The sequence below is a fragment of the Cyprinodon tularosa genome, unplaced genomic scaffold, assembly GCF_016077235.1.
Source record: "Cyprinodon tularosa strain WSP-4 unplaced genomic scaffold, ASM1607723v1 ctg721, whole genome shotgun sequence".
In the NCBI taxonomy this organism is placed as follows: Eukaryota; Metazoa; Chordata; class Actinopteri; order Cyprinodontiformes; family Cyprinodontidae; genus Cyprinodon; species Cyprinodon tularosa.
In genome coordinates, this window is record NW_024039476.1 from 287,526 (window position 1) to 415,478 (window position 127,953).

At 37.8% G+C, this 127,953-nt stretch overlaps 1 protein-coding gene and 1 long non-coding RNA gene across 3 annotated transcripts; one reads left to right on the top strand and one right to left on the bottom strand.

The window, feature by feature from the left end:
• Window positions 1-11,574: 11,574 nt before the first annotated feature.
• On the top strand, window positions 11,575-118,299 carry LOC119772649 (protein phosphatase 1 regulatory subunit 29). The gene is made up of 3 exons (XM_038269165.1): window positions 11,575-11,699; window positions 112,914-113,557; window positions 113,684-118,299. Exons 2-3 carry the CDS (start codon window positions 113,219-113,221, stop codon window positions 116,180-116,182), a joined length of 2,838 nt encoding a protein of 945 aa, XP_038125093.1. The 5' UTR covers window positions 11,575-11,699; window positions 112,914-113,218; the 3' UTR covers window positions 116,183-118,299.
• LOC119772650 lies at window positions 39,774-43,030 on the bottom strand. 2 transcript variants are annotated; one of them, XR_005279291.1, is made up of 7 exons: window positions 42,883-42,988; window positions 42,712-42,788; window positions 42,392-42,483; window positions 41,033-41,166; window positions 40,784-40,927; window positions 40,071-40,203; window positions 39,774-39,973 (listed from the first exon to the last, which is right to left on the bottom strand). It is a non-coding gene; the product is annotated as an uncharacterized LOC119772650 (long non-coding RNA). The 2 variants fall into 2 exon arrangements; XR_005279290.1 differs by lacking the exon at window positions 42,712-42,788 and having other exon boundaries at window positions 42,883-43,030.
• Window positions 118,300-127,953: the final 9,654 nt, after the last annotated feature.

The window sequence follows — 127,953 nt, forward strand, 5'->3', positions numbered from 1 at the left end:
GTATGATGAATACAAAAAAATTAAGGCTTTCTGTGTCATTTTGAGAAAAGTTAGATTTTTAATACTACCAAATCAAAAAAAGATATATATATATAAAAGAATTCCTATTCATCACCAAGATGACTAATAAGATAGCAGGGTTTGGAGGCATCAGAACTTCTATTTTAAAGGATAAAATTATTGATTGTTTGTCCAAATCAAAAATCACGATTAGGTCAGAATAAGAAAATTCATGTAAAACATTGTTTTATGCCTGCAGAAACACAGTACCTGAGATAATATGCAATAATATGATTATAAAACTGTGATGTTTTGTAGTTTTCCATAGCTGCCACAAGATGTTGCTAGGAGTCCTAATATTAAACAGCGCATTTCTAGTCTTAGAAAGGCACCATGAGAAAAAAGAATAAATGAATCCCAGAGGCTTAATAAGGCTATTTTCACATTTATTTGAATGGTAATCTACAGAAAATTTAGCGAAAAATATTTTTTTTATATACAAAGTTGCTAATTAGAATCTTTTGACAATTTTAGGTTTGCTTTCATGCATTTGATCTGTTTCTAATTCATGTTTAATGTGCAGCTTCTGTGAGAACGGATGAGAACTCTGTGTTCCAACTGTCTTGGTGCAAACTGCATCGCAGCTGAATTTAATGACGCTGAGCAGGCAGCGAAACCATGCTGTCCACTCATATTCTCACATTCAAACCTACTTCCATTATAGTCTATATCTATTTATCATAATCATTTCAGCAAACTAATATTAGATGTAATTCATTTTATAAAAATTTTCAAATTCAGAATTATATTGACATTTTTTTATAATTACAAAGATTTTATCAGTGAAAAAATCCCCAAAACAATACAAAATAATAACTTAGAGAACATACCTTCAGTTTGATGACATGCACAGTGCCCTTCAACTCTTTACTAGGATAATGTATCATAAATACACTTCAGGCATCCAATGTGCAGTCTGTGTAACATTTGCATGATTTCTCACACATCAGCACAGCCCGTTGAACAAAAAGGACATTTTGTTTTATTTTTTTTAGTGTTAAATACTAATTTAGACAAATATCTTTCTAAAAAAAATAAACAATATTTTTTTCACTTTTTTTTTTTGTAGGAAAGTTAAAGCACAGCACAAAATGCTACCCTTCAACAAACCAAAGTTTTTACTTTCATTTAGTTTCATAGTAAATAGTAGAGCAAACATCCTACTTCAAAAGTAGATTCATGTGCACAAATTAATTCAAATTCAAAATACCTGACCAAAAGGCAATTAACTTAATGGACCGAGGATGCAGCCACAGGAGTACTAATAACACAAAGAAAACTTTTGAAAAAGAAAAAAAAAAAACTTCTGCTTTAATGGAACAGTTAAGCTGCAGCTACCTGTAGAGCAGATAACGGGAACACAGAGTTAAACCAGATATTACAGTGCTAAACCTTCATTGTCTCTCACCACTCCCACTCCCTTTGCTGCTCTTCTCCATGCTATACGTGGTTGCCATGGAAACACACTTGCAGCGCCGGAGTCGTGAGGCCAGTGAGCTGCGATACCTCTTCTGGTAAACAAGCCTGCAATCTGAAGGGAACGTTGGCTGTGTGACAGTTTGTCAGATCACACAGAAATCAGCCAAAGGTCAGAAGGTGGTCGGACCAGAGGAGCAGCAAAAGGCTGCGGATGTGAAAGCTTCAAACTTTGTACATGATGATTTCACCGGCTTAAGAAATCACATGCATACATCAGCTATGCTGTTTTGCCCTTGAATTATGCAAAAGATAAAGAAACATACATTTCAGTAATTATTTGTAAATGTACAGACTTTTATTATATAAAAAAGAGCAGAGGAAATACATTTTAATGATTAGAAAACATCCGCATTTCACCATCTTTCTCTTCTACATGAAACTTCTGCTCAGCATGTCCTAACAGCAATGGCAGACGGCTTGGCACTGTGTCCACCAATCTTAGAGGCACACAAGAGTTTTATGAAACCAGACTGTTTATTTGCAAGTTTGAGTAATAATTCAGGCTTGCAACAACTGTTACTGTGGAGGAAGTGGAGTGTAATGGTCGTTGTCCTCCAATCTGATAGGAAAGTTTTTTGATTAGTAGTATGTTGGGATAGTTTTTCTCTCTTTAGTGCATGACTGTCATCTTTAATATTAATTTACCCTATGATACAATTTTACAATGCCTTGCTCATGGTGTGAGACTGAAATTCAATTCAAAACAGTGTAATCAAGACTTAGACTTAGACAGATTTATTTGTAATTTTGTTTACACAAGTGTAAAACAAAAAGAAATTTCGTTTGGAACAGCTCCCTGGACAACTTTCATTTTTTTTTTTTAAAGAATCCACATATTAATGTTGCAGCAATTTTTTCACATCTATCAGAAATTATAAGAATGACATACTCCTCTCCTCTATACCACTGAGGAAGAGGCTAGATAAGCTCATCAGAACGGCCAGATGGACAGAGTGACAGTTGAGGATGCAAAGGGAGATCACAAAGAAGTTGGACTCGATTTCTGTTTAACTCAGCAAAAAGCTATTTAACCACTTGGGGGAAGTCATTCACTGTTCATCAGGTACTGAACATGCAGCCCAAGAGCGTTGTTTGACATATGGAAAATAATAACATATAATGACTCAGAAGCTGAACGTCCTTATGCATTAGCACACAGTTAATTTGGAAGCTGTGATCCAATAAGATACACGCTATATAAAACAGAGTTAGTTATAAACAAAGCTGTCAGGAACTGATGTTAGTTTCTTCATGATCCTGTCTACCAAAATAAAGCAGGAAGAAGGTGATTTACATTTAATTTATCTTAGGAAACAAATACCAAACACTTCATTATCTACTTTGAAAACAATGATTTGTTTTTGGGGTTTTTTTTTTTTTTTTTTATTCTCTGGCTCCTTTTGTAAAAAGTATGTGGAGTACTAACAGAAAGCACTATTAATTGGTTTTATGTGACAATTATAAGCAAAGACAAAAAAGACAAGAGAAAAAATATCAGTCAAATGACAGACTTAATTAGTTTAACAGCATTATTAGATAGAAGTCCAAATGGAGAAAGAAGGTATTTGATAAAATGAAAGGAATCAGAAAATACATTCTTTCTCCATCAACCCACATTGTGGTTCTGTTTATGTAATTTTCCATCTTAAGATTGTCAAAATGTTCTCCAGTTAAATGTAAGACTGGAAAATTACTGAAATGATCAAATACATTCCTGCTCTATATGGTTAGAGCAGAGGGCTTCTTTCTGAAGAGGGCTGCAAGTGGCTTGTTTGAACCTGTTAAAGGAAAGCTCTCTTTACACCTGTTCCTTTTCCTCAAAAGAGATCACTTGAGACAAACTCTTTAAGTAACACTTCATTATGTATATGTATTAAATAACCATGAGACATGACAACAGATTTTGATAGAAGTTGTAATCTTACTCAAGTTGCTCAGGGTTACAGAAGGCAGCTGCTTACCAACCGGCCTCACATCTCGTAAAGTGGGCCCCGCTAAACAGTTAGAGAACCATTTTATACATCTCCAGTATGCCACATCATCACATCATGACATCATAGCAGATGAGGAGACATCCATGGCTCCAGCCATATCAAAATTTTACACTTAGTTCTTAGCTGAAGGACACCCTTCTCTTTCCTTTCCCAAATCTTTGCCACATACAGAATGATTATGACTGTATATCTGGACCGGGGAGCTGCTCTAATTAATTAGAACTACTGGGGAAAACATCAGTTCTGAAACCCAACAGGCAGGTAATATTACGGTGTAATAAACTAACACATCATCAATGATAATTATCCTAACAAACCCCACACCCTGCTACTCTAGGTTCCTGGACAAGAGCCTTAAACCCAGATTGCTTCAAGTTGTCCTTTTCTCCCTAGGGGTAGGTTAAGAGAAATTATGTTGCAGTGTATGTTTGCAGTGATAAATAAAGTTAATTACACTTTAGATAACATACAATTATTATTGCATCTGGAGCAAGATAAAAAGAAACTAAAAACAATTAACAGCCGAGAAAATGTAATGTGAACTATTCTCATCTTGTATATGTTTTTGTCACATTTTATCAGTACTGCTTTGCTTTTTTTTTGCAGCATATGAAAAAAGTCTGAATCACAAATCACCACACAACCTATTAACAATAAACAATTTTTGACATTGGTTGCCAATACTCAGAATATAATGAGAAAATATCAACGAGTTACAAACAAAAAAAGGGTGTTCTGTGGGAAAAAATCTTTCTTTGTTATGAAACGGAAAAAAAAAGAATGCATTAATGACCACAAGCAAGCACACATTTGGAATATTCCTTGCGTAGTGGAATAAGAAGAAACAACAATTGGAAAGGGAGAGAAAAAGGATTAAGTTAGTAGTGAGGAGGGAAGGTCTGCTACGTAATTGGAAAACACACTTATATAGGTATATTAATTCACATCAAACAGGAAGAGTCATTCTCATACTATCCATATGCAAAATATATATTCGTCCCTCCTCCTGTTTTATTTCATAATTAGCCTCTGAATTGATTTACAAGTTGCTGAGGATTACACATTTTAGCCTGAGCCTAAGACTGGAAAAAATTAAAAACAAAATTCATAGCTAGATTTGTATTTTTTTCCCAGAGGGATGAAGATAAAGTGCTGGCTCATTTCAGATTAGCAGGAAACAGACTTCAAAGGGGGTAAGATAAGACAAACCAAAGAGTATTTATTTGAGTGGGATTCAGGGTTGACCAATATTCAGTATCATGTCTGTTGAAGAAGGTTGTTTAACAACCCCAATTTGGGTACCTGAAGGTTGCTTCTAACCGAAGAGTTGAACAGAGAGCGAAGAGAGACTCAAAGGGGGTCTGTGTGCATTATTTTCAATATTCATCTCTTGAAGACATTCTGTTCCATGCAAAGGAAAACATGCCATACGATGAAAAAAACGATAATAAAACACTTGTCATTTGTTTAGAAGCTTAAATAACACTTAGGAAACGTTTTAGTTTGGTTTGCATATTTTGATTTCAATAACTGCATTTCATTTTAAAGTTCCTTAATAAGGTGAGACAGTTATTTAGCATCACTTCTAAAAGCCACATTACCTTTATTTTGTCTTTACATGAGGCAGCACTGTGGTGCAGCTGGAAGGAACCTGGTTTTGAATCCAGACTAGAGCCTCTCTGCATATGGTTATCTGCCCTTTGTGGATGAATTAATTCTCTTTGTGTCCACCTTCTGCAGCTTCCTCCTGCAGTCTGAAAATATGCTCCCTGCTTTAATTAGTCTCTTTCAATAACCTTTAGGGTGAGTACATGTACGCATGTTTTTTTTGTGTGTGATTGTATTGCTTTGTGTTGCTTTGTACCAAAGTGTTACCTCGTCTCACTTTATGACAATGAGAAGAAAGCACCTTTCTCCTGCTGTCACTTCAAGGAATAAGGTTGGAGGAAATGAAAGAATGGGTGTAATTATGCTAGTAGTGAGCTCTACTGGTGAGTAAGGATGTGGTCCAAGTATGTCACATTGCACAAAACATCCCCCTTGTTCTGCAAAGTAGCGAATGTGAGCAAAATGACTCTATGATCTCTCTTATGTGGGTGCTGGAAGGACAAGAGGGGGACCAGCTGAGGAACTAACCCAGAGGAGGGGTTAGTGCCACTGCCTTCATGCCCATCCTCTGCTCTCTGACAAATGAAATTGTGCATCAGTAGGGCCTTGATGTGTGATATGATGGACCTTCTAGGGCTTTTGAAGCACCATGCATGGCCACCAACCCAGCTACACTGGGCTCTGGTGGATATCCCTTGACCTCAAAGTTCAAGAGTGAGGCATGTTACTGCTGGTGGTGAGAGGGGGGTTCTTGCTGTAAGGGTGTTGGTGCAGGCTCTGCGTTAGGGTATAATGTATACTGTTTTTTGTTCTTTTCTGCACTTCAGTTAATTCAAAAAGACATAAGAAGTTCCACAGCTTTTACTTCTTTTTGTCTGTTTTTTTTGCTCAATGGGTGAATTTGGGGAGCCCCTGTTGTGTAATGGTTCAAGTCTTTGGCTGGGGACTCAGGTTTAAATTCTGTTTTCGGCAGGAAAGGGATTCAGAGTAAAAGCTTTGCCTGCTCTGACGAGCAAGTCGTTATGACTTGCTGTGGCGACCCCTGCATAAAGGAGCAGCCAAAAGGACACTAAAAAGCTTAATAAGTGCATTTTACATAAATATTAAAGAGCACAAGAAGGCTCCCTGTTAAAATGCATACACCTAATGCAAGAAGAAACTTGGTATCAAAATAGTGATGATTGCAGTAGCTCCATCAGGTAACACTATTTCGTACTGGAATAATAGAAACAATGGATGGTAAAAAAAAAAAAAAAGAAATAAAAAAAGAAAAGAAAGGCAGAGTTAAACTGTTTTTTTTTTCTCTGTTCTTATTCTCACACACCAACACACACCCAAAACCTCCGAAACTGAGGTGCTAAAGGATTTGTATGTTTAACATATTCTTGTTTCAAAATATTGAATCACCTCATGGCTTGGATATTCTCAAAGCAGGAACACACACACACACACACACACACACACACACACACACACACACACACACACACACACACACACACACACACACACACACACACACACACACACACTCTCATGATTCAACATTGCACCAAGCACCTTTGTGCTCCCGCTAGCCTGGAAATCCTCACATTCTGCAGTGTGTGAAACAATGCAACAATATGGGCACATACAGGGGCAGTTTTTGAGCAATGTTAGGTCTGAGGATGTCCACAGTTGGTCGTTCATAAATGATTCAGATAGCTACAACGTGCACTTACTGAGACCTGCTATCAACACAAGAAATCTACTAAAAGGGGAGCTGGATGAAGCATGCAGGATTAAGACTGCAATGCAATAAGACAGAAGGAGAAATTTATTGTTTCACATGATGATTATAAATGTTTTGGCCTTCATGAATATGTACCTAGATAACAGAGTCAGTAAAATACTGAAAAATACAAATTGAAAAAAGCAAAATAAGAGCAGATTTCCTTATAGTTAGCTGAGAGGGGGCAAACCAACTGACTCTTATAGCCAACACTTATGCTTTAGAACCCTTCTGTGCTGTTTTTTCCCCCCCCAACAATGGAGCTATAATGTAATACACGTCTGCTCTTTTTGATCATTTTGTGTTTTTTTTATTTTATTTTAGTGCTTATTACCTTTTGAGAACATATTCTACCCATTGTTTTCTAACATGTATGCTTTCCTTAAAAAGAAAAAAGAAACACCTTGCAGTCAATTTTAAACCCTCTCTGCTTACACAACAACATTGTTTGACCATATAATGAGTATTTCCTGAATGGTATCAGTCTGTGTTTTATATTATATTGTTTGTGTTTTGAGGTAAAAACAATTTCTTTCGCCTTTAACCATAAACAATATTGTCTTTAACTTTTGAATTCACCAAAACATAGACTAAACATAAAAAAACAAAACATTTAAAGCAAAAATACATTTTCTATGAAAACACATGTTTTAACAATATTGAGAGTTCGGCTTGAGAAATGGAGCACACATGGTTTTGAGATGATTTGATGTGATTCTCTATAAATGGATTTCTACAATCAGTTCCACTATCATTCAACCTTGGAGAACTTTAGAAAATATTCCAGGAAGGTAAGTTCTGTATTTGCTTGATCCCAGAGGGCCCAGTATTACTTGAAATTTTATTAGACACTTTGAAATAGGTGTTTGTCGCGTTATACGAAACTATAATATATTGTTCCCAACAAGCACCCTTTTTTATGTTAGGTGTAAATTAATTGCTATCATAAAGGGGGCAACTGCCCTGGTTGACTTTGTTGAGTTTTACTCTTCAGGCAATAATTGCCTGACATGAAATATTTCCTTGTTTGTCCATGAAATCTTCAGATTTAAAGCAAAATCCCAGAGATACTTCCTATAAGATATTAAATGCTCACAATGTTTCAACAGAACCTAGTTTTGAAATAAATCCATAAAAATTGCTTTAAGAATTTAATGTTGACTTAACAGATAGCTCTGGAAAAAGCTGTAGTTAACCAAAAAAAAAAGATCAATATTGGATCAAATGAAAGAGATGTTAAAGGGAATTTAGTGGCAGGCAGTAGACACGTTTAAATGGAAGGATGTATAAACTTCTGGCAGGGGTCCTGAAACATTTCACATTGGTTCTGCCTGACTGTAAATGTCATGATCTTGGCACTGATGACTGGCTTTATTACTCATTCAATTCACCTGTCTAACTCTGCCCGGTTTCTCGTTATTGCTCATCTCATCCACCTGCCTCTATTTAAGGTGCTTGCATCCAGTCATTCATGCCAGATTAATCTTGTTCTCTCATGCGAGTGATGAGAGGGTTTTTAGAGTACCTAAGTGTTTCTGATTTCCTGATCCTGACCTGTTCTGCCTCTCAACCACTGAGCATGCCTGTTTCTGTTCTGATCTTTTGCCTGACCTGGCATCAAACTCCTCAGTGTATTCTCATTATCAGTTCATACGAAATCGTACAAAAAGTTATGCACCGTAATTTCGTACGTTTTGGACGTTTTTTTCATCGTATTTTTACGTCTTGACAAGATATCCTTGCGCATGCGCATCTTACGCACCATTCAATAACACAGAATTTAACATACAATTAACCCTAACCCTGACCCTAAGCCTAACCCTAAGATACAAAACAGCAAGCAACCTAGTGAGAGACATGAAGAAGTAATTATTGCAGTGTTTTTCCCAGTTTTACGTCCGTCCGCGGATCTGCTTTTTTCGTCTGTCTGGCTGCGCATGCGCACTGATCTGTTTCTTCGAGGAAAAACATCCAAAACGTACGAAATACTGTGCATAACTTTTTGTAGGATTTCATACGAACTGATAATGAGAATATGTTGAACTCCTGGATCTCTGAGGCTGCCTGTTCCTGCTCTGATCTGTCTTGCCCTGAATACTGGATCCTTCTCTTCTGAGCCGTGACAGTAAATGATATCATAATGTAAACTGCAGTGAACTCTTCCCCTTAGCATGTATGTTGAGATGTTGAATAATTTACATCTGTCAAGAGCTAAAAACAATGTTTTTTTTTTTTTAAGTGCACCAAAACTTCAGTTTCTGTGGAAAATAGAATATTACATTAGATCAGTATAATGAGTTCTATTGAAGAACTGCTTTGTTATGGCCATGGTATAGCCTACACAATGATGAAGCCAGCTGCTGACTTGTCATAGTTAATATAAATTTAATTGTCTGCTGCCTGTTCAGAGTGATGCAAGCTTAATGTGAAGTGGTATCAAAAAATGCAATAAGTAAAGAGCTTAAATAGCGAAATGGTTAGCAGAAGCACTTAGACGGTTTTGAATCCACGCTAAATTAAGAGTTTGGGAAATGTCAAAAAGATGTTGTCTGTGACTGAAGTCAGTACTCAGAAGCCATCATACAAACACAAGATATAAACTTACAACCTCTCCATGCCTTGTGTTAGGGAAGTGTAGAACGCCTTCATCTATTTAACCAGGAACCATGTCAGAAGTGTTTGAACTGCTATGAAAAAAAAAGAAAACAACTGGAATGTGCTAAGTAGTTTACACTTAGCATTGACTTGAAGACCCATGTCGAGCTGGTGTTGGTCCAGTGCTTTTTATTAAGTTCAAAATCTGTGAAGCTATCTACCGGGACCATTTTTATAGCCTTTGGGGAGCTGAATTCTAGTTTAGTCAGACATTTCTTTTTCTGTCACTGCCGAAAGTACAGATGTGGTTTAATGACCATACTATCCATTTCCTTGATTGACTAGAAAACTGCCCAGATAAATAAAATCCATAGATTATTTTCAACAGATTAGTTGAGAGACGCCAGATCCAACAACCTTCAGGCTATCAATGGAAGCAGGGTTTCCTTAACAGTTCAGCAGAGACGCAGACTGATCCCGTCCCTGCCACACCACCGAAGCAGTAATCCATGTACTTGACCAAGTATTGACTGCAAATGCTGTACAGTAAATGGAAATCCTCTTCATAATGCTGAATTAGGAAATATCCTCCTAATTAAAATTAGCTATAACCAAGGGGCCTCCTCCCCGGATAGGCTCGCCACCAACACACCTCCCTGGGGAACCGCCAGCACCAGGCGGGCCCGGGGACCCACCCTTAACCCATAATCATCTAAATTAGTCTTTTTTTCATATCATAAAAGCAGAAGAAAAAAAATCATCAAACTGAAGTAATTAAATAAATATACTTTAGAGGATATTGAAATTAATGAATAAAAAAAAAAAACACCTGCTCTTTTTCCTGTGGTTTGTAAGTTTAAGCCCAAATGCCAATCAAGTTTAATAAAGGCTTCACTGTAGAAGTGTGTTAGTGATTGGGTGTATTTGCATTTCTTTTTTTCTCAGTGTTATAATTTGCCTTTAAAGAATCATTGATGTGCAGTATGCATCTCTAGCAACCTCCTGTATGCAGCATCCTCAGTGGATATTTAGTTCACCTTTACATTCATTGGTTGTAACACCAAACCTTTAAATACAAGAGACCAATGTACTGTAAATGTTCTGCTCCTGTATCAGAGAGCAAAGCCCACCGCATTAAACTGTATTACTGTCATGATCTGGCCTGTTTGCTCTCCCCTAATTAGTAATTCCTATCACCTGCCCTCTTCTTTCCCTGCCTCAATTATAATTTATTCCCCTCACCTGGATGCTCTGGTTTATATTCAGTTCAGCCTGAGCATTCAGGGCCAGATCATTGCTTGTCTTTCTGTTCAGTTTTTATTTGGTTCATGTCCTGGATCCTAGCTGTCAGTGGAAAGAGGGTTTTAGTGTTTGTCTCGTCTCCTGATCGTCCACTGTTCCTCCCCTGTGGAGTCCTCTGGGTTTTTGGCTCATTATGGGGGGAGGTTCAGTTTTTATCTAAGTAAGCCTGGCTCCAGGGTGGAGACCAGTTTAAAGTCTGCTTCAAGTTCCGGTTCCTACGTCCTGTCTCGGCTACCCTCTTCCACTGTGCCTGCCTGTCTGCATCTGATCCTGTCTGCTCCTGTGCGTGACCTACTGGTCATGCTTCTGGTCCCAGTAAGACTCTGAACCCTCCTGGAAGCCTGTGGATTCATGGAAGTCTGGATCCTGCCACCTGTCTCTGTTCCTGTCTGTTCTGGATCCCTCACCAGGATCAGCTTTCACCATCACCTCTGGGACTGCAGCACTGGGGACACTCATGGTCTGGACTGTTAAACCAGGTAAGTGACCAACACAGTTAATCTTCTGTCAGATGATCGTGGTCACTTACCTGTGTTTCTCCCCCAGAGTGACTGAGATTGGGCGGTGCCCCGCCCCCCCGCCTGCAGTGTCCGCGAGCCACAGCTCCGCTTTCGATTCTGTTTTATTTTAATAAACCTTTTGAACTTTCCTACTGACTGTCTCTCCTGAATACTGGGTCCATCTGTCCGCGATTCCTGACAATTACACTACGCAGAGGTCTTTGCATCCTCTCTCTCTCTGCCTCTCTTACTCTGTTGAATCCCTCTCTCAGTCATCCTCTCCCGTCGTGGTGCTGAGGCTGCGACGTTGCTTAGAGAGAAAGAGAGAGAAAAAATCTCTCCATTTGCTACAGCCTGTGGACGCACCATCTGAATGGGAAATAAGTGAAGGTAATTGTTTTACTTCCATTTAGCAACAATTGGTTCATTTGTAGTTTTCTCTTAATTACAGGCATGCTCTGATAAATCATATGCAGCGGATGTAAAAGCGACGGCGGGGCGAGAACGCACCTGCCCTGACAGACTCCAATTGGTGCAACAGAACCTCACTGAGCTCATTTTACGAGGCTTTTTTAAAAAGCATGCTTTTCATTTATTCATTTACATTATTTTCCACTGCTGGCGCGTTTATTTTTTATTTTTTGGGAAAGCTTTCAGACTAAGATTTTTTTTTTCTTTTTAAAGAATGCGTTTTTTTTTTTTTTTTTTCTGGGGTTAAAGCGCTCTGCAGAAGTGATTCAATCTGTGTCATTGATTGAAAGTGTTTAATGAAGCCAGGCTGGATTGTGCAGAGATAGGACGGCCGGCCAGAATACGCGCCATGGACAGATGTGCGTTAGAGAGGATTTAGTATCGAGGGAGGAATCACGCAGGGGATAAAGCTGGTGATGCATGCGCGCCCCTGTGTGTTTGTGTGTGCGTGAATCAGTGTGTTCTTGCTTTTCTTTCTGGGTTAAACGGTTGGTTTCCCATCAGTGTTGAATACTCACCCACACCACAGAAAAGCGGCTCACTTCACCTGCAGTGAGGGCTTAGGTGGCAGTCACCTCTAGTTCTCCAGCATGCATGAGTTACTGAATGTGTGGCTATTATTATGAGTGTGTCTGAATGTGTGTGAGTGTAAGAGGAAGATCAAATGTAAGTAGCAGCAACAGTGTCCAACTACTGACCGATGGACCACACAGATTTATACGCCCACATGCTGTGGACAGCCAGGCACGAGAATATGCGTAGCAACAGAGACAAGATACTTGGAAATCCACTATCTGGATCTTTATGGGCAGAGGAATCCCTCAGCATCACTCATCTCATCACAAGTTTGGGTCCTAAAATGCAGAGGGTGGTGGACAGAGCTGTGCTGATCAGATTGGGGTTTCAGAGGTCATTGGAGCTACATGTGGAGATTAAAATGCTTTAAGTACATGGGCTACAACACTTGAATAATACACAGAATTGTCAAACATGATCTCACATATTTTACTGATAGAGGGAAGCATATTCCAATTGCTTTAAAAAAAAACACATATTTGAATTGTTTCAATAATAATGTCGGTATGACATGTACATTTACTTTTTACATTTTCCCCAAAGACTGGAGAGCTAAATGAAGTTGGGAAAAAATGTTATTTGGTGGGATAATCAAGTCAGGTAACTTCAATTGTAAGAACTTCATCACAATGAGATTAAAAAAGTTGTTCTAGAAAGTGATGGCTGTGGGCAAGAAGGGTCTCCTGTATAGCAGTCATATTACAGTGGCTATAAATTAGACCTCTGGCTAGAAACACTGTAGTATGTCTCATTAAAAGGATACTCTGGGTCATCAGTATATTTTATGAAGGATCTTAAATTTGCATGATTATCTGTTGAGGTTTCCAGCAGTTTCCAGAACAGTGAGCCATCTTTTTACACAAAGGTGTTTTATATGTGGAATTTAGCTTTTCCTTAGAGTATATGTGTCTCTGGAATTCCTTGATGTCCTGCCGTATGGGGATGCTTCTTTGTGGTATGACCCCTATCTTTGATTGCTGCTGACCATGTGGTACCTCCTTGTGGAAACTGTCACTTGGGCTTTATTTTTAACGATCTCCTGATCTTTGTGTTCTCTTGCACTCTATCTCTTGCATGGATAGGGTGCTTATCAAAAGGTAAAGATGGTTTAGGCATGGAAAAGGGACTCAAAAAGAAAAAAAAACTTCACTTGTTAACTTAAGACTCCAAATTCCCTAGATCTCACTTCATCCCCCCATCACAGTTTATTGGATATAAAACATCTGCTGCTAACATATTGCTGTCAGATACCACAGCCCATTTTCTGGGGTCTAGGGAAGTCCCTTCCTCAATAGGCCACTGTGTCAATTTTTGTTTGTTTTTTTCAGAAAATGGGGAACAACATACTATTATGGGTTTGATTATAATGGTATGCTTTTTCTCTTATATTGCAAACATCTTTCCAATTCATTTGCATTTAATAGCCTATCTTGGATTTCTAATATGAAAAAGAAATAATAAAATACTTTTAAATAAATACATACATTTATACCTGTCACTGACAATAATTATAGAGTATATACGATCAAACACACACACAGCAGGACAAAGAACAAGGACATTTACAGCAGTGGCGGCTGGTGAAAAATATTTTTGGTGGGGCTGATATAGCCTAGTGTATGTCTCCAACTAATCCGGAATAAGAATTCAAATAAACAATTGGACAATACATACAATTTAACAGTAATGATTTAATTTACTATATAATAACAGTAACAGTGATGATTTGGGTCACTGTGACGGGGTTCTTTGGCCTCCAAGAATCCAGTCTCAGTCGGGTTACCGGTGTTGGTGATTTATTGAGCTCAAAAAATCAAAACAGGGTGCAAAAGAAACTAAACATACAAGATACTCTGGGCCTCAGCCTCCCTCCGGTTACCAGCAATGTAACAAAGAAACAGAAAACAAAAATTGCCGCTTTTCTTCCCACAGCCCTCATTAAATAGTTTAAGCCCCTCACCTCAGGCTCTCTTATTTCTGATTTCTTCTCATTAATCAGTTTTGTCCATATATTACCTCCACAAACAATTGATGTACAAAAACAAATAATTTTTACAACTTAATTCTTTTACACAGATTCATTTACTTATTCAATTACACCAAACTGGGTTTGAACCCAGCAAAGACGCAGCCAGACTGAAGATGACAAGTCCCCGTAGCATAAACACGTACACACCCACACCCACACACACACACACACACACACACACACACACACACACCCCACACACACACACACACACACACACGGCTAACCCCACTGAAATATTAAGTGTGCACCCTCAATACGCCAGCAGGTAACCAGGAACAGCTTGTGTGTTTTAAGTTCATGGAGCTACTGGTCTCAGCGCGAGTGTATTGGTCCTCACAAACACAGTATAACAGGAATGTGTGTGTGGTGCGCAAAGTTAGAGAGGTTGTTTTAAGCGACGAGGTGGATTCGTCACAGTCACAATAACCATGAAATGAAATGTTCATATCCTACAACAGGGATATTCTTCTGGCAAACGGGTAGATAAATAAGGATCTCACCGAATTTAGTGGAAGCTGCATCTCGGTCGTTACATTCGCCATCTTCCCTCTAATTGTCTGCACCTGCGCTTGGGTGCAGAAGCCTGTTAAAGCGCAGTATTTTCAGCGCCCCAATACCATAAAGTTCCGAGACGCTGATTGGCCATTAAATTCACCTAGCAATAGTACATGATTGACAGATTCTCTGCAAATGTGGGTCAGTCTGATAAGCGCCCCCAGAACAGAGACGGTAGGAGTCTGTCTGTGGAAATCCACAAATTAATGACAGTAGATAGGGAAATGTAGTTTATATAATTTGTTTTGCTAATAGGTACACAGTCTAGAGAGTAAAACTGACATTTATGAGTTAATTTCTAAAAATATATTTTACGTTTCTCTCTTCTTATCAGGGAGGGCGGTGCCCCAGCGCCCCCTATGGGCCGGCCGCCACTGATTTACAGAGTTTTCAGATAGAGAAAAACCTTTACGAATGACCTGCTCTGAGTTAAGGTTGGCATTTGCTCTAATCCAGAAGTTTGTTAGAATAATGAGAGGACTTTGGCAAACTAACTTGCTCTTAAGGGAAACGTTAATGCTCTGTGACAAACAAAATTAATATTGCCATTGAAACCATTTCTACAACTTTTGTCCTGCAGGAATAGCTCAACAAATGCAGTTTTTGGAATAGCTCACCTTAAGAGGAGTGACACGGTTGTTCTATGTCATAACTCACCACGCAACTAAACTTCGTTGTCCTTTAAGCAAGATAAAGGAAAGCTCTGGTGACTGAGTTGTTTTTCGTGCCTTCTACCTTAATGCATGAATTTGTTTACCTTGCAAGCAAGATGAATTGTCTTTTGAATTCACAAACTCCCGAAAATACATCTAGCCAGAAGCCAACAGACGCATTCATTATCCTCGCATACAGATATGTTTCGAACATGTAAAATGCAATGACATGTATGACATCTACCAGAAGCTGCAGGTTGAAGCAAAACAAAGTTGGCTGTGAAGCTTGGCACCAGGGGATGTACTTGAAGATGCTGCTGTTCAATCTTTGTTAGCTGGAATACCTCTCTATTTCTCTTTTGAATAAACGAGCAAAAAGACACAATTTGTGCCTTTGTGGATGGGAAAGATGTTTTCCTGTCCCTCCCATACAGATTTAACTCTGTTAACTGCGAAACACCTCAAGAATGTGATACATCGCAGCTGCTACTGCTGCTGTGATTGGCCAAAAGCCTTAACATTTACCCAATCAGCTCAAAGAATTGTACTGAATGTCCCTCACTTTTGCAAACATTTTCCTTTTTATTATTATATTTTTGGATGCTAATGGTCTTTCATTATATTATTTTTGAAAGTAGGCAGACAGGAAATATGATTAGAGAGAGGGTGTAGACATGCGGCAAAGGTCAACTGGCTGAGACTCAAACCTGTGACGGCCGTGTGAACCTGTGAAAGCCTCTGGACATGCTGGTCACATGCTTGACCCCTGCACCACTGCTGCCCACATGTTTTGAATTTGTATCCAACTGTACAAGAAAATTTAAAACAACCTAATTTGTGTTTTGGTTGCCAATCAGATGCAAAATGACTTAGAAATTAATAATCTAAAAATTGCCCATACATCTGTAGGTGATGCTAATTATTATTGATGCTGGTTTTTGGTTTCTATCGATAGTTAGAAATTTTGTCAAATTATGTTCTTGAACTGTTAAGTCATCTTACTGCTTTAAATTTAGCTAATTGGAGGGAAATTGCTTTCTGGCAAAGTTTTTATCACACAATGCAATTTAATCATTACAAATTTCAAATACAGCTAAGAACTGCAAAAATTTGCTTTGCTGCACTATGGACTGTGAATAGTAATCTTTTAGTCATCACTCAGTGTTTCAAATACAACTAAATACTGAAAAAGCCCTTAGCTGTATAGCCCCAGGAGCATTCATGCAAAATAGACATGTATTCGAAAGTTAAATGAATGTCTCAAGGTCGTGCATTAAGTGGGCAGGTGTGCAACAATATGCTGTACCCACTTCTATATTTTACTCTTTGGCATATATTAACTTTCTTGAAGTGTAGGGTGTACCACCACCCTTACCCGTATCCCCACCCCGCTCCCGGTCATCCATCCTCCAACCTCTTCATATTTTATAGCTTCTAGGATGTGTTGATAAAAAATTGTGTGAAAAGGAATCCATTGCTTGGGTGCGAAACGCTGTACATTCATGTGGCTGTAGGTGTTTCAATGAGTGATGAAGAGGGGAGGAAATAAATGATCAAAGCTGGGATGTTTACCTGGCTCTAAAAGGGCTCAAAAGAACTTGAGCAGAGCTGAATGATAACAGCAGCACTTTGAAGAGTCGTCCACTACAGAAGGAAACGGAGGTCCAACCTGAGGCTTTGAAGAGCCTAACTTAGTTCGGATAAATGGCAAAATCAGGGGTGATACTAGCCATTTTTGGGGCCCTAAGCACAAATACTCTGTGCTGACCTCCTTTACCTGGAAATGGACAATAAGTATTTGTCAGTTTCTTTCTCTTTATTAAGTAAATAAATTCTGAGTGTTCATATTTAAAAGCAGCTGCAATTAATAGGAAGATAAATTAAATCATTAAACCTATTTTGCACAACTAATGGTTCATATTGTACATAAGTGTAAACTTACAAAGCCAACAGATTTTAGGAGGAATTCAAATGAGGAAACAAATAAATGCATTAAAGATCCACAAACATGGGGTCATTTATAGTGTTTTTGTTAATCTTGCATTTATATTTTTTGTCATTTTTCATACATTAAAAATAGTTCAGTGTTGCTTCGGTGATAGATAACTACCATGTTTTTCTTTTTGTTTTTTTTTCCTTTTGGGGTGGTGGGGGTTTGCCTGGATGAGAAAAAAAGTTTGAAAGTGTTCTTTTTTGTTTCTTCCTCTTGTTGAGGAGAGGTAGACAAGAATTGGGAAGAAAAGAGCTGTTTCCAAACTTTTTAAAAGAATTAGAACAGCTGATCAGAAAATAAAGGGGAGAAATTGTATAGTAGGAGGGAAGTCAATTAACTAAGCACATATTTTTGCAATGTGTATAATATGTGTTACACAGTTTTGTTTTAAATATGTAGTTATTATAATTACTATAAATATGATTTTTTTTACCAGAAAAGCCACCCTCACTTCTTGGTGCTCTAGGCACAGTGTTTGATGCATGTGGGAGGAAATGCTGGTGCGTGGAGTGGCGACCTAGTGGTTAGGGCATAGAGCTTGGAATCCCGATGTTCTGAGTTTAAGCCCCACTCCCACAGACTGCCACTCAAGGTCTCTGCACCACTTGATGGCAGCCCACTCCTCCCCAAAGGAATGGGTTAAATGCAGAGAGTTAATTTCTCCATTGTGAGATCAATAAAGTTCAATTTCTTTTTTTCTATTTCTATTCTGTAGTTAAAATATTATGGCTAAACATAAATTGGGTTGTTGAGGCTGGACCCAGAGTAATATGTAGAAAAAATAAATTTTACTAAAAGAAACCTCAATGACCTTATTAAAATCTTAAGAATGAGTTAACACTTCTTTAACTTTTTAAATATCATTTAATTTAGATGTTTAATTTTCTTAATGTTATTTTTTTCTTTCCATATTAACACCACTAGGCTTGTAGTTCATAAAAGTGGATTCATGACACTTTGAATTTGGCTCATATAGATTTAACTTGGAACAAGCTTTGTTCTTTTTTCTTATTAATTTCTGTGCAAGTACATAATAATAGATAGATCTGTGCAAAATAGTACTCATTTCTGTGGCATATTTTTGTATGGCATCAGATTTTCCAACTTAAAGCACCTTTAAGTTGGAAACCTTTAAGGTGTGTGGAGAATATAGATGTAGACCCAACAATCCTCAGAAGCCAAAAAAAAAAAATACTAAGGTCTTGTTGTTTCATTAGTTTTTTGTGCACAAGGTTCATAGCTTCACGTGGACAGTTATTTAGTCCAGTGGTCAATAGTTATATGTGCTCCATCTGATTCTCCTAAAAATAAAAAACACAGACATCAGTTTACTAAGTAAGTGGAAGCCATTTTATTAGATGCTGTTAATTAGCTTTTACTTAAATCAATAACACAACCCTTTGCTATTTTTACCCATTTCATCTAAGTCACAGCTTGGCCAGAGTAATCCCATCAGACATCCACTTAAAATGCATAAGGGATACCCTTCAAATATTATTTTGCTATTTTACTGTACCTGTTTGGCTTCCACACATAGTCTTATTCTCCATCTACCCACTCCTTTCATTTTACCTTATGTCATGATGTCGTCCCTGGAGGAATGATGAGCCGACTCCAATCAATTGCAATCACATATCAGGGCCATACTGGGGTAAAAGAGGGATAGGTAATCAGTATGGAGGAACAGGCCTGTGTGGATGTGAAGCAACCACCTCCTACCTTACCAAGCCACCATGTAATCTTCACTTTATCAGAATACCATTAAAGTGCATGAGCCATACTTTAGGAAATCCATAGTTCTGTCTGTGGGTGATGATCTGGAGAATATGATTATTACGCTAGACACTCTACAAAAGCAATTTTCTAACTTATTTGTGGGAAAATAATACAATATGGTGCAGCTGAGTTTCATGTGCAACAATGGGGGAAGCTTGTTGTAAAAAATGTTCTTTGAGCAAGATGATTGAAAACCTTTACAGTGGCATAAAGGGTTAATGAATAAGTTAAAAGTGATATAAATACTTGATCCTATTGCTCTGATACCAGTAAAGGTTTGGCAGGACTGACCTAATTTATTCTGCTTACATCTGAATCCAAAGTGATGTTGTTTTTTTTTCTGAAGTGTTATGGATGTTGAAGTAAAATGCTGTTACAGCAAATGCCTGGCAAGTCAGATTATATAGATGTAATAAAAATATTGCATGGAATTTGGACTTATTTGCCTGCTGAGGGTATTTTTCAGGTCATGACTGCTGAGTTGCAGAACAAGTATGAAGATGAAAGAGGGTCAAAAAAAGATGGGGAATTCAGATTTCTGATTAATACCAGAATGGAAAATAAACAGCATGGAAGGTTTGTCACTTTGAAACTTGTTATTCCTCAAATCCAAAACTAATGTCTATAACATTTAACAACACACTAGTTTCCTCAAATGCACATTTTTACAGGTTGCTTAAACACTGCACTGGAAAATGACGAACCAATACACAAAAACACAAAGAAACATTTACTTTAATAATATCCTAAGTTTTATTTGTACAGGTTTTAGTCATGCATTCTTTGCTTAAGAGAGACTGGAATAAATGTCCCATTGAAAACAAGATTTTCTTATTTAACTTTTGCAACATGTCATGTAAGAAACAGCATTTGAAAAAAACTTTTCCCTGGTTAGATAAAATGAATATTAAAATTGCTGGCATATACAGTAGAAAACGGTATGAAGGGAGGAAAATAATTGCAAATCACATTCAATATGTTTGGCATTGAGAAACATTGCAGAGGTAAATCATTCTTTGGGAAGTTTAGCAGAATATAGAGCCTTAAAATAGCACCCGAACTGCAATGCAATGGCACATATTTTGTTTTGGAACAGCCAAATAAAAGTGCACACCTAAATTGATCTCATAATTTGAAATAAGACTTAGATTGAATGCCTGCTGCTGATTACCTATTTCTAGTCGGTTTGACTATGTAAAACTATGTAAAACAAAATGTTCTGAATAATTTGGCAATGCAGTTTTTACAACACAAAATATCAATAATTTTCCAAAGTGATATTGCCTTTTAGATTTAGCTTAACCTTAAAAGATGTTTTACATGTTACATTTTAGTTACGAGTTTGTCTGTACAAACTGTAAGGCTTTGGAAATCCCAACATCTTTTCCTTTGGATCCTCTTATAGCCAAAATGCTCTTATTCTGTATTCTGGAGTGGCTGCCTGTTTGTGCACAATTGGCACTCTTAGATCCTTAAGCCCACCCCCCAAACCCTTCTTCCTCCCTTCTGGCCTGCGTTTCCCTGCCACGCCCTCTACATCGATCTAAGAATCCATCAAGAGAGATTATGCAAAGATCCTGAGAGGGATAACCCTCGGGAGAGATCCACACTCGTTCACTCCTCCACATCACGTTCTTGGCCACTGCATGCTGGGCTCACTTTCAGCCGACCAGCTGTTACAGTCCTCAATGCAATCGATATGACGGTGGTGTTTCACAACAACCATCACTCCTTCACTGCCAGGTGCTTGTGGGAGGTCCCTCAAGGCAAGAAAACGAAAGACGTGTTAGACACCTTTGTAGTTGACAGGTTTCAGAATTGCTGCATGTTGTGATTTGAGGAAACTGGATGCAGTCTCTCTAACTGTACCTCTGAGTTAAGAGGGTAGTGAACAACCTTTTAGATACATAGAAACTGTCTGAGAACAGGGAAAAGAGATAGATCCAATAGGTTAAGATTTTTAACAAGAATAATATAATATGAACTATATAATATATACAGTAACAGAAAAGCATGATAAGATGTTAATTAAACAGCTCTGATAAATGACATGCAGTTCCACAGGCTGCTTTAGGCATGTCTCACACCTGGCAAGTGATCTTTAATTGGGGGGATAAGCTGCTGGAATGTCTGCAGAAATAATACTTCAAAGTCTATTCAGAGCACTGCGGTATTTAAAATCTTACAGCTTCTGTTCAGTTTTCTTTGTTACTTCAATGCTATATGATCTTTGGGGAGACTAAAGACTGAATGTGTTCCATCCATAGTTTTCCAGTGAAGTGAGATCTTCTGTGGTACCTTAGTAAAGTCACTACATAACATCAGGAAGAATGTTTCTTTGGTGGCATTAGTTTGGAAAAACCATGTTGAGTAAAGACTTTTCCCTAACAGCCACTTAGAGTACTTGCCTGATGGGAAGAAATCAAACTTCAGACGTGTGTTAGTGCTTTAGTGAACAGAATTCTTTTGTATACATTTTTATTATTTATAATTTTTGTTTGAAATGCAACAAAAGAGGGTCCATGTCGATCATTTTATTGTTGACATTCTTGAATTAATGTTGAATGCAAAACATCTTCCTAACCTCCTGATAAGGTTATACAATTAACCTGTTACTTTGCACAGTAGCATACTGGATTTCTACTCTCATTATAATGGAGACCTTTGCTATCAGTGCACCTTTCATATTCCCTCTGATGTGCCGTTGCTAGATATTTGTCGAACAAAGAAAATCCTCTAAGTATACATATAATTAAGCATCATTAGTAAAGTAACAGAAAAAAAAATAGTGTGATTTATTGACAAAAATGTATGGTTATGTGTATTTTACATGGTGTGTGTAAATGTCTGCATGCTGTGTACTCTGTAGCTTTCCTGATATATATTTCACAGGCTTTACATTGCTTCATCAAGATTTTCTGAAATCATTCTGGCATCCAGCTGGATCTGCACTGAAACAAGTAAACCAGCCGTTACTTACCTCTAAAACTCATGTACTGCTTCCTTCTCCATTCTTCCACCATCTCATAATCCACCTGCAGGCTTCGGCTGAGCGTATGATATAATAAGTCCCCAATGTCTCTTTGCAAGCGTTTTCTGTCAGAAAAGATGAGGTCAGAGCCTATGTGCTCGCTTCTCTGGGTTGCTATAGATATAAGTGTGTGTATGTGTGTGTTTACAGCCTGACAGAGAGAATGAAAAATAATTAAGCTGTTTTTTGATCTTCGGTTTTAGCTTGAAAATGTGCTTAGGAAAAAAAATTAAAAAATCAACTCAAACAGTATGTATATATTATTTGCAAGATTGCTATTTTAAAGCTTGTGCAAATACACAATAGACTTACTCATATTTTATGTTCAGTTAAACCTGTAAGCCTTTCAAGTTATTATCCTTAATGAAATGCATAATCTGAGAGAGAAATTGGGAAAAAAGAAAAGATACTCGTGTAGGAGTATGCCACTGTTTTTTTTTCTTACATCTTTTTTGGTAGAGTTAAGTAACTGCTGCCAGTAAAGAAATGAGTGGCAGCAAAAATGCATCACTAATTGACTGTAATGAATGTAAACAAAACAATACAATAGCATCCAATAAGATTAGTCACAAATTCATAAAGAGACAAACTGTAAACCATGATTATATGTAAAGCTTAGCCATGCTCTGTGGAGACTGTGGTGATGCCTTTGCAGAAGTCTCCAGGTGTGTGTGTGTATTTGTGTGATATGAGCCATGCATAATATATACTCAATGTGCTCATCCTTCTCCACGTGTGTTTAGTGTCAAGTGTGTGTGTGTGTGCTGTATATGTGGTAAGTAAAGACACCATCTGCCATTATCTTTTGTTTGAGCCAACCCCCCCACCCTTGTTAACCCACGCCCATGCACACATACACAAAATCACTCAGTGCTCAAGTCTGATGAAGAGAAATGAAATCTCTCTCGGTGGATTGTGAGGGAGATGCAGGGGATGGATGCTGTAAGAAGAGTGGGAGTAATGCAGAGAGTGCTGTGAGGGTTAAAATCTGATGAACACAAAGAAAGTTGTGTTGTTGGAGCCTGGTTTTTAACCTCTGGTACGTTACTTTGAAAGTGAGCGAATACGTAATATACTGTACGCTCAAGTAAAGTAAACACAAGTATTTAGTGATAAACACAATAACACGCATAGCTGCACATGCGTACTAAGTGGATTTTAGAATAATGCTTCTTTTTTTCTGAACTGCCCTAGATTCATTTGGCATCTGTGCTGCACACTTATCTCTCCCTCTATTTCTCTCCGTCTCTCTCTTTTATCATTTCAATTTGCCTTTTACACACGCTGACACTTCCAATCGCCCTTTTTCTTACAGCCGGCCTTTACTCTTGAATATCTTCTTTTATTCTCGTTACCCATATTTCCTTTCCTCTTTTTCTTTGAGAATGGTGTCTATTAGGATTTAAGCATAAATATTTTAGCCCTTTTACTTGTTCTGCATCCGCACTTTTGAACCGAGAGTGCGATTTCGGTATACCAGGTTTACTATTGGGGCATTCTGCTTAAGCATCACAACTAACATCATTGCCAGAAAGTTTATCTTTTGTTTTTCCTGTTTTCTGTTGTCTTGTTTTCACTTTTATCAATATTTTTCTACCTAACTAAATTATATAAAAAATTAGAAAATCCTTGAACCTCTTTGAATGACTTCAACAAAACCATAAGTATTTGTTTATTATAACCTGAAGGCTTATTCTTTTACCCCCTCCACTGATTTCAAAGCCTACCCTTTGTTTGAGGTACTGTAGTCACTGTTGTAGGAAAAGTTATTCAACTATACGGTCCAGTTAAATGAACAGAGTTAGATAGATTTCAGTCAGGCTGGTTTTTATTTTACTTTGCAAAGTAAAAGGAGAACAAGACAATCATAACTGCCCCCACAGTATGGTGTTCTGCCCTGTTCTGATCTAAACAGTGTTTGGCTCATTTACTTATGATACTGGAACATCTGTCAGAGTTGTTAGAGTCAAAACAAATTACATAAACTTTGGTTAAACAGTAACATGTTATGAATAAACCTTGAGAAAGAACCTGGCTTGTTATTGGAAAAAGTATTTCTTGTTCCATACAACTCCTCTCACTCAGTCACTTTGTGGCCTTGCTGCTATGAGGCCTGAATGAATAGAACTCAGTACACATAATCTAATATACGTAAAAGGGAATTAAAAGGAGGATAGATTTTTCCTACCACATTACAGTTATTTCGTTAAGTTAACATGTTATAATTCTAAACCTGTCTTGCAGAGCCAATACTCAGATTTTGAATATGTTACTGAACTTGCAATAGATAATGTCACACAAGATGAAACATTTCAGCGAATGCATTCAGCAGAACAGGTTACTATGAACTAACTACTTATAATACTAAATCTGCCAAGATTGCAAGCCCTTTGAACTTTTATTTCATGCTTCTGGAATGTTCAAACTAGAAGCATGTGGTTATCCAACTCAAAATTTCAGCTGAGCAACATGCAATAGGTGTAAGGAAATTTTGGTTCTGTGTAAGTGACTGGATTCAATGGTTTTAACATAAGCAAAATTGTTGTGTGCCAACTCCCACCACCACCCATCTTTTCAACAGTTGAACAAAGAAAAGTCAACTAGACTGAAATATATTTCCATTAGCTAAACTACTGTTCCCTTAAATTCACAAAATAATCTCTTTAACAGTGTAATTATTTTTACCGTTTCACTGTGTTACAGAATTAAACATTACATTTATACTTCGTTTTTAAATAACAAAAAACAACTGCAATTACCGCATGCCCCTCAAGGGCTCATGATGCTACTTTGGGAACCACTGGATTAGGCAGACACTCAGCGATCATCCGGTGACTTGACTTTCTGTGCTGTGCAGCTGCTGCAGATATGGCTTTCTTTATTTGATCCACATCACTGTCCACGTCACACTGATTATGCAATGGAGTATTTCCCCTACAGTTCATAACCTGTTCATTCATGAAACAAGGTCCCAAAGGCTGAAGCTGTTGACTAACATAGTGGCCTAAAGGCAAACATGCAACAGTCCATTTTTATGCATAGAGTGACCCTTGTTTTACTGCAAGCAAACCATTACACACCCTGACCAAGGCATATCGATTTATTTCCCTTGGAAGAATTCTAGAGATAGAAAATAGAAGTATGAAATCTTAATTCTCATATCAAAGTAAACAGAAATTCTATTTAAGATTTTATATCATACGAAAATTCAATTGATGCTTGTTTTGATACTCACTGGAGTCAATTAACGTTAAATTATGGCGGATTGTGACCTTTTATGAAATAACTGAAGAACCTCCTTCTTTTCATTATAATTTAAAGTAAGATGCAGACTGAAACATTTCTGTGCTCATTCTGATCACAAAGAAGGAATTGGTCAAATTACATTATGCTGGAGAAAGAGACTGTGAGCATGTTCAGATATTTGGACTGCCAGTTTTTTAGCACTTTTACACAATTATGTAAATTGCACTATCAATCATATGAATTATTAATATTAGAATTATCCTTTCTTTAAATAAATATTATTGTTTTTACCCCCAGCTCCATGGCTCAATGTCATCCTTGTTTTATGGCCACTTTCAAACTGCCAGTAGCACAAGCAATTTACTCATTTAAATGGGATGGAGATGAGCTGTTTGCACATCTTATTCTTTGTGGATGCAATCTTTGTAGATCACCCGCTATATGCCCACTTGTTGTACATGCAATAGTTTTTTGCCCACACAACTTAACACTCCTTATTTGAATTCTTTGAAGTTCAGACCCCAGTTGTATGATAGTGGACATTTTTTTAAATTATCAGTTTTGAAACGAGAGAACGAGAGAGAGACATCCCAAAGGCTTAAAGAAAAATAAAGTGGGCTATGAAATAGCCAAAATAAACTTAGTACAAAATGTTACAAAAAACAGTATAGTGTTTTTTTTTGCTTTGAAAATATAAAAATATAGTTAGACTCTGATCCATAATGAATGTGGGCTTGTTCATATTTGCCTTTTAGGGAGTGAGCAGTATTCCAGGGCTGTGTTTGAATAAATCATCTGTGTGTTAGACTGGGCAGAATAATTATAGTTCATGCCAGAGGATTACAGATTAGATTATGTTTGACAGCTTTTAGTACTTTCACTGACTTTCTAATTTTGACAAAATTGTGGCAAGCCCTGTTTTGTACTTTCATGAATGGGAAATTAAAAGAGCTTTTGCTGCAAAGGCCTTGTGATGCTTAGTCGGGTTTTTTGGCTGAAAGTCTGGGTCTGTGAATACAACAATGTTAAAATAAGCTGCTGGCTTGAAATAATCAATATACAAACAAATAGTACCTCTCCCCTCTGTCAATAATAATATTGATTGTTATACGTCCTCAGTTAAAACAATCCAAGGGGAGTCCATTCTTCACCTTTTTTTTATTTTCTACCACTTTGCTTTGTCATCACTTGCTCTAATGGCATAGCTGAATCATATATACAAAAAAAAGCAAGAGAAAATTTGCCAATTTGGGCTGTACACACAAAATCTGACACAGACACACTGTCTTCCATGTAAACATAAGAACTGGGAGTGAGACTATTGCTCAACAATTTGGATGAAAAGATTTAGAAATAAAAAAAAAGATCATTTAAAACAGATTTTTAAATGAAGGTTAATCAATTAAATATGAAAAAATCAGCAGATATTGATAAATTATTCTAATTAATAAAACCACTCAATCGTCATGGAGTTCTTACCAGTAAACAGCCCACTCTGGTAACCTCCGCTTGTCCTGATTTAAGTCTTTATTAGGTAATATAACTTTAGGTAAGCAATGATTTTGCAATAAGACATTTGAAAAAATGTCTGATCATGAAAATATTTTTTAAGAGTTTAGCTAACATGAGGTGGTCACCAGAGCAGGAGTTTCAATTAAATAATTCTGATTTGGTCAGTCACCTCAGGTGATTAATATAGAAAGAGGCTTAATTTTCAGTCCCGGCAGGATTATTGTTAATACATAAAAAATGTTATTAAGATGGCAGTTGTTATTAACAACATGGAGTATTTCTCTGTACCTAACCATGCCATTTGCATATTAATTAATTACTTAAAACCCCCTTTAACAGTTCAAGCTAATGTTTGGAAAATTCATTTCCTGCAAAAAGTGTATCTATTAAATCAATACATTGCAATCTTGGTTGACCAGTTCAAAGAAAAAAAAAAAAAACTATTCTTGTAATAAGTTGTTTAAATGTCACCACTCAAGTGAGAGCTGTAGATCATGCACTGATGAAGCCAATATAACCACATCAGCTGCTAATAACAGAGATGCAATCCTAAGGCCACCAAAACAGACCCCCCCCCCCCCCCCCAAAACCTTGGTTGTGCTTAGAAATTTGTCCATAAAAGTTATGAACAGAATCGGTGACAAAGGGCCCCCTTGGCGGAGTCCAACCCTCACTGGAAATGAGTCCAACTTACTGCAGGCAATGCGAACCAGGGTCTGACACCATCGTACAGGGACCTAACAGCCCTTATTAAAGGGCCTGGTACGCCACACTCCAGGAGTACCCCCCACAGGACCCCCTGGAGGCTTTTCTTTTTTTTTTTAAAGAAAAGTAGGGCTACTTCCTACTGGTCTGCAAAGCACCACCACTCACAAACACATTAAAACTCTACATTGAGAACATCAAGATAAAGTTAAGTCCTGAAGAGAACATCCAGCAATGTAAACACACTGTTTATTCTTAAAACAGAAAACATTTTCTGAAGGATATCAAGGGAGTCTTACAAAAAAAAAAGTTTCACACTGCAACTGTCCCTCACCATGTCATGTTCTCCACATGTAGCAACAATTCGCCTAATTATAGCAAAAATAATGGGGCTAATCACTTTAGAATCTCCTCAGAGTGCAGATGGATGTTAGAAATCATATGGTGAGTTTGCAAAAAAACAGAAAACAGGCACAGAAACCAGTGAGAACTAACTGGAGGCTTAAGTATTGTAAAATAGCTGCAAACAATACACAAAATTAGTACAGTAGGCACAGGTGAATGAAATCTACTAATTATCTGATGAGTCTGGTCGAAGGGGAATAATTACACAGGCACAGGGAAAAAAAACAACAGAACCTATTCAATATTATAGAAAGACTGACTGAAAATCATGGAACAACTGACAAAACCCTCCACTAAGAATTACACTAGAAGATAACCTAAAAAGCACCTGTCTAACTGAGCATAAACTGATGTGGCTAATAGTAAAAATTACAGAATATGATGAGACAAAATGAACATAATAAACAATAAGGAACTGGCTTAAACATTGACTTAATGCAAATAGGGCAAATCAGTAATAACACTTATGTTAAAGCAGAAGAGTGTAAGCAGTCACAATGTTAAGAGCTATTCAAATAGAGCTAGCAATAAGAAAGGGGTAAAGGCCGGAACACACCAAGTCCAATTTTGCGTCCGATCCGACAGAAAATTGTTTCAGACAAGGTTTAGCGCTCATTGAAAGTCAATGGGGATGATCACACATGACTTGATTTTACACAAGGGGGCTGCGTAGGTCCGACTCATGTACACCCCAGGTTTATTTTAGTCAAACTACGCAGCAATTCAGTCACAATTTCATGTATCTGTCGGGACGGGAGACTAGGTTAAAAAGTAAAACGCATCCGCTTTGGGGGAAAATACAAAATAAAATCTGTTAATCGCACAGGGAAAGAGTGTGGGAGTTGCACAGAGCGTACACAGCAAGTGGGACAGACTCGTGCAAAAACAATAACCAAATTAACCAAATTAAAACCATGATCTAATCTGCAGATCCTGGCCGGCTTAATTTGCCACTGAACAGCTATTTATTCTAATACGCCATTTTGAGTCATTACTCAGTACATTTCCTTTTGGTAGTCCACTCCAAAATCAAAGGAAACCATGTCACTCAGGCTTCCTTTACAGATGTCAACTTTTGACAAGAAAAAGGTGAAAAAGCTTCCTTTTTTAACTTGCTTTCTTTTAAATATGTTTCGTCATTTTGTGTTTTATGGTCTCAAAGTGCAACCCTGTTTTTTTTTTACATTGGGACCTTAATTTTACATTATTACATCATGTTCTACTCACCCATATGAGTTTTGTGTCATTTGGAGCTTTTCTGAAGAAATTCCATTATATCGGTTATATCAAAGTAACGTCTTCCTATGGGCAACGACTTGAAGGCACAAACTAAACTGTTCAGAATGTATTCTTTATGGTACGCCAGCATTCATAACATGTATGCGAATCACTGTCCCCCAGACATCCATGGTTGTATTTTTTATATTTATATTTTTTTATAAACTAATTATTAGTTTAGTTTGGTCCTTCAAGTTGTTGCCCATAGGGAGATGTTACTTGCATATAACCTAACTGAATATCTTCAGAACAGCTCCAAATAACACAAAACTCATATGGGTGAGTAGAACATGATGTAATAACGTAAAATCAAGGTCCCAATGTAAAAAAAAAAAACGGTGTTCCCCTTTAAGTTTTATTTTTTAAATAGTTAATTAGGGAATCCTCTATGATTAGTGGAACCTCTCATGACAGTATCAGTTTGTTGTTGGATGCTTTGCAGCAGTTTGGACAAGGTAAATACTCCAGGCTGCTGAATTTGGACTTTTCTCTAACACTATTGGTATAATATTGATCTTGAGGTTATTCTAAGTGACTGTGTCAAAAGGCTCCTGTGGACTTGTCAGGCTCGATCCATATTCTAGCTCAGGCGTGTCCAAAGTTTGTCCTTGAGGGCTGCTGTCCTGTATGTTTTAGAGGTTTCCATGGTTTAGCACAGCTGATTTTGATAATTGTAGATCAACAAAAGCCTATTAATCAGTGATCAATGAAAACTAGCAGTGATGGAGCAGGGACACCTCTAAAATCTGCAGGACAGCAACCCTCAAGGGCAATGCTAATTAAGGTCAATTAACAAAAGGCAAAAGAACCTAAACAATTGCAACTCCTAAATATTTTTTATTTTTTTGCTAATTCTTCACGGAGTTAAAATCTCCCCTTCACCAATAGCTTTTTCTATGTCTACACTAAGATTTTTTTTAAAGATTATTTTGCATGTTATTTAAATGTAGAAATATTGTTAGAAGTGTTTGACAGTGGAAATATCACTTCAGAACCTCATCTGAGCGATCTTAAAATTTTCCTACTCCATCTATAATAAGCTATAAAAAATAGGTCAACACCAGTTTTGATATCAATGTTTTTTTGGGGTCTGTCTCTCAACACAGCATCACTTTCCTCCTTCTGGTTCTTTACTGGCTGGAAGCCTGATGCAGTCTTCATTCCTGCATTGAGGTCATATACACCCTAAAGGAAAGACAGATTACCAGTTAGAATAGTGGTAACATTGCAGAAAGAATTTATGTTATTTGTAGGTAAATTAAAGGAATATCACCAGCTTTGGCATACTCCAATAGTGTTTTCTGTAAAGTTCGTATTTACACCATTGTCATTACATTTTTTAAACAGTGGCTGCAAGAGCTGTATAGCAACTGTCTAATGAGCTACACTGCAAAAAATGGAAATCTAAATAAGTCATTTTTGCTCGAATTAAGTGCATTTGTTCTTGAATTGAGGAGGTAAGTGAGACACTTTGCCAATGGAAAAAGACAATTTACATTTAAAATAAGAAAAAAAACAATAGCTTTTTTTTACTTCAAGTGTTTATTATCTAATTATCTTATTGTAGGAGTAAACATACTAATTCCATTAGCAGATCATCTTATTTACCTGCTCATTTTTACTTATTTCTAGATGTTTTTGCACTGTAAAAGCTGATGTTTTGATGCTACCAAAACAACTCTAGATTTGAATGATGTTAATATCTGTTTAAGTTTGAAAGTTTATTGCCCAGATAACTAACTCTGGTTCCTGGAAAACTACTTTGTTTGTAGTTTTTTTTTTCTTTTTTGTTTGATTTTGCTATTTGGCCTCAATGCTTAGTAGGATGTTTGGAAATCCTATGTACTGTACGGTATCACCTGCCAAGCATTAAGGGGGACATATCATTTGTGGGTTCCTTTTGTTTAGAGTCTTAGTGGTTGATAAGTAGCTGAAATATTGATGTTATTGGATGTTATGACAAGGTAATGATCTCAAACAAAAGTCAAAACTGGTTTTGCAGTTTAAAATAAAATGTGAAGCTTCTGAAATGGCTTTGACCTCAACCTTATTAAAGATTTATGGGGTTATGTTGTTATTCATATGAACTCTACCACTTCTGCTGACAAGAAGGCTGTAAAATTGAAACAAAATTGGTTGTTTGTGGCTCCAAAAAGTTTGCGTTGAGGGGAACGATTTCATGTCATCTATTCCAAGATATTTAAACTAATCTTTAAGTTCATATTAGCTAATAAGACTGATGTTGATGTAAGCTGGTTACTGGTTATGTATATTTTTTAATTCGCACATATTTTGAACTCTCAGGTGTTTTTCAAACCTTTAACATGGTTTCCTTGTCTACTTAGACAAAAATGGCAGACCTTTCCTCTATTGTATAAGATGGTATTTGTTGTATTTTTGTGTCAATTTAATGAATTACCTGTGGTGTGTAATGTGCTCATTTGCAGTGGTGGATAGTAACTAGTTACTATTACTTATTTACAGTTACTTACGGTAAGTAGTTTTACTGAGTGGGTTTATTGTACACGTTTAATCCATATCTAGTGAACCTACTGAGGCATTTGGAGGTCAAGCTAGCATAAAGCAAGACATGTAATATTATAACTGAACGTAATTTACACAGTTCTTAATTTTAAATAGTAAATCACATGTTATGATGAGTTACTCATTACATGAGTTCCCTTTTACTAAACATTTTTTACTCTTACTTGAATAATTTCTTGAATGGCTTCTTTTTACTCTGACATGAGTAAAAATACTCTTAATTATGTATAATTTTGGAGTGTTCTACCCACCTCATTTGCTCATTTGTGAGCTGTAAATGCAAATGAAAATAACGACAAAGGAAGTTCATAGATTTCTTTATTTCTATCTCAATGCCACTTAATGTCCTTGTAGTCTTGAGCAATGGATTGCATCTGGCTTCTCTGTAAAAAAAATATTTGCATATAGTCTAAAGCGTAAGTTCAATCATTTTTTTTTTTTTACTTTGTTTAAAATTCTGATAATGATATTTTTTTAATAAAATGTACAACAAATATCAGATATCTTTGGTGCATTTTACTTTTGTTAAATTTGTAATCTCTCACATCCCCATCAACCAACACATTATAGATACATGGTAACAGGTTTGAGGTTCTTTGAAAATTAGGCATATCTTCTTCATATACCTCCAGAGATAGATGGTAAGATATTACCCTGATTCTAATTCAACATGTACACTTTATAGACTGTAAATCTTAGGCCCCATGTATTGCATGGTGACACCTATTATCATTCTGTATATAAAGCAAACTATTTATTCTTATTCCATCAACATTAATGCGGCCTGATGTAAAGGTATAGAAAAGTCCGGCACTGTCTCCAGATGGGTGCAATTACTTTCATTGGTGTTTTGAATTATTACAGCAACGTAATTTGAGAAAAACCATGCCCCAAAAATCCATTAGTAATAAATGCGGAGAAAGAGGACATAAAAATCCAATATATTTGAGGCTTCAATGTGTGGTCATAAGTTCATTTAAAAACAGTTTAAAGCTCTGAAGACAAATCCTTAATCTTCTCAAAACTGAAAACTGTATATCCATAAGCGCTTTGATTTTCCAAAATCATACGTTAAGCACAAGGTTTGAGAAGAAAAAAAAACAGATCCAGAGAGTATTAGATCACGACAAAGGAGAAAGGGAAAGATTTCTGATGAGAAGTCATGCCTAAAGATTTTTTGCTACACTCCTACCTTAATTTTTGATCAGTTTGTAGACAGGAGCCTCTGCTTTCTCACACTGATTTTATCATTACTGTCATATATGTGGTTATCCTTAAAACCCATTCAGACTGTGCAAAGGTCAATTAATCTGGAGGGATTTTGATTTGAATTAGATGAGGCAGCCAGCAGAAATGCAGGTGTGGCAAACTATTTTTCCAATCTCTCAAAATATTTTCCCAAATGACGTACTGACATGGATGGATGTATGATCTACCTTATTCTAACACCTGTGAGAGTTTAGTTCAAGGACGTTAACACTGGATAGTTGGATTTAAAAGTAAAAGGCTCCCATTTCAACTTTAATAAAGCTTCTATTCACCTAATAACAGTGAAAAGGAGTGACTGAACAATTAGAAATGGATTCCATGTCTCTGCTGGGTCTGACCCTATCCTTAACCATCAACCCTGCTAGACTTTTAAAATAAGACATTGGGTACTCTACAAATAAAAGCCTCAACATTGTACACGGCAGTGTGTTGAAGCATATTGACACAAACTCAATCATTTTCAAAACTTAGACTAAAAAAGCCTTGTCAGGACAGGTCCTACTGAACGTTTTCAAAATAAAGTCACCCCTGTTCAATAGTAAAAACTAAATGTAAGTAACCTGATAAAAGGGTTATAGTGTGATTTAAGAATTTAAAATTAATTACATAACATTGCTGGGTCTAACCTTAAACTTAACACACCACTATGCCAGACTTTCAAAATAAGACATAAAGTATCCTACAAAATAAAAGCATAAATTTTTCACTCAATCACTCACCACCAGGCTTGGGGACTTAAGTGGCCAGTTGACACAAGGTTGGTCAAATACGTTGCCACAAGGTTTTATGCTCTTACCTTATATGAGCTTAACCCAACTAACCCTATATAGTCTTAAGTACCAGTCCAAGAATTAGGTACCAAGTGGCAGGCATCTCCAAAATTTTCTTCAGAATTTTCTAGTATTACCTTTTAAATTTCTTTTTTTTTGTTACACTTTTTAACTCACAAGCTCAAGTACGTACAGTATAAAGAATGAAATCATTGTCACCCCCTTACTTTAATATTCTTGGCAAATGTAATAAGTAAAAAAATCCACAATGTTAAAACTATATAACACTTTTTCTACCTGACCTTATTTAGTGAATATAAGTAATGACTGGCAGGATAATTGCAGCTTTTAATAATTAAACTCTAGACGCTAACAGGACAAATTAAAGCACAGCGTATGGCTCTTGCTATTAATAACTGGGGGAAACACTCTTTGTGCTTTATGTTACAACTGCCTATTTATCACTTCATTCTTCACCATGTCATAAAAATTAATATGTTATTCAACTAAAAAAGATTTCAAGGATAACTTTCCTTTTCTAACTACGTAAATAAACTACTGTCTGGCATATTGTTTTGTTGACTGTTAAAAAAACATTTGATTGGTAGTTCTTTAAAGCCTAAAATATATTTTCTTTAATCCATAAAAGTCAAAGTGTCACTTTGGGGTAAAGTCTTGAGTGTTTTTAGTTGAGTGTTGGAGGAGAGATTCCTTGTTCAACAATTCACATTTGTAGATAAGTGTAAGGGATATCTTTGGCTACAAAACAGCAATCATCGTTTCCTAAATTAGGATTTGTGAAAACCTCTGACTTTTTAAGATTTTAGTAAGATTTCTTAGCTGGAACACTAATACAGTTAATATTTCTCAACTTTTTGTCTGGAAAGCAAAAAAAGAGAAAAAAAAAGAAACTATCCTAAGATTGACTTGTGTAATGTTAATCCCTTTATTGTAACACAATGGGGAAATTTGTTATCTGCATTTTGACCCATCCCCTTGGCGAGCAGTGGGCTGCTATTGCATAGCACCCGGGGATCATTCAGGGGTTAAGTGTTTTGCTCAGGAACCCAGAGTGGAGGTTGTGGGGATTGAACGGGGTACTTGCAACCTTCTCAGAGCACAAGTGCACTGCTCTAAGCACTAGGCCAACACTCCCCACTTTAAGACTAATCTAAGAATTTTCTGAAAATGATACTCTGTGCTTAGACCTATCAATTTACTAATCTAGATCTTTATTTCAATATCAGTATGTGCTATTTTAATCATGTAAATAGGTTAAGATTGTGGCTATTTTATTTAAATATATTCCAAGAGCCATAACTTTACACTTTGCTTGCCAATGACCTTCTTTAGCCTGTGGGGTGGAGTTTACAGCAGTAATGTCCCACAGCTGAAAATATAATCTAAAATGCTGAAATTTGCACACAGAGAAGCGCAACTGAAGAATAGCAGACTATGTAAAATGATTCCCATGATTGTGTTGCCATGACATGATTTTGTAGTACTGTTTAGCCCTACTCAGAACTGTGATGCCACTTTAGAAATCAGCTAACATCATAACATAGAACATAGAAATAGTCTTTATAAGGCATTATTTACAAAAAAAAGTTACTTTTGCATTCTGACATAATATATATAATTGAGACCATACTAGGAGGTCTATAGCGATCCTGTTTCTACCTACAGAATAGCTCTTGATAATGTAACCCGATTATGTGACCTAGACATTCAGAAAGGGCCCTTGGAAACTACTGACTTCATCTCACTGTGAGTAAGGGTGTTTGTTTCTAGACTAGAGGGTAGAGAGACGAGAAGATGGGCATGTGTCAACTCAGCAACAAAAGAAGTCCATCACTGCACATCTCCATCCACCAGTGTGTCACAAAGACAAATCACTGTATCCTGTTCCAAACCTAGGTTCATATTACAAGTTTTACACTCCTTAATGAGGGTTTCGGCAAATGGTGAGAAAAGAAAATCAAACCTGGAAAGTCTGTTCAAAACTAACAAGCCTAACTTTCTTGGCAGAAATAAAAATAGTGGACAAAACCCCATTTTATTAAAAACTCCAGCATATGTCTGAATGATGTTGTATGATAGGTAACAATAACAGTATGTTTTGGAACTTTTAATGTGCATCATGTAGCATTTGGCTATTTAAAGTGTTGAGTGAGGGCTGAGGAGCAAGTCCAAAACAGTTTCCATCTATTAATGACTATACTTTTATGTAAATAAAGAAAAACCCCTTTCTATATTGTTGAGTGTATTATTGCTGGATCGCACAAAAGCACATGTACTTCCTACCGATGATGAGGAGCGCCCACCTGCCCCCACCCATCCTAACAACTTTCTACAGAAGCACAATAGAAAGGGTTCTGACCAGCTGTCTCACTATGTGGTGTGGAGGCTGCAGCGCCTCAGACTGGAAGAGAGTGAGAAGCGTGGTGAGGAGAGGATCATCAGGGTTCCTCTTCCCTCCATAAAAGACATTTCAACCCAACGCTGAGTGTCTTCAGTCCATAACATCATCAATGACCCCTCAAAACCCCACCACGGACTGTTCTCCCTGCTGCCCTCCAGGAAGAGACTTCCCAGCATTCGATGCAGGTCTAGCAGATTCTGAAACAGCTACTTCCCCACTGCCAACAGACAGCTGAACTGTTGAGAAAACTCTCAGTCATGTCACAGGCTCTGCATCACACTGACAACACCAAACCAAAACACTGCATATTTGCACCACATATATTTAATGCTCTGAACTTCCATTTCAGTGCGTTTGTTGCACCATGTTTTTTTCTCCCCCACTGTTTACATTTGATCAACGCAGCACTTTAAGAAATGGCAATATCACGAAAGCTGTACAATATGAAATTTAGTTTTGTATAGACTCTGTGTATACAAAATGAAAGTTGTCCAAGTCTAAGTCCATCATGAAATTCAAACATAAGTAAATTTATAACATTAAAAAGAACTGGGATCAATTTAAGATTATTGCCCATACTGAAAATGCATGTTTGAGTCATTTTGAGGCTGCTGGGTAGGCTTCTCCTAACTGATTTAGACTCTGTGTGCTCAGAGCGGGTGAAGGTGCTGATGGGATAGGGAAAAGGACAGAAAGAGACAGATCCAGAGAAAAATAACTAAAAGAGCGAGCCTCGGAGAGATAGCCTGACAAAGAAGTGGACTGTGTGTGTCATTTTCTCTGACAGTTATTTGCAGGAATTGTTCATAGATAGCAGATGTGTTGTGTGCTGATGGCCGGAGGTGTTTGGAGACAGGTCTTATGCACTGTGATTGAAACAGAAGATAGGTAGCGCCTCATTTTATACAGTACCACTGGCAGTGAAGCCATCTGCCACCTTGTTGACTTCTGATGCATCATCAGCTGTAATTGTCATCATTCTTATTCTGGTTTTCTGCCCTCTTGGTGGTAATTTAATTAAACATGTTGGCAGAAGTGTGGATAAATGTGTAGCAGGAAAAGCAAACAGAAGGAAAAGACACATTAATCCAATTAACTTAATACAAACTAACTTTTGTATTAAATTAGACTGACTGTTACATATCTTTAGTCTTTACCCATAAAAGAATCCAGCATCCTTTTAATTGCAGTTTTGCTTTGTATCATATTTTTATGTCTGTTCTACTTTACTGACCTATATATTCAATATGTGCAGTAGGATATATTTTAATTGAGTTTGTAATTAACACAGGATAAACACCAATATTTATAAAATTATTTACAGTGCAATGGAAATTTCAGATTCTGTTACTTAAGTAGCTTTAGAAAAAAATTGAGATTTTACAAAAACGAAAATTTCTTGCTGAAATTAGAACAAATTTAATGAAAAGGGCAAACTTAAACCTGATGGAACCGCACAACAGGAAACATAAAAGAAGTTCTCAAGAATAAGACTTGTGTAGTCTCTTGCTGCGTTTAAGTGTTACAAAAATTAAAATTGTATTAAATATATATCTCAATTTTTTTCATATTTCTATGTCTAGATGTGTCTGATGTGAACCACGTGGCACAACTAAGGAGGAGCTGCACAAAGTACAAGATCTGCAACATCTCTTGAAATCTTTCTAGTGCGAGCTCACCTGTCAGACTTGGGAAAATCTGCGTCCCGGGATTTTCCAGAAAGGACACAGAAAAGCAAAGTCACAGAGCTGTGTAAACATCACTGAGGAGGGGGGAGAAAGCAGAAAATAAAAAAAGGTAGGGTATACACTATATATGCATATTTGTACTTTAGCTGACAAGAAAGTTTTCTTAAACATGATTTGTTTACACCAATGTTATTCTATAATTGAGGGTGAATTTTAAATAAAAGACAAAGCACAAGCTTTTTGGTTGTTCTTGTAAAACTATGCAAAAGTCGTTTAAATAAACTCATATTTTTACTATCAATGTGTGCTGTAAGAAATTAAAATTAGTCACTAGGTATGGTTTTATATTTTTCCTGAAAACTGAGCATAGCGTTGTGATACTACAAACTTATTTTAAGGTTTTCATCAAACTTTTCCACAGTTTCAAGTTAATTTTTAATGTTCGGCATATGCCTTCTAAAAAAAACTCTTGCTAGAAATGCTATAAAGGCAGCATATGGTATGATCTTAAAATAAGGTCTTATCAGACTTATCTTTTACACATATTGCGCCTGATTTTTCTTCTTAAGCTCCTTGCCAGCTTTAGATACACTATTGTTTCTTTGTACCATAGTGAGGATTAAACACAGTCTTTCTGTGTGTGTGGGAGAGGGTGTGTGCTTATGTGTGTATCTTTGACAGTTCTGGCACAAAGTGTAGCATATATTATGCCATGGTTCCTGCTTTTATGGCACCTATTTCATTGGCAGAACTGTGATTAGTGCCAACAGTTTTTTCGACCTTCCCCTTGCTATTATATTCTTTGTGCACATATGCGAGTGCACTGTATTTGTGCCAGGCAGAGATAAAATAAAAGTAGTGATTGTTGTAATTATTCCTTCTTCAATTTCTTCCGCCTACTCTGCCGGTGGAGAATCTTGCTCTAAGAGGCATATAATACCGTGGAATGCAACCCTTTCCAATGTATTCACACTTATATGCATGACAGTCTATGGTGCTCATTAGTGATCCGTATGTTAAATGTTGGCATAAGGAAGAAAGTCAGGAGGAAGTAAGAAACAACTACAAAATCATTATACACTGTAAAAAAAAATCCGTTGTTTTTACGGTAAAAAACTGGCAGCTGTGGTTGCCAGAATAATCCCGTAGAAAATACAACAAAACTGTTAACATTACGGAACAACTTGTACATTTTACTGGGATTTAATGTACAATAAATTATGACAAAATGTACATTTTGCAGTTATTCAATGTACAATAAGCAGTTTTAGGACGTGAAATTTACAAGTTGTTTTGTAATGTTGTTTACATTTGTACTGTATTTTTAACGGGGTTATTCTGGCAACCACAGCTGCCAGTTTTTTTCCGTAAAAACAACATTTCTTTTTAAAGATGTTTACATTTGTACTGTATTTTTAACAAAATCATTCTGGAAAAACAACAGGATATATATATATATTACAGTCTTACTATCTACATTGCTTCAAATTACTTCTAAATGAAAAGTCAGGCTGTAACAAACCACTCGTCAGACAATATACAATTCACAATAATGCAAATTTATTGTTGAAAAAATAATGAGAAAGAGATCATTAGTGTGTGTGTGTGTGTGTGTGTGGTCGCACTTGTGTTTGTGAGAGAGAGGGATTGTGAGTGAATAAATGTGAACCTTGTTAATATAGAGCCACGAAAAAAGGTGATATAGGTGTTCATCGGCTCCATCACTTTGAAGGAACACCTAGGGGAATAGAGAAGAGAAACAAACAATAATCTCCACTAGTTTCATTAGCAAAGTCAGCAATAATCAAAGATAACAGTAGCACTAGCACACACACCTTTTTAAACAGCTCGCCATTCATGGAGAGCTTGAGAATCACGGTAAAGGCTTGATTAACATGCAACTGCATTGCTTCTAGAAGAACATCTAGAGAAACATATGGGTGTTCACTGTCGCGGTGACTTGAACAACTAATGGAATAGAGAAGAGAAAGAAATACATAATCTCCATTAGTTTCATTAGTAAAGTCAGTCAATAATCAAGGACAACATTAGCATTAGCACACGTACACTGAACACGTGGGAATTATGTTCAATGCATCCAGAAAGTATTCACACCCCTCTCAATGTTTCACAATTTGTTGCATTGCAGTCATCTCCTTCAGTCAAATAAGTTTATTTTTTTCTCCTTGATCTAGACTCAGTGATCCATGACAGCTAGGGTGTGAATACTTATGCCCATGTGGATATTTCAGTTTTTTTAACGATTTGCCAAAACTTCAACAATTCTGTATTTTGCTGTCATTATGGGGCACGGATCCTAGATCAGGGAGAAAAAATAAACTTATTTGACTGAAGGACATGACTGCAATGCAACAAATGCTGAAACATTGAGAGGGGTGTGAATACTCTCTGGATGCATTGAACATAATTCCCACGTGTTCATTCATAGTTTTGATGCCTTCAACGAGAATCTACAATGGAAATAGACATGGTAATAAAGGAAACATTGATTGAGAAGGTGTGTCCAAACTTTTGGCCTGTACTGTACCTTTTCAAACAGCTCGCCATTCATGGTTGAAAAGGTCATGAACCAAGTTACAGAAGCTTAGATTAACATGCAACTGCATTGCTTCTAGAAGAACATCTAGAGAAACATATGGGTGTTCACTGTTGCAGTCACTTGAAGGAACAACTAATGGAATAGAGAAGAGAAAGAAATACATAATCTCCATTAGTTTCATTAGTAAAGTCAGTCAATAATCAAGGACAGCAGTAGCATTAGCACTAGCACACATACCTTTTTAAATAGCTTGCCATTCATGGTCTGAGAAGTCCTGAATCAAAGTAAGGACTCTTGGATTCACATGGAGCCATTTTGTTTTTGTTTGTTCCACTTTCGTCCCCTTCTCCGGATTAATAGAGAAGAAACATCTAGGTTAACAGAAGAGAGAAGAAACACATATACCACTATAAATGATACAACCATCTCAACCAGTCAAATCAGTACAAAGGAAAAGACAAAAAAGGTGAGAATATGGGTTACAGTTTTCCATTAATTAAAGTTTAACTGGTAGGCGGGGAGCTAAGGGGCCAACCGTGTACCCCCCACATAATGCAACTTTAAAAATATATATATATTATTAAAGGTCTCATCATGCTTAACATGAATCAGAATGTTTACATTGAAAATTTTGCACTACATGTTTCAGGTAGTCAGTGTATTTCCAAACATTGCAAATTGCATTGCATCTTCCCCTAGTTCATGGAGAGTCATGTTCCTGTAATACGTTTCCATTGCATTTTCAATGTACGGAAATACATTGACTACCTGAAACATGTAGTGCAACCCAAAATGTTCAGTGTTAACATTCTGATTCATGCTCAGCATGGTCAGACTTTGGTCACCAATTTAGGTAACATTTTAACATGTCAGTAACCCCAGGCTCACACCGACTCCGGTCTTACCGTTGCGGTGCGGTGGGTGCGGCGCCGCAGTGATTCCAAGTCATTAAAAAGACGTAAACCTCTCTCACCGGCTGCTGAGCTGTCCGGCTGCGGTTACCGAGACACTCCGGCGCTGCAGAAAATTCCGCAAGAAAGCTATCCTTGCGGCGTGCCGGAGCCCTCCGCAACAAGCTCTCGCAAAAATCCTTTATTTGGGCCGTGTTATCGCGTGAAGTTACGTGAACTCAAGTGAACTTCTGTTAAATCTCCGGACCTGTTGCCGGAGCCGCAGAGCCGCACCGCAGTCAAAAGGGCGGTGTGAGAGGGGGTGTGCGGGAGTTGCGGTCTCCGTCGGCTCGGTAACTGCACCGGAGCCAGTGTGAGCAAGGGGTGACTCGTAGCTCAAGTGTAAAAACAGGTGTGTGTACTATATGTATGCAAATGAAAAAAAAAACATCTGAAAAAAACTGAAACAATTAAGAGATAGAGGTCAGTGTGTGAATGAGAGAGCATGTGTTCAGTCTTTGGAAGGCAGGTGTGTGTGTGTGTGTGTGAGAGTGTTCATGTGAATGTGTGAGTGAGTGTGTGAGAGAATGAGTGGGGGTATTTGAAATTAACAGCTGAGACAAAAACAATTACAGATGATGCATGAACATAATTTAAATTAGAAATGAAGAAATTTGGGATATATTTGTGAGTGAGGGTAACTTACCACATACAACAATGGTGGGAGTCAAGGGCACTCTGTTCATGTCCACTTCTCTAGCCAGGCAAGTGTCCTCCACATAATGGAACATCACAACCCTACAATGCAACACAGAACCTTTTAACGTGTGCAATGTTCTCCCGCAAAAATGACAATGAATCATGTCGTGGGGAGCTTGAAACAGGCTAAATAGCTATTAGCTGCTAGCAGCCAGTAGCAACGTGAAGTTCGCCTATCAGCCAGTGAAATCAATAAAAACGCGCCGTTTTGTTTCACAAAATTGTCTTTTGATTTAACCTGATGCTAGAACCAGAGACATTACTTACTGAATCATGGCGTGGGGAGCTTGAAACAGGCAAAATAGCTATTAGCTGCTAGCAGCCAGTAGCAATGTGAAGTTCGCCTATCAGCCATTGAAATCTATAAAAACGCGCTGTTTTGTTTCACAAAATTGTCTTTTGACTTAACCTGATGCTAGAACCAGAGACATTACTTACTCAAACTTGGTGTCTGTTAAGTGCCACTGCCACAGAGCCGAACACGCACGTGTTACCAACCTAGCTAGTAGCCACTGCGTGGGACGCTGACGCTGATGCGCAAATACAGCCTGTGAATGGGCGGAGCTAACATTGAACCAAAATAATTTGATATTCTCCTGCAAAGAACAAAGTATTTGTAAAATAAACTAACCTACATAGCAGGAATAAACAGAAAATAGAATTGTTTACTTACCAATGATTGGTTCCATGAAAAATTCCAATATATGTAGAGCAGCGAATCAATTCAATAAGTCCTCTTCCAGATGGCCATGGTTTGATTCAGCTGTGTTTTCCATTCAAATATCATGGATAGGCATCCCGTGTTAACTAGACCTACATAAAGCTTCCCTTTCCTAATTTATTCAAAAAAAAAAAGTATTGTCTTTTCAACACATTAACAGTTTTATTTGGTTTAGAGTTTTACGAAATGGTAAACAAAATTAGGTTAGGGATCAGTCGAAGCGCAGCCCAAAGACCCCTTATGATGAGTACCATTAATGGACTCAGTGCTCTCTGACTGTGGGATTCCAGAGGTAGCTGATTGGTAACGGCAGTCCAAGCGACAAGCGGCTCGGGCGGTTGCCGAGGCAACAACTCGTTTTATGAAATGTGCCAAAGGGCCTAGGCCACTGACTTTTATTTAACAGGGCAATGATGTAATTTTAACTGTATGACTTTTTTTTTGACATTACAGTTAATTTGTGTTTAAATTACATTAATTTGCTAATTATACAAAAAATTCTGATCTATTCAACATATTCATACTGTAAAATGAACAGTTTTATTTGGTTAGGAGTTTTACAGTTTATCATTGTAAATTACACAATGCTTCATTGTTTTTGCATCTACAGTTTTTTTATGTCATGATTTTACAGGAATTTACTGTTAATTCTACGGATATTATTTACAGTGTAAATCAAAAGCTCATAAATGTAATTCCTCTTAATTACAAGTCAACTGGTGTTTCAAAGGCATTTATTGTCACCCTAAGCTTTGGAGGTAAATACAGTTGTTCAGGAAACAAGTGAAATCTTGAAATTCGGCAGCCTGTGCATACTGACCCAAAGGTCAGTTATAATATTTTTTTTTCTCAGCAGTTTGTTTTATATGAAAACTTGAGCTGTGTCGTGAGGAAAGGCTTGTGTGCACACTGATTCTATGAGATAGCTCCCCCTGAACTGTTTAGCTCAACATGAAGTCTCCTTGTATTAAGTGGCCTATAGTGGAGGTATCAGGAGACATTGCTAAGACTTTAATACCCCATAAGTGCTATGTGGTTTGCTCTGGCTTTGTTGGTGTGGATGAGGTTTTTAGAATGAGCCACTGAACATTTGTTAAGCCCATGCATTTAGGTTTGGCCCTAAAATATATTTGGAAAAGGGTAGCTTTGCTGATTAGTGGAGCAGGGACTCATTAGATTTAGGCCAAAGATCCAAGTACTGAGATGAAAAGAAATATCTAATAATGCATGCAAGTGGTATCTGTACTTTTTCAAGAGTTTTTGTCTCTTAAAGGCCTTGAAGCATTTTCCAAACTCACATAACAGAAGCCAAGATGTTTTCTGCCAGAAAACCAATATTTTTGCCAATATTATGCTTTGATTCAAAACAATGAAAGGGTGAGATTTTCCAATTTCTGATGAAAAAAAAACTGCTCCAACAAAAAGATGCATTTTAGGTTAGCTTGCCAATCTAAAGGTGTGTGTTGACCAAAGCGTGTGTCTCTTTAATCCCCTGAGATGGAGAGACCACCTATCTAGGATGTTTCATAAGTTTTTCCTACACAATAACGGAGACAAGTCATACATCAAGATCCAGCATGGCATATGCATTGAGTTTGCACTATCCCTAAACATCCAGGCTCTAAACTGTAATTATTTAAGTACTTCATTTAAATTGGGAAAAGCCTGCAACTTATACTAGGTTATAAGCATATTACACTTTATATATTTTTTTTAATGAATCAGACACCCAGCATTATAATATGGTGGATATATGTGATATGATGTCCTAACATATAAATACTTCCTACAAAGACAAACCTGACATGCATAGCTGTTATGGTTGTGCCCTATGTGGTCTTTTGTTTGAGTTTCTTTTTAAGTTTTCAGTTCCACTTTGATTTATTTTATTCTGTGTTTTCTTGTTCATTGGTTTCTTTTCAATTTTGTGTTGTATCTAATTAGTGTCTGCCTTCTGCCAGTCTCCTTTTCTTTAGCTCCTTCTAGTTACTTCTGTCTACACCTGCTCCCTATCAGATAATAATTGTTTCTGTCTCCCATATACACCTCCTGATCAGTTATTCTTTGCTGGTTTGTTGTTAATTGGCTCCTCATATGTGTTTTCCCTTGATGTCTTCTGGTTTTTGTTTTTTTGCATTTTGTTCCTGGATTTTGTTCCTCCTTGCCATTAAATCAACAAATACTCATCTCTGCATTTTGGGTCCTCAACCAACTACAACGATCAATTTCGGATATTAGCTAAATATTTGACCTTTTTAACCCTGTATTTCCAGGTATTATCTAGATTGTGGAAAATTATAGTAGTATTTAGCTGAACTTGTAGATTTTATTTCTGAAGAGCTGGCCTTGGATTTGGTTGGATGTTCTCCTTTCATGTAGTTGCCTATCTGTCTACATTATAGACAGCAAGTATAGAGAACAAGCATCTTCCATTATTATGAAATAGAATCCTTGACAGTTCCAGGTTTATATTTATATTTATATTCTAACAAATTTATCATACCCGCTTTGGAAGTTAGTAAAGATGTCTTACATTAAGACTTTGTAATGATGTCTGTACTAGGATATCTGTGACAAGAGCAGCATAACTAGAGAAATGCAGAAGAAACAAGTGGAATGACAAATAGTTATGTACCCACACATCTTTTCTAAGACTAGTTGAACAAATATGCATATTTTTTACTTGAAAAGAAGGCCAAAGTAGGAATGTGCAGGAAGAAATCACGAAGCACACAATAACCCTTGGTGAGGATTCATACCCAGGAACTTATTATTGCAGGGCAACAGTGCTAAAAGAAGCATTGCAGTTCCAAGATTTGTACATCAAAATTTATGTTCAGACTCTGTACAGTGAGTTTCAAAATGAAAAATAATAAAAAAAAATGTCTGGAAAGCAAAACATCAAAGATTATTTCTGGTTGTTCTAACTTCGTGTTTACCCACTATATTTGTACCATTAGTTTGAATAGACTTTATAGCTGTAAAATAACATTCTTAGATAAAACTAACTAGAGTGATTTATAGAGTTTTAATAGTGTTAAATTCTAGACTTGAATAAGGCCAATACAGTGGATTTATTGGGTAGACTAGTAAGACTTGTACAACCACCACACAGCTTGACAATTTAATGTTTTTTGGAGTACAGTAGTTTGGAATAATTGAGGTACTTATGGCTATAGGATTCAGAAAAAAAATAATAATAATAAGGGTTGGAGCTGAAAAGATATTGCAATGACTAACTTACTATTCTACTACAACTCTGCTGCATTGTCAACTGCTATGTTGTTCCATTTTGTATTTCATACTTTGAATATATTGCTTTCATTAACACCCTTAACCAAGTCTGCTTGCAACCCTGAACTAGAAGCATAAAAAGAGAGTGCATGTCTAGATAATATTACCTCGTATTAGCTGCTACTTCTCTGTCTAGAGTCTAGACCATGGTTTTAAGCCAAGACTGCTTGTGGAGAACATTTATTTTGAAATATACTCCCCTGACATGAGTAGTGTCCCTACATGCATCACCAGTCAGTGTGAGCTGCAGCTTCTCTGTGGGAGGCTGTAGTAATGCCTCATTTCAGGGAAACCCTTAAATCACTAAAGCAACACGTAGTTCCCCATAAAAAAAAAATAAAAATACTTGCATGCATACCAAAGCTATTATATGTAGATGATTTCACCTAAAGTTAAAAGCATGTACTGTATTCATATTAGTACATTGCTTCCTAAGATAACAACATATTTGGATCCTATTATGTCATCTAGGTACATGCTACTTTTATTCTTCAATAGTCGACTTTAGTTTTTTACATCCACAAAAGTGAAGTGTTTTAATTCCAGTCATATAGTATCCCAGGTTAAAATGTATATGGTTGTGAATGATTGGCTATGAAGATTGAAAGATACTGTAATTCATTCATTTCCAATGTTGCTTCAGGCACTATGCATGACTTCTATACAGCCACCTGTTGCTCACTTAACCAAGAACTTGAGAAAATCCCTGCTGTCAGTCATACTTCTAGATGCTCTCATAAAATGTCTGTGCAATAAAATACTTATTCTTGTCATGCTAAAGCCTTTAGTTAAGTGCTGGGCCTTACAATGTTCCTTTCCCATTTTTTAAAACAGCAGTTGCAGTTTGACAAGCAGAAGAATAGCCTCTTGGGTGGGTCTAAATGGGCTTTTGAGTTTGATAGAATTCATAAAAAGTTCCTGATCCACTGAGGGGTAGATCTAAACAATAAAATATAGTTGTTCTCATTTCACAAATCAATAACGACAGTTGGAAAATGGTCTTTAGTGTTTTGATAAATCCTCTTTTGTCATTGCTTATTTTCCACCAGGTGGTAGCGGGATGAAACAGACCCATTTTTTGTACACAAAATCTATTCTAGAGCCGATTTGATGGACAGCAATCATGGGTAAATTTTAGTTTTAAATATTAAAGGATATCTAAGAAACATACTGTTTTAAGTCTAACTGTCTGGATCCATGCAGGAAACCTATGACATACAGTATGATTTAAGTTTATACAATGTAGAATGTTGAGGGAATAGGTTATTATGTTATTTGATTATGATCAATAGTCTAGTTTAAAACAAAAAAGGTAGCTTACATAGCCTAATTAATATAGTCTATTAACCTAAAGCACTATTCATGATATGGTTGTTACATGTCAGGTACGCTGGTCATTGACCTTGACCAAGGCACCTTACAGTAGAATTGCAGTCAGTCCCTGGACTAGCATGGCTGTCTCTGCCCCAACATAGTTAGGGACATATTTTCCACTGGGATCAGCTTCATAGTCATGCTAGGCCACTTCTTCTTCATTTTATTTATTTTGCTCAGGCTACTCCTAAGCCCACAGCCCACCAAATGCTGAAAGGGCAATATTGTTGCCATTACTGTTAATATATAGTTGAAAGTTTACACATTAAGTAATAAAATGTCACAGAGGATGGTATGGGGGGGGGGTGGTCATTGAAGAAAGGGGGATGATTTTTAAGTTTTTTTTTTTAAGAAGGGGGATGCCATTCCCCCCTCAACCACCTCGAGTACTTATTATATTAAAGAAGACATTTAACCCGTCTGTCAAATGTATATCAAATGGCCCTTTTAGCATTTTTCACCTCTTTGTAAATAGTGGAAATCTCAAGGATGAAATGAACAAAAGTTGTGGTCCTGCAGCCAACACATAGGGAGAGCTTTTTTATTTCAGTTTTTTTTTTTTCTATTTATGATACAATTCTTTTGCATCAGTCAGCACAGACCATACTTTGAAGATTTAGGGTTATGCATTTGAAAACTGAAAAGAAAAGGGCTTTTGTGGGATTTGACAAGGAAGTAGATAAAAGGAAACTCTCAAAAAGCTTTTATAAATCCAGAGGTTGTCTTAAATCTTAACCAAATGGTAACATAAACGGACAAAACCCCATCCATACGGTAAAGTAATGACAAAAAATGTTTGTTCAGAGCCTTGCACAAGTTTTTTTTACACTTCATCATTTTACACCACAGTCTCCAAGATTTTATAAGAGGAACCCACACAAGGAGCATGTTTGTAAAATGTTAATGGAAGAAATGAGATACATGTTTCCAGAGAAGGGCAAAAATACAGTAAAAGTGAGAGATAAGGCAAGGGCATAAGAAATAATCTCTGTACAATGTTTGAAAAAGTACACCCACATACATCAAAAGGAACAAATTACCCAACCAAGTTGGAGAATTTTGGCTATATGCCTTAATGTTTTGTGTGGTAAAAACAATGCATTTCACCTTGACAACAGCATTTCTATAATAAACACTGCTGTGTCTGTATCAAGGTGTGAGGATGCTTGTCTTAAGAAGGGAGAGAGAAGCTGCTTAGAGTTTATTTAAACAGGGGTGTTTCTTTTCTTTTTCTTTTTTTTACAGTGTCCCGTCTGGCAATGTTTGACTTGATGCCAAAAAGAGCCCAACAGATTGTACTTTCACAAGTGGAGCACTATGGCTATCGCTGTAGTGTTCAGCTTGATTTATGCATATAAATTGCTTTATTATAATTATGCAGGGAGTTTTACAGATTATATGGACACTGCAATGTAAGTAGAAAAGGAAAGGAAAAACAGGAAAAAAAAGGACAAAAGATGAAAGAAAGGGGAGATAAAAAGGAGATAATGATAAGACATTTTCAGTCTGCTTCATCACCTGCAAAGAGATGTACAAAGAACAGCACAACCAACTGATACGGTACAAGCCATACAATAAAGTAACACCTAGATACTATCCCTGAAAAATATAGTAGTATTAGGAAGGGTGTTTCTAAACACAATTTACAGCTTGTATGGCCAAAACTGCAATAGAATGGTCAAGATCAAACCAATGTCAGTTAAAGAGACCCAAAGCCTAGACCTATACACATTTATGAATCCATCAAAAGATTTAATGTTACACTTCATACAGTCTTACTAGGATCAAGCTTGTTTGCACAGAAGACAATTTTCTTCAATTCAATATAAGTACAAAGGTGATGGGAGAATAACCAAAATTACAGCATGATTACAGCATGATTATAAAACCAAAATATTGGTTTTATAGAATATTGACCAAGGGTCATGCTACCCCTTTTAAATTTTATTTATAAAAGAAATAGAGAATGATATATTATTTCATAATTGATTTTTTGTTGCTCTATCACATAAATCCAAAAAACTCAATTGTTTTAAGTTTCGTATTGAGAAACCATTTTCAGAAACCTTGCAAGGTGCTGCCTGAATCCGAACCATTAATTTAGTTTCAATGGGATGTACTCATTTTACTTCCACACAAATACTGTTTCAATTATTCATCCTTTAAGTCCCTTTCATATATACTTCCTTCAATTATCCCACACAACCAGGGGGGAGACACACACATTTAAAATACAGGCTTCATCTTCAATAATATTTTTGGTGTTTTTAGAAACCTTTATATCACAGATAGAACATGACCTTGCATATGAAATGTCTGCTGATGATGCCTGCCAGCCTATGCCGTGTATCGTGTTCAGTTTGAAATCTGTCTAATGATGTCTAGAATCTTGGCCAGTGACCTGGATTCCTCAAGGGTTTATCCAAAGTGCTGTAATGTGGAAGCAGATACATGAGAAACAGGAAAAAGCCTTTTTCAGCCAATTTTTTTTTCTCCTGTTGGATGAAACCATTTTCTTGTAATTCTTGTAATTTTTTTTTGCAAATGGTACCAAACATGTACTTTTCCTGAACCATACGGATGTTTATTGACATACGGCTTTTGGTGCTCTTGTCTTCTGCATATGCAGCTTTTCCAAACTGTGATTTCATGCCATGCAAACGCCAGTCATGGCAAGACTGTGACAGCAACAGCCAGAGGGAGCTTCAGTGCAGGGATACAGTGATGCATAAATACTTTTACAGCACAGTTATTGTTCTAACTGCTGGTTAATATAATGTTATTTTAATTTTTGGCTCTATGACAGATTGAGAGTGTAATTTTTCATTAGGTGTTTGAAACATGCATACATATATTTAACCAAATAAAAGGAAGCTCTGCATCACTCCTTATTAATGGTGGACTCATGCTGTGATAACTTTGCTTGAGTGACTTGCCTTTCACCCACACACTTACACCTACACCCTAAACACATCCATAGGCTGTAGAAAGAAGGCATCCTACACAACTGAAGTAAAGCAGAATGAACCAGGTGAAAAAGCTCATAGATAAAAATCAAGGGGGGGGAGGTGACCTGGTTTAAACATCAATCTGGTAAATTAATTATGAGATATGTTTCTTCCTCTCAAAAAAAATTAGCTTCTTCTGCATAAACGAAATAATTGGCTGTGTGGCAATAGAACTTAGACTTGGCAGGTGCTTATACACTATATGGCTATGCATATTTTTGTGCTTGTGACATGTAAATGTGTCCATTTCTGTATACATGTAACCACAGCACATAAAAGAGATGCCAAATGAAATGCGTCTGTGGACAGACCAAGACACACATTTTATTAGAATGTGTTTATGTCCAGCACTTTAAGTTTTACTCTATTTTGTATGCTACCTTTGAAGGACAGAGGGAATGAAGCGTTAAATTACCTTTCCAACTCTTGTGAATTTGTGTGTCATTTGTTAATGAGTTTTGGTTTAAGTCAATACCATCAATATATGTTATTATGCTTTTCTCAATATTTACATGTTTCGGAATTTAGGTAAATAAATGAAAGTGATTTTAACGTGTTTAGATTTAATGTCAAACCAGAAAGGATCTAAGGGTGCAGGATAACGGAGGAATCTCTCAATAAATTTGAAAGGTTATTTTTGTAGCTAGTAATTAGAAATGTCTTGATTATAATGTTTTTTGTCCTTAAATCATTATTAAGGGACATTTTCACATACAGTAGTCGCTCTTTCAATAAAGTCACTGCAATATAAGAGTTGTAAATGGGATTTCTACATTTAACATTCAAGTTCTATATTCGTTTTATGTTGTTATAACTCTATAACTATAACGCTATATCTTAAAAATCAGTTCCATTCATTTCAGAAATGGAAATTAATTGTAGTAACTGTGAATGTGTTTCTCCAACAAGTTCGAGTAGATGTTAAAAGCTGTAGGCAAGAAGAATCTCCTGTAGTGGTCAGTCTTGCAGCTAATCTGGAAACACTGTTGATAACTCTTCAGGCAGAAAAGTCCCTATTGGCTTTGCTACAAGTCTGTAAAAGCTGCTATATGGTGGCATGATATAATCTGTATATCTGGTTACACTTTGATCCAACTTTAAAAGAAATATATCATGATTGAAAATTCATAAAGTGAATAAAAACACACTATTAAACTATTTTTGTGTTGCTGACTAGTGAATATCTGGTTAGTCACTTGGCCCTTCACTCTCACAAACTGTGGTCTCTTTGACAGGTAGTCTTCAGGCAATTGTTGAGGCCTCCAAATAAGTCTTCTGGATTGTTTGAAAGATCATATCAAGCTGAAGAGAGTCAAATGCACTTAAGAAATCAAAGAACAGGATCCTCCCAGTTACGGTCGCGCTGTAAACCCCACAGAGTGCTCTGCAAAGGGCTTCAGGACTCTGGTCATAAGACCATCTGGACTGGGTGTATATTCTGGCTCAATATCTCCAGTTGCATCATAAATCATCTTCTGGAAACAGATAGAAGGAAGAGAAAGGCCAAAGGAGCAGCGCCATCTTCCTATTTGGTTCAAAACAAACAAATAGAGGCAGGCGAGTCCATGGCAGAATTGAAAGAAGAAGCAGTTAAGGTGTGACAGGGAAGTTTTGGGTCAAAATGTGTCTGTTTGACTATTTGGTGCTGAGCTTATTCTTTAACTGAACCTCGACAAGAATTCGCTCAGCTCATTCGCTTGATCCAAACTTCCATCTGATGAAAGCCATTGGTCTTTTTCATACCTGACCACCTATTTCTGGTTTTGTACATTTCTTGCTTGATCACGAGTTTCTTCGTGTGTGCCTCTTTGCTTTCTCTTAACTTTAAATTACCTCTGTTAAACCATTAATAATTCTGTCTTTATTCATGAAGGCTCTTTTTTTCTCGTTTAGCAGTTCATTTAGATCATTAGTGGTACAGGGCTTATTATGAGTAAGGCCTCTCACCGTTCTTTTACGGATGGTTTTATCTGCTCCAAGCAGTCACACATTCATTGCATTGATTTCCTATCCATTTAGATGGCACAGTGCATCATAGTCTGTAGCATCAAAACATCTTTTAAGGGCTTTATCTTGTTATAGTTCTCTTTATTACAGGTTGCCTCTCACAGTTGTGTCTTACACTCTCAACAAACACACCCGATTTTTATCTGATTTTCCATGAGGAAGTCTTCCTTTATATTTACATAAAACAAATCGAAAATTTAGTTTTCTCTTGTATAGCTGAGTGTAAGGCAGAGTGAAAGGTCCTCACAAGTTATTCCCATAAACGCATCAGGCTGTTGTGTCTGTAGCAAATGCTGAATTGATGACATCACACAAAGACTCACCAACAGCAGATGGTGAATTTCAAACAGTTTCCAAATTAATAGCGGTGACCTTTCTGGGTAAAAAAAATATAGACGAAAACTAACTGCCAATAATTCAATATCAGGACTTCACATTAACATGTCCTGGATGAAACCGTCTATTGTTCACAGACACTCACAACACACAAGTTACATTCCCTATGCTGTTTTTCTTGAGAGTTACATATTTTTACCTACCCTGAACATTGGACACAAAATAGGATAGTTTCCATATTAGCAACTTTCTGACTAGATTTAGTAAATTTGAAGGAGCTTCTAGTAAGTCGACCTTATATAAAAATCCTCATTGAGGTGTGACTGCTGCTGATGCCCATTCCTAACAGCTGGTCAGACTCGCATTGGTAAAGGGGACCCAGTTCATCCTGCATTTGCAATTTAGGCTTTGCTAAGCCTGTCCTGGAAAATAAAGTAGGAGAGGCAAAGTTAACAAAACCTAATATATAGTTCTGTGGATATTATGTATTTGTTTACTAATTTGTTTATTGCATTTTTTTAATTGTGGATTACAGCTACATGACTAAATAAGCAAATGGATCAATATCATCTGAAAACTAGTGACTTTCCTTGTGGAAGTCTTATTTTTTTTCCTTATGGAATTATTGGCAACAGTCAAGATAGATTGAAAATATACTCAAGTATTCAGAAAACCAACCATAGAATGGCTGATCTGCTTTTAAAAATATTTTTTTACCTGACATAATCCACTACTTTTTTCATAAAACGTATTTTTTCTGTCTTGTAATGTTTTCATGTACAGCATGCAAAAGTGCTAGGCTAACATTACCATTATTCTGCAGCAACAGGCCTATGTATGTATGTCCAGTTTTTTTTCTGTTGACAACTGGCAGAAAATGTTCTACTGTTTCACATCTGCAAAGTGACCACTTTGCTTTGAACATCTTCAGATTAGTTTCAAAAGCTCTCTGCAAAGTTCAGTGGGTATAGCAATGTCTTAGACAAAGTCCCATCATACAAAGAAATTGGCAGTTGTGGTCTTATCTGTATAGCTAATTAAAACAAACCCTGTTATTAAAAAAAATGGGCACGTATCAACAGAATGTGCACATAGAGTCTGACTTTTTTATTTTGTTAAGGAAAATATGCTTAAGCAAATGTTCTGTTCCCATACATATAGTTACACACAGCCAATCGGTAACAATTATTAGCTGCTGGGTCTCATCAGGTGCTCTGAATTGATCTTTAAAAAAGCCTTGTTTAGGACCTAAGGCAGATCGAACGGAGACATTCTTATTGATTTTTACTGTTCCAACTTCCCCACTCTCGGACATTTCCTCTGAAAAAGCCTTTTTTTGATTCCATCCATTTCTCTACACTTCCTTCATGTAAACCATAAGGCTGCCTAAATTGAAAGCTGTACTCTAACTTCCTACTCGATACTCAAGTAAATATAATTAAACTTTGATTTCTTAGTGAAACATTTTGTATTTACAATGCAAGTCAACAGTTCTATCGCACCACAAGTTCAATAAACCTTAGCTACTTTATTTTGAAGTTAATTTCTAAATTAAAGGTTTTCTCTGGTGTTGCTTTTATTTTTTCTGTGATTAATCTGCAAGAAATGTGTTTCTGTGCACATATGTGTACATGTGCAGAGAATTTCTTTCCATTGTCTGGCATTATGTCAATGCTTTCCTGAAGACCACAGTGACTGCCGCATGTTTGCATATGAGTTTGAACATCACTTTCAGCAGTGCTAAAAAAGACACAAAAACTGCAGCCACTCTCTAGTTTCAGATTTCTAAAATTGCTTTAGATTTGCATATCCTCTACTCATGAATTTGCACATTTCGGTCATTAGAATATGATCTGCATATTGATGAAGGCACACACTAAAAAGAGGTTTGCACATACTGGCTGCTGAATTGCAAACACAAGTCTTCGAAAATCTAATTTGTGCGTATAAACATGTTTGCACATGTTTGAAGATACACTCCTATGATCAAGCTCTAAATCTCTAACTTAAAAAATGAATATACATGTAGTGTGAGTAGTATTAATATACATTAACATGTTTACTAAATCAAAGTCAGAATTATCTTTTTTTTAGATAAGTGGGGCATAGTTAATGGAGCAACTAAGACTCCAGGTCTGACTTGTGGCCTCCCAATTTACAAAGTGTGATGTCGATCCTAAACCTCCCTGATACCTTCTTTCAATTCTCCCTCTGGAATGCATTTGTAGGGGTCATTACATCCATACCCTTACATTTGATATGACTCCCACTGTGAGGTCAGAACACCTCTAACATAACCCCTTCTGGATAAATGTAATCTGAAATTGTAAATGGATGGCATCAACAAAGTCTTAAGGGCTTGTTTATTTTTTGGCTGAAGTCTTTGTGGTTGTCTCGGTTGCTTCTCGCAGGGCCCATCATTTCACATCAAGTTGACAGAGGGAATTTGATGTTGGCTGAACACACCAGCAGATTCGCTGTGCAAATTGGTGTCCTGCTGAGTGGGTAAACTACTATAGGTGAATGGTGTTGACAAGTGGAGATTGTAATTGGTCTCGAAAAATGATTAAGTGGATGGCAAGTGTCAAAGTAACACTGTGTGGATGCCAAAATGCCAAACTGTACATTGTTACAGAATGTCCAATTAGGTTCAACTCACTTGTTAGTGTGACAAAAAAATAATACAGACATGTACCTATAATGTGGTTAGATATAATAGAAATAGAATAGATGTAAAACAGTGATAGAATGTATTTAAAATGCACATAATGTTTTGGAAATTTTGATTTGATTAAATATATGACTATATAATGCATATGTATTTTTTTTATTTTACCAATAATCAATACCAGCAAAAAGTATTGTGTTTTTGGGTTATTATACACATTAGTCCTCCTTGTCATGATCGGTTCTCTAATGGAGACCCAAAGATGCAGAACACCACTGACGGACACGGGATGAAAAGTTTAACAAGTTTATTTGCACAATCACACTGAATATACTGAAGGCTGGTTCGGGCCTGGATTCTGGTTTCACCGGAGTCTGCGTGAGAGACAGCACAGTTAAGGACTGTTGACGGGGTTTGGTTTCCAATGGTGCACAGATAGTACCTTGAGGGTTCTTGAGGTTCCCTTTGGGAGAGTCACTGTTGGTTCTGGAGAAGGATTTAGTAGCAGAGTCCGTTAGCTGCTTCAGCGTCTCACGTCTAGTTTGAGCAGACCTTGGCCTTAGTTTCCCAGCTCTAGCCCAGAGCTGCTTGGAGGTTGTCTGAGAATCTTCAGGGTTTGGCTCTGAGGGTCGGCTCGGCAGGTTAGCTCTTCCAGAGCTTTCACGGAGGAAGCACGAGTTTCCTAGAGGCACAGAAACAGAGGTTAGAGTCCAACTAGGGATTAGAGTCATAGGAATAATCACTGAGATCAAGGCTTTAGCGCTGACCAACTGGAACAACACTGCGGCGTTGAGGCAAGGTCTGAAGACAGCTTATGTAGTGGATCCTCTGATGATCTTGATGAGCTGCACCTGTGCAGGAGGCTCCCTCAGAGGATCCACAGCGGACTCTGCTGGAGAAAGATGGGATTTTCTCCAGCTCCCAACAGTACCCCCCCCTCAACGACCGCCCCTTGGCGGTCCGGAGGAAGTGGAAGGACAGGAACGCTCGTACTCCTCGATGAGAGCAGGGTCGAGGATGTACGAGCCTGGGACCCACTGACGATCCTCCGGTCCGTAGCCCTCCCAGTCGACGAGGTACTGCCATCCGCAACCTCGTCGACGGGGGTCTACTATCATCGACTTCCAGGGCGGGTGGTGGGGAGTCGGATGGTGGGCACAGAGGGCTCGAGGAAACAGGCTTGATCTGGGAGACGTGGAAGGTCGGGTGGATTCGGAGGGAAGGAGGAAGTTGGAGACGGACAGCTGATGGGTTGATTACTCGTGAAATCTTGAAAGGACCTATGAATCTCGGGGAAAGCTTTCGAGACATCCCCTTGAGGGGGATGTCTCGAGTGGAAAGCCACACTTCCTGGCCCACAGAATACTCAGGAGCGGGGCGTCTCTTAGCGTCAGCGAATCGCTTGACTGACTCAGATGACTGGTTGAGTGTGGCGATGGTCTCCCTCCAAATCCTCCGACAGCGACGGATGTGTTGATTTACGGACAGCACCGATATCTCTCTCTCATCTGCGGGGAAAAGAGGTGGTTGATATCCGAGACTGACCTGGAATGGAGACTGTCCAGTGGATGCGGAACGGAGAGAGTTGTGGGCATATTCTATCCATGGAAGGTATTGGCTCCAATCCACCGGGTTATTAGAAGTTAGGACAGCGGAGGGTGGATTCCAGATGCTGGTTCATACGCTCGGTCTGGCCATTAGTTTGAGGATGGTAACCTGAGGTGAGAGATGGTTTGCCATGAAGCCGGATGGTTTGCCATGAAGCCGGAAAACATGTTTAATTAGAAGCTGGGCTGTCTGGAAGGCCGCGGGAAGTTTTCTCAGGGGAACTAGATGGCAAGACTTAGAGAAACAGTCGACAATGGTTAGTATGGTGGACATACCTCGGGAGACAGGGAGACCGGTGACGAAATCAATGGCTATGTGGGACCATGGACGCGAGGGAACAGGTAGTGATTGAAGGAGACCAGAAGGAGGTTGATGTGAGGCCTTGTTACGAGCACATGTGGGACAGGCCAACACATACTCTTTAACGTCTCGATGGAGCGTAGGCCACCAGAAGCACCTGGAGATTAGAGCGACAGTCCTACTAACTAGCGGAGAATTTTGCGGCATGCATCCACTGGATCAGACGGGACCTGACAGAAGAAGGGACATATGTGCGATTAGACGGACCGGTACCTGGATCTGGTTCGGTGGCTAGGGCTGAGTTGATTAGGTCCGTTATCTCCCAGTTGACCACTCCTACTGTGCATGAGGCTGGGAGAACAGGCTCAGGTGTCTCAGGATGATCGACGGAGTAGAGACGAGAGAGAGAATCGGGCTTCACGTTCTTGGATCCAGGTCTGTAGGTGATAATAAGGTTAAATCGGGAGAAAAAGATGGACCACCTGGATTGGCGAGGGTTAGCCTGTTTGGTTGACTGGATGTGAGCCAGATTTTTGTGGTCAGTCCACACAAGGGCCGGATGCTCAGCTCCCTCCAGCCAATGCCTCCATTCTTCCAATGCCAGTTTGATTGCCAGGAGCTCACGATCACCCACATCATAATTTTGTTCAGCTGAGGAGAGCTTACGGGAAAAGAAGGCACAAGGGTGTATTCTTTGATCTGAATCGAGTTTCTGAGAAAGAACAGCTCCAACACCGGAATCTGAAGCGTCTACCTCAAGGATGAATTGTTTTGAAGGATCAGGTTGAATTAGTACAGGTGCTCTGGAAAACATGGATTTTAATTTCTCGAATGCAGCTTGGGCCTCGGGGGTCCACTGAAAAGTTCGTTTGGAAGACGTTAGTGAGGTTAATGGAAGGGCGGTTTGGCTATAGTTCCTTATGAACCGACGATAGAAGTTAGCAAAACCTAAAAACCTCTGTAGTTGCTTTCGGTTCTCAGGAACTGGCCAATCTAGGACTGCCTTGATCTTGTCCTCAGAAGGTTTTACCTGGCCGCCCTCGAGCACAAACCCCAAAAAGGTGACTGAAGACTGATGAAATTCGCATTTCTCGGCTTTCACGAACAGCTTATTCTCCAGTAGTCTCTGTAGCACGAGACGGACATGTCTCTTGTGTTCATGGAGGTCCTTGGAATAAATGAGAATATCATCAATGTAAACAAACACAAACACGTTGAGGAAATCTCTGAGAACATCGTTAACAAGGGCTTGGAAACAGGCTGGGGCGTTAGTTAGACCAAAAGGCATCACCAGGTATTCAAATTGGCCCAAGGGTGTCTTAAAGGCAGTCTTCCATTCATCACCCTCTCGTATTCTGAGGAGGTGATAAGCGTTTCTTAAATCCAGCTTGGTAAAGACAGTTGCACCCTGCACTGGTTCAAAGGCTGAGGCGAGAAGAGGCAGTGGGTATTTGTTTTTAATAGTAATTTGGTTCAAACCTCGATAGTCAATGCATGGCCTCAGGGAACCATCCTTCTTGCCCACGAAGAAGAAACCGGCGCCCAGGGGAGAGGATGAAGGACGGATTATTCCAGCAGCCAATGATTCGTTGATGTATTTTTCCATTGTCTCTCTTTCTGGTTTGGAAATATTATACAGTCTGCTGCTTGGAAGAGGAGCACCAGGTAAAAGTTCTATGGCACAATCGTATGGTCTATGTGGAGGTAGGGACGTCGCACTGACCTTACTGAAGACGGGGGCTAAGTCGTGGTACTCGGAGGGAACTGAAGAAAGGTCAGGAGAGTCCATCTCCCCCCACCTCTAGGAGGCCCCAACATAGGGGCAGCAGAACGAAGGCATGTTCCGTGGCACGTAGTAGACCATGATTCCAGAAGACGTTTGGTCCAATTTATGTGAGGGTTATGCTTCTCCAACCACTCAAATCCGAGGACCAGGGGGGAACATGCAGAGGGAAACACAAAGAAGGTGATAGTTTCTCGGTGGTTACCTGACAAAAGTAGCTCGAGGGGCTGGGTTTGGTGGGTAACACGATGAAGTCTCTTTCCGTCAATGGCGGACACACTGAGAGGCTGAGACAGGGGAACGGTTTGAATCTGGAGCTGCTGGACGAGGTCTGAGTCGATTAGATTACGCTCACAGCCCGAGTCGATGAAGGCGGAGAAAGAGAGACTCTGGTTATTACAAAAAAGGGTGGCTGGCAGCAACAGTCGAGGAGATTTAGTCGAATTTATATGGCCCGCCAGACTCCTCATATCCTCTGGCGGGCCCCGGCTTTTGATTTTGCCGGGCAGGAGGCGATAAAATGACCACTCTCACCACAGTAGATGCAAAGTTTTCCTAGAAAACACCTCTGTCTCTCTTCAGGAGAGAGCCTAGTGTGTCCCACCTGCATAGGCTCATAATCCCTTTCGCCTGAATGAGGGGCCTGAACAGGCGATGATAGAGACTGGGGCTTAGATCTCTGTGTGGGCATCTGCTCTGTAGAGGGAGAGAGAACAGCCATGTTATGAGAGGCAGAGGAAAAGATACCTTGATTCTTAGAGCTGTTTCTGGCTCGAATTCTGTTGTCTAATCTGATGGAGAGACGAATTAAATCTTCGAGGGAAGCTGGTTCATCGAGAGTAGCAAGTTCATCTTTGATTTGTTCATTTAAAGCCATGAAAAATGCTCCTTTGAGAGCGCTCTGGTTCCATCCGGAAGCTGCCGCTTTTACCCGGAAGTTAATTGAAAAATCTGCCACTGAAGAATTACCTTGTTTAAGGTTGAAAAGTGCTCTGGAATCAATCGTTTGGTCTGTCTCCTGGTTAAAGACCTGGGAAAATTCAGCAATGAAGTCAGAAAAACGGCAATTTAAACCGTCGTCGTTGGCAAATCTTGCCTGAGCCCATTCTAAAGCTCTTCCTGTTAACTGAGAGAGAATGAACGTTATCTTCTTGTAATCTGTAGAAAAACAACCAGGAGAGTTCAGAAAAATCAGCCGGCACTGGAATAGGAATCCCTTACAATCTTTCATGTTACCAGAGAATTTTTCTGGGAGACTAGGACGGAACTCTGATGACGTCACAGGTTGTGACCTCGGGGGAGGAACAGGACCCGGAAATGGTTGCTGTGTGGATGTAGCGTTAGCTCCATTCAGAAAATTAGAGCAACTCTGTAGCATTTGATTATGAGATCCAACAAGATGGTATAACTCACGAAGCGTTTGGGTTTGTCCTTGGAGAAGAGCTTCCTGCTCGTCCAAACGACGGGTGAGGTGATCTGCTGGGCCTTGAGTTTGGCCGCAGTGTTCTGTCATGATCGGTTCTCTAATGGAGACCCAAAGATGCAGAACACCACTGACGGACACGGGATGAAAAGTTTAACAAGTTTATTTGCACAATCACACTGAATATACTGAAGGCTGGTTCGGGCCTGGATTCTGGTTTCACCGGAGTCTGCGTGAGAGACAGCACAGTTAAGGACTGTTGACGGGGTTTGGTTTCCAATGGTGCACAGATAGTACCTTGAGGGTTCTTGAGGTTCCCTTTGGGAGAGTCACTGTTGGTTCTGGAGAAGGATTTAGTAGCAGAGTCCGTTAGCTGCTTCAGCGTCTCACGTCTAGTTTGAGCAGACCTTGGCCTTAGTTTCCCAGCTCTAGCCCAGAGCTGCTTGGAGGTTGTCTGAGAATCTTCAGGGTTTGGCTCTGAGGGTCGGCTCGGCAGGTTAGCTCTTCCAGAGCTTTCACGGAGGAAGCACGAGTTTCCTAGAGGCACAGAAACAGAGGTTAGAGTCCAACTAGGGATTAGAGTCATAGGAATAATCACTGAGATCAAGGCTTTAGCGCTGACCAACTGGAACAACACTGCGGCGTTGAGGCAAGGTCTGAAGACAGCTTATGTAGTGGATCCTCTGATGATCTTGATGAGCTGCACCTGTGCAGGAGGCTCCCTCAGAGGATCCACGGCGGACTCTGCTGGAGAAAGATGGGATTTTCTCCAGCTCCCAACACTCCTATTATCTCTCAAGATAAGTATATTCAAATAGATACCTAGCCATTGTTAGCTTCTCCAGCGATGCTTAAATGGATTACAGTTCAGGTTGGGCCTTTAATAACAGAACAGATTGTTTTTTACGTAGGGTACTATAGGCGACTATGCTGAAAAATGCTCATTGGTAGCACAGTTGTTAGAAGTATCTCTGCATGGTTGGCCTTCTTAATTTTAACTTCACTGTTCCTGCTGCAGGAAGAGATCCCCAGAGAATGGTGCTGCAACTGCATTGTTTAATTGTAAGGCTTGAATCAAATGCAGATGCAGAGGCATCTCAAAGATGAAAAGAATATATCAGATCCACTTAACCTCAGTTTTAAGAGACATGAAAGGTGTGACTATTCATGTACCTACTAAGTTTAAAATACTTACAATGTGATGTATATTTCTTTAAAAACACATTATCACTGTATTGTTGTAGGTTATTTCAAATAGATTTGTTTTTAAAATGAATTGAAATTGCCATAAAAATAAGTCTGTTACATTGCACAGAGTGTACTTTTCCTATTGATGTTATAAATGACTTGTATAAACAATCATGCAGTTTTAAAATATTAAAAGAAGGAAAACAAGAAGAAGCATATTGTGAACTCTTGCACACCTCTGTCTTTGTCACATCTATTATTATTTTTTCTTTTTGTTAGCCTGCATTCCTCTCTCTGCATCTGTCTCTGACACACACAAGCATTCACACACACAAAAAATAACTGCATAAAATATTTCTCACCTAGTTTTACTCCCTTTCTATTGTCTCTACTTCTGTTGTAAACCTTTCCATCTCGTTGTGAAGAAACACTGTAGCAACAAATTGTTAAATTATGCCATGTCTGGCATTTAAGAATCATCTTCAAATTGGGTTATAGCTTTAGCCTTTGCGCCTTAGATACAGCATATGTTGGGAATTTAGAGTTGGGCTAAAAACAAACACATCTGCATAAAACCTGAGTAAGAAATGATAACACAGACTCTGAAGTAGGCACTTGCTTTTATATCCCTTTGACTTTAATATCACTCTGACCATTTATAGAAATTTAAAATAATATATATTTATAAGTAATATATTTGCATCACTTGATTAACTGACATTTTTATTCAATGTGCAAGCCAGGATCCTCATGCATATAATTAGGAGAGCTTCAACTTTGTTCTAATGGTGAGTCAATGCATGTGGTAAAGATATTCTCAGTATCTATACAAAGCTATAGGTAAAATAAAAACATTGGAAGACATTCACCACAACACACATTGATACACCATTACAATTACATGATTTTAAAGTTTGATATGCATTATTCATCAATTAGAGAAAAGGCATAGTTTTAGATCAGATACCACAAAAGCTAACGCAATAAGTAAATAGATCTGCAATGATAAAATTGCTTGATTTTATGGTGTTACACTGTACAATAAGCAAACAAAATTTTATTTGTAGTTTTAATTTTTTTGACACAATTCACTGCATGAAAAGTGAGATTTTCGTCCCCGTAAACCCCCGTAAACTCCTGCAGATCTGCCTGATTTTCGTCAGTTTCCGACAATTTGCAACCCGTGCTTGTCCGCGTTTGTCGTGCCACAAATTGTCGAAAACGTACCATGACGTATGTGGAGAGCGATCAGCTGTACTAATGGCCCTAATTAGCATATGAATACAGCAAACCCGCGCGGCTGGCCAGGTCTGGCTTGAATAACCTTCTCAGTATTGGCTGAAACCACTATTCTCAAACAAGTAAAATCGCTCGTGATTGGCAGCAAAACCACACGTGGCCACGCCAGGCTTTAATTTTCTTACTGAGTATTGGACGGAACCACTTCTTTTTAAACAAGTAAAGTCGCTCGTGATTGGTTGGCATATATATATATATTTACATATAAATTTACATATATATATTTATTCATATATATATATATATATATATATATATATATATATATATATATTTATTCATTCATATATTTATTCATTCATATGGTGTGTATTTATGTTATCCTACACTACTACACAATTATTATGCTACCATCAAGGACATGAATGAATTTATACAGGAAATGAAGATTTGCCGGGAAGCTTTTTATGCAAAGAAAGAGCTTTATTAAAACACACACAACTATATACAACGCGTATCCAAACACATGCGTTTCTAAAAATTAAAAGTCCGTGAATGGTCCGTTTGCTTCCTCGGGGTTGGAGGTAACTGGCAGCATTCCCTCCGAGGCAGGTCCGATGTGCAGACGCCTACTGTGCGTGGCCCTGTACTTCGGCATCGCTTCTAACCGGGACTGCAGCTTAACACAGAGTTCAGAGGGATCCGGCCTACGAAATGGCGGCGACCGTACAATCCATCCAGAGACACCGCCGAGGAAGGCGGACTTCCAGAGTTCCACTTCCTCATCTGCTAGCACACTCTGCCTCGCTTTCAGCAGCTGAAAAAAAAACAATGAATCAGTGCACTGCGTATGGACACAACACATCTATCAATGCACCTGAAAAATAGTCAACAAATAAAGTCTTACCCTCTTTCTTCTGGCCCGACTCCGAGCAGATTGCCTCCGCACGCAGCGTGTGGCTGGCTGCGTATATCTGAAGCTCCTGCGTACCGTCTGAAAATACGTCTTACAGGCAGCTGGAAAACAATTAAATGAGAGTGGTATGAATAAAAAAATCAAACGCAAGTCTTAGTAACAAGGAAGGAGAAAACATTAAAACAAGTCACTTACACACAATGTCGTCTTTATCAACATCGTGCAAATCTGGACTTGCCGAGATGGGAGGTCTGTGAAAACAAAATGTACAGCTATGATCGGTATCTATCCGTATCCATTGCCTTTTACCGCAGAATGAAAGCATATTCTTTAAATCTTACCCTTGCTCCGGTTCATAGCGCCTGCAATTAGTCTCCGAGTTGTTAAGACGGTGTACTGCTACCTGTAAATCACAAAAAATACACTTTAATAAAGCTTGTTCTTGCAAGGCTACTATTAGCCGCTATTAGCCGTAGCTCAGGCTAGGCCGCTTTTAGCTTAGCAGGCAGTAATCGAACATATATTTACCGCTAGCATCTTTTCTTTGAGTTCGTCTTGTTCGATGCAGAGTCGCCATCGCGTCCAAGAGGAGTTTTACCCCGAAATCCAGAAGCTCCAGACCGCTGCACAAAGCAAAGCATAGTTCCTCCACTGTGGATCCAGCCCCTCCGCTCTGAGTTTCTTGGAGATCTTCTTCTTCTTCTTCTTTGACATTTTTTGGCGGTTGGCAAACAACAGATAGATGCATTTCCGCCATCTACTGGAATGGAGTGTGGACCAGAATGGCTCTCAGGAATTAAATTCTATTATATAAATGTGTTATTTTTAGATATCGAAATACTATACTGTAAATATTACTATCTGAATAACTTCTAAGTAATTGAACTAAATCTAATTTAACTTTTACTTTACTCAAATTTTGAATTAATTGCTTTCTCTCCTCCTCATATTTGTTACAGTATAACATCACATGCTCAACTGTTTCATCTACCCCACAATATTCACATTTCCCATTCCCATGTTTTCCCAAGATAAATAGAGTATCATTTAATCCGGTATGTCCAAACCTCAATCTAGAAATTATTGTTTCTTCTCTTCTTGTTCTTTCTGTTCTTCTCATTTCTCCAACTTTCTTTTGAATTTTATAAAACCAACGTCCTTTATTTCCTTTCTCCCATTCGTTTTGCCATTTATCCTTTATTTTCTGTTTAATTAACATTTTAACTTCAGATTTGCTAAAATTAACAAATAAATCCACTGGCACATTTTTAGCAGCTTCTTTTGCTGCCTTATCTACTTGTTCATTTCCTTTAATTCCATAATGTGCCGGTATCCATACAAAATTTATAACTAAACCCATCATATTTCTTGGAGATCGTACAGAGCATGCGCGAGATGAACCAGGGTGTCCGCGGATCAATAAAAATAATTAAAAAATCATTCTTTTTTTTTTTTTTATCAAGGCCTTAATTGGCACTAAAATTATTTAAATATGTTTATCGAAGTATTTATAATTCTTTAATAAAAAATGCTTATAAAAACAATTTCGTCAGATATATTATATCGCTCCAGGCGGAGAAAAAGCTAGAGGATATATATATACGTATATGTGTGTGTGTGTGTGTTTACATACATACAGGAGTCATGGAACTGTGCTTGCAGCTCCTTCATATTTCATGTACACTAATAACTTGTGTACATGGTTCTTGTTGATGGCATTAAAATCATTTCAAATAGCATTAAAATAGCATTAAATTAGAGTCACTCATTCCTGTATGAACCCTGTGAGCGCTTAATTTAATATGACATATTAAAAAAATCCCACCATCATCCAGCATATGTTCAGTTTCTGCCCAAATATATATATATATTTTTGTAGATTTTTGTAACGGGGATAAGGATAATTTAAAACTGCTTTTTTTTTAATGAACTTGTTCACTACTTCCAAACTCAGCATCTCTTTTCATTCCTGTAATAAGAAGTTTCTTTTGAATGGATTTGATTAAAGTTTAAGTCCCTCGGTATAAAATAAATATTTTGATGGAGATGAGAAATCTGCTTCCTCGTTGGTGAATAACCAATAGTTTGGATCCAATCATTTAAATAAACGGTGTTAATTTTTTTTTTTATATATATATATATATAAGAATTGTGCTATAATTTCTAGTCACCGATCTGTTGCTGCTATATTTTAATTTGACGAACCGGAATTTGTCGATGTTCTTTTTCCTGTTTGGTGCGATTGCAATTGCGGATCTTGACCTGGCCAGACCTTATGACCACAGTGTACCAATCTTCTCATGGCTACTTCCAACAGGATAATGCGCCATGTTATAAAGTGAATCATCTCAGACTCATTTCTTGAAACTTTTCCACTTAAGTAATTGTGAATTGAGCATATTGACAGACAACATTTTATTTTTTATCTTAAATGCAATTTTTTTTTTTAAATTACTGCTCTAAATGTATTGCTCTGTCAGCTAAAGATCTGTTTTGGTCTCTATACTTTAACTAAATAAATCAATTCAAGCTAAAATGTAAGAGGCTATACAAAGCCTGATCTCTTTGTATCAGAGAATTTCTTACCCAGAAAGATGTCACTTGGGGTAAAACCCCCCCTGCAACCCTGGTTTGCATTTGAATAGCTCACAGCATGTTCATTTACATGTTAAAGCCTCCCCTAGAATTCCATGGGGGGGAGGCATGGGGGAACACTGCCTAAGAGAGTCCACGTCAATTTCTGACAATTTACGGGAGTTTTCGGCGAAGCCTGCAAATTGTTGTAAACTGCCGCTAACCTGAAGTTCCACGACAATCTACAGTGCCGCATATTGACGAAAATCCCACTTTTCATGCAGTGATTTAAGGCCCCGTCCACACGAAGATGAACCCTGGCCTAAACGCACAAATTTTTCACCAAACCAGCCTCTCATCCACACGAAGCCGGCGTTTCGGGGGTCTATAAACAATCTTTTTTTTAATTCAGCCTTCAGAGTGGGAAGATTTCGAAACGCCGTTTTCGCGTTTCCATCTTTACGCTCTAACCGCATTTTTTTTTTACACGCATGCGTCGAAGCGTTGCTTCTAAACACGCATGCGCGACACATCACAACAACAATGGCGCCGTTGCTGCTAATGCTACTCACCCTGCTGTCGGGCTTACAACAGAATCTTCTTCTTCTGGAATATCTCCTGGGGGGGAGGGGGGGGATAGGGGTGGGGGGGTGGGGGGGGGTGGGGGGGGTGGGGGTTGAGGGGGTTGAAATACACTCTAATTCTTACTCGATGTGTTTGACATACACATTTTTAGACTATGTTTATGTTAATGCTTAAAAATACTTGGCAAATAGAGCCATCTAAACCCAAACATCAAACACTGTCTAAATTTGTTTTCCTAGGGAGTAAATATGATGTGATAAAGAGGTCTACATCTTTTAACTACTAATCGCAAGGCATTGAGGGTAAGGGATATTTAAAACATTTTGTACATTCATCATTAAGGAACTGCAACCTCTTGGTGTCACCACAACTAATATGCTAACTACATTGGAGCTGGCAAGCAATGAAAAAAATCTTTATCTGTTGTTAAAAACAAACAGAGTGTCTTCAGATAGAAGCTTCTCCGCATACGGTGCAAAACAAACCACTACAGAAGATCCTTCCTGCCTCCGTCTACCAACACCAACAATTAATTTCCCTTTGGGGTTAATAAAGTATTTATGAAATGAAAGGAACCTTTGGTGTTAATAAGAATATATCTTCCCCACTGTTAAATATGGAGGATATATGATGCTGTGGGCCTGCTTCTATTTAAAGGATCTTGGAAAGAGTAAGGAAAGAGTCCTGATTAATTTTAGAATAAAATAACCAACGAAAATAACCCACCACCCTACCCTAAATTGAATGACTTAGATAGAATGGCAGAGGAGAGACATTTAAATGCACGGATAATGAGATTTACCCTAGAACTCTTGAGTACCATTTCTTTAGTGAGTGACTATTTTGCAACATGCCAGCACCAAAGCCGTACCACAGCCGAACAGCATACAGTGTGAGTCTGGCATAGGAGGTTAAGAATAGGGATACTAAGAAGTGCAGCACTTTTGCTAGTTTTGTTTTTTTATAAATACACTTAAATAAAATTTTGCAATATTCTAAAAAAACATAATGTGACAAATCAATATATTTCATGGCGATTTACCACATTTGCCACATTTCAAAATGATTTCATGTTTGTGCAATTATGATGACTTTAAATATATTTTTTGATATTTGTTAAGTAGATATGTGAAACCTTGCATTTTTTTGTGTTTGTACTAAAAATACAAAAAAAAAATGTAATTAAGAGATTGCATTGGTTTTGGAAAAGTCATTGTTGTTTTTTATTGTTTTTTTTCATGTTCCTCCTTCCTTTTCCTCCTCTATATTTATGCATAACTCTGTTAGTCCATCTCTTTCTCCAATTTGTTTCATGCATCAATGCTTTCAGAAACACAGAACAGACGTTCACCCAGATGCCTCCATACACAGTGTTGCAGTCTAGCACAAAGCTAAAGCCGAGCATGCGTTAAATTGTTATAACAACAATGTCAAGTGTGGGACAGGGGAAATTGCTCTGCAAACCACAAGATAAAACATACACATGTCGCAGGCGATGTAGTGACTTGCCTCCATCCAAATCCGCCTTGTGCATTTACCCAGTTTTTTGACATTATCCCATATTTTCATGGCTCCAAACATTTACTCTAATTTGTTCTTTTCAGTCTTTGAAGTTATAATCTGTCTGCCAGGTCTGCTGGCTAATGAAGCTGCAGCCTTGTGGTAATTATCAGTGCCTTGTGCATTTGAGGTTACCAGCTACAGGAAAAGCTCTAAAGCAAAAGTGGATTTACTGCTGTTAAGGTTTACAACTGCATCGTTTCCAGACATTGTTTATGCTTGCCTGACAATTCATTAAGATTCGGACGTCATTGCATATCCTTTATGTCAAGGCATCTTGTGTAGGGTACTGAAGTTTGCTTGATCTATGCAACTTAGGCTTTTAGATTTCAGAAGATGAGGCTGTGTAATAATAAAAAAAACACAGGGAAATGCACTGCATGAACAATAATAATTTATTTAATTATGGTATTTTTGTATTAAACATAATATCAAAGAAAGATTGGGCAGTTTCAGACAGTATGAAGAAATATACCTTGACGTTTGCATTTTTTAATGCTTTTTTCCATACATTCCAAATATTAAGAAACCTTCAAACAATTTAGCATTTGTTTAAATGTTTTGCGGATATTAAAGCAGTTACCAAATAGGCCATCTCCTAAACCTCCAACTAAGAACATTTTTTGTTAACTGCAAAGAGCAATATTAGCACAAGAATTTGTAAGAGTAGAAAGAACAAAAAAGAGAGTCTCCAATAGGTTTCAAATTGAATGTTTTCTTACTAAACATACATACAGCCACTGCCAAAGATGAACTCATCTCTGTAACAACAAATCAACATAAGGTGTGGAAATAAAGCATATAACATCATCTAAGTGGTTAAATATGTTAATGATATAAAGAGGGTAAACAAATGGCTTTTTGAAAATAATAGCATATAGATTATTGTTTCAGAACAATATTTTTTTTTATAATTTCCTTTAATTACTTTGTCAAAAAGTAATGTATAAAATAATAACTAATCTTTGAGTTCTATTTATTTGACAGAAATTGGTTGGGGTACCAATAATGTGGAAGTGTTGATTCTTGTGATACAAAAATCTTTCAAAACAAAAGTTCATATATATATATGTGTATCTATATATATATATAAATATAAAAACAAATTATATATATATATATATATATATATATATATATATATATATATATATATATATATATATATATATATATATATATATATATATATATATATATACAGGTGCTGGTCATAAAATTAGAATATCATGAAAAAGTAGATTGATTTCAGTAATTCCATTTAAAAAGTGAAACTTGTATATTATATTCATACATTACATACAAACTCATATATTTCAGATGTTTATTTTGTTTAATTTTGATGATTACAAATGACAACAAATGAAAATCTCAAATTCATCATATCAGAAAATTAGAATATTGTGAAAAGGTTCAAAATTGATGGCCCCTGGTGCCACACTCTAATCAGCTAATTAACTCAAACCACCTGAAAAAGCCTTTAAATGGTCTTTCAGTCTAGTTCTATAGGCTACACAATCATGGGGAAGACTGCTGACTTGACAGTTGTCCAAAAGACGACCATCGACACCTTGCACAAGGAGGGCAAGACACAAAAGGTCATCGCTAAAGAGGCTGGCTGTTCACAGAGCTCAGTGTCCAAGCACATTAATAGAGAGGCGAAGGGAAGGAAAAGATGTGGTCGAAAAAAGTGTACAAGCAAGAGAGATAACCGCACCCTGGAGAGGATTGTGAAACAAAACCCATTCAAAAATGTGGGGGAGATTCACAAAGAGTGGACTGCAGCTGGAGTGAGTGCTTCAAGAACCACCACACACAGACGTATGAAAGACATGGGTTTCTGCTGTCGCATTCCTTGTGTCAAGCCACTCTTGAACCACAGACAGCGTCAGAAGCGTCTTGCCTGGGCTAAAGAGAAACAGGACTGGACTGCTGGTGAGTGGTCCAAAGTCATGTTCTCTGATGAAAGTAAATTTTGAATTTCCTTTGGAAATCAAGGTCCCAGAGTCTGGAGGAAAAGAAGAGAGGCACTTCATCCACGTTGCTTGAAGTCCAGTGTAAAGTTTCCACAGTCAGTGATGGTTTGGGGTGCCATGTCATCTGCTGGTGTTGGTCCATTGTGTTTTCTGAGGTCCAGGGTCAACGCAGCCACATACCAGGAAGTTTTAGAGCACTTCATGCTTCCTGCAGCTGACCAACTTTTTGGAGATGCAGATTTCATTTTCCAACAGGACTTGGCACCTGCACACAGTGCCAAAGCTACCAGTACCTGGTTGAAGGACCATGGTATCCCTGTTCTTAATTGGCCAGCAAACTCTCCTGACCTTAACCCCATAGAAAATCTATGGGGTATTGTGAAGAAGAAGATGCAATACACCAGACCCAACAATTCAGAAGAGCTAAAAGCCACTATTAGAGCAACCTGGGCTATCATAACACCTGAGCAGTGCCACAGACTGATCGACTCCATGCCACGCCGCATTGCTGCAGTAATACAGGCCAAAGGAGGCCCAACTAAATACTGAGTGCTGTACATGCTCATACTTTTCATGTTCATACTTTTCAGTTGGCCAACATTTCTATAAATCCTTTGTTTTTATTGGTCTTCAGTAATATTCTAATTTTCTGATATGATGAACTTGAGATTTTCATTTGTTGTCATTTGTAATCATCAAAATTAAACAAAATAAACATCTGAAATATATGAGTTTGTATGTAATGTATGAATATAATATACAAGTTTCACTTTTTAAATGGAATTACTGAAATAAATCTACTTTTTCATGATATTCTAATTTTATGACCAGCACCTGTATATACAGAGAGATAGAGACAGAGAGAGAGAGAAAGAGAGATAGATAGATATATACTGTAGATATAAAATGACAGTCTGACATGACCAACATCTTACTTTAGCCGTAGAAAAAATTAATCCTACACCTTACTTTCATCTGTCAATCACAGTTTTGCACTTTTTGGTTCTGTTTAAGTTTTCTTTTTGACTTTTGGTATGTTTCATTTCCATTTTGTAGTGTATTCTGGTTGTGTTTAAGTTCTATGTATTTCTTGTTTACCCTCTGTTGCACTCTTGTGTCAGTCTCCTTCTCCTAGCTCCCTTCTAGATTCTTCTGTCCACACCTGCTCCCAATCAGTTCATTAACCCATTCTTTGTTTTGTTTGACATATATAATCCTCCCCTGCTGTTACTGTTTGCTGGTTCCTTATAATTTATTTGTTCCTCAAGTGTGTTTTCCCTGATGTCTCTTGGATTTTGGTTTTTGGTATTTTTTTTGTAACTTTTATCTTCTGTTGCCTTAAATTCTGCATTAAATGTACAAGAACCCACCTCAGCTTCAGTCTCTGCATTTGAGTCCTCTTTAACCCTCCACTCAACCTAAGAACAGCTCATTTCAAGTTTCACCACCTTACTTCATAAATCATAAATCAAGAATTCGATTTTCTCTGGTCTTTTGGATATTTTGCACATTGTTATATTGAAAGATCCAGTTTTCCTTCGATCTTAGACTTTCTCCCATTTGTCTAAAGCTCTATCAGCTCTATCAGAACTCAGTGGACTGTAATGGTGTGGCCAGATTTGGTGGGGGGGTTTTCTGGACACCTTCCAAGGATAGTAAACCTATGCAGTCTATTTTTCATTTTACAAAAATGCTCTTTCTTGCTTTGATTTCTTTAAACTTGTTTAAATTTTCTCACCTGCTACACTATTTTACTTACAGTGTAATGGCTGATTTCTATTAACTTTAAGATCTCTTCCAGTCATGCATACTAGTGTCAAAGGATGTTACAGTCTACATATCTCTTTCACCCACACTTCAACAGTTATAGATAAAACTGATTTTTTTCTGTTTCAATATGGCAAACTATCACTAAAAGACACTGTTCTATTCATGCACAGCTCTCTTGATATGCCTATTTGTAATTAAGCATTTGAAGAAGAAATCGCTGTGGTGTCACCAGATGCTTGTTTTTTTGCTGAATTATTTTACAAAAATATCTGAAGGTCATTCCAGGTTTTTATGTTAATTTAACTTTTTTTTTTCTTTTCTTTGTGTTTTAAGATTTATGTCTGATGTTTAACTATTTTAAAAAGAAACTGGTTCTATACGTTTCCCTATTTTTTACGCCGAATAAAATATATATATATATATTTTTTTAACTACTATATTAATAAACAAAAGATGATATTTCTTTCAGTTATTTAACTTAAGAGTGAATTACTGCCAAAAATAAAGGTATTGTTCTGGGAGTAATAGTGAGGGGAATAGAAATTGGCAAAGTGAAAACATTGCAGAGAAATAATGAAATCTAAATGTGAATATACTGTATGACCCAATATATACTGACCCAAAGTGAGTCGGCCAATCATGTTGCAGTATTATAGCTTAAGCTGGGATGTAAAGCTGTAAAGAAAGTGAGAGATGCGCGTCTTACACACAAAACAAAATAAAAACACCATACAAGAGGAGTCACCTGTAGCTGCTGCCATCATATCTGTTTTGTCAGATTCCGCAAATTCATCTTTTTGATCTTCTCAACCAAACTTTAGTATGCGTAAAGTTCTGCTGAACATCCTTCTTTTCACAGAATTAATTCGATGGAAGCAGGCCCAAAATTGATAATGTGTAAAACTAAACCTGAGAGTTCTATGCATTATCAATCTGGCTTGACAGTTTATTTCCCCCCAACACTAAATAACAACTCTGAAACATGGTGCAAAAGTGTTGATACTTTCTTTTTTGCAAAGTTTTCAGATTAGATAAGAAAAAAAAATTAACAATTCATGTCATGTACTAAGTAGCATATCAGCAAAAAGGTAAATGATAGAGTTTGAGGCAGTGGAAGAAAGAGAAAGATGATCAAAGAAATAATGAGGTATCAGTCAAACAGTTACCCCCATGGAGATTCTCTGCTTCCATGCTCTGCTTGTGGTTCTCTTTGTCTCTGAATATTGTTGTTTCATGGGCAATGTTACAGTAGGGAATAGTGCAAAATCAAAAGGTGTGTTTTTTCCTACTTCCACACTACTATGTATAATTCATGATATCAAAGACTTTTCTAGATCTGTGTAAACCTTAATATTCACTTCTTTGAAGGAAAGAAAAGATGGTAGGTGAGATTTGTGGGAGTGTGCTCAGAGATCTAGGTGTATCTATAGTGGTCCTTTGTCTTATTGCACATGCAGGGTAGGACCTGCCTACATAGTGGGTGTTTGCAGAATGTTTGTAGGCTTGCTCTGACTTGCTTATTTAGCAGTTAAATTTGATAAGCAGCAATGGCTTATTAAAAATACTACACTTCTAAGATTAACTAGACCTTGACTTTCTGAAGATCCTCTTTCTATTATTCATGTCAGGTTTGTATTTCTTTGCTATCAGGAAAGCCACAAATTGTAGTTAAAAGACTTCAGCTGATCCAAAATCCTGCAGCCAAAGTTCTGATGAAAATTAAAAAGAGAGATCATATCTCTCCTATCCTGGCTTCTCTTCATTGGCTTCCTGTTAAATCCAGAATAGAATTGAAAATCCTCCTTCTCACATACAAAGCCTTAAATGGCCAAGCTCCATCTTATATCAGAGACATGATTGTTCCTTGTGTTCCTAACAGAGCACTTCGCTCTCAATCTGAAGGTTTACTAGTGGTTCCTAGAATTTCTAAAAGTAGAATGGGAGGCAGATCTTTTAGTTAACAGACTCCTCTCCTGTGGAACCAATTACCAGAATGTAAATCCAACATGTTTGATATTCTCCCGACCTCACGATTCCTGATCGGGAGATGGACATGAGAGGCTGATCGCCCCTCGTAACCCCCTGTACACTACACTACACAACGCACAATCAGGCTGGAAGATTCTCGCACGACTGGAAATCGCCCCAAAAATTGTACAGTGTACGCCCGGCTTCAGAGAACACTCTGAGTCTCACGAGGACTGTTTTCCTCATGAGAGAACAGTCTCACGAGGAGAACAGCTTTACTGTACTAATGCTGTAGTTTTTGGAGTTTGTTATTTCAGAGAACTTTACAACAGCTTTTCCACACGTTGTAACAATGGGTTTTATGTATTTCAACATTTGTTCATGCAAATTTACCTTTGGGTCCTCACCACCTATAGTCACTCAAGAATATGTGTGTGTGTAGAAAAATGTAGATGATACTAACGTTAACTGTGATGAAAAGTGCTAAAGCATACTTCATGCAGCACCTCTTTTTTGCTTATACTGTAATTAAATTGTTACAGCTGTAAAATCATTGCTAATAGCTAATCAGCATAGATCTTGAGACATTTCATTTTTAATGTTATGATGGTGTAGTAAAATGCTTTAAGTTGAGGGAGATCTACTGCATGCTCAATGCAGTTTTGCTAAAAAAATGGACAGGTATGATTTTAATACCACGTTAGCTGATATGGTGTCAGGCTAAATGCAAAGAAAAGATACCGTCTGCATTTGTTTTCAAGGAAACTGCACCAAAGTCCATTTGGATGTTGACCGAGACCATGTCAAAAAGTGGACCTCAATCTTGGACAAATGACAGAAACCTTCTGATCTGTTTAAAGCAGACCAAATGGTGCAGGGGTGAATCCACTGAAAACATGTTGAAGGCGTTTCTTACATCACTACTTTATGTTGCCCTTCAACATTTCTAGGATCCCTTCTGAGAAAGGTAGGGGAGTGGATATAGTATATGGTTCTGACCCAAAAGTAGTTGTTTCTGATTTTAAAGATAGCTGAACAATCAATTTCTGACAACTACATTCCTGAAATCCCTCTTCAAAGCACCCCATCCCCTTGTTTTCGGGGTATCCCAAGGCAATTCTAGGGCAGAAGAGATCTGTAGTCCCTGCAGCAAGCTTTGGGTTTGCCCCAAGGAATCAGTATTTTTATTACTCATTTTAAAGTAAATGAACATTGGTTCTTCTCAAGACAGAGCTCCTCAACTTATTTCTAAGGCTTGGGATGACGTTCTTATAGTAATAATACATATCCTATAATAATTGCTACAGTAAAGGTTAAAACCTAAACAGACTGGTAAATGTAATGTTTTTCTTTTTGGATCAACAAATAAAAGTTAAGCACAATTGAAAACTACAAGTGAAGCCTTCATGTCTCTATCATCTCCCTTTCTTTACAACCATCACTCCTGAAGACAAAAGATACTTCTGCTTAAAGAAGAGACTAATAACCCATCTCACACTTTGCAGGGAAAGATTAAAATGTTGGTAAAAAAAAAAAAAAAAAAAACTTGAACAAACATTGAGTCTCTATAAAACTAAACTAATAAATAGAAATAAATCTGTTCAGTATGGCTCTATCACACACAAAATAGATTATATATTTGATAAGAAGTGATACCCTCTAACTACTCTTCATCATGCTTTCTACCGTTAGTGTATGATAACAGTATTTTTTTTCTCGGGTATCTGCCTTTTCATATAAATCTACAGTAAAGGATTATTGTAACACAGTTTAAAGTAGTTGCCTTATTTAATGTTTGCTTGACTCAGACTTGCTCTGGGATTTTGCTGTATTATTTTGGTCCCTACTGGTTTCTGTGAATAGTAATGGGAATAATCCTCTAAATCCATTACTTACATTGGGATGAGCATATAACACACTTCCCATTTGAGCTTAGAATTATTTTTGTAAGCTGTGTCTTCTTACCTATAGGTTTGCTTGCTACTTACAAAATTATAAATAATGTAAGAACCTGGTCTGCTTTGCTTAGTAAACAAAACAACAATTCAACTAAGTGTAACGCATCAAACTCAAAGACGCTGCCAAGAAAATGTTGAGCTCTGGAAACAACTAAACCGAGGCGCTGCTTAGTGAGTCTGAGTTCAGCTTCTGAGTGACGCCGCATTTCATATATCCTTTTTTTCTCTGAAATGTTTTTCATGTCACTCATGCTGCAGCCTTTTACTCAAGTAAGCAAATGCACCATTAAAATGAAAGTTTGGATGCACAGTATTTTTAGCTGAGCATACAAGGACAATTTTACTGGGTCATAATTTGTGTAAGGCTATGTCTCAATTAAGATGCACCCACACATACACCTATTAACACAGACAACCATACACACAGTGCTAAGAAGAAGAAACTAGAGCACCAAATGAGGAACGGTGTGTCGTCTGAGACCTAGCCTTGAGTTATTTTAAACTTGAGAAGCATGTCAGGGTTATACTATGTAGGTAGCCCAGAATGATATCAGCCTGGCATGCAACAAGCATTTAATACAGACTTCTTTGGTTATTAAAGACGCAAAGTGCCACAATACATGTTTTTTTAAACATGGTGAAAAAAGTAACCACTTTAATTATCAATGTCTAATTTCTACTATTATAACAAAGTGTTTTCTGTTATATCTATTCATATTTGATATAGTTTTGCAGCTCCTCAGTCTATAGTTACTATGTTTACTACATGTTCTTTATTTCCAATTAGAAAACATTCCAATAAACACAAAGGGATTGCAAAGGAGTGCATAGAAACGTATGTGCACCTCTGAGATCATTACAGATACAGCACACCTTTATAACACTGAATTGTATACTTTGCTTTGGTGTTTTTGCTTAAGTTGTGAATTTCACTTCTATTCGTATGTGTGAAGCTGATTCACGTTCGGCTTGTGGGACAGTTTAGAATGTGGTGGTGATTATTTCATACACTGCTGCAGCCAGAAATATATGAAAGCATTGTTCCCCCAACTGAAGTCATTGTTCCTCTAGTCGTCTTCTGTTTCTGCATGATCACAGACCATATGCTGATGATATGCCTACATAACAGGCGCCCACGGATGAAGAAATAGAAATGGAGAAGTGAATGCATAAAGATAGATAGATAGAGAGATAGATAGATAGCATTAGCAGTAAAGGGCTCATACAGTAGTAATCTGTTACTTAGAGGAAGGTGAGCTTAGTTATAATTTGAACACATTATAATTTGATTATTCTATTTTCCTTATTTGTTTAAAACAGCTCAGAACTTTTTTTATTAAGATTAAATTATAATTTTTAATGAATTATGCATTTTCGGTTTGTGTGAAGAGCTATGAATTTATTTCTAGATGCATTCTGAAATTCTTATCATTATTTCTGATAAAGATCTTTTATTCTGTGGAAATGCCCCTATAGTTTTATAGTTTCAGTAGATTGTAAACATTAGAGTAAGCATGGGTTAACACATATGCCTAATGCGTCTGGTTAGGATCCCCTCCAGGTTGGGGAAGTTTATTGAAAGACCACTGAAGCCTTCTAATTGGCACTGTATTCTGGCCACTGCCTGCAAAAGACTGCAGTTGACAACTGTTGCCATTATAAGATACTTAATATGACTGACTTACGCTTACTGTACATAGTAGTCCAGTGGTGTAGGAGGTACAGTAATATACTTCCCTATGTGGGAGGTGTAAAAACTAGGCTAAGGAGACAAGCATGACATTATGAATTTCCAACAAAGTTCCTGTGCTGCAAAAAAAGTTTAAAATAAAGAGGGATCTTGAAATAAAACCACTCACAGGAAGAGTCCTGTTTATATCCTGTTGTTGGGTGATAATGTTGTGTTTGTGAATATCAAAGCTTTTAGTCTGTTAACTATGTTTCTTTTGGTCATTTGATTTTCTTATCAGAAATGGGTATTAGAAAACAAAAAGCAAATCCTATTTTTTTGTTTTTGAAATAGTAAAATGAACATAAAAGAGTCCCTATATTCTGTCTCAAAATGGGATGAGCACATTTTTTTAAATTTCATTTTTGTTTGCTCTTTTTTATTGATAAAAATACATTGTCTTAAAACAAACAAGCAATACATATATATATATATATATATATATATATATATATATATATATATATATATATATATATATATATGTATATATATATGTATATATATATATATATATATATATATATATATATATATATATATATATATATATATATATATATATATATATATATATATATATATACATACATTTCAAGTTGTATTAATGCAGTTCACAGAGGACATCACATACAAGGTTGCATATATTTGGAAAAGTGAACAACAACACAAAATAATCAGATTTCACAAAAAATCAAGAATTGAGCATTAATACCTGCAGTGTGAACATAGCCCTAGATTAAAAACTTGCAACCAATCTTACTGTAAGATCTGATTGCATTGTTTCTATAAAGTCGCATTAGATTAAATGTGTTGTAAGTTTGTGCTGTATAAATAAACCTTACTGAATTCAACTGGTTTGACAATTGACAGGGTGCAAAAAAACAGTTACTAAGATCCCAAGAATAAATTAAATAATAGTGATACACAAGAGGAGAAGTTAGAGATTGATTTAAAGAACTCACCCTGCCTGATGGAGGCCGTGCCCGGCGGCCACAAGAATATTGTTTATTTTCTGGATGCCGTCATATTAATGATAGAGCCAACATCAATACTGATTTAAAGTCATGTGCCGTACACTTCTTAAACATGAGTCGAGCACCGAACAAATGGTTTGAGGCACAAAAGCAAGACTGCAACTAATGTGTAATGAATTGTTGAAAGAATGACTGAAACGTAGTTTATTTAATGCCCTTCCATTTTTAGCTTTATGGTAGCATTTCATTATTATTATTATTATTATTTTTTTTTTTTTTTAGAAATGTTACATTGGTGAGACTACATGGAGCAATGGGTTTTCATCAAAAGTGTTTGCACACAGATTTGGATGGACAACATTAATAATTTAGAGTATTTTTTAATCAATATGATCCCTTCTGGTCCACTTTAAATCAACCAGAGTTTGTTTCCCCTGCTGGATAGTAAGTGTTCTTTAGAAGATACACTTAAGATAAGCTTTGAAAGAACCAAAACATCCTGACCAAGACCCACCAATGGTACCGTAGTTTTAGTCTGCCGTCAAACAGACTGCATATATGAATCTAGTTACTGTTTGTAAATCCATAGAAATCTGATATGATCTGATACAACCATTTTAAACACATGCCTTTTAGGATTTTATTAAGTAACAGTAGAAGGCCCTGTAACAAACATGAATGTTATTCTAAAGTCTTTCCTGATCTTTTTCTTGGAGAATACTGCTGCCAGCACGATATGGGTCAGCACATCAGAGCATATTGTTTTCTTCGCCTTGAAACACGCATTTGCCGAAGCTGTTTTAGAACATTGCAAAAACCGTGTTGAACAAGCTGCTCTTGACACACAATGATTTTGCAGCTGTACAAAATTATTATGTAACAGCACAATTATGCAGAACAGAAGCAGTCAGGTCATCTATGATAGTTTTCCTTTATTTCCAGGTCCATGCCCTGCTTAATCATTTTCATTTTTGTCTAATGGAAGCACTGATCATCACATTATTGCCTTTTTTTTTTACAGGTTATGGATCACATAAATTACAATGTAAAAATAAACCCACCAAATAAAATCAAAAAATTAAAGTCACATTTATTCCAGACATTATATGCATTAATTACATTAAGATTCTATATGTTTTTTTTTCTCTTTCTATATTCCATCAAATACCGAATGGTAACTTAGAACCACTTTTATTAGTTCTGCTCACCTGTTTTGTAACAAAAGAGGTTTTTAATTTTCCACATCTGTAAACTTGACAAAGTGGCTGTGGATTAATTTACCACTCTCCTTTGCTTAGCCGTATAAATAGAAGAATAATGCCATGGAACAGCTATAAAAATGCATTTTTTCTTTGCCTCTGAAAAATTGTGTTAAACAGCAAACCATTTTCTGCTGGGTTATTATTTTTGCTTGATTTCTTTACTATCTGCATTGTCTCCTTTGTTTATGACTCGCAGCACATCAAGTCTCTAAAGCAAACTTAAGACTTTACTATGAGGGAGAAAACAAACAGAAGGTAAAAGATAAAAATACACATTACCTTTTGTCTTTTTTAATGTTTCCTATTTGGCAGTGTAGGTATCAGAATAGCGTCTGAGTGCCAAAGAGAAGCCCAACAGATTTGCTTTTAACATAGGATGAAAGAAGGATAAGAAGAATGCATGAAAGCACCCTATATATTTTACTTTACACCTGGAGAAAAAGGAGATGATCAATTAAATTTACACTGTACTAATTAATACAAGATGTGTTTAATTACAACCACAGTTATTAATACCAAGTTATCTTGTGTATCTAAATGCACCTGAATCTTAACATGTGTACATGCTTCAAGCATTCCTTTGTAAGCAAGTTTTCCTCAAAGGGGTGCTAAATAGCTGGGGTGAGGAGCCACAGACCTTCCCCCAAAGACCTAAAGTAGACACAGACATCCAAAGGTCAACAGAGCAGATGCCTTGTTATTGGTTTCCTTCATCCCTTGCCTGTGTTCTGCTCTGTTAAGTTACATAGTTAAAAGAGGATTATGTAATTTCTTTTTTTCAGTTTCTGATCGGACATTGCATCTGTATGAAGTTATCAGATGTTATATCCAAGTGAATTGGGTTGGTTCTAAGTTCTATTTTTTCATTGTTTGATTTTTTATACTGAGTGAATACTCATTCTAATTGGCTGCAAATTGTCTGGTACATGGTGTTACTGAATACCTATAAAAAAAAAAACAACTCTTAAAAAAGCCTGCTTGTTTTTTAATGATTGTGCTGGCTTAAAGCAGAGCTGTGGAAACAACTTCTGGCCACACAGAAATAAATTCTGATTTTAATGGTTAAACAAAAGATATATGACGTATTAAAATAATATTTTATATTTCTTTTATAACTGACTATGGTATAAGCAAGATAATGCTGTTTGAGGTTTTCATTACAAGGAATGAATGGATTTAATGGAGACACCTCGCTGACACTTATTCACACCTCCACATCATCTATTGATTTCTGATAATAGACACCTAATCTGGCATTATACTATACAAAATTCCTTATCTAATTAAGGTTACTGTCTACACTGCAAAAAAAAAAAACAAATGCAAGTATTTTTCATGTCATGATCTGTTGTAAATACTAATGAGTACACAGTTGCAAGACAACAATTGTACAGTAATTTTATTAGTAGTACCTTTAGTTAATATTTACAACCCCCTTTTTAAGCCCTCTATTAACTGGCATAACTTACATGCTGCCTTTCCCCCACTTTTAAATTTTGTGTAATGTGTAACTTCTTTTTTTTCTCTGTAGATTTTTAGCCACATTACATGTCTGTATCCTATGAGGATCAGTATTTACCACACCACTTCTGTGATTTCCTCTGATTCTGTCATAGTACATCCATTATGCTTCCTTCTTTGTGCTGTCTTCCTTGGGTAACAACGTTTAAGTCATGCAGTTTTGACAAATATGCTAAAACACAAGTCATTTGTTTTAAGCTGTTATCTTTTTGACGAGTACCTATGAGATAAAATGTCAACATTTCCTGTATATGCATTTATTTTTTCTTATGACTGCATCCCTCACTGTCTGTCCTTGGCTCTTTCTTACTGTTCCTGTTTTTCAATGGAATAAATCCCCCCCTCTCCCCAATAATGTATCATGAAGATTTAGTAAGAAAGTGTTTTATATCATTATCCATTTTGCCCTTTGTTCTCTCCATCAGCCCAAATCCTCTGTTCTGATCCTTGTATTTCCCCTTTCCCAGGACCTTTTTTTCCTATTACATCCATATCTCAGCCAGGGAATAATTGACTTCATAATGTTAAAAACCAGTGCTTTGATAACTGGAGTTGGGTCCTATACATTTTTAATGTTAAACCTTTCCTGTTTATTCCACCATGAAAATATGCAATTTATAATATTTAGGATGTGATTAAAATGTCTACCATTTAAATACCTTACATTCATACTAAATATAAGTCAGAGTTGATAAGAATGGTCCAATTTCCCACATGGGGATCCATTGTTGTGTTTTTTTCTTTTTTAAATTATGTCTCACAAGACACAATTTCTGAGAAGAAATTGAATAGGCTAATAATATTGTATTTTTTGTTGAGGTAAAATATTTCCAGTGGGCAGTCTGAATCATTTCACCTCCCAAAAAAAATCCAATACCCATTCCAATAGTTTTTTTTAAAGGGGTCATAGAATGATTGTATAGGGTATTTGGTGCTGGTCCTTAAGATCTCTGAATAGGGTGTGTAACATTGGTTGGACTGAAAATGGCATATTTGCTGTTCTATGAGCCCTAATACAAGCCTGGTTAAAAGGCCTAGAATGAAACAACAGGTTTTCTTCCTTTTATGGTATGCTCATTAATATTTAGATGAGCTGTGTGCTGATTGGTTTACAACAAGCAAATCTGCTGAGCAAAGACGCATCATAGCAACAAGCACTCACTCACTGAAACATCAAATTGTTGATATGGTTGGGTGACCAGATATCCCCTTTTTCCCAGACATGTCTTACTTTTCTTCCTTAAAAAATGTCTTGGGGAAATTTCGAAATCGTCCGGGATTTTGGTCGACTACAGTGCACGGCAGCCAGTGGGGGATGGAGCAACCAAACCTGACCAAGTCACGGTAGCCTGGACAACGGCAGCCCCATGCTTCCCTGAAGCATCGCAAGGCAGGCGGGGCGAAGCATACTGTGACTGGCTTGGGTTATTGGCTTATTCTTTTACTAATCCAATCAGCGCGCTCTCTGACAACCAGTCACCCGGAATGCTCGTTGGAACAGAGCATCGCTTTGGACAGATACGCCCAGGTTTCACAAGCAACCTCCTCCCCACAGCCCGCTCTCTCTTGTTGTGCCTGCGCAACCCAAGTAGATCTAATCTGCACATGGTGAACAAATATTGCATTGCCTGCACGCTCCTACTCATATTAAAAAAGCACCACTTCGCATAGTCCAAAATCTGGGTATAATCTGACTTGTGGGCATCCGTGAACAGCTATCTATAACAAGGAGACTCCCGGGAGACTTGGGATGTCTGTTACCGGCCCCCAGCCCCCCTCCTCCAGCTGAGGACGGGCGGCTCATGGCTCTCTGCTTAGGTCCGGTCCAGTCAGCGGACCAGCAGTCAACACTTCATATCCCCATTGAATTCTCCCATTTTATTGTTTTTATCTTTTTATGGTTCCGTTTGCCATATATACTCCTCTCTTGCAGTTACTCTTTGCTGGATTCCCTTAATTCCCTCCTGAAGCTATGTGTTCCCCTGGTTAGTTAGTTCTGGATTTAAGCTGCTGTTGCCACCCCTTGACAGTCTGAGCATTCATGCAGAAAAATTGGAAAAAATCTAATCAAATAAAGAATAGAAAATTGTTCCCGCTTTAAAAAGATATCTCAGGTTCCTGTTGTAGGTTGATCAGTTCTCTATTGGAAAAGGAACCAGAGATTCTTTCTTTGCTCAAATAGAATTGACCTTCACATTCATATTAAGTCTTGGTGGAGGAAAATCATATACAAATATCGACTTTTATATTTTGATGCAGTAATATTCTTAACTTTATTTTTTTTTTCCTGATGTTATCTGGTACTATTGGGAGTTGGCATCACTGGCTACATGTCCAAATATCTGCATAGTGCTTGTCAATTTTAAGACCAAAAATGAGGCAAGATTATGTAAGGCGTTTTTTTTTTTTTTTTTGGGAGCACATTTTAGCAACTACAAAATTTAAAGTTTGCTATAATTAGAAACATAGGAAATGAAAACAAAATGATTGGATAACATGGTGGAGAAAAGGAAATTTTGAGAACAGACTAAAATAAATAAAATCCAATAGAACTGTAAAGAGCAGCTCCAAACAAACAGGTTTTAACATTTTAGGGTTTTAGCACTGCAGTCTTCTAAGGGTTTGTTCTAGAAAGGTTAAAGGAATAGTACACCCAAAACATGATTAGCCTTCATTTTCTACTCACCTCCATGCTGAACAACACTCTGGAGTACTTTTTTGATATCTCAAATGCATCTGGAGATCTGGGAGGCTTCTTGCTGTCTGCTGACATTCAAATAATGGAGGTCCATGGCGCCCGAGACAGAAAGGTCCATAAAAGTCCACAAAAACGTGTCAATATTCCTCCATACTGCTCGTCCAATGTAATCCAAGTGTCCTGAGTGGGTAGCATCCAGAATTTACTCGAAACGAAGTCATTTAGAATGTTTTTAGAGCATAAACAGTAGTGTATAGGATTTCCTAATAGCGCCCCCATGCGCGCTCACGATTCTACGGAAGCCGGCAGACCAAACCGGAAGGAAGTGCGCATTCAGCGTCTGGTCTGCCGATAATGCAAGCGTAGAAGAAGAAATGTGCTGTTTACCTGTGCAAAGAAAGAAACAACGAAAGAAAAATGTCTGAGGACTTCAGTGTTGAGGAAGAGCATGAGTTCTTTGCCGAGCTGAATGCGCTGGTTTGGTCTGCCGGCTTCCGTAGAATCGTGAGCGCGCATGGGGGCGCTATTAGGAAATCCTATACACTACTGTTTAGGCTCTAAAACGTTCTAAATGACTTCGTTTCGAGTAAATTCTGGATGCTACCCACTCAGGACACTTGGATTACATTGGACGAGCAGTATGGAGGAATATTGACAAGTTTTTGTGGACTTTTGTGGACCTTTCTGTCTCGGGCGCCATAGACCTCCATTATTTGAATGTCAGCAGACAGCAAGAAGTCTCCCAGATCTCCAGATGCATTTGAGATATCAAAAAAGTACTCCAGAGTGTTGTTCAGCATGGGGGTGAGTAGAAAATGAAGGCTAATCATGTTTTGGGTGTACTATTCCTTTAAGCATTAGCACTGAATGCTGCTCCTCCATGTTTGGCTCTGATTCTGGCAAATGCAGGGTTGAGCTGAACCAGAGGACCTGAGTAGTCTGAAAGGTTGATAAAACCAAAAATGTATAATATGCAAGATCATTTTATTTATATAAGATTATGTATATAGTACTCTTCAGTAAACATGCACAGGTTTACTTTGTCTATATCCAACAAAGTGTTGTACATGAGCAAAACATAATAGTAAATAATAATTATGAACTATGGGCTATTACATTCTGTGATTTGTGAACCAACATAAACATCTTAAAGCCCTTTTTATTATCCTTATATAATCCTTATATTATCTAAGATACAGGGAACCAGACTGAGTACTTTCTTAGTTTTAGTGAGATTGCAGGCAGAAGTATTCGGGATCAGCCGTATCTGTCTGGTTGAGATGTTAGGCTGACATTTGAGGACCCCGTTACCGTAATGACAACTAAAGATAAACATAAAGAAGAGTTTTCCAAGATCCTGTTTAGACAGTAGTCTATTAATTCTCAACAATTTCTTCATGTAATAGGAAGCCAGATTTCTTTTGAAATTATAGGCACAGTATGTAAGGTAAATCTTACGTAAAAATCAAAAATATTAGAGAAAACATAGAAGGATATGAGATGACTTTCAAAAGATAAATGAGATAGAGCCGTTCTCTGAAGGAAAGTCTGTAAGAAATCATGAACCTTAAAGTATAACGTACTATTTTAAAAATTGAAATATGCATATATTTAAGTTAAAAAAAGGTTATAAAATCTAATGAATGCACAAAACTTCCTCTATATATTCCGATAATAGAGTTATAGTTAACCAAGCTTCCACTGAATCTTTTTTTATGAGGATAAGCAGAGAGATGAGCAGAGAACAGGAGGACAGGAGAGATGAAAGGTGAAACTGACAGATGGGACACCATATGATTTGGACAGGTGAGGAAGAGGCTATCAGTTAGTTAACACTCAGGCTACCCTAATTGTTTGTTTTGTTTTTCAAGTTTTAAAATAAAACATGTTCCAGAAAACTTGAGTTTACAGATAATAAAAATGTCAAGGCAGCATTGGTGAACAGGTTTGGGTTTAGGATGTCATGCTTGTAATTATTCAACCTGACTGCATAAATACAAAAAAAAAAATAATTGACTTCACTTTTGTTTCTCTCATCAGATTGCTATTTTACTAATACTTTTAAAGAAACAGACCTTTTTTTTCAGTGGCTTAATTTTAAATCAAACTAGTATGAAAGCCCAACCTTTAATTTGAGCAAATTTGTGTGGTGAGAAAAAATAAAAATAAAATATATATATATATATATATATATATCATGTAATAGTTGGATTTCTTTTTTCTTTTCTTAACATAACTTACTTCATGTTTTATTTATTACTTTTATTTTTTTATTTTTATTAATTAAAAATAAGTGTCTTGAGGTGTAAAATAAGTACGTATAGCTTTCCTTTTTCCTGTGTTGTTATAAATATGACACAGATAAACATTTCCCATAGTCAAAACCATCTTATCATTATATTATTTTTAAATAAACTAGATAATAATAATAATCCACAGGTGTGACCTGGGAAAAACCTTCCAGATTCTGAAATCCTTACAGCTCCTCTATCTGTTTGTCTTACTCACTTTGACATAGATCAGCCACAAAGCATTTTTACATTATGTAATATGTTCATTACCTGTTTTTCTTTCTTTAATCTCTTCTTTAAAATGTATCTGTCCCTCCATGTCTTATTTTCCTGAGGTAAAGCTGTGGCCTAGTTTAACAGTGCAGACAGTTAGTTTGCATCATAACCAAAAACAATTGCAATGTGGAAACAAAAAGATTAAAACGATACATGCATACCATAACCACCCTATAATGTGTCGTCACAGGGTTGAATTCAAGTGTTGTGCAGGTACAGATACTTAGGTGTTCTTACTGTATGTGCACTCTTGTATGAGTTGTGTTGTAGAAGCAAAAGGACATTTTCAAAAACAATCAAACACACACCCACGCAGAAATTCTCTCTGCTTTATATGCATTCTTGCATTGGTACCGTTTAATCAGCTCAGGGCACATATCAATTCTGCTCTTAAAGAAAGCAGACCTTCCCCCTGAGTAAAGGGATGCTTATTTCTTTCCATACACGTGCCAGGTCATTTTGCAGCATATTTTCTTAAGAGGCTCATGACTGACAGGAACCATGTATTCATATAATTAGTTAATTAGAATGGACTTTTTTACTGAAATCTGGAATCTACAAAGAAATCAATTTTATATTACTGAAAACAGAACACTGAAAAAAAATTACTAAGCAAAAAAGTTAATATATTAAGGAAAAAAAAAAACATTAAAGTTAAACAAAGAGGAGCATCTAGTTAAACAATACTTTTTACATCCATGTAAAAAATCTTAAAGTTCCAAATGCCACAGTAAGCAGCTAATGAAAAATGTTCTCTGTTCATATCTCCCATGTGTCAGTCAGTTTTCCATATAAGCAAGCTGTAGTCCCATAGTCTGCTGTATTAAAAGCCGTCCATCTGGGGCCACAAATAGGCTTTGCCATTTTCACGATTATTTACTGTGACTCATTGCATGGATTCACCGCTGACTCATTGCAACTAAAATAAATTAATAATCACTGGGAAAGATACACTGCATGCTTTTATTACCTGGCGTGGGAAGTTAGTGAGCTAAAATATTTGAACAAACAGGTAAATGAAAAAAAAAAAAAAGGTCTAGGCTACTCATAGGAAAAATGAAGTTCAAGCCTTCACTTAGCATGCAGCATCAAGCTTGATATTAGAACTGTCACAAAACACTGGTCACCAAATTTGAATTGTAAAAGGGAAATAATTTTGAAAAACAGTCTCTATGATAGTGTGGTATAATAAAACAGCATATTTTCTTTGCAGTAGAATGGAAAGAAAAATATTTTTGTAAAAGAAATACTCCAGCACATGCATGAACATATAACACATTTTGAGAAGCAGATGAACATAGTTAATTGGTGTTTAATAATATATGCAGGTTAATATCCATTATGTGTATAATATAAACAGTCTTATCCGAAAGTGAGAAAGATAAGCAGCAGGAGATAGGCACCAGCACTCCTCGCGACCCTAGCTGGGATAAAGTGTGACAGAAAATGGAAAATGGATGGATAAAAACTGAAACAATATGGAAAAAAATGTCTGTTTAATAAATTCATTAAAAAAAGCACCTTCATTTAATGAGCATTACAGAAAAATGGGCCCAGTGACAAAGCTATTCATTGACTACAGTAGGGTAAATACTCAAAAGAGACTGAAATAAAACTACAACATTTAAACTAAGGTAAAGATACAAACTACAGTACATAACTCATTAAAAAATACAGTGGAATAAAAAATCAAACTGAGACAAACACTTAATTTGAAATTAACACCAATTCAAATTCAATATAGTAATAGAAAGTAACTAATGTAGTAAATAAAATGAAATAAAATGGTGGGAATTCAAATCCTTACCATTTTACAAATTCACAGTATTTCTTATTTTTTAAATAATAATAAAAAAAATATAAATTCTGGTGAAGATTCTTGATAATCCAGGTCATAGTCAATCCAAAAAAGTAAAAAAAGAACAATACTCTGGACTTTGTTTCCAAGTGTGAAGACGTTTCGCTTCCCATCCAGACAGCATCTTCATTTAAGGTACTAATTTATATTCATAAACTAATAACTGATTATCTGTACCCAAGCCATTGCAAGCTGTGTTTCTCCACCATATTTTTTCTACCAGGGAAGCTGGGGTCATATTAACCTTCCTCTGGCTCGTAGTCCGACTCTGTAGGCTACAGGTTCACTCTGGATGCTTCTGATCTGTAAGGTGTGATGCTCCCATCTTCCTCAGCATCACTACCCTGTCCTGAGCTTAAACATGCTGATGTTTCAACCACACAAATAAATTCCAGACTAGATGTTCTGGAACAACCATCAATGTTTTCAATCCATCTCCAATATAGAATGTTGAGCTACAGCTCCAAAAGGGTTCTCCCTCTGGCGTCAGGAAATGGAGATGGGCTTTTACTAGTTTCCATTTCATTAGATTCCGTTGTTTTGTCTCCGATACGATACCCGATACCTGGCTGTGCAATATTGGCCGATACCGATACCATCTGTTTGAAATTGATGTGTGTGTATATATGAAGAACTGCATACTACTTGGATGTAAAATAATTGCCATCATGGCTTTGTCAAGCTGCTGCCCGCTTTTGTGAAACAGGAAAAAGACTAACACAAAGTGAATCCAGTAGAACTTTTTATTGCCTACCTGGAATGGGTGACAATAATTGAATGAACTTTTGGCTTTCAAAATGGCATCTGTGCCCTATTGGTTGGTACTTGCCGATAACGATACCATATTAGTGCTGTATTGGTGCCCCGCCCGATACTGGTATTGGTATCGGCGCAACACTAGTTTTTACCAGCTATAAATCAGAGTACTGCTACTATATGTAGGATATTTGTATTTGTTTGATCCATAATTACTGAAAATTAAAATTGCACGAAATCAATATTGCATCATCAACACCAAAGGTATACATTTCTGTCAAATTACAACTGAATTCTGCTGTAGTAATGTGTCTTCACGTTTGAATGCATTTTATTTTATTATCATCACTTAACATGACATTTGTTTTTTTTGGCTTTGAAATTTAAATCCAAAGGAAATATTTCTCTGCTTTTCTCTTTTTGAGATTATATGGCATGATCATAAACCATGGATATAATTATGTTTTCTTACAATCAGTCTATTTTCCTTGTAAATCTAAGACCAAAACCTCTGTTTGGAAAATAAGAAGGCATTTTCAAATATAATTTATTTTGTCTGGTAGTAAAAGGGGAAAAAAATCGAACAATGTCCTTCTCAGAGAGTAAAATCAATGATCAGCACTTGCAATGCTTGAATTATCTCTTTCAAAGTGCTTTATATTTAGTGTACTCTGTTTGTTTTCATAATCATACACAATTTTCATTTAAATAATAAAATCTCTAGAAATTGTAAAATACAGGTTTGTGTTTAATCCAGAAATTAATTAGATTATTTCACGTTCATAACCTCTGGCCTAAAAAGAAGAAACTCCAAATGTTGTCTATTCATTTTTACAGATTGTTCCTTATTTCTCCTATCAGAACTTTACTCCTGTTGTCCATTTTTGGTTTTCTATTATGACTTTATAAATAAAGGTGACATTTACAGTTAAAAGGCAGTCTGAAATGGCTGCTTCAGCTTTCTTTTAGTGTCATGTGACTGACCTGCAATAAACAAACAATAAAAGTTACATTTTGTGATGTTCAAATAATTGCCAAGTTTATTAAGCAGAAAAATTTTTTTTTTATAGTTTAGATATAGTTTAATATGAACCATATTGAAATAAGCTATTATATTTATCTCATAGCAAAGCAGTAGATGATAGTAGATGCCAACATCAGCCTGCCACTTTAGCAAAGTGCCCTGGATAGCAGTGAGTTTATTGCTATCATGACATTTTAGTGGCTTTTCCATTTGAATCGTCCTGTTGCTTGATCAACATATTAGGGCTGACTTGCATAACTCTGTTTTGGACAAAATAACCGTAGCTATCAACAAAAGCAGATACTGCAGCATCATCAACATCTTTGATGAGTATTACACAAGTACTATTACTGATCTACTTATGTAGACCTCTTAGTACCAATGAAATGTGTTTTGTTATTTCACAATACCTCAAAGCTACTTAGTGTTTAAGATTGATTTTTATGTAGCTCTTGATTTGGACTAGATATTAACTGTCATGCACTTGCATTTACGTTACTTAATACTAAATCAAATGTACATTCAAGTAATTTATATTTCATCAAATAACTTTCAGCCTGTCATATTTTTGTCCCGTGAAAATTCTGCCAAAAGGCTATGGTAAGACATCAATCCACTGTCCACTATTAAAGCAAAAGGCAGTAATCAAAGATGAATGAAAACCAAAAATGATGCAGTGATGACACAGTACTGCAAAGAATCTATTTTTGAAAAACAAAGCTGATCTTGAAAATTTTAAATGATGTTAAATTGTCCTAATTAGCACAATAATAATCTTATATATGTACAATTCTTTTAACCACACAAACACTAAATCTTGTCCTCCTCAAATTCAAGTGGGACAGTCTCAGCAATCTCATCAGAGACTCTGCTGGGGGAAGCCCAAGGCTCTCCCAGGCCAGTCAAAAGACTACATCTCTCTAGCGTGTCCTGGTCATCCCCAGAGCCTCCTCCCAGTGGGAAGTGCCTGGAACACCTCATGAGGGAAGCGTCCCAAAGATTTCCAAGTCACCTCAGCTGACTCATTTCGATATGGAGGAGAGTTGGCTCTACTAGGAGCCTCTCCCAAATGAGTTAGCTCCTCACCTTGTTTCTAAGGTATTGCCTAGCCACCCTGCAGAAAAAGGGTCGCTTGATACAAGCTTGTATCTCGTTCTTTCTTTCATGATCCAGATTTTATGACCATAGGTGAGGGTGGGAACGTAGACCAACCAGTATATCTAGAGATTTGCCTTTTCTCTCAGCTCTCTTTTCACCACGACGGTACAGTGCACCATCTGCGTTATAGCAGCAACCGCCATCTTAACGTAGTGGAGGGGTTTAAGTGAGACTAAGTTGTTCTATGTTGCTCCTGGTAGGGTCTCCCTAGGCAAACAGGCTCTGGGTAAAGGGTCAAAGAATGGTTCTAAAAGCCCCCATGATGATTGGCTAGCACGACAGAGCTGGAGCCCCACCGTGAAGCCAGGCCTGGGGTTGGGGCAGATAGGCCTTGTGGCCAGGTTCTTCCTCATGGGACCTGGTCAGGCCCAGCCTGAAGGAGTGATGTGATGTGAGTTGATCCCTCAGTGGGTCCACCACCTGCAGGAGGAACCATTAGGGAACTATGAGGATTAGGGCGACGCGATTCACAGGCAATTAAACACTAAATGTACAAACAGGTATATTAATACAGTGTACGTACAGAAAAGTAAAACCTTTGCATCTTTTTTCTTTTGTTTTAATTAGGTCCAAACACTTCTGTACATGCTTTGTATCAGTCAGTTTGGGGCCTGGTGAGGTGATCCGCTCCATTTAGCCTCAGACCGTTGGGTCAGCCTGCCACACTCCACTGTGTCGCTTCTTCCTGCAAGGCACTCAAGAAATGGATATGATGTCATGGATGAGCAGGCACAGATGACGGTGGTATAAACATTACGCACAGGAAAAAATAAATACAGACACTTGCACAGAAGGAAGGTCAAAAGGGACAGATAAACGGAAGAAAGAAAATCAGAAGTCTTGAGGAGCACACAAAGCTAACAATGGAATCATGCATAGAACTCCTAATGTAGCTTAATATTGTGTCCACTACTTGAGATTCTTATTATCTCTCTGAAAAATCTTTTCTGTCTTTCTATCTTTTTCAGCAATATTGTGAGCAGAATAAGTTTTGATTCAGAATATGCGACTTTTTCACTGTTCCTCAAAGCCATGAAAGTTTGCAGAGAGTACACAGATCAAATACAGCCTCTCATCATGTCTGCCTAAGCTGTCTCTTCCACTGCCCTCTCTTTGTGCTCTTCTCTCCTGTCAGATCTTCCTATTTTATTTATATCTTGCAACATTTTTCTGACCTACTTGAGCACCAAATAGCTGTCGAGACCTAGAAACATAAGAACCAAGAAAGATAATGGAAATGCATATGTTCACCATTCTATACAGTGACTGTGGATATATCCACCTTATCTGCTAAAAAAAACACTACAGTACGATCTTTTTATTTGAAGTATCATGTATAAATGTAAAACACCAGGAACACACCAGGTGTATTAACTTAAAATAGTTGATCAGTAAAAAAATATATAAAATCTTCTGTATAAAATGACATATGCTTGAAATCCTACACCTACATAATAGAGAAAAGATTCCTCTCAAGACCGTCAGCAATTTCAAACAATTCCTATAAATCAGGACAATAGATGTAGATAATTCTTTACACCATTTTGCAAATGCTTTTGAAATGAGCTTGTTTTTTTCTTTTTCTTAAGTCACTTCTCTCAGCAGTTGAGATTGATTCAATTGTGACATGCTGAAAATAAAAATTAACTTAAGCCGGGCATACACTGTCATTTTTTTCAATCGTTGCAAGCAGCTACAGCTCACACTGTAGGACAAAACCGCACGATGCATGTTCAGCCTGACGCTCTGATGCGATCTGCCTGCTTACTGTACGTCTAAAAACCACGTGGGACTCAGCTCCGCATTGAGATGGCGTTACTCAGATTCGTCCATCCGGAAGCCAAATGAGTAGAAGAGGAATATGAAGCTCACTAGAGTGAAATGCCCTGCCTTAGCAATTTGTGCGACGACGTATTCACACAAATAAATGGCTGCGTAAACGTGGCTACTACGGTCTGTAAATTTTACAATAAGAATTCCATTTCACTCGCACCCAAGCCATGCTTCTGTGTTTACATCTGAGAGGAAAAAGAAGAATCCTTGTTTGCGCACTGAGCGATTTGCCCACGATGGTCGGGAGAAAATCAAACATGTTTGACTTTCTCCTGACCTTAGGATTCCTGATCGGGAGGTGGTCGTGAAAGGCTGATCGCCCCTCATTACCCACTGTACACTACATGACTCACGACGCACGATCAGGCTGAAAGTCGGCCTGGTCCAAAAATTCTCGCACGACTGGAAAATCGCCCTGAAAAGGGCAAAAGATCGCACAGTGTATGCCTGGCTTTACCCTACTTCCTAAAAAAGTATTGCTGCGTCACATGCGATTAACTGAATACATAAACCATATACTGTTTATTTGCAGTTTAAACAGTTTTTATCACATCAAATCAACCATACTGTACAGATTTTATTTACACTGTCGCAATGCTATTTATAGTGCACAAAAAAACAACAAACCAATATATTCAATTTGTATGATGAAGAATTAGGATCATTGTGGGTAAAGAAAAAAAAAAACAATCATAGCGTAATACATTTGCTTAAAATAAAACAAAAAATATTAAATTCATTCAAAATACTTAACAGATATTGACTGATATTTTAAAACTAATAAATTTGCAAGAAAAAAAAAACATTTTGAATGATTTATGGTACAGATTCACTTTATTAAAACTAGGATAATTTCTAACAATGTAGGGTCAAACATTTTCAGGACAATAAACTTACTAATAGTTCAATAATAAGAAAGATATCAAATAACTGCAGAAGGGCTCCAATGTCTTCAAAAATATAATTTTTTGCTGCTCTAACAGTTTTGGTTGGAGCAGCAAACCATTTGTCAAACCCAGTGGCTTCAGGTAAAGCCAGCCAGTTCTTTTGTCAATTTAGTATTATCCTAGTTTATTCCCAGTGTTGGGCAAGCTACTTGTCCAGTGTAGTGAGCTAAGCTATTAGCTACTCAACAATAAATTAAGCTTCACTACACAACAGCTACCACCTAAAGAATTATAGCAAGCTAAGTTACACTAATGTGTTAAAAGTAGCTTAACTACATCAGAAGCTACTTAACGTTGTACCAACCTAATGTCAATTCAAAATGAGTCTGACACACTAGTTAAAATATTTATTAAAGATCAGCCAATGACATATCACAGTGTAAACATTGCTTTATGATCAGCATATTAAAATAAAAACTAAAGTAATTACTAGTAGACAAACTAGTAAACAATCTGCTGTTATTAGAACCAAATTAAAGGTACTGTGTAGTGTTCTACACACCGAGACATGGCTATGAGTTTGCATTCAATGGACATCTCTAGGGAAAACAAAACCCTACAAAAGACCTCAATTAAACAGTTGATTCAAGTAACAAACAAAACTGTTTACAAAAGAAGGTGAAAAAATAAAGAAGCTAATTAAGAGATACATATATATACACTATATTGCCAAAAGTATTTGCTCACCCATCCAAATTATTGGAATCAGGTGTTCCAATCACTTCCATGGCCACAGGTGTATAAATTCAAGCACCTAGGCATGCAGACTGTTTTTACAAACATTTGTGAAAGAATGGGTCGCTCTCAGGAGCTCAGTGAATTCCAGCGTGGAACTGTGATAGGATGCCACCTGTGCAACAAATCCAGTCGTGAAATTTCCTCGCTCCTAAATATTCCACAGTCAACTGTCAGCTGTATTATAAGAAAATGGAAGTGTTTGGGAACGACAGCAACTCAGCCACGAAGTGGTAGGCCACGTAAACTGACGGAGCGGGGTCAGCGGATGCTGACGCGCATAGTGCGAAGAGGTCGCCAACTTTCTGCAGAGTCAATCACTACAGACCTCCAAACTTCATGTGGCCTTCAGATTAGCTCAAGAACAGTGCGCAGAGAGCTTCATGGAATGGGTTTCCATGGTCGAGCAGCTGCATCCAAGCCATACATCACCAAGTGCAATGCAAAGCGTCGGATTCGGTGGTGTAAAGCACGCCGCCACTGGACTCTAGAGCAGTGGAGACGCGTTCTCTGGAGTGACGAATCGCGCTTCTCCATCTGGCAATCTGATGGACGGGTCTGGGTTTGGCGGTTGCCAGGAGAACGGTACTTGTCTGACTGCATTGTGCCAAGTGTAAAGTTTGTTGGAGGGGGGATTATGGTGTGGGGTTGTTTTTCAGGAGCTGGGCTTGGCCCCTTAGTTCCAGTGAAAGGAACTCTGAATGCTTCAGCATACCAAGACATTTTGGACAATTCCATGCTCCCAACTTTGTGGGAACAGTTTGGAGCTGGCCCCTTCCTCTTCCAACATGACTGTGCACCAGTGCACAAAGCAAGGTCCATAAAGACATGGATGACAGAGTCTGGTGTGGATGAACTTGACTGGCCTGCACAGAGTCCTGACCTCAACCCGATAGAACACCTTTGGGATGAATTAGAGCGGAGACTGAGAGCCAGGCCTTCTCGTCCAACATCAGTGTGCGACCTCACAAATGCGCTTCTGGAAGAATGGTCAAAAATTCCCATAAACACACTCCTAAACCTTGTGGACAGCCTTCCCAGAAGAGTTGAAGCTGTTCTAGCTGCAAAGGGTGGACCGACGTCATATTGAACCCTATGGATTAGGAACGGGATGTCACTTAAGCTCATATGTGAGTCAAGGCAGGTGAGCAAATACTTTTGGCAATATAGTGTATGTCTCACCATTTAATTTAATTTCTACCTACATATTTATTCATTGTATTTTTGGAGGCAATTAATTGAATGCTTATTTATTTATTTATTGAGCATTTATTTATTTATGTATTTATTTTATATACGGTAGAGCTGTTCCTCCATAAATAAAAACATCTTGTCTGTGCAAAGCCTAAAAACAGATTTATGTAAACATCCTGTCAGGTAAACTAGGCCATGAAAACACAATATGGAAGTTTCACTACTGCTCTCTAATTAGAGTATCTTAGTGGCACATAGATATGGGAGAATTATCCTCTCATAATGCAAGAGCACATCATTTCAATTTGAGAAAAGAATTTCATCTTCTTGCTCTCAAAACTTATAATGCTCACACTCAAAACATGCGCTCTCTCTCAAATATTTTCTCTTCTCTCTTTGTTTCTTCTCTCAGATTTAATCCTTCTTGCACAGATATTTTCTCTTCTCGCTTGCCTCCTTTTCTTCGCGCACAAACCGCGCTCTGTTACGCTCGCAAACCCGTAGGCTCTGCTTGCGGATTTGTTTTGCTCTCTCAGACTGCAGTTGGATCGTTGCCTAGCAACCTTTCCAGCCAATAGAACGACAGCCTCGGAAAGGGTGCGCTTGTTTAACTCTACTGAGTGTGCCTCCGCTACTATGCCACTTATAAGAGCGTCAGCTGAAACTGCTATTTACAGTAGCTTGTGGCTGATTGTTGTTTCAAAATAGAAAACCTGGTTTCATTTCTTAGTTTTGCCCTGGATTTTGTAGCGTTTGTGGACGCTGCGTCGCTACTTGATCAAAACAATAACGTCGCTACAGGAAAGTTACTTGATAAATAAAGCAGCGACGCTACGGTCAAGCTACTGGAAAATGTAGTTAAACTAATAGCTTCGCTACATGTAGCGGCGCTACTGCCCATCACTGTTTATTCCTTAAGATCGTTGTTAGATCTCTCTCCTAGGTTTTACGTTTCTATCCAGCTTCTCTGTATTAATTAATCTTTTTCTAACTTTATTTGGTTTCCTCAGCTGTTTCTCATCTGTCCTGATTGCTCTTTACTTTTCTCCATAATTCCCTCAGCATTTAAACTCTCAGATTTTCATTATTTTTCACTGGATAACGCCATTAATGCCCATTTTCTTCCCTGTTTCACCCAATACTCAGTCCATACTTTATCAACTGGTTCTGTCCGGATGAACTATATTGTAGGGATTGTAGGGTGTTTTTTTTCTTTTTGCAATCAAGAAATATGTTTCACTTCACCCCTTTGCCTCCACTTTGTCATTAATTGGATTCTTCTACAAAACTAACATGACAGCTTTTTGCAGTTCTCTTATGACGGCTGCAATATCAGCTGCTCCTCTTAGACCTACACAAGGTTAAACTCTCAGAGGAGCCTCATACTCGTTTGCTTGTGTTTGTCTCATCCTTATGTCCTGTGTGAAGTGGAGAGGAAAGTGTTTTGCTCACATCCCAAACCTCTCAACACTACACTGACTTTTCTCCTGGGGATGAGCCTGGACAAGAGGCAAGTAAAACAAATGTGCAAACCAATGCAATGTCTGTTGGACAGAGGAGGCAAAACTAGAGGGTAGTGGGAGACAGGAACAACTATCAAGGCTTGTGGGGGATTAAATAAGCTGAGAGATAAGAAAGCAGCAGGAGAGAGTTGAAGTTGGGGGAGTAGAAAGATTTTGTGATACTAAAAGATATAGAGCAAAGAGAAAGCACAAAGAGACTGGGAGCAAAAAAGGATTACTGTATTTGTGGTTGTTTGAGAAACCTCACAGGCAGAATGCAAGTCTAGTTAGTCTTATAATTTCTGAAAGTCTTTTTCAAATTATTGTTTTGATGCCAACATCTAATATAACTCCATGCATGCGCTCGTGTTCCATACTGGCTCAATGAAACCCCCCACCATCCAGATATATATTTTTAAATAAAACCTGGCTCAAATACCTTTGGTAGAAAATAGTTTGACATGTGATGTTTGTAGTGAATTTTCATTTTTAAAACAGAGGTAAGACCTGTTTTTAATCATTTTCCTGTCTGGGATTATTTCCTTCACAGTGAATCAGCTTGACAATGAGCAAGTCCATGATCATACCTCAGGCACCTTATGTCCTTGAGTCAGGAGACAAAACCAACAGCTTTTCTCAGTTAACTAAAGCCTGATGTATAGAGAGCGTCCCTCAAATGTAGTTTGTGTTATGCCATAAACAAAAATAAATCTGTTATGTTTTGGGGCGGATTTGCTCTAAAGTATAAATGTAATTATATAAGAATCATATTGAATCTCAGCATGTATTAAGGGAATTTACAGAAATAAAACTGAGCCACCACAGGGGGAATTGGAGAGCATCTGATGAGAAAAAAACAATAAGGCGAGGGTTAACAGGGGAGAAACTGAAGGTCAGACAAACGGGCAAGGCTATTAGCAGAATAAACTAAGAATCTGTTGGGAGCTGGATAAATTCCACCTTTCTCCAGCAGAGTCCGCCGTGGATCCTCTGAGGGAGCCTCCTGCACAGCTGCAGCTCATCAAGATCATCAGAGGATCCACTACTTAAGCTGTCTTCAGACCTTGCCTCAACGCCGCAGTGTTGTTCCAGTTGGTCAGCGCTTAAGCCTAGATCCTCAGAGTAATTCGATGACTTTTGAATACAGCTAGGATTCTAACCCCTGTGTCTGTTTTCCAGGAAACCTGTGCCTCCTCTGTGAAAGCTCTGGAAGAGCTAACCTGCCGAGCCAACCCTCTGAGCCAAACCTGAAGATTTACAGAGAACCTCCAAGCAGCTCTGGACTAGAGCTGGGAAACCCAAAGCCAAGGTCTGTTCTAAATAGACGTGAGACGCTGAAGCAGCTAACGGACTCTGCTGATGAACTCTTCTCTAGAACCAACAGTGACTCTCCCAAAGCTAACCTCAAAAACCCTCAAGGTAAAATCAGTGAACGTCTGGAAATCAAACCTCTGTTGGCAACGCTAACTGAACTGTCTCTCACGCAGACTCCGGTGAACCAGAATCCAGGCCCCGAACCAGAACCCGTATATTCAGTGTGCTTGTGCATTAATAAAACTGTTAAACTTTCATCCTTGTGTCCGTCAGTGGTGTTCTGCATTCTTGGGTCGCTTTCAGTGAACCCATCATGACAGAACACTGCGGCCAAACTCAAGGCCCAGCAGATCACCTCACCCGTCGACTGGAGGAGCAGGATACCCAAATTCAAGGACAAACCCAAACGCTCCGTGAGTTATACCGTCTAGTTGACACTCATAACCAAATGCTACAGAGCTGTGCTAATTATCTGAACAGCGCTAATGCTGTCCCACAACCATTTCCGGGTCCAGTTCCACCTCCGAGGTCACCAGCTGTGACGTCATCAGAGTTCCGTCCTAGTCTCCCAGAAAGATTTTCTGGTAACATGAAAGATTGCAAAGGATTTTTATTTCAATGTCGGTTGATTTTTCAGAACTCCCCTGGCTGTTTTTCCACGGATCATAAGAAGATAACTTTCATTCTCTCGCAGTTAACAGGAAGAGCCTTAGAATGGGCTCAGGCAAGATTTGCCGCTGACGATAGCTTAAATTGCTACTACTCTGATTTCATTTCTGAATTTACCCAGGTATTCAACCAAGAAACTGATCAAACTATTGATTCTAGAGCTCTTTTCAATCTTAAACAGGGAAACTCTTCGGTGGCTTAATTTTCTATTAACTTCCGGGTTAAAGCGGCAGCTTCCGGATGGAACCAAAGCGCCTTAAAGGGAGCCTTTTTCATGGCATTAAACGAGCACATTAAAGATGAACTCGCAACCCTCGACGAACCTGCTACCCTCGAAGATTTAATTCGCCTCTCCATCAGATTAGATAATAGAATTCGAGCCAGAAACAGTTCTAAGAAGCAGGGTACACTTTCTTCTGCCTCACATAACGTGACTGTTTGTTCTCCCTCTACAGAGCAGCTGCCCATTCAGAGGCCTAAGCCCCAGTCTCTACCGTTGCCCGTTCAGGCCTCTCATTCGGGCGAAAGGGATGTCGAACCCATGCAGGTGGGACACACCAGGCTCACTCCAGAAGAGAGACAAAGGCGTTTTCTAAGCAAACTATGTATCTACTGTGGTGAGAGTGGACACTTCATTGCTTCCTGCCCGGCTAAATCAAAAGCCTGGGCCCGCCAGAGGATTTGAGGAGTCTGGCGGGCCAAATAAACACTAAGAAATCTCCTCGACTGTTGCTGCCTGCCACACTTTTCTGTGCTAACCAGAGCCTCTCCTTCTCAGCATTTATCGACTCAGGTTGTGAATGTAACCTTATCGATTCAAACCTCGTCCAGCAACTCCAAATAGAAACCATTCCCCTGACTCAGCCTCTCAGTGTATCCGCTATTGACGGAAGAAGACTCCATCAAGTTACCCACCAAACTCAGCCCCTCGAGCTACTTCTGTCAGGTAACCACCGAGAGACTATAACATTTTTTGTTTTATCCCTCTGCATGTTCCCCGCTGGTGCTCGGTTTCGAATGGTTGGAGAAGCATAACCCTCACATTAACTGGACTAAACGTCACCTGGAATCATGGTCCATCTCATGCCACGAGACATGCCTTCGTTCTGCTGCCCCCTTGTTGGGGTCTCCTAGAGGTGGGGGGGAGATGGACTCTCCTGACCTTTCTTCAGTTCCCTCTGAGTACCATGATCTAGCCCCAGTCTTCAGTAAGGTCAGTGCGACGTCCCTACCTCCACACAGACCATACGATTGCGCCATTGAACTTTTACCTGGTGCTCCTTTACCTAGCAGCAGATTGTATAACATTTCTAAGCCCGAGAGAGAAACAATGGAAAAATACATCAACGAATCATTAGCTGCTGGAATAATTCGCCCTTCATCTTCTCCATTGGGCGCCGGGTTCTTCTTCGTGGGAAAGAAGGATGGTTCCCTGAGACCTTGTATTGACTACCGAGGTTTGAACCAGATCACTATAAAAAACAAATACCCACTGCCTCTTCTTGCCTCTGCTTTTGAGCCCGTACAGGGAGCTATTGTATTTTCTAAACTGGATTTAAGAAACGCTTATCATCTCCTTAGGATCCGTGAAGGCGACGAATGGAAAACTGCCTTCAAAACACCCTTGGGCCAATTCGAATATCTTGTTATGCCCTTTGGTCTAACCAACGCTCCAGCCTGCTTCCAGGCCCTCGTTAACGATGTTCTAAGAGACTTTCTCAACGTATTTGTTTTCGTGTACATTGATGACATACTCATTTACTCCAAGGACCTCGAAGAACATAAGAAACATGTCCGTCTTGTTTTACAGAGACTGCTGGAGAACAAACTGTTCGTGAAAGCCGAGAAGTGTGAATTTCATCAACCTTCAGTCACCTTTTTGGGGTTCGTGCTCGAGGGCGGCCAGGTTAAACCATCCGAGGACAAGATTAAGGCAGTTTTAGACTGGCCAGTTCCAGAGAACCGCAAACAACTACAAAGGTTTTTGGGTTTTGCTAACTTCTATCGTCGATTTATCAGAAACTACAGCCAGACCGCCCTTCCATTAACTTCTCTGACCTCTGTCAAACACAGTTTTCAGTGGACTCCCGAGGCTCAAGCAGCATTTGAAAAATTAAAGTCATTATTTTCCAGAGCACCAGTCCTCATGCCTGATCCAGCTAAGCAATTTATCCTTGAGGTGGATGCTTCAGATTCCGGTGTTGGAGCAGTCCTATCCCAGAGACTAGACTCAGATCAGAAGATACACCCCTGTGCTTTCTTTTCCCGTAGGCTTTCTTCCGCTGAGCAAAATTATGATGTGGGTGACCAAGAACTTCTGGCCATCAAACTGGCGCTGGAGGAATGGAGGCATTGGCTGGAGGGAGCTGAGCACCCGGTTCTTGTATGGACAGACCACAAAAACCTGGCTTACATCCAGTCAACCAAACAAGCTAATCCCCGCCAATCCAGGTGGTCAATCTTCTTTTCTCGGTTTAACCTAATCATCTCCTACAGACCCGGATCCAAGAACGTGAAGCCCGATTCTCTCTCTCGTCTCTACTCCGTCGATCATCCCGAGACACCTGAACCTGTTCTTCCGGCTACCTGTACAGTGGGAGTAGTCAACTGGGAAATAACTGACCTCATCAACTCAGCCCTGGCCACTGAACCCGATCCAGGTAACGGTCCCCCTAACCGTACCTATGTTCCATCTTCCGTCAGGTCCCGTCTCATCCAGTGGATGCATACCGCCAAATTCTCTGCTCATCCAGGAGTCAGTAGAACAGTAGCTCTCATCTCCAGACGCTTCTGGTGGCCAACTCTCCACAGGGACGTAAAGGAGTATGTGTTGGCTTGCCCCACATGTGCCCGTAACAAAGCCTCACACCAACCTCCTTCTGGCCTGCTTCAACCACTTCCTGTTCCCTCGCGTCCCTGGTCCCATATCGCCATCGATTTCGTCACCGGTCTCCCTGTCTCTCGAGGTATGTCCACCATATTCACTATTGTTGACCGTTTCTCGAAGTCCTGCCATCTTATTCCCCTCAGAAAACTTCTCACGGCCTTCCAGACAGCCCAGCTTCTCATCAAGCATGTTTTCCGGTTACACAGCATTCCCCAAGAGATCCTCTCGGACAGAGGCCCGCAGTTCATCTCCCAGGTCTGGAAGGCTTTCTGTTCTGCTCTCGGCTGCAAACCCTCTCTCACCTCTGGTTACCACCCCCAATCGAATGGTCAGACTGAGCGTATGAATCAGCAATTGGAAACCACCCTTCGCTGCCTCACGTCGAACAACCCCGTGGACTGGAGCCAATTTCTTCCATGGATAGAATACGCCCATAACTCCCTCAGATCTGCATCCACTGGACAATCCCCTTTTCAGGTCAGTCTCGGCTATCAACCACCTCTTTTTCCCGCAGACGAGAGAGAGATTTCGGTGCAGTCCGTCAACCATCACATCCACCGTTGCCAAAGGAGACCATCGCCACTCTCAACCAGTCTACAGAATCCACTAAGCGCTTCGCCGACGCCAGGAGACGCCCAGCCCCCGAGTACTCCGAAGGCCAGGAGGTATGGCTGTCCACTCGAGACATCCCCCTCAAGGGGATGTCTCGAAAACTCTCGCCTAGATTCATCGGACCCTACAGGATCACCCGAGTCATCAATCCTTCAGCCGTCCGTCTCCAATTACCTCAGTCCCTCCGGATCCACCCCACCTTCCACGTGTCTCAGATCAAGCCTGTCTCCTCGAGCCCTCTGTGCCCACCGTCCGACTCCCCACCACCCGCCCTGGAGGTCGATGGACATCCGGCCTTCACGGTTCGTCGCATCGTGGACTCCCGTCGACGAGGTCGCGGATGGCAGTACCTCGTCGACTGGGAGGGCTACGGACCGGAGGATCGCCAGTGGGTTCCAGGCTCGTACATCCTCGATCCGGCCCTTATCGAGGAGTACGAGCGTTCCTGCCCATCAACCTCTTCCGGACCGCCAAGGGGCGGTCGTTGAGGGGGGGTACTGTTGGGAGCTGGAGAAATTCCACCTTTCTCCAGCAGAGTCCGCCGTGGATCCTCTGAGGGAGCCTCCTGCACAGCTGCAGCTCGTCAAGATCATCAGAGGATCCACTACTTAAGCTGTCTTCAGACCTTGCCTCAACGCCGCAGTGTTGTTCCAGTTGGTCAGCGCTTAAGCCTTGATCCTCAGAGTAATTCGATGACTTTTGAATCCAGCTAGGATTCTAACCCCTGTGTCTGTTTTCCAGGAAACCTGTGCCTCCTCTGTGAAAGCTCTGGAAGAGCTAACCTGCCGAGCCGACCCTCTGAGCCAAACCTGAAGATTTACAGAGAACCTCCAAGCAGCTCTGGACTAGAGCTGGGAAACCCAAAGCCAAGGTCTGTTCTAAATAGACGTGAGACGCTGAAGCAGCTAACGGACTCTGCTGATGAACTCTTCTCTAGAACCAACAGTGACTCTCCCAAAGCTAACCTCAAGAACCCTCAAGGTACAATCAGTGAACGTCTGGAAATCAAACCTCTGTTGGCAACGCTAACTGAACTGTCTCTCACGCAGACTCCGGTGAACCAGAATCCAGGCCCCGAACCAGAACCCGTATATTCAGTGTGCTTGTGCATTAATAAAACTGTTAAACTTTCATCCTTGTGTCCGTCAGTGGTGTTCTGCATTCTTGGGTCGCTTTCAGTGAACCCATCATGACAGAATCGGTGAAGGAAATTGACTGTCTTGTAACTGCTGGGAAGGTGATTAGTGACATGGGAACCAGATGATTGCAATTAAGAAAATGTTGTGCTGAGGGGAACCTGAACTGAGAAGCAGAGGTAAAATGATTATTTAACACAGAAATGAAAAGACAGAGATCTAAAATTATAAAACAATGATCAAGCTACAACTGAGGCTAAAGGATTAATACTCAACTAAACCAATAAACAGAGCAAAATACAACGTAAAACAAATGGCTAAAAAAGTATTAAAGACTATGTGAGACACTGAAGAACGTTTACAAACCCATAAAGAGCTAACTGCAAAACCAAAGTGAAAAATATCACCCAAGGACCAATCAATCATCACGTCATCCTTTATCAGCTTAGGAATAGTGGAGGGCTTTCCAAGGCTATTATATCTATCATGAGGAGATTACTTTAATTATCCTAAGATGTAGATTTTATTATTTAGTCATATGTTGATTAAGAAAAACAACATACAATGCTCAATAAAAACTTATTGCTAGAAATGACTTTGCTCTTTTTTTTTTTTTTTTTTTTTAATAATGAAAAAAAACAACTCTGCGTTATTTTAATTATTTTACTTGCATGTTATTCAGCTTTGCAGAGAAAAGAAATAAAATTCAAATAAATTAGCACCTGTGGATACTTTATAAGCCGGTTTACTAAGCTTTCTTAGCTTCACAACGAATTAACCCATTAAACCCATGCCTTGAGGCTGTCTAAATGCATATTTTTATGTAATACAGTAGCTTTATTGGTCGATAATAGTACACATAATACATAGTATTTTATTTCCACTCCTGTTAACAGATCTAACCAAGTTTTTGCAAGTTCCTGCTGCTATTTTGATGATATAACTCTAGTGATTAACTCCGGATATTTGAGGTTGAAAGAATTCCCCGACATAATCCTATTTTTTTGGCTACCTCAGGCAGGACTGAGTAGGCCACTCCAAAGTATACAAATGATTTCTAGTCAGAAAAAAAAAAAAGACTGAAGAGTAACTTTAAATCTAAATATGCCAGGTGTATGAATTATGTAAAGCCTCAACTGTTTGAGTGGAACAATTTTATTCAAGTGACTCAGTATAAATTAAAAAGAAGAAATGTGTACTGTTATATGTGAGAAGAATAAATGCTTTTTTTCTCAAGAAACATTTTATAGTCTTTTATTTAGTAAAACAACAGTAGCCTAATCTCCTCAGAATAATGGGGCTCAGTTATATTAAGCACCACACTAAAGTGCTGTGAATATAAATAAAGAAGAATAAAAACAAAACAAAAAAAAAGATTTTGGCTTTAGCATTAAAAGAAGACAATTAATGGTTGTGGTCTTATAAAGAGCATAAACCTGAATTTGTGTATCCATTTGAATTCTTTCTATTGATTTTTTTTTGTTAATGTCTTAATATCTCCATACACACCCACTTAAAATTATAATTTTTTTGTCATGGGTTTCTCTTACTCACCGTTTGATAAAATAGTACAAATATGAAAGGCATTAAACTTTGCTCTAAAAAAAAAAAAAACCTTAAGCAAAACAGTGAAAATAACAGAAAACCAACTTTTTTCAAATAATTCAACCTCTATTTTGTTCATTTGCTAGACAGTGTTTACTGTTCCGTGCTCTCTCCAAAGCTACTTGGAAAATAGCTGTGTTGATGGAGTAATCACAGTTTGTACAAACACATGCATCTACATTTAGGAGCATGTGTTTCCTGCTACATTTAGACGAGCTTAGTAGGAAAATAAGCTGCTGACAGATACATTGCTAGCACCTGCCAAAATAATCGCAGGAGTGCTGGCATGGATCGCCAACAGCTACAACCTAAACAGATATTTAATTGACATTTTATCCTATGAGACGGTCAAACCTTATTTGATGTGTTTTAAAAATGCCCATCAGGACATTTTATTTGCTGTCCAGGTGAAAGGCCACATTTCTTTTCTTTTCTCAGCACAGTTTTAGCAGACTGCAAGTTTTTATGTGTGTGTTTTTACAAGATCTAGTGCAATAACAACACAATTCGGCTTAGAAAGAAGACATGATACTCACTTTACCTGAAAAAGACCAGAAGATTTTGCGATATATTTTAGAAACCGAGTCTTGAAAGTCTAATCCAAAAACTCATGTACCAAAAGCCTCAGTGCCTTTTGAGTTATTTTGATTTCCAGTTGGATCATCAAAATAAGATAATCTCTGGAGCGGATACAGGGTTGTGCATGTGCAATTTTTTTTTTTTTTTCAAATTTGAGAGGCGGATCTTTTCAAAAAATTGCAAAAAGTCTCCACAATACCTTTAAAATAAAGGCCACTGCATTCAGTGTTAGTGACATTTCACAACCAGCCAGGACCGCAGCTGCACCATAGTCTTTAAACTTTGAACTTCTCCACAAAAAAATAGAAATCTTCAGGCAGGGTTGGAGTAGACTGTGGTCTATTGGTTTAGAAAACTGATGTAATGTATTTTAATCTGGTGCATTTTAGATCCACTAGATTACAAAAAAACTGATAGGATTACCAAAAGTGAAAATCTAAAATCCCCCCTACCTAGAGCTTCTTTTAAATTAGAATTATTCTTCAAGTTAAAACCATCCCAGTCTTGTGTATTTTTTGCAATGTTCTTGAACATTGCAGTTTTCTGACATTTTGTTGGGTTTTTATGGTAATATTATCTTATCATAATGCTGCTGCTCTCCTGCGCTCCAACCCCTGACATGATGGTCTTCTGAAGTCTAACTCTTTTTTTGCTGTCAACCAGAACTCATTTAATATAAGTAAAATTCCCTTTAATAAAGAAATATCATATCTTATATCATATCATCATATCATATCATTTTCACTTTCTTATGTTTAGGTTTTACACCAAAATTCTAGAACATCTATTTTGACACATTTCAATCGACATAACTAAAAGGAAATGGCTTGGGTCAAACCAAAACACAGATTATTTATCTTGAAAACTGCTTTGAGTATGCTCTGATATACTCCACAATTCAAATCTGTCAGTGTTTAACCTAGAAGCACCTGCACCCTCTATCTGCCCTGATCACTCTGCTCCTCCGACGTTACTTTCTCCTTCCTTTTTCTGGTATGAGCCAAAAGACACACGATTAATTTGCATGGCAAACATGCTCAATCTTTTATTACAGAACGCAGGAACAAACAATGTGGCCCAATTCATACGATAGCACAAGAAACACAAAGCAAAAAGCTGTACCACTGACTCCACATTGATATTAAGCATTATCAGTTTTGGCATAGGGCCTATCGGTGCATAATATATACAAACAAATTGTAGCTAATTTTCTTTCCTTTGATGTTATTGATGCTCATATGAAGCACAAAATGTTTTTTTCCCTATTTAGTACAAAAAACTTACCTGAAGCTTTCCCTTGTTTAAAAAAAAAAATCTTCATTATCTATCTGTAACTATCTGGCTCATCACTGACTCCCTACAAACAAAAATGCAAATCAATAATATGGCTTTATACTTTTTAGAGGGAATTATTATTAATTACTTACTAAATGTTATGCATTAAGTTGGTGGTAATTTTGTAATATAATTCCAACGTGCTTACTATTTACTGTGTGTATTGTTAAGTAGCTGACTAGAAGCTTTATTGTGGTCGGAGAAGTGCTCAATATTTCCTATTGATTGATGTGAAGTCTAAGATGACAAACATTTAAAACTACTCAGTCTTACATCTCATAGCATGTTAGTGCGGTGCAATGTTTAGCTATTGCACACTGAGGAAAATAAAACCAGCACTGTTCAGAAAGTTGAACTGGGAGCATTTTCTCACATACAGAGTCAGATAATAAACTATAAATACCTTTTAAATGCTGGCTTGCTCCCTGACACAGCTCAGTGTTTCGAAGGGGATGGTGAGAGCAGACACGAGAAAATGTACACACGCATCATGCATTAAACCTAAGAAACAGGGTTGATCTAATGAATTCTTGTGATATTTTTTTCTTTGTTTGAATAAGGTCGTATAGAAAATGAAAGAAATAAAGCACTTATTTTGCTTTTACCCCCAATATTTTTTGGGGGGTGCTTAAAATGTGATTAGGATGCTTCAGCAGCCCTAAGAATTAGCTAGCAGGTAAAGAAAACAGAATAGCTTCCTTCTATTGCAAATAACCTTCCAAAATACATGCTGTCGATTTTTTTTTTTTAGATCTGACAAAAAAATTCTTCAATGCTAAAGGTATGCAGTTTTTAAGTTCAAGCACAAAGTGAAGCACATTTCCTATGAATTATCCTTGGAGCTGAAAATATTGAGGATTTCTCTTAGTACAGCCATGGAATATAACAGGCTTGCTTTGCCTAATCTGTTCAATAATCTGAAATGTTTCCCAGTTTATTTTCTTCATTCCTATTACTGATAATATTTCTCTTTAACAAACTGCAACCACTGCTCACATTCTCTCTGCAGTTTATTTTTCTTCTTAGTTTTTCAACTTTTACAGCTTTTCATTACCAATACAGCTCGAAGAATGGTGCCATTTTAAGAATTCAAGCAATGAAAAGTACAAACATTTGTTTCTTTTGTAAAGTAAAGGTAAAAAGTTATCTGAAAAATGAAATGGAAAAGTTACTTCCCACCTCTGCATCCATTTAGTACCGCTACAGAACTTAGGAAACCAGGTGAGCTTTGTGTTTCTTACTCTGCTCTTTCCTGTACACTCAAAAAAATAATATTTAATCTTAATGTTAAACTTAATCTTATTTAGTAACTTTAACACAATATGATCAAGTAAAAGCCAAAACGGTTGCAATCTTTTTTTTTTCAGTGTATAACTGCCTTATATCAAATCAAAACAAGAAAATGACATGAGATACTGATGTAATCCACAGATTTAATTTTAAGTATATATTTTCTCATAACTCCTTGCTAGGATTCACCCCAAATGTAAACAATAATGGCCTAGTCCTCCATAATAAATCTTGCATTTGGGCCATTGTTTGATTATTCAAATATGGACCACAAACATATTTTCAATACTAATCAAATACAAAACATAATGTGCAATGTTGTTTGAGCACCTCATTCTATTCGCTGTATTTAACTCACAAGTGATGCAGTTTACAGTGGCAGCATCATATGCGACTGGAGGCATGGGGAGTACAAGCCAATGAAATTACATTTAGGCCGACAGTGGCATGGATCTAAGAGTCATGTTGGTGAAAGTGTAGAGGAGATATGGACCCCCTCCAATTCTACCACCTGTCACAGCCAAGGGTTATTGGAAGCTATTAGAATTCATGGAGGGGAGTTTTATCAGTGTGGGTAATGGAGTGAAGAAGACATGTTGATTTGATGCAAATGCCAACAACATTTCATTCTCTTAGCATTAGACTAAATTGCCACTGTCAATCATAAGGTTGTCTCCATGGCAACTTTAAGGTTCAACCTGTATGTTGAGTGAGCCAGAGCTCCGTTTATGTGACACTTGTTTTTGTTTACATTAACAAGAAGAATCTTCAACAAGATTTGCACAGATGCAAAACACATTTCGTTCCATCTTTATATAGACTGTTTCCTCTCCATAATCAAAGGGACATGCAGCAACACATGGCTCCAGAAGAAATAGAACATCATGCTGATTCACTGCAATTTTTTCCATTGTTTTAATATTCATTTACAATTTAAATTGGCATCTGTATTCCTGAAGCCACATCTGAGGAACAACACATTTCTGTTGAGGTATGGAGAATATGAGATAAGGTCGCTTAGGGCAATAACTAGAAATGGGTCCAGCTGCACCGGTTAGAAAATGTGAGCTTAAGCAAACATTGCTTAACTTATATGCTTTGACTTTTTTTTTTTTTTTTAACTACATAAAATATAAATTTTATGTAACTGATTAGACAGAATTAAAACTGAAACTTGAATTTTGCAGCTTGGATTTTCTTTCTGAATACAACCTAAGCACTCACCGTTCGCTATCTAAACATATGGTAAATGATGTTGTTTACTGCAGTTCATTACCATGTCGTTAAAAACTATTACCCCTTAATGCTTCATGCTTTACTTGCATTATATGCATTCTTAGGATCCTTTAGAAGCATGTGTCATATAAATTGAGGTAAAAATAAAAGCCTCATCTAAAACTCCAAATTTCTTGCAAATATGTTCTTCTGATGAGAATTGTTCATCCATTTAAGAAGTGCCAATGCATGTCCCATATTTCTCATTATGTAATCACATCCCTGCACATGTGATTGTGCAGACATGCTGTGTCTCCTACATACCCCGTGTTAACCCTTTAAGTTTTGCTCTGTAGAGCTCCAAATGAGATCATGCCTCATGCGGAGAGGATAAGCTGCAGACAAGAAAATGACAGAATGAATTTCAAAAGAGGGTGCTGAAATGGGTTTGTTATGGGCTGAATAGATGTTATGTTTTTCCGTTAGAAAGTAGTTGAACAGGTGAAAAACAAAATGAATTATTTATCCTAAGTACAAATTAAACATTCAGTTGTGCTAAATCATTTAGCCATAGAGTTGCAGAGTAAACTCTCAATTGATTATGGAAAGCCTCAATTAAAAAACATTACATTTCGATGCATTTGGATCGATTCTTTATTTAGCAAATCTTATTATCTAATTAGTCAGAAGAGATACAGTTGCCTGTGCCTTAAATAGAAAAGAATTTTTAAACTTCCTTAAAATAATACCCAAACCCTCAATCAGCAAAATAATGATTTATTAGGGCAGTCTCCTGGTCTAAATGTTAAGGTCCTCCGGTATTTCAAAGCTAACTTGATTTGATTTTTCAAGCTGTCAAAGATCCCAGTAGTCTAAACATCATCATGTAAACACTTTTAACCCAATCATATTCTTTCCCTGCGATAACATTTACAGCATAATAGGGTCATAGATGCAGAATAGTGTTCTTTCAAAGAATGTGGGGTTTGTAGTTGGCAGCAATGATAAGCAGACTGAAAAAATGATAATGAACTTGATTCACTGTTTGTATCTCTAGAGAGCCTGGACAGGAATAGCTGGTAATGAGTTCAGTTCTTTGTGCTGGAATAGAAAAGAAATCTGAATTTTGAGTAAAAGCAGACTTTTGACCTTTTTCACTGGTAAACTTAAGAAAATGTGGACTTAATCTCCCAATGTGTTATCTTGAACTGTAGATGTGTGGTTGGCTGCATATTGTTATGCAACAACATGCATGCAATTGAGTGTGTCTGTGCAGTCACGCAAAAACTTTCCAGAGAACATGTTTAATTTTACTTTGCATCTTTATGCAATGTGTGAATGTTAGTACAGACGAGGCACAAGGACAATGTCTATCATCATGTAATATACAACTATTCTATCTTGTATGTAAATGGTTGACTGCTATTCAAATAACATACTGATGGGTCTTGGAGCTTATGCTTTTGGAAAGGACAGTGTGACAGCAAAGAATATCTGAGATATTATTTTAAGCATTTCTGTGCTTCATATTGTGTATTGTCTCTGAAAAATGTTCTCTGTGTGCTGATTTACAACTGTTAGATTAGGTTGTACACATGGGCAAAGGTCTGATGATATGTCAAGGAGTGTTATAACAAAAGGACTAAATAAATATGAAAGTTTTTTGCTTCAAAGCTTTTTATCTCTCAAAAATACATTAACTGTAATTTTTTTCAGAATACACACACACAGCCACCCACATATGTATATATGAGAGATAATAGTGAGGACATACACTAATAACTCTGTTCTGTTTTTTTTTTCTCTATAGATCTCTCCGAGGTCCCGTTTCTTTGAGTCACACACACAGCAAGTCTTCAGAGAGACCATGAAGAAAAGTTGCTTCCCTTAAAATTTTGACACTTCAAGAAATAATGACCTAACATGGATCTACTGCTAATTACCATAATGCTGAGAAAGCCATTGTAAATCCCTCACTCCTTTTTCGGCACCCAACCCAGCCCATTTCTTTTGGAGGTTTTTTGTTTCTTTACCCATTTCCTTTTCCTGCAAGCAAATCCTCCATTTTTGCCCTCACTGTAGCCTTTGCATTGAGTCTTGTCTTTTATAGCCATCATGCAGTGTCCTTCTATCGTCTCTGTTCTTCCTCTTCTGCTTTCTTCTCTTTTGTTTTTTTCCTGTTTTCCGGACATGGCCAGTGGGGACTGCTGGCTCATTGAAGGAGACAAAGGCTATGTTTGGCTAGCTATATGCAGTCAGAACCAGCCTCCTTATGAGACTATCCCCAACCATATCAACAACACAGTCCATGATTTGAGACTAAACGAAAACAAGCTAAAAGCTGTGCTTTTCAGCTCCATGTATCGCTTCACAAACTTGACAGACCTTAACTTAACCAAGAATGAAATCAGCTATATTGAGGATGGTGCATTTGCTGGACAAGCCAATTTACAGGTAATTACAAAATGGAGCTTCAATCTGACATTTTGACAGAATAAGATATTTGCTTGAATTTTATTAGAGACATCACATAATATTAACGTGGTCAAAAGATTTGCTATTTTGTTTTTTTTCTCCCAGGTTCTTCAACTAGGTTACAACAAGTTGACCAATATCACTGAGGGCATGATGAGAGGGCTTGGACGCATGCAGTGCCTATTCCTACAGCACAACCTCATTGAAGTTGTTGCAAGCAATGCATTCTGGGAATGTCCTAGTCTCAGCAGCATTGACCTATCGTCCAACAAACTTGCCCGCCTTGACCCATCCACATTCACTGATCTTAATCGCCTGATGGTATGTGAATTGGGTGCTAATCCATTCCATTGTGGTTGTGATCTTCTTGGCTTTTTGTTCTGGTTAGAGTCTTTCAACAATGTGTCACACACGTATGACCGCCTCCAATGTGAAACACCAAGGGAAATGTTTGGCTTTCCTTTACTAAGTCCTTTTGCTTCGAGTCACGCAGGCCGCAATGCCAAAAACATTTTGTACCATCGCTGCAGAGATGGTGTTATGATTCCAGGAATGACCTCTCTACCACCAGATCTTGATGGTCCCTCTGGAATTGGACCAGAAATGTTTGGCGTTGGGCCATACTACCAGCCCACCACATCTTCTTCATCTACAGATGACAGCTTGAGCCCAAGTATTAAGCTCCATCATGTTTCTTCATCATCAGCCTCTGTCATTATAAAAATCCCAAGACCATACAGCAAAATGTTTATTCTTACACAATACAACAACACTTTGGTCTCTGATGTCACCAATTTGAAATTAGCTATACAAAAGATTACTCTTGACAAGCTTAGGCCTAACAATAACTACACCTTCTGTGTAGGTTATATCCGTAACTCACAACGTTATAACAACACCTGTCTACAGTTTACCACTCGAGGACAAAGCCGGGACGATATGCTCCCCACTCCCTCAACCACTACTCACTACATAGTGACCATTGTTGGCTGCCTTTTTGGTATGCTTATTGTTATAGGAATTGTTTACTACTGTCTTCGAAAAAAACGGATGCACGATGAAAAGAAAAAGTCAATATCTGTCAAAAAAACCATACTTGAAATGCGTTATGGGCCAGAGGTGGCTGCAGCAGTAGCAAATGATCCATCTGCAGTCCAAAAGCTTCAAGAACAGTCAAGGGAGCATCACCAATATCAGCATCATCATGGTGGAAAACTGTCTACTTCCTCAAGCTCTGGATTGCTACACTCTGCAAATACTACCTCCTCAAGGCTTTCCTCTATCCCTCAAGTAGAAAAGATGGCCTCTGCTTTCTCTGAAGCCATGGGTACAAGTAAAGGAAACTATATGGATGTGAGAACTGGAGGAGCAGGGATGGAGAGAGTGGGGGATGGTGGTCATGGCAGTAGAAGGGGAGATGACCTGAGGGATGATGATGAAACTGATCTTGGTAATGATTCCGATGATGATGGACATGGTTCTGCATCAGAGATCTCCACTATTGCAATGGAGGTGGACAAAGTTAACCAAATTATTAACAACTGTATAGATGCCCTAAAACTTGATGCAGCAGCAGTTGCTGCTTCAAGCACCTCAACTAATCACACAGCTTCATCAAATCCAACCTCCCCACCGCCAACCAGTGCATCCTCCCTTACTCGTGGCATTATCCCAGGGGGTACAGAGACATGTCAAGTCATTGCTCCAAACAAAATACCACCTCCTCCTCCCCTGCCTGCATTAAATACGCCTCTCTCCGAGCGACCAGGGATAAGTGGTGGGGGCTTTGTTGTTACTCCCCCATACAGGCACCCACCCCCAGCCACAGCTGCACGTCCAATTCAGCGCCAAATGAGCGCAGATGCTGCTGTTGTTATGGCAAATGCCGTCAAGAAACAGAGCAGTACTGCATCTTGTGGCTCAACAGGTCGAGACAGAGAAAGAGGAGGAGCTCGAGTATATAGCTTGGATGTTCCTGAACCAAGAAGCCCAGATGCCTGTAACCAAAAACAGCCACAGTACCCAGACCGAGCTAGTCCTGTGGGATGTGGAGAACCGCTGGAGAGGCTGCCTTTAGTGGGGAGTGGGAGCTGTGGAGGAGGGGGTGGTGGTGGTTGCGACAGTGGTGGTGTTGGTGCCCAACATCAAGACAGCCAAAAGTCCCATCATTATCATCAGCAACAACAGATACAACAGCAGCAGCAACAGCAACTGGAGGTGCAGCAGGACTACCACTGCTCGGAGCACCGCCACTCTGTCCCAGCTCTCTACTACCAAGGGTCCCACCATGGCTCCCCAGCCCAGCGTGTTTCTTTTCTAAAGCCCCTGACAAGATCCCGCAGGGACGCAGCATCCTATTCCCAGCTTTCGCCTGCCCGCCAACACTCCGGTTACTCTGGATACTCTTCTAGCCCAGAGTACTCATCAGAAAGTTCACTACGTATCTGGGAGCGGTTTCGCCCATACCGAAAAGGGCCTCGTGATGAGGCCTGTTATGTAACAGCTGGAAATGCTCTTCGAAAGAAGGTGCAGTTTGCTAAAGGTGAGGACCTGCATGACATCCTTGATTATTGGAAGGGTGTCTCTGCTCAGCAGAAGTTGTAAATGGTGACAAAAATTCTGAGGCTAAAATGGAGTTTTGGTACTTTTTATCCTGATAAGCCCATGGGCTGGAGAAACCATTTAAAGTTTATTGAGGGGAAAAATGTTGGACAAAGTTTCTCTGCGGGCGTTTTTCCCCCTTTTTGGCATGCTAGGTGTATAGGATATCATGCTACAAGCAAGTACTGTGAAACTGTGCCTGGGAATCGGACATTCATTACAGTGTGTTTTTATTACTTCATTGTAGCATTTTATTTGTAATTTGCGTGCTTCATTTACTATACAGGGAACAAATACCAATCGTGTAATTTAGTATTCTTTAACTGATCATGTTTGTGATCCTATGGACCATTGTACTTATCAGTGCCATGTTTCATCTCAAGCTTTAAGCTTGTTTGATCCTAGATGTTTCTTGTTGTGTATTGGATTTAACATCCATTTCAGCTTCTACAAAATATGTCATTTGGATAGTGTGGGATCAGGGCCCTGGTTAAAAACTGGCAAAAGTAGTTGAGAGACAATCTGCATTGTGCAGTATTGTACCCTTTTTTCATTTGAAAAAAGGGATTATTTAACCACAAATGCTCATATGAAATAAAAGCCATTGGTTCAACTTAGTTACTAGGTTTTGTAATTTTGCAGAGGGAAAATCAAAGTAATGGTTTGTTTTAATCATTCAATGTATCACTATTACAGCACTTTTTAGAGCATATGTGTCTAACTTAAGGCCCACAGATTGAATCCATCCCTCCACAGCAATTTACCTGGCAGTAAATACAAGAATATCATGTTATAAATCTGAGGTCTTGTAAAGTGTGAAAAGTGGTTAAAGCTGTTCAATAAATATTAATACTTTAATAATAAAAGAGCAGTGAGCTCTTTTTAAATTAAGTTATAAAATCAAAAGTTGTATTAGCTACCACAGGCCCTTTTAGAGACTTGCACATGCTGAAGTGGCCCTATACACAAATGTGCTTAAAGCCTTGGTTTAAAATTTTACTTTATCAAAAATAGATTGTACACAAAACTAATTGTTGTCAAACTTTTATAAATATTTATCAGGTGATAGATTATTCAATTATTATTAGAGGTCTGACTATACATCAAGCCCATAACGGGATCCTGGATGAGTGGCTCTTTTGAACAAGATTGGAGATAATTTTACAAATATTCTTTTACTATAATTAAAATATCCTTACAAATTAATCAAAGGATTGAAAATCACACAATGTGTTTTAAAGAAAATCTCATATCTGCAGAGTTACAGTACAAGTTTGAGCTGTCCATGTTATAGTTTTTATGTTTTTCTCAGTCTAAGATGGGACCTAAGTCAAATATGAATTGAAAAGGCTTTGGCTTTTGATTCACTAATATAGTAAAAGTCACATTAATTTCTTTACTTCGCTTTTATGTTTAAGCTGTCTAAATGTTTTAGAATTTGAAATAATATCATTAAATTCAGCCCGGAGTCACTAAAAAAAGGTTAAATTGCCTTTTAGTTTCACACTGATTGGATATTTTAAAACAGATAGCAACTACATCATCCTTAGTAGCTCTGACTAACTTTCTACCATGTAATTAATATGCTGCTGGATAAATGATTCAGTACTAATGGAGGCTTATCCAGTGTTTATGTGAATTTTTTAGCCTGCAATGATGACAAAAATCCTGTAAGTAGGCTCTGTCATTACAACACGACTACTCAAGCGCCAATTCCCATCTTACTTTATGTCTTAAACATAGACAACAGTTATAACAAGCTTATAAGTAGTTGTATGCAGGGCTTATAATAGCTTAGGCTTACTTCACCAGAATTTGTCCGAACCTGGAAGCAGCTTGATTAAGTTGTGGGAGACGGTCTTTGATGCATTTTTATGTCCTGAGATATCAGGGCACAGGCTTCTTTTTTTATACCATTAGGTGATACCTGCCTAAGGATTTTTTTACTATAAAAATGTGTTTTAAATTCATTTATAGATATATCTACTTATCTATTCTAAGAAAGCTGCTGTGTTCTATGGTGCACTGACTAAAAAGAAGAAAAAAAAGTGAGAATGTAAGAATAAAAACAATCGAAAGATTATGGACGATATTTATAAGTACATAATTGATTTAAATAAGTTACAAACTTGTTATGTGGAGATCATTGTTTGATATGAGCATGATGGTACATTCCAAATTCCTTTTCAAACATATAAAACTGAATGGGGCACAGCAGGAAAGGATGTTTATGATTACTGCCAATGTGTCAACTCTGTTTTGGAATCAATTGCTATTGTGGTCTATAAATGATAATCTAATTAACCATTTGTGACAGGCATGTCCTCTTGCATTTAAGCCTCATAAATGTGTATGTGTTACTGTGTGGTACACAGTGGTCATTGTACTGTAAGCAGGTGTCGGCATGCCTTGTCAGATATTTTATATGCCCAAACAGGTTTAAATTTATACTTCTTATGTTTCCCCTGTGGCTGGTTATCAGAGTATTAAAACAATAGAGTATAAATGGCATGTACAAATGTACAGATGTCATATAAGTTCATGATATTTCTTCACAGGTTTGATATTAAGACACTGTAATGATCCACTGTGTATTTCTGAGACATCAACAAGCTGAAGGACCTTTCTCAAACTTTCTGTTAAAATTGTGCTTATCATAAACCTCAGTTTATTTTGCTACCCAAACTTTCAAATACATCCTGCCCTAAAAATGTGCATATTTATCTTGCTGGTATTTTTTAACATTCTTCTAGGACTCTCTTTTACTGACTTTCCACTTAACCTGTTCCCTCAGGTCCATTTACGACGACAGAATGAGGGAAAGTAATGGTTTGATACGTAGGCAGACATTAGCTGGTTTTCTGGATTGTGTTTAATTTAGATTTTTGCAGTTTGTTATTAAGGAAATATATACAAGTTGAACAGGAAATATGCACAAGAATGTCCATTTATCTCAGAGCTAGTCTGCGTCTTATTATTCTTTTTTATTTTCCTGAACAGAGTTTACTTAAAACTTTTTACCATTTTTTATGTATGAAAGTGGTAGAAATTAGCATTCATTTAAAACTGTGTCTATATGTGGAAAGTGGGTCCATAAAAATAAAATAAATGCTTATACTTCAGCTTTGAGGTGAGGAAATATTTTGGCTTTCCCATCAAATAGTTTTATAGGGAAGACCACCATTTGTAAACATTAAGACATTTCAACCTTTGTTGCTCTCTAAACATCTGAAGTGATATTTTTTTTTTAATTAACACAAGAGACTTTATCAAGACCCAGGATAATTATTTGTTGTGTTTATTGCTTGATTTTTGGGAGCATTTAATCAAACAGTTGGAACGTGGTGTATTCATCTAATTGCAGTCTGAACTGCCATAACAAGTTTACAAGAAAAATGGATGCCGAGGATAACAAGAAGCATTCAGGATTATAACGATGCCTTCATCTCAGTAGCTATTTCTGTTTATTTTACAAAATAATCAAAAAAGTGACAGGAAATGCTGTTTGTTACTATTTTCATGAATAACAGTTCAATTCATGCATTTCTGTTTTATTAACACACAAACACACACACACACACACAGACACACATATATATATATATATAGAGGTCAATGAATTTTTCAGGAAATAGACTTTCAGGTGTGAGATTTTTCAACTGCTCTTCTGCTCAGACTGTATCCAAAATGTTGTTTGAACAGACTATGAACATTAAAAGTCCAATTTCGATGTGGAGTTATGATGTGTTTTATTTCCAAGGTGAGATTTAAAACAATGTCTACATAGATATATCTGCTGGTGTCTATATGTGCTTGAAAATGGTGCTGGACTTAGTTAAGATGAGTCAAGTCCAGCTATCAGCATCTTTGTTTAATTTAAACTTGGACATGGACAGGATATGCTGCATGGGAAAACAAAACGAAAATGATATTGTTTGTTTAATGGGTAAAAAAAAAAACAACTGATAAGACGGGTTTTAATTAGTGTTGCGCCGATGCCATTCTTTGGCCCCGATACCGATACCTGGCTGTGCAATATCGGCCGATAACGATACCATAATAATGTAAAATAATTGCCATCATGGCTTTGTCGAGCTGCTGCCTACCTTTGTGAAGCAGGAAAAAATCTAATACAAAGTGAATCCAGTAGAACTTTTTATTGCCTACCAGGGGTGGGTGACAATAGTTGAATAAACTTATGGCTCTCAAAATGGTATCGGTGCCCTATTTGTTGGTACTCGCCGATACCGATACCACCATTTTAGGGTGGTATCGGGGCCCCGTCCGATACTGGTATCGGTATCGGTGCAACACTAGTTTTAATGGATGCCCATTGGTGAGATCGTGGTTAGGTTTGTACCAATGAGATATGTAGTGAGGGATAAATCAAAATAAACTGCAGGAATTTAAGAGGCAGTGAACTCATCTTGTTTGTATGAAATAAAAACTTTTTTTTATCAATAGATAATCATTTTATTATCTTGTTTTGGGGAGGTTTCCCAAACAAGATGGATCAAAAGTCAACACAGCAGCAAAAGCAACATTTAGATTTGTTATTGGTCTACAACCCCACAAACATAACCACCACCAACAACCTCCCCCCTCATTTCTCCCTATCTGGATACATGCAGATTGTAAAATTTTAAATCTCAATCAAAAATATGAGTCATAGCATCAGCAGTGAGGCTGTGTTGTCCCACATAGCCAGCAACAAAAAGAAAGAAAAATCTCAGCCCACATTCTCAATGAACCCCTGGAGGGTGTCTTGCTCAGAGATGGATGGTCCTTTTGTAACGCTATCCCTCTTGTTTGTCTTGGCACCGCGGGAAAGTGAGACGGGAAAAAGCCATCCACTGCACTATTAATGTTTAATCATTTTGTTAGAGACTGGCTTGGGTGGCGTCTGAAAAAAACAGACATTTTTCAGTTTGAAACTTGTTACTTGTAATCTGCTAATGCAACTAATGCTTTAATTAAAAACTGTGCACTTTTATCCCATGTGACCACTGCATAAAAAAAAAAATATTCCAACTAAAACATTCACTTAACATTATAGATAAACAAGAGCATGTTTTCTTAAAATAAAGTGTATGTTCAATTGGAATATATATTTATTTGTCCCTCCTTTACCCTCCTCATAACCCCCCAAAAAAGAAAATTTAGAGCAAGAGCAGATGATGGAAATGCAATATACAAATGTGAGTCAGAATGAGTCACATACTGACTAAACCAGAATGACTCTTTTCCTGCAAGGCAGGTAATGTGCAAGGTCTTCAGAGAAAAGGGCATTGCATTAGATTTTGGTTGAATGCTGGCCGACATCTGTAATAAAAGATGTGAAAGGATGGCAGCACTAAAAGTTACCCTGCATGAATCAGTGTATTGCTTTAGATGCACAGTTACAGAGGAATTCTCTCACAAATATGAGTGCTAATCTCCAAGGTATAGCAGGATTTTTTTTTTTACAAATTCAGAAAATGTAACAAAAGGAAAAGTAGCTCATCAGAGCTTAAAGTCAGGCAGCTTAATTTGCATTTGATGTAAATGCAGGTGCAAGCACTGACAGTAGGATGTAAAGCCTTTCATTTGTTATCATTTGGACCTTTTTTAAATAGTCTGTTAAGTCTATTAGCTTTCTGTCTGGGAAATTAGCCTGCGTGGATAACATGCCATATTTGATTAGCGGAAAATTGTGTGTCTTTTCATAATAGCTACAAAAAGGCATATTGAACAAAATTACACACACCCCTTCTTGTGCTGGTTGCTCTGATGTGAAACTGTGTTTAATTAAAACATGAAAACATAGTCAGTTGTTGAAGCAAGTAAAACATGTAGCCCTGTGGCCGGGGTGTGCATGAGGAAGAGTTTCCTAGAACAACTACACTTATAGGGTACCAGAATGGCTTGTTACCTTCAAAACCACTTTAATAGATTGTGGCATTTAATCAGAAAATATTCCTTTTACATGTTCATACTGAAATGATATCACACAGTTCCTGCAGATTCTTTTAGCCACACATCCATAATTAATCGTTTGTTTCCCCACGTTCCAAAGACGTTCGGTATCATTTATGAAGCCCTGTTACTTTAAACATTATAAAAGGAGATGAATATTATCAGTAGTAGAAACAATGATCAGTTGGTAGATTCAAGCTCAAAGAGAGCCTAGAAAATATGCCCCATATCACTACACCTACCCCACCAAATCAAGGGGGAAATAATACATCATAGCTCCACATCCCACACAACCAAGTGCTAAAGATTAGTGATTGGAACATGCATAACCATAAATAAAAAAATAGGGAAACATGTCTTTCTGAAGCACATCCTTTAAAATTGCTATCTGGGTGTACTAGCTTTAATTTGTTACTGGCCAAAACCTTTTGAGCAGAAGAGTTTTTGTAAAGGTGAGCTATAAGTTCATGGTTTTCATTGGACCTAACTTCCAAAGGACTCAATCTTATAATATCTGTGAATTTTGTAAACAACATAAAAAGATAAGGTTACAAAAGTTTCTATGGATGTTTTGTATTCAGCTTGAATTTCTTGATATGTCTGTGTGCTTCTCAGTTTTTAGTTGAATGTTTCTTTTTTGTCTAATATTTTTTGGGGGACTGGGAGGTGATTCAAGGGACTGACTTTAAGTAATTGCAATGATATCTGTCAAAAAGGTTAAGAACAGAGAAATCTTAACTTAGTGTTCTACATAAAAGAAAAAAAAAGCTGTTATCTTTGCATGATTCCTGTACTTTTTGAGTGATAAAAATATAATGTTCTGTACAATGAGTGATCGCACATTGAAAACAAAACTAAGGCTGAGATAGTTTTGTCAAGTACCTTTCATTGAGCATTAAGGGGTTATCTGTTCTCTCTTTCTGTCTTTTTGATGTTGTATATGTACATTCTTGCCAACTGGTTATCATTTTTTTTTTTTGTATCACATACCAACGATGAAGAGGCACTTATTATTTTGGCCACTGGTTGGAGAAGTTTACACGGCTTAATTGCTTTCATTCATATCCATACCAGTTTATAAAGATTTGTTTCTCACTACAGATAGCAGCTGTTGGGTTCCAGGTTCGAGGCCATATCACAGCAGGGCAATTCTATCTTAATTCAGTCATTTTCTTGTGATTAAAACCATATCAATGCTTTAGAAAACTGCGGTGGAGTGATGTGGTTTCGCACACAGTAGATAGTGTAATGGTCTGAACCTAATCTTAATCCATCAGTTTGAAGTCCCTGGTAAATTAATGCAGCATCAGCAGCTCCTCCCTGAGCTGCAGCCCTCTTGCTGTTAGCTAAATGACTGATTTTCATTCCGCCTCCTCTGGTCTCAAAACCTGCTGGCTCACTTTCCAGTTAGCTATTGAATTCACCTTATGTTCTGCCACTTGTAAATCAGTCCGTTATCATCTGCCTTTTATGTCACACAGCGTGCAAATCAAATTTTTGAAATGCAAAGATGGGTAAGCCATTGTAGAGACCTAAAATGAAAAGTGTCATAATGCAGTTCAAGGCAAAATAGAATAAAGGTGAAATAAGAGCTAATACATTCCACAGCACATTTTCGATGGAAGGAAAAGTCGATTGGTATATAAGCCAAGTTTATCTTTATAAAGATGGTAATGGATTTCTGGCCATTGCATAAATCTGAAAAAGTGAGAAAGAGAGTATTTTCTGCTTTCAGATTTCTTCTGAACAAGGAGGGGCATAATTTCACACTTCAATGTTTTAGAGTTTTAACTTCAGTATATAAGAAAAGTTAACCTGAGAGGACAGCTTTCAATGAATATTGATTTATTAAAGAAAAAGCTACCCAAACTCCTTTGGACCTGTAATAAAAAGTTTTGAATGATCAGTTGTTAGTGATGAACTACAACATATTATGGTCTTAAAAGAGTTACAACTATTCTTTACAACTGATATATGTTTAATTTCAGCCAGTCACAGTGACAGTCATTACCCAGAAATAAAGATGTGTAACAGCATTGAACATTTCTGGGAATGGCAGATTTATTTAGAGAGTCAAATGAGGACCCAAAAAATACTACAGACCAAAAAATACAATACTAATTTACAAAACAAAGAAACATTGCGTATGTGCCAAAAAAAAAAGGTTTGTCCATTACATCAGTTATAAAACAGACACAAATTCCTTAGACAACATGGGGTGTTTTATCTGTGAGGGATGATAGTGTGACGGTCTGACTTAAGGTCCTGAACAACATCCTGTAATGGATGGAATCATGAATTTGGTTCTTTCCTAAAGAATGTCATCAGTTCATCATCTCAAGTCAAATCCCAACTGAGTTTGTTGGGAAATCCAACTGAAATGCTTGAATGTGACTTTAAACAAGTTACATTCAATGTTTGAAAACTCTATAATGGGGAAATTCAGACAAAGAAATCAGGGCAAAACATCCTGTGATGTAAAAGACTAATTTTCAGCACTCAAAAGGGCTTGGTGGCAATTGTTAGTTTGCAGCTGTTAGTTTGCAGTTTGTTGACTCTTTTGGTCTGATGGGCTTTTGCTCTCTCACATACAGCCAGACTGGTTTTGATTTACTTATTTCATATAGTTGTCATTGAAATAGCATTTTGTATGCAGGCTAATTTGCTCTGATAAAAACCAAGGGAATAAAATCTGTCATATGGTGTATAGTCTGTCAGAGCCCTGCATACTGTCCCTGTCAACATGAGCGGTTTCAGTTATGTTTAGTAATGTAAAAAATGCCATGACATCATAAATCTGCGAAGCCCATTTTTCATTATCAGTGTCTGGGGCTAATTTGTAATTTGGAGTTCCTGTTTCTCTAACCTTAGTTTGAAGCAGTTAAACTTGCTAAAAGATTCCTCTGCGGCAAGAGAAAATGCATTTAAGTGTCAGGGGCCCATCATTTAGATCAATGTTAATGTTTTCTGCCCTCTCAGAGAGCACCAGCCCAGGCATTCATTGCTATTCCAAACACAGAGTCGAGTTCTGTGGTGCCCTCAGAGCAGAATGATTGGCCTCACTGGTGCCAGACATTTAAAACTCTGCTGCTTTTGAAAAAGGCTGTCACTCTTTGCAAAGACGATATGGGTTGGAGAGTGGGGTGGGGTGTCTTGATTTACCAAGGAAATTAGATGTCGGACTGATTTGTTCGCAAGCCCACAGTATCTTGGAACTGCATCAATGAAAATCATTTGAAATTTATGTGTGCCTTGGAGAACACTTCGTGCAAAAGCTTTGCTCGTTAGATATCAGGAGCAGAGCTCTAACTCTGTGAAGAATTCTCAATTAGGATTGGGGATATCAAAACCTGCTCAGTCATTAATCACTAATTTTATTTCTCCTGTGAACCAGTTTTTAGATCTAAGACATTATAATTTTCCACTTCCTTAATGAACACTGTGACATAAAAGATACAAGAAATTAAGTAATTAAGAGAAGCATTGTGCTGATTCAATCATTTTTTCTTTATCCTAGTTATAGTAATATACATTGAAGCTAAGAGTATCTGTGATCAAAACCATGCACAATTTACCTGCTATCATTCATAATAAATACTAAAGTTTTCCTGACTACCAAAATGAGCGGCATATGTTAATTTTTTTAAACTTTTCAGATTTTTGTTCCTTTTTCAATGCTCTTGACATTTGTAAATTGTTGGTTAAGAATAGGGTAATCATTGTGTTCTATGTTCGAATCTTATGGGACCCACCCCTCCCAGTTTCATCTCAGTTAATGTTTCAGGATCAGAACACAAAGATGAGAAAAAAGTTTTGATTTAACAAACACAGATTTTGCTTCCTGCTTTCATTTATCTGTTGCTTATATTGACATTTTCTCTTTGCATTTTCTGTACAAAAGATCTATTTCTATACTTACAATAAATTTGTTATAAAAATAATAAAACAATGACATGTTTAAGGTCTTATTATTCCTCTGCATATACAGAAACATCAGCATGTTGTATGCATAAACCATGTGTTGCTGTATCCATTAAACAGGTCATGCAGTACAGCTGTTATTCAACACACCTGGACCACTTGTGCTCTCCATTAAAACCTCTTCAGTGCTTTGAGATTGCAAAAGCACGGATGGGCACTTGAGGGAGAGGGAAAAAAAAGTCTGATGGCTCATAAAAAACACGAAGATCCACCTCAGTCAGAGATCCACTGAGTGTTCGCTGTCATGGTATAAAAACTGAACATGCAATTTTTTGTATAACGACTCTGTTTGACAGGTTACTGCGGAAGGGATGGCGCAGACTGCTGATGATCTGCAATGCATGCTGAACAAAACATATGGGACTAGTGCATATGCTCTACCACAGCATGAATCCATTAAATAAAAGCACAATCAATAATTTGTGATGATTACATGGTGGTGCAGTTGTTCAATACGTTCAACATTAACTGTGATGTTGAAAATGTTAAACAGCTGCTAGAATATCCCGAATTTCACACAGGATCTTTCGGCATTGTGGTATGTCTCCATGGGTTTTCTTTGGTTCATGTAATGCTGTGTGTGTAGGTTCTTCTGTAGGAGTATCTCTGTGCTGTATTTTTAGACTGACAACTCTGCTAGGCTGTACCCCACCATTCACGCAGGGTTATACCTAGTAGGCATAGCCTGTGTCTCAATCATCACTACAACCCCAATAACAAAAAAATAATAATACTGATGGAAAAGAATGTTTTTTCATCTTTTCCAATATTTTGAAAGCCAACAAAAGCAGGTTTTAAGATAAAAAATATGAACATGATTTCAAGTACAGGTTCATTCGAAATTCAATAGAAATTTTAAAAAGTTTGTTATTGCTTATCTGTAGATTACTATACTACTGTTGTTTGCAGCAAATAATTGTTCCTTATGCCTAGGTGTAGATTTCAGTCCCTAAACATGGTAAATGGCCTCTACTTATATAGTGCTTTTTCAAGTTAAGTGACTTGACCAAAGAGCTTTACACTACATTCAGTCATTCACCCATTCACGCACACACTCGCACACTGATGGCAAAATCCATTGTAGCCACAGCTGCCCTGGGCTCACTGACAGAAACGAGGCTGCCGTATACTGGCGCCACCAGTCCCTCCGACCGCAATCAGTAGGCAATGCAGGTGAAGTGTCTTGCCCAAGGACACAACGACACAGAGGGCCTTAGCTAGGGCTTGAAATGTCAACATTTTATATGTGTACCATAAAAAGACCACATTACCAGAGGTACACTAATGCAAATGCATGTAGTAAGTAAACATGGAATTAATGGAGCCAAACAAGAAATGTCTCAGTGAAAAACAGAGAAAAAAATTCAAGCAAGTGTGCAAAGGGCAAAAAGAAACATTGGACACAGGAATGAGAGACGAGCAGTGTTCAAAATGCAACATGAATGTTGGCGTTCACTGAAATAGGAGCTAAAGCTTCCAAAACTGTCATATTGATGGATGCAATAGTAAGTACTGCCAGCAGATGGCTATGGAATACATTAATGTTAATGTCTTCAAATCGCACTTGGTGCCAAAATTCTTTTTAGGCCCCAAAATAACTAAGTAAACACCATCAGGAAAATGCTTGATTCAAACTGATATATTTTAAGGATCTTTTTATTATAATGGTAGTTCATATTTGTATGTTTGTGGTATAAAATTGGGACTCAGGTCCCAGTTCAAGAAAAAGGGGAAAGGAAAGAAGCTAAATTAAGTCTGGCTTACGTTCAGCAGTCTAACACCTCTCAGGAGTTTTATTTTATCCTTAAGCTCTTTTCTTTTTCAAGCAAACAGTTTTT

Coding starts and splice junctions, on each gene's coding strand:
- LOC119772649 (XM_038269165.1), top strand. CDS start 113,219: ATGCAGTGTCCTTCTATCGTCTCTGTTCTTCCTCTTCTGCTTTCTTCT. Junction 113,558..113,683: donor CTGGACAAGCCAATTTACAG/GTAATTACAAAA, acceptor TTTTTCTCCCAG/GTTCTTCAACTAGGTTACAA.